The 144,179-nt window shown below is 40.1% G+C and overlaps 4 protein-coding genes across 7 annotated transcripts; 1 reads left to right on the plus strand and 3 right to left on the minus strand.

Moving 5' to 3' along the window:
• Positions 1-21,708: 21,708 nt before the first annotated feature.
• LOC128627066 (uncharacterized) lies at positions 21,709-25,310 on the minus strand. Of its 3 annotated transcripts, none has more exons than XR_008391150.1 (2): positions 24,922-25,310; positions 21,709-21,763 (listed from the first exon to the last, which is right to left on the minus strand). XR_008391150.1 is itself a non-coding variant. In XM_053663180.1 (2 exons), exon 2 carries the CDS (start codon positions 24,327-24,329, stop codon positions 23,667-23,669), a length of 663 nt encoding a protein of 220 aa, XP_053519155.1. In that variant the 5' UTR covers positions 24,330-24,499; positions 24,922-25,310; the 3' UTR covers positions 23,661-23,666. The 3 variants fall into 3 exon arrangements, 1 of the variants encoding a protein (XP_053519155.1); XR_008391149.1 differs by lacking the exon at positions 21,709-21,763 and adding an exon at positions 21,912-22,176; XM_053663180.1 differs by lacking the exon at positions 21,709-21,763 and adding an exon at positions 23,661-24,499.
• Positions 25,311-29,345: 4,035 nt separating this feature from the next.
• On the minus strand, positions 29,346-58,870 carry ATG3 (autophagy related 3). Its single transcript, XM_037144294.2, has 12 exons — positions 58,786-58,870; positions 56,101-56,142; positions 51,203-51,252; positions 48,473-48,543; positions 46,688-46,795; positions 43,226-43,275; positions 40,218-40,299; positions 35,048-35,082; positions 34,650-34,805; positions 33,747-33,874; positions 30,989-31,057; positions 29,346-29,612 (listed from the first exon to the last, which is right to left on the minus strand). The coding sequence occupies exons 1-12, from the start codon at positions 58,855-58,857 to the stop codon at positions 29,531-29,533; spliced, it is 945 nt and encodes a 314-aa protein (XP_037000189.1). The 5' UTR covers positions 58,858-58,870; the 3' UTR covers positions 29,346-29,530.
• Positions 58,871-59,036: 166 nt separating this feature from the next.
• Positions 59,037-78,740, plus strand: SLC35A5 (solute carrier family 35 member A5). 2 transcript variants are annotated; one of them, XM_053663038.1, is made up of 7 exons: positions 59,037-59,119; positions 60,346-60,494; positions 64,382-64,480; positions 65,820-65,950; positions 68,485-68,552; positions 75,133-75,913; positions 77,276-78,740. In XM_053663038.1, the coding sequence occupies exons 2-7, from the start codon at positions 60,365-60,367 to the stop codon at positions 77,342-77,344; spliced, it is 1,278 nt and encodes a 425-aa protein (XP_053519013.1). In that variant the 5' UTR covers positions 59,037-59,119; positions 60,346-60,364; the 3' UTR covers positions 77,345-78,740. The 2 variants fall into 2 exon arrangements, with proteins under 2 accessions (XP_053519013.1, XP_053519012.1); XM_053663037.1 differs by lacking the exon at positions 59,037-59,119 and adding an exon at positions 59,350-59,588.
• Positions 78,741-92,365: 13,625 nt separating this feature from the next.
• Positions 92,366-127,789, minus strand: CCDC80 (coiled-coil domain containing 80). Its single transcript, XM_037165508.2, has 8 exons — positions 126,983-127,789; positions 124,663-126,566; positions 117,464-117,620; positions 104,187-104,323; positions 102,431-102,579; positions 96,672-96,775; positions 94,113-94,193; positions 92,366-92,873 (listed from the first exon to the last, which is right to left on the minus strand). Exons 2-8 carry the CDS (start codon positions 126,553-126,555, stop codon positions 92,527-92,529), a joined length of 2,868 nt encoding a protein of 955 aa, XP_037021403.2. The 5' UTR covers positions 126,556-126,566; positions 126,983-127,789; the 3' UTR covers positions 92,366-92,526.
• Between the last annotated feature and the right edge of the window lie 16,390 nt (positions 127,790-144,179).

The raw sequence follows: 144,179 nt of genomic DNA on the forward strand, positions 1-144,179 counted from the left end.
CCATGAGAGCCTAACTCCGGGAATGGAGCAAAGAAAGTGTATAAAGAGCTGGCCGTCTCAGCCTCACATGGTTTGCTGATGCGTAATACTTGACCCAGAGGTCCCGGCTGAGTGAGCCAAGGTTGGTAGGCCTACATTAGAGTTTGATTTCTTTGCCCAATCTCGCTTCTACCCCTTACTTTCACAGGTGTTGATCCCTAATCCATCTCAGTGCCTGGTTTCAGAGCACCAAATCTGCTCCATATCTCAATTTCCTATTCTTCCCATCTCAATTTTACTGAACACAGATGGTAATAATATCTATCTGTTATGTTGATTAACTGGGGTATGCAAAGTGATTAGTAAATTGCATCTATAATTATTCCTGAATAAAAGATGGGCTTGCATTTGGACAAGATGGATACCAGGAAGCCCTATATTAACAGGCCAAAAAATAATGCTAGTAGAACAAGTTGAAGTCAAAGTGTTTATTTACTAATGAGAGTCATTGTCGCATAGAGGCTTTGAAGTAAGTGTTATAACACATCTTTGATTAGCAGAGAAAAGTAGCAGATTGTAGATAATCTGAATTCCACAAAATCTCACAAGTATGAATCAGCCAAGCAGGGAGGCCTGAGAAGTAAACAGCAGAAAGAATGAGAGGCCCAAAGATAAGAGGTCTTAAAAAGGGCCCAGCCATTGGTACTGTCCCTCTGGGAAAAAGCTCTATTCACCCTCTGAAAGAGTGAAAGGGGTCAAAATAGTCATGCCGTCAGAGCAAGCCTAAAGGAATGAACAACTAATCACGGCAGGCACCATTTACTGAGTCTGGAATACAGAAAAGGACCACAGTCATTGCCACCACTCCTGAGTTAGGCAAGGATGCTGATTTGATATCAAGATCCTCCCCTTGACTGCTAAAGAGTTTCTTTGGTGAGAGGATTGGTCTCATACTACAGAGTGATAGAGTAGATCCAAAAAGATGGTATAAAATACCCTCAGCTGCAAAAGTTAGAAGAATGAAGATGCTTTGAGGAAAAAAATCACTTGCAATAAAAAAATGTATGTACAGAGAACGCCCAAGAATGTCCTTCTCCTCTTATTTCCCTGTTGGCAGACTTGAAATGTATTCTGGTTCTATCATTTACTACATGTGTGAACTTAGACAAGTTCCTTACATTTTTTCCCCAGTGATAAAGCAGATTTTTTTTTTTACCTATGGATTTCAGTCAAAAATCAAACATTAATTTATCAGATTTTTTAAATCAAAAAGAATGGAAAAGATTATGTAATGGCTGTGGAAGCCCACCAAAGACCGCTATGAATACTTTCAAGTTCCAAATATTTTATTTTATTTTAAATTTTATTTATTTATTTATTTTTAGAGAGGGGAAGGAAGGCAGAGAAGGAGAGAAACATCAGTGTGTGGCTGCCACCTCTCATGCACCCCCTACTGGGGGACTTGGCCTACAACCCAGACAATATGCACTTGACCCAGAATTCAACCAGCAACCCTTTGGTTCAGAGGCCAGCATTCAGTCCACTGAGCCACACCAGCCAGAGACAAATATTTTATTTTCTTCATAACTTTTAATATATGACCTCTTTGAATATCATTACTTCATTTGTAAAGCAGAAATAATAACATCTACTGGAAGGCTGTTACAAGTATTCGATAAGGGACAGAAGTGGTACAATATATTTTAAGTTAACATACATGAAACCACATACCACAGCGCCTGGCACAAAACTAATTTCCTGATAAATGCATTTTACTTTCTCTTCTCCCACTCAGGCAGAAAAGTATAGACTTCCTATGTCTTACTTATTTGTGTCTTTGAAGCGTGAACAAAAAGAGAGTTGGCTTCTTTTATATCCTATACATCTGTGTGCACTATTTTTGTGTGCTTATATTTTTGTGTCATTGTATATGTTTATCTCAATGCTTTTCTCGTGAAGCCAACTTATAGTAGATGCATCATTGCTTTGCAAATTGTTTTATCTTTTACTTTTGTGGATATACACATGCTTTGATGTGCTTACAGCTTCAGACCTCAGCAAAATGTTAGGGTCTAAAACCATCAGCTTATTCTTCCAGGAGGGACCAGGGGAGTGGGTTACACAAAAAACAAGGGGTGACATACCTTAGAGATTTCTTACTATAAAGGGTGTAATCGACCAAGATCCCTAAGTCCTGCATTCTGAAATCCATCATTGTATGAGGCCACACTTCCCGCCCAGCAACCAAGCACAACAGAAACATCAGGCAGGTCAACTTCTGGGAGACCCAGGACTCTTCCAGTGACCTGCAGCTTCAGGACTCCCTCCCCTGCAGTCTTGCTAAGCCTTCCTTGGAGTACGGCAGGCAGCAGTCCAGGAGGCTTCTACCCAAGTCACTTCCTGCTCTCCTCACTTGGCGCCAAGCTGGTTTTGTGGCTTGGTAGTTCTTCCAGCTTTCCTGCATATTTAAAGCTAATTCACAAGAAATATGCCATTTTTTTCTCACAGGCATTTTCTCTAATCTAATCCTTGCATATTTTATCCCATTTTGGAGTCTGTTTTTTGGAGAGCCTAGACTAACACATTAATTTTGCATAGTTATGACAAATTGAATATACAACTTTTATTTTGCTTTCCCTTTATCCTTGTTTAGTGGATAATACTGGCTCATCGGAGAATCTAATTTTAGAAAGTAGGAAGGTGTAAAAGCATGTTGGCAGAAATAGCAGGGATACATCAGTCAATTTGGGAGAAAAATGTGAAAACCAGCCAAATCAGTGGGAAAAATGGTTTAAAAATGGCATTATGAAACTGACAGAAACACGCAAAGTTCATATTTTTAACTGTAAAAGTGAAAGTAGCCAAGAATATAGGAGAAATCAGATGAAATCGAGTGAAAGGTGTTTTCAGAGCTGCTCGCCGCAGTACTCCACTTACATTTGTCTCAGCAGTAGACGCTTCTCCGTATTTGTGCGGCTGTATGAGAAAAAAATCAATCAAATGAAGTGAATAATACATTCCAAGGAAAACTAAATGGAGTTAGCTTTATTAGTTTGGGAGAAGCGTGTCCTGAAATGGAAATGGACAGATAGCTGGATGTAGACGTACGTAGCAGGGCAAGACCCATCAGGTCCCACGCTTGCCACAGAGCTGGCGCAGCTTCCTGGAGGCCCCAGATGCACCGTTTCCATTGGTCAACAATGAGAAGGTTCAAAGTGAGGGGTACAAAGGAAGGGGCCCAGGAGGCCGGGGAAGCAGGGAGTACCTGAGGGCTCAGGGCAGCAACCAGCTGCCATTCACCAATTAGCTCAGAAATTCAGTATTTCACATTTCAATATCTGATAGAGCCATGCCAATGGTAACTGACTGATTTTTGGTACTATTTATTTCTTAATGCTGACTGGAGTCAGTGCTAACAACCCAAATAATTATATATCTAAGTTGCCAAACCTAATGATTGAAAGGAAACCCAGAAAGCCCAGGCCTGGGGAAGGCATATTCTTCTGACCTTTGCACAAATTTTTAGCTGTCTGCTCAGCTGCCTTGCAGGATTGCTCTCCCTGCCCTTCTAGGCATTTCTCCAAGTCATTTAATGAGAATACTCTCCAGTCACATCTGTTTAAATAGCTGAATAACATATTCCATATTTTAATTATAGCACTATTTATTTAGCCATTTTCCTGTTGTAGGACTTCCAGGTTTTCCCAATTTTTCACACAAAGATGAAAAATTTTGCTCTTCTGCATGTTGGATGATTTTCCAAAAGTGGAATTACTGGGCTGAAACTATGAACATATTTTTTGAATTCCTGGTAACTAGTGCTAAATAACTTCCAAACAAGGCCAATGTGTATTGCTAGAGGTGAGTTACGAGGGTGTCCAGATGTGGCTAACCGCACCTTCAGCCCCAGTAACAGCTCCTCATGATCGTCATAATTTAAAAGTAAAACATTCCATTTTTTTGGATTTTTATGCTTAATAAAGACGAACAGATTTAGGATGTTTATCATTTGTGAATTGTTATTCGTGCACAATTAACAGCTTATGAAGAAATGAAAGCCTTCGTGGTTTTCTTTCTATTTTTAAAAAATTAAATATTGTATATTTGAATATATTAAATTCTTGTCACCATGCCTATTTTATTTTCAGGAAATAGTGGGGGGGATTACCTTTCAACATTTTTATAGTAGTTTTTAGTTTATAGAAGTTGCCTTGTTTAAAGTACCCACATCTAACCAATTCTGTTACTATTATATTAGAAAAAAAAACTACCCTGGATAATTTCTAATCAGGACATCTAGGTGAGTGAAGTCTCCCAAACGTGTTTACATTCCAAATCCTGCCAGCCCTGTTACCTTAGATGGCAAAGAATACTTTGACGGTTTTGTTAAATTAAGGATTTTGAAATGGAGAGATTATCCTGGATTAGCTTGGGCTAGGGGTGCGAGCTGGGGAGGTACTGATGTAATACAATGATCCTTGTGAGGGGGGGACATAGAAGGAGTTAGAGAAAGCAATGTAACCACAGAAGCAGCCGTTGAAGTCATGTGGCCACAAGTCAAGAATGCCACCAACCTGTGGAAGCTGGGAGAGTGGAGGAGCGGACTCCTCCCCCACCTCCACCCCCCGGGAGCCACTGGAAGGGACCAGCTCTGCTGACTCCTTGCCCTCAGCCTTGTAAAATTCGTTTTGGATTTCTGATCCTTAGAACTGTATGAGGAGAAATTTGTGTTGTTTAAAAACACCGAGACCGGTGATTTGCTGCAGTGGCAGTAGAAAAGTAATGAGTGGTATTATTTTGCTCTCCATGACACAGATCCCCAGTAAATGTCAAAATGTTTAATGTCCCGTAAATTTGCTATACTAATACAAGAGGAAACTTGCATTGTTGTAGAACTTTCATGGAATTTCATTTAGAGATATGCAGATAAGGCTGGGCCATCTGCCGCTACAAAGCTCTCAGGCCTTGTTTATCTCCAGTGAAGCTCGCTGTGCCTGAGAACTGTGAACTCCAGCAGCCTCCCTCGTCCTGCCTTTCGGGCAGTGAGGGCAGGCCAAGGGGGTGTTTTAGGATTACATCACTTAAATTCTGTATCAGTTTGGATTAAGTTCAGCTGTATATAATGGAAAAATCCCAAAGAGTGATGGATTAAATACAATTGAGCGTTGTTTCCTTCACATTTAAAAGAGCTTTAGAAGTAGACAGGACAGGGAGAATATTGTGACTCCTCATTCACAAGCACCCTTGTCTCCTTCTGTGTTTTTGCTTCACTATCTTAATTGACATCCCTCCTCCGGATCTGAAGTGTAAGGTGGATGACCTCAGCTCCAGTCTCAATACCCGAGCTGCAGGTTCTCAGAGAGGCAGAGGGCAAAAGGGATAGGCCTGGGGCATGAGTAAGACACTTTAGGGAGACTTTTAGGAAATCCAGTACCAAATATGCACCTTTAGCATACTGACCATGACTTAATCATATGACCATACTTTCCTACAAGGAAGGCTTGGAAATAAAATCTTTTATCCAGGCAGAAAAATGCCCATCCAAATTTCTAGGTTCTATTATTAAGAGAGAAGGACCGAAGCTGTCTCTAGCACATCAAACACTTTGGCCACCTAAATATTCATGAGGAACATACTCCCCACTTCAAAAGGGATAATGACAATATCTCTCCCTGTGAGCTTATCCAAAGTCAAAATATTTGAAGGACACACATCTTTTCCATCAGATTCATATGTATCTTCCCGTGGTTCCATGGTCTGTAAACTAAAAAGCAAGTCACATGCTCCTGAAATTTTCATGATAGTGCTTTAAAAATTTCATAAGCAAGTTTTGATTATTGAATAAGGTTTTACTTGCTATAATAAGGCATGAATTAAATAAGTCCCACTTTTAGAATTACTATGCCCCCAGTGAGGAAATAATGCATATACATAGTTCAAATTATTACACAATAGTATTCAATTCTAACTGGATAATATTTGGTCTATATTGACCAAGATAACGTAAGTTTATGTATATCCTTTCTAGGTTGTGAAGCATCAGTGCTCCCTATTACACAGAACTCACCTTAAGCCAAGGGCAAAGATACTGGTGTGATTTCAGTCTTCAGGAAAAAGACACACACACACATACACAAACACTTCTATTCAGAAGAGGATATAAAGAAAATGTAGGCGGCGATTGGTCAACAGCAAGAGTGTCTACTACAACAGTGGACAAGTTCCTTAGTGCATCCAACCGCCCTAGCCTTTGTCCTCTGTACCTTCCCCCTCATTTATGAACATTAAGTTCCCTGGGAAGCAAACACTGAGACAGAAAATAGCATGCATGGAATTCATTAGAGTGGTCCAGATAGACATCAAGTGTAGGAGCGGAGAAGAGAGCAGGGTAAAGCAGAGGAAGTCATTAGACTGTGATGAAATTTCAGCCAAAGCTTCAACCAACCACAGGGAGCTCTAAAACTGTTTGGCCTCATACAGCGGTTTCTGGTTCGGTTAAGAAGCTTGGGACTTTGTGTACTCATATTGACCAGCCACCAAATGTAGGCTCTCTCAAAGAAGGGTGAAGTACTTTTCTTCAGCAAATTCCTAGGCAATACTGACAGCCAGTAACACTTTCAGAAGCTGCAGAAATAAGTTCTTCAGTCCTTAAGGGAATCCGGATGGTGCATGATAGCCTCCACTACACTGGTCATTTTTCCTTTATGGCCAGAGCTGACGAGGGAATCAGCGAGGACGACTTTGGGGATACACAGCTTTATTATTCTACTTTCTGCTTGTGAAAGTTGGAGTCCAGGTTCAGTGTTTGGTGTTTAATAATCACAGGCTATTTTAAGCTAGTCTTGAGGTTCCCTCAAAAATCTAGTAAGATGTATTACTATTATTTTTAGTAAGTTTCATACACAAATAACCATAGTTATACATAGTTAAGGAGCTTATATAGTTGTGGATTTTTAAGTCAGAAGACTTTCTCACTGGCCACTACGCTCTGTCTGTCCTCCAGCTATCCTGAGACTATTTGAAAGAAGATTGGAAAGGAAGACAATTCTTCATTTGATCTTTATCAATAAGGTAGCTCTGATCATCAGGCAAAACCTCTTAAACAACCCTTTTGAAATAAATCTTGAGATCACAAAGTCTCCTTCGGGTCATCACCACACTGCTGTCTGTGTCTATCAGGGTTTTGGTTTTTTTTTTTTTTTTTTGCTTAATCCCTTCACCTTTTTTACCCAACCCCCCAGCCCTCTTCCCAACAGCTGTTAGTCTGTTCTCTGTATCTATGAGTATTTCTATTTTGTTTGTTTATTTCGTTCATTAGATTCCACATATAAGTGAAGTCATTTAGTATTTGTCTTTCTCTGACTGGCTTATTTTGCTTAGCATAATACCCTCCAGTTTGATTAATTCTATTGCAAAAAGTAAGACTTCTTTCTTTATTACTGCTGAGTAGCATTCCATTGTGTAAAAAGGCACCACAGCTTTTTTATCCACTCTCTTACTGATGGGCACTTAGGCTGCTACCAGATCTTGGCTATTGTAAATAAACACTGCAGTGAATATAAGGGTGCGTATATTCGTGGTGATTACCAGAAGGAAAGGGGGGCAGAGATGGTAGAAAGGGGTGAAGGGGGGATGAATGGAGACCAAAGGAGGCTTGACAGATGCTGTATTATAGAATTGTACACCTGAAACCTATATAATTGTATTAACCAATGTCACGCCCATAAATTCAATATACATTTTAAAAAACTTCTACTAAGGTGACAGTTTTAGAGTCATCACTACTGAGATAAGAGACAGCTGGGTTCTTTAAATTGACTTTAGTTTTTAGAGTGGTTTTGGGGTTCACAACAAAACTGAGCAGAGAATACAGAGTTCCCATGTATTCCCTTCCCCTACACAGCGCAGGCCCTCCCATCATCAAATCCTGCACCAGAGCAGCACTTTCATTACAGTAGATGAACCAGCACTGACGCATCATTATCACACAAAGTCCATAGTCCGCACTGGGCTTCATTTTTGGTGTTGTATTTTCTCTGGGTTTCAAAAAATGCATGATGACATTTATTCACCATTACAGTATCACACACAGCAGTGTTATGGCCCTAAACATCACTGCACTCTGCTTTCCCACGCTTCCCTCGCTCTCCTCCAACCCCTGGCAAGCGCTGTGGCCAGCATGTCATACAGCTGGAATCATACAGCATTTCGCCTGCTCAGATCGGCTTCTTTCACTCAGTAGGATATGCATTTAAGATTTATCCACTCACCTACCGAAGGACATCTTCCGTCAGGACATCCAGGTTTGGGTGATTGTGAGTAAAGCTGCTATTAAACATCGATGTGCAGGTCTTTGTGAGGACATAGGTTAACTCATTTGAGTAAATACCAAAGTTGACTTTTTAAAAAATCCTCAAGGTTCAAAATTACTGTGGGCTCAGTCAGTCTACTCAGATTACAGGCTCCAAGTGCTATTTTCTTCTACCTCAAGTTCAAGTTGATCTATTTCTTGCAGGACTTTGCTGAAAAGCAGTAAGAATCAGCGCGCACACACACACACACACACACACACTAATATTTTGAATTATTCCTAGCATTTTAGTTAATGTTATAGACTTAGCCAGCATCAGGTTCTACCATACAAGGATACTTTGACTTTATATAACTGGGTTTATGAGCTTTACAGTCTACAAAATCTAAATCTTAGAATCTTTTTTCCTATTTTCTTCATGAAGACAAAGCCATAATTTAGGCTGTGATGCCCTCTGTACATGGTCCTGGTAAAAACAACTATTTCAGGTAACAGAATCGTCTATAGCTAGTTTGATCAGAGAGGAGTCATTTCAAATTTCTCAAAATACCAGGAAACCAAGTTAGGTGCTACATACTGAAGAAACGTACAGCAAAAAGAAATATCTTGTTATTCAGTAGGATTGTAATTACAAAATCACATTGCTGCTGCTGCACTCAGTACCAATGAAGGCAGAGAATACACTTTCACCAGGACCATTGTAGACCCCAAACACAACAAATGCCTCCATGGCAGTGCTTGTCAGAGCAGGTATACGTGGCTGCCCACGATGCTCATGTAGTCCTTGTCCCACACTCACACGCAGAATCTTAAGTGTAAGGGAGTCTGGGGACTGTGGTCCTTAGCATGCCCACCTTCAATGCGCCAGAAGGCAGGATAAAAAAGGAGTTGGAGTTTTATAGAGGAGTGGCTCTTACTGAAGGGTGTTTGTCCCTTAGAGATACTTGACAATGTCTGGGGACATTTTTGGTTGTCACAGCTGGGGCGGGGTGATAATAGTGTCTAGTGGGTAGTGTCCCAGGATGCTGCTAAATATCCTGCAATGTACAGAACAGATCTCACAACAACAACATAAAGTATTGGGCCCAAAATGTCAATAGTTCCAACATCAAGAAAGCTGGTATAAAGTCAGCTGATCTGCAGTATCTGCTCAGATTTCATCCTAAAATTCACAGTCCCTGGTGGCCATGGAGGCCCTGTGAATCACTCTGGGAAGCCCACAGTGCAGTCTTATCCTAAGTATTGAAGAATCACACTATAAATATACCCTTCTTCCCCTCAAAAGGATCCATAACCGAGACAGGGAGAATGTTTCATGACCAACCTAAGTTTCAGGTTTCCACTTGCCTCTCAAGGCCCCCCCACCACTGCATCTTTGAACTGAAAAAAATTTATAGTTATAGTTCTCTCTTCTCCTCCAATCCAAACTTGAAGAATTAGAACAAGTACTTGCATCAGTCTCTTTCCAAAGCCATCTCAAGTTCTGTTTTAGATTGGCTTCCCCTTGAAGCAAATCCTGATTCAAAGACTGAAGTGCAAGCAATTTATTTGCAAGTGTTCCCAACCCAGTTGGGGAATAGAAAAGTAAGAGAGGAGAGGGAAGGAAGCTAATACATGGTTTGTTCGCTAGCAAGTTACCACGGTGTTTAAGACACTTAACCCCGACTGCTGGGAACTCTGAGAGTCATTCCACTGAAGAACTGAGGAAGCTGGGGCACTTGGCCATTTTATTAGTTTTTTGTTGCTCATATAACAAATTTCCAAAATCACAGTGCCTTAAAATAATAGTTATCTTACAGTTCTGGAGGTCAGAAGTGCAAACTGTGTCAGACGGAGCTCTAATCAAGGTGGTAGCATGGCTGCATCTGGACGCTCTAGGGGGGAGTTCACTTCCTCCCTTTCTCAGCTGCAGGGAGCCACCTGCATTGCTTGGCTGGTGTCCCCTTCCTCTATCTCCAAATCCAGTGGCACAGCACATTCAAATTTCTCTCTGACTGTGACTTCCTTCTTCCATTCGTAAGGACTCATGTCATAGATTGGACCCACCTGTATAATCCAGGATACTCTTCCATTTCAAGATCATTAACTTAGTCACATCTGCAGAATTACTTTTGCCCCATCAGGTAACACGTTCGTAAATTGGGGGGATTAGGATGTGGGCATCTTTGAGTGCGCTGATTTTCTGTCTGTCACATAAGTCATCAGTCATTAGTTAAGCATTACACCCAAGAGGGGCAATAGCACCTCCTGCCTGCTGCTCAGGTAGACCAAGTAGGCACTGGTGGCTAAGAAAAGCTTGTAAGCAAAGCAGGGAAGAGCCAGCCACTGGACGTGGGGCAGTGTGCAATGAAGTGTGAGGGTGACGGATGCAGCTGGGGCTGAACACCATCAGCTGCAATTCCACGAGGCTACAAGTCAATAACTGAAAGCACAGACAACCCACTTATTCATCTTTGTTTTGGCTTCACAGAGGAAGGACACAAAGGAGGGAGGGAGAGGATGAAAATCCTGTTTACATAGATAGGATATCTATGTAAATATACGGCATACAAGAAAGGAAACTTTCATAGGAAGGTGGATGAGGGACACAGAGTTGAAAAAACATGTGTTGCAGCCTGTCAAGGCTGGGCAGGTTCACTCGGGATTCAGGCCAACAGAGGAAATTGCGTGGAGCTGTGGGAATCCCAGACATGCCTTTGTTCACGGGTGGGCGCTCCACGCTCGCTGCAAGCTCCGTGTCACACTGGGTGCTGTGCAGGCAGGGAGTCCCGACTCCCTTATACACTGAATGCACAGCATGGTGCCAAAATGCTGTGTAACACAGCGAGACTCTTTTCATGTGGGCCGACTCAAGGCTATGAGAATGCTGTTTATCAGGCCCCGTTTCAAAGCTGGGGGACACTGCTTATCTCTGTTGCCCAGACATCCAGGAGAGGGAGCCAGACTAACTCTGTTTACCCTACAGAACACTATTTAAAAAGAGAAAACAACTCCAAAGAATCAAAGGAACCTCCACTCCTTGAAAGAGATTTATTAAGAGACACAGAAGAAATTTTAGAAAATTTTATGTTCTCAACATGCTTCACGAGGTCACTGTTTGGGGTGACTTGGGGTAGCAGCACCATGATTTTTCGTCTTTCTAGATCTCCACATCAAAAGTAACTATATAGCCAAACATTTACAGAAGAACAAAAATCCAAACAAATAAAAAAACCCTGGTAACAAACTGCCCCACGGACCAGAGATGAGGACAAACTACAACAGCCAAAAGCCTGCACGGTATCAGCTCAGAGGGATGCAGCAGGGCATCTGACAGACCTTAGAATAGCAGAAGGCCCGAACCAAAGGAGCTCGCTGGAGCACACAGAGGGCCTGGTGGAAAACAGCAGCAGAAACTGGGAGGGCTGCGTCCACTCCTTAGCAGGTCGTGCTCGGGAGACTACTGTAAGAGGGCTGGAAAAGTACAGTCCCTACAGATTTTCAAATCTGAGCCACTGTAGCTCCCTCCAGAGCCAGGGACCTGCGCCGAGTAGTAGTATAGGACGGGGATGATACAGACGGAGAGAAGAACATTTTATATGAAAGTAAAGGAGAGAAACAAAGTTCAAGAAGCAAACTCCAATAGTTTTGAGCTCTATGAAAAAACCCAGAAAGTAGAGCTCTTTAAAGTTAGAAAATCTATCCTGAATCATTCCTTTTTCTAGAAATTTGGAAACACTACTTAAGAAACAGGAAGGTGTTAAGGTCAAATCCCATACAAAGTTATTAGAAGAGAACAATGAACAGAATAACTTCCCTACAAACAGTGAAAGCATGCCAGAAAGACATGTTCATAGAGCAGATATAAGAAAAGCTAAAAGATTAAATAACACATGACATGAAAGAAAAGCATAATTTAGATCAGAAAAACAACATGAGGTGACAATTGGAAAAGAATTAGAAATAAAATAAAGAAACTTATTTCAGAAGCAAAGACTAAACAAGAAGGAACACAAAGGTGGATTAACACAGCAGATAATGAATGCTTTAATAAATGGAACGTGAGCCCTGGCTGGTGTGGCTCAGTGGACTGAGCGCTGGCCTGAGAACCGAAGGGTTGCCAGTTTGATTCCCAGTCAAGGCACCTGCCTGGGTTGCAAGCCAGGTCCCCAGTAGGGACTGCATGAGAGGCAACCTCATAGTGATGTTTCTTTCCCTCTCTTTCTCTTTCCCTTCCTTTCTCTCTAAAAATAAATAAATAAAAATTAAAAATTAAAAAAAATAAAATGGAAGGTGAAAATGAAACAAGTGTTTAAATTCAAAAGAAATAAATAGGGAGAAAGTATTTGAGAAAAGAAGGCACAGAAGATCAAATATATGGTTATTATAAATTCCTGATTGAGAAAATCAAAGCAAAAAAACCCCTAAAACATCTAGTTAAAATTTTTTTCCTGAAACCAAACATATTGTCATTCTAAGACTATTATGTGTGAAATGTGGGATAAAGTAAGCAAGTAATTATAGGGTAATGTAATTGTACCCATCCGTATGTCTCTGAACACCACGGTCTCTCTGAATAAAGGCAATACGGATGTAATGTAGAGGTCTATACAGACCAATACAGACTCTGCAGTCTTCTCAAATTTTAACTGGAGCAGTTATTTTATCCTAATATATGTACACACGCAGGTCCCAGTGCTCAGGCTGCCTCATCCTTATAGATCGAATCAACAAAAACAGTTCTGCCAGGTACTAGGGGAGAGGCTCACTATTCAGCAGCCTACTTATGGTAAAACCCCAGTTTCTTTTTCCTTTCCAATTTGTTGGGAGCGATACTTTTGTAAAGTCCATGAAAATGAATTACTGGAATTATGATCAATTGCTTGAATGTTGCGGCAATGTCAGACTGCCGTAAAATTTTCTACAAGCTTACTTTCAATTTCTGTACCGACATTGTGATAAACGCAAAATAAACAGCAAGACCCCTGAGCAGCACTACCAGGAACAGATCCCAGAACAGATACTATTCCGGGTGCTGTCACCGTATTCTGTGTGACCATTCTCAGCCTTTTAACTTCTCTGGGCTCACATTCTGGTTTGTAAAATAAGGGAATTAAATAGGCCCTAAAACTTTAGATTATGTGGTGCTTAAATGTCAATTGCCCCTGAAAGGGCCTTGGCTAAATTATCATTCTGCCCGTACTCACTGCCTTGCCTAAGCGAAAACAGTTTTCTTCTCCTAATAAATTTTTTTTGCCATTTTTAGTATTTTGAGGTGTGTTGCTATGTTCTAAGGCTAGTGAGGGAAAAAAGCAGGCCTTCAGGAAGCCAGACTTTCTACAAAACTATTCTGAGTTAATCTCTAATTATCTCTAATCACAGCACATAAAAACCACAGGAAATCGACAACAAAACATTAACTCTAAGCCACAGACCCGGTTTACATAACAGGATCCATGACTCACCAGCTCATAATCCCAGGCTACCACACTTGATGCAGATTTGAGTGTGTGCCTGGTTTTAGGTGATCAATGGCATTTGTCATGTCCTGTTCATTTCATATGCCCTGGTGCCAAACCTAATGCCAGCCATACAGTAAATGCCCAAGATCCCTTTCTCAAAGAAATGAATGAACGAAAAGGACATTTCTTCAAAGCCTTCTGCCCCCGTCTGACACTAAGTTTTTCTTTAGTCACTGTCCCCCTAGCACTTACTCTGTGAAAAAACGACCTGTTTCCTGTCATTTGCTACAGGAATCATGACGTACATCTCTAGAAAATACCTGTTTGCCCTGAACTGTGCACAACCCCACCCCCCCACCGCCTATCCCACCACAAATTCATATGTTAAAGTCCTACCCCCAGTGTGATTGTATTTGGAGATAGGACCTATTAGGAGCTAATAAACGTTAAGTGAAGTCATCAGGGTGAGGTTTCAATCCAATAGGTCTGATACGGGAAACTTTGAAAAACCTCTGTTTAACCTTTATTTGCCCAGGCCCCAGGCGCCCTAGGGAGAATGATGGGGCCGTCTGGGAGGGCGGGTGGCCGGATAGTGAGGACTGGAACTGGCACCCCCGCTGATAGAACAATTATCACATTCTGCTTCTGTATCCCACGTTTGTCACATAGACAGGAAGACCCCTAAGCTATATAACCCCCCAAGAATCCTTTGTTCGGGGCTCAGAATTTGGATACTGACTCCTCAGGGCCTGTGCACGTTAAGAAATAAACCTCGTACTCCAGAATCCCTCGGTGTCTGGTCGCTTCATTTTCCTGCAACAGGTCCACTGTCCTTACAGGCAAAGGAGGAGGTTTCTCTTTCTTTCACTCTCCTCATCCACCACAGAGGAAAGGCCACTGGGGGACAAAGTGAGAGGGCAGCGGTCTGCATGCCAAGGGGAGAGCCGTCACTCGATCATGGACTCTGAGACACTAAATTCCTCTTATTTAAGTCACCCAGTCTGTGTTGTTAGGGCAACACAAGCAGGCGAATCCGACGCTCTCGCCTCGTTTCTCTCATGCACACCTCAGAAAAAACCGACTGAGGGTCCTGCAAGTAGAAAGTCTGCGACTGCTAAGGGATCAGCGGATTGTACTTCAGGCCTTTATATTTCATACCTCAGACCCCCGTGATCATCTTTAACAGCCATAGCCCACCTCTTAGGGACAAAGCTCTTTTCACATACCGTGAAGCCACCACCCATACTACTTTAACGGTTTTGAACAGGGCTGTAGTCACAGACTCTGAAAACTGGGGAGAGCTCCATAGCAGCACCAGCGACGGAAACTTCCTGAGACGCTGGAAATGCCCACAATATGCATTATCCCATAAGGTAGCTAATAGCCTAAAGCAGACTATTAGCCTTGGAAATTTACTGAGGAACTGAATTTTAATTTGCTTAATTCATTTAAATTTAAATAGTCACGTGCAGCTAGTGGCTACCATAAGGTAACCATAGCTCTATAGCTTCTGGGCTACTAAAAATGCACAATGCCCTTACACTCAAAACCTTGCAAACCAGGGTTGGCGGGGGCAGTCAGATAATAGCAATTAACAGAAATATGTACTCAGGGTCAGGTGACCTACATTAAAAACAAATACCTATGCAAGAATGGATTTTTTTCAGTGTACAGTTGATGTGTGGCTGGTAATTAATTAAAAGTACACAGTGCAGATAAAGATCCTAATTTTGTATAATCTCAAAAACAGCCAACACTCACTAGGTTTTCAATATAAATACCCAGTCCAGCCACTCCGGCTAATGAAAGATGGCTCTACACTCCTTTCATATCCACCCGACTCCTGGGTGGTGGGGGAGACGGAAGTGGGACTACAAAATCCACGACTTTCAGTGTTTAGCAGATCTGAATTCAAATTCCAGTTCCTCCCATTTTAATCAGAATTGTTCAGGCTTTCATAGAATAACAAATAACTTCCAAATCTCAGTGGTTTAACAAGAGTTTATTCCTTCCTTTTCCGGCTTGAAGTCGGGAATCAGGGCGACAGTCCTGCAGCAGCGACCCAGCCTTCGGGCCTTCCCTGTGCGCAGTCCCTGCGACGCGTCTTGGGAGGAGGGGAGAGAGCGCTCGAGGCCGGTGCAGGGTCTTTTCACTGCTTCATCTCACACCTCACTGGCCGGAACTATCGCGTGGCTTCACCTAGCTGTCAGGGAGATGGGAAGCAAATTTCCACGTCCAAGAAGAAAAGTCATCACACGAAATGTCAATGAACACAAAGCATCATCGCTGCCATGCTCTCTAACTTTGCGCACGTGACAATGACCGTTTTTTTCAGTTTTCCCATTTGGAACAATGGGAGGGGATTGAGGGACTGGGTGCTAAAGTGAAGAGATTGAGAAATACGAAATGGCAGTTGCAGAATAATTACAGCGTGTAAAGTTCAGCACAGGGAATGTGGTCAATAACGTTGTAATAATGAAGATGGTGTCAGGCGGGGTCTGGATTTATCAGGGGGACCATTTCAAAGCAATATAATTGTCTAACCACTATGCTGAAATCTAAAACTAATGTCATGTTAAATGTCAATGGTAATCTAAAAATTAAAACAATTTTAATTTAAAAATGGAGGTAATTTTATCCACCTAAAAGGGTTTCTTAAGGAATAAAAATGAACCTTCATGTGTAAAGGTCATTATTCAATGCTTTGCACATAATGGGGGCTCGGTGATGATGGATGTTTTTTCTTCCCTAGAAAAAGGATGCCCAGCAAACCGGCCATAAAACAGCAGAGTCACTGAACAGCAGCAAGTCAAACCGTGTCTCGAACTCCCATCTGATAAAAATTCCTCCTGCTTTGAACTATTTTTCCTCCCACTAAGTCACCAGCAAACCCTTCCCTTTACCCACAACACCCTGATACTCAAAATTGTGTCATTTCTATGAGCAGGTACAGGTAATTAACACTAAGTATCCCAACCATTAGCTCTAATAATTAGTAACTATATAAACGTTTATGTAAAATTATAATAAAATCAGAGTTCTAAAGTATCAAACTCACTGACAAAAGGTGCTATTTTCCCTCTTTTCTATATATATCACATAGTCTGAAGTGAATGGCATATTTAGGTACTTGCAGTTGTTAATAAAGACAGATAGGAAATTTGTTTTTTCTAGCTAGAATTTAATCAGTTTTGTAGATCTTTTTTAAAGAACTAACTTTTGGCCTTGCTAACTTTCCCTGGTGTTTGCTTGCTTTATTTCATGTATTTCTGGGGTTTTTTCCTTTCTTTCTCCTACTTTGGGTTTACTTTGCTCTTTTTCTTTTACTCAAGTACATTTTTCCCTCCCCCCCCCCCCCCCCCCCTCCCATTCCCCCCACCCCCAGTCCTCAACTCTGAGTCTTTCATACTTGTTCCTCAAAACTTTGCTCTTTTTCTTTTGCTAGTTTTTGAGCCGTACCCTTGAACCATTAATTTTTACCTCTATTCTTTTTTCAAATAAGCATTTAAAACTATAAATTTCCCTCTAAGCACTGGTGTAGTTGCATCCACAAATTTTGTTGTAATAAGGAACATCATCAACCACTGAACCTCATGGATTTTATAGAATAGTATATTGGCAACTGCAGAATATGTCTTCCTTTCATAACAAGTCTCAATCAATTTAAGATGACTAAAATCATACACAGTACTTTGACTACAATTGAATTAGAAGTCAATAAAATATTTAGAATACTCCCTAAGTTAGAAATTAAACAACAGAGTTCTCTGTGGCTTATAGGTCAAAAAAGAAAAAATGAAATTAAAAACTATTTTGAATAGAATAATGAAATATAACAACAAAATTTGTGGATGCAACTACACCAGTGCTTAGAGGGAAATTTATAGTTTTAAATGCTTATTTGAAAAAAGAATAGAGGTAAAAATTAATGGTTCAAGGGTACGGCTCAAAAACTAGCAAAAGAAAAAGAGCAAAGTAAACCCAAAGTAGGAGAAAGAAAGAAAAAAACCCCAGAAATACATGAAATAAAGCAAGCAAACACCAGGGGAAGTTAGCAAGGCCAAAAGTTAGTTCTTTAAAAAAGATATACAAAATTGATTAAATTCTAGCTAGAAAAAACAAATTTCCAATACAAGAAATAGATAAGAAGTTATTCCCGAGGAACTCATACACATTCAAAAGGTAATAAAGAAAATATAACGAATAACTTTATACAAACCAATTTGTCATCTTAGATGAACAAATTCTTTAAAAATATAACAGACACAAAATGCAACAAAAATTTGAATGGGCCTATATATTAAAGAAATTATATCTGTTATCAAAATCTTTCTAGAAAGAAGGCCACAGATCCCAATGGTTGCACTAGTAGATACTATCTATCATATAAGGAATATATCATATATTTAAGGAAACAAAAACAAGGCCAAGCTTAACATGAATCATTTCAGAACATAGCAAAGAAGTTTTCCAACTAGCTTCATGAGGTCCGTGTGGCAAGAATATCAAAACCAGAAAAAAAAATTATGAAACAGAGAAAAGAGAGAGAAAAAAGAGCGAGGTCAAACCCACCCCTGTTGGCAACACGCTGTGACAGACTGGGGAGTGAAGCAACGGACGGAAGCGGCGCTTCCCACGCTTCTCTGCCCTCGCTGGCCTGGTCGCCGGGCTCCGCCAGGCTCCTGCAGCTCCTCGGTGGTGCTCTGCAGCTCCCCAGAGCTATCTTTATCAGTATGTAGTTGTTTGGTTTTTGCTGTTTTTTTTGTGGGGAAGACAAGCATTGGCTCCTCCTGCTCTGCCATCCTACTGACGTGCGGTCTTCATATACTTTGGGAATATACTTAGGGGGTAGGGCTCTCCTCACAACGGAACACAAATTCCTCTCAAGTGCACGTGAAACACATTCCCCCATGGTGCGATCTCACGTTAGGTCACAAAACAAGTCGACAAATTTAAGTAGATCGAGACCATTCCAAGTGTCTTTTACAACCAGATGGAAGGAAACTAGATTATTAACAGCCACAAACATGGAAAATCCATAAATGCATGGGAACTGAATAACACACTCTTGAAATTTTGGGTCACAGAAGAAATCAGAATAAAATGTAAAAACTACCTTGAGACAAACAGAAATGAAAACACAGCATAACAAAACCTACAAGATACAGAAGAAGCAGTAATAAAAGTTTAGGTAAGAGATGCTTAGATTTTGTCACCAAAAAAAAAGGGGGCATTTTAAAAATGAGAGGTGAGGATATGTGAACTTGATTGTACAAATCCTTTCACAATGTCTTCACCTATGAAATCATCATGCGGTACACTTTAAATGCATTATAATTTTATTAATAAAGCAATAAATTAGTCCATTCTCTCATTTTACAAAAGTCAGTGTGAAGGACAGAAACTATGTTAGAAGACTGAAACTTCTAATAATCACAAGAAACACGGACTGGGTAAACGGGATGCATCACTGTCCTTCAACAAATAGAGGAATGAGAATCCCAAGTATTATATAAAGGAGGTTTCCCAGGATCATCTGTTTTCTTTCTCCATTGAAATAAATGTTAGCGGGAGAAAGTAGTTGTAATTTTTGGTAACTGACATCTCCAGCGTGCCGAAGTACTCAAATCTCGTGCTACTCCACTGCCCTCTGCTGGATGTATGTGATAATTGCGACCTCAAAGCTAGTTCAAAGTGGTCGCACAATATAACCACCGTCTTCTACGTTTTAGTAGCAGCAGCGTAAAAAGGTCAAGCTCTGTGCTGAGTGCTCTTTGTGCAATCCTCCTTACAACTCTAGGGCTAGGAAATGCTTTCCTCGATTTGCAGGTGAGGAACCTACCTGGGAATTAAACATTGGCTCTAGAGCCGGCTCTTAGCTATTTCCGGTTAGCTTTCATGTTATCAGCTGTACTGGAGAAAAATCTGGAATGTTATTACCATTTGAGACCCACCGATGCACCCTGTATGGTATCACAAAAATGATTTTTATTCTGAAAAGCCCAAAATATCCTCTAATTTTTCCCCCTTGAAAATTCCCGAAATTTATCAGAAAGATGTTTACTCTTACACCAAGAGCAGGAGAGTTTCTTAGTGTTTCTCAAAGTGTGATAGATGAAATCTCCTACGTCAGAATCACGTGAGTTGCTGGTTCAGTACACAGAATCCCAGGCATCAGGATGGATCACGAAGGACAGGACTTGTTACGGAGAGAGAGAGCGTGTTAGTGGGGTCAGGGTGGACAGAATGAGGAATTACAGCTGGCTCCTAAGGTCTGGGGCTCAACTGGGCTGGCAGTAGTGCCATTGACTGGGATAGGGATTGGAGTAATGTGTTTTTATTGTTAGTTTAGTTGTGGTAGTTGCTAGGTGGCTGTAGTCATAAATTGGGAGTTTTGGTTTAGATATGTTATTTTTGTGATGTCAAATAGATAACTGTTGTATTCAAGTTGCGAGCGAAAGGAATCCCCGAACACTGAGAGCGGTTTGATGGTAAATTTATTGGCCAAGTTTTACCTGCGCAGGGGCGAACTTCCCAAACGAGACCGTAGTCTCGCGGCTACGCAGAGCCGCCAAAGTGGAAGTCGCGCCTGGCTTACAGACTACTGGGTTTTTATAGGGGCAGGCAAGCAAGCAAGCAGGGGATACAGAAGCAGACGTGGCGGTTAGCTATTGGCTCAATCAAACTAGGGCAAAAGTTCCTGATTGGACTGCTGTTGGCGAGCAGCTGGTGTTGGCGCCCTAAAAATTTCCTAGCCTTATAGCTATTTGGACAGGCCTTTACATTCCCTCCTTCTCTTTCTTATTAGTCAAACCCTTGACTCATGCTCCTCTTGAGGGAGGATTGTATAGGGCTGAGACAACACCATAAGTTTTACTGTTTCTACTCTATCTTTAATAAAGGCTATGAGCTTGTTTAGAAGTATTGGGCCTATCGTCAGGGCTAATAGGAGGAGGATCAAGGGTCCGGCTAGAGCCGATATCAACGTAGTTAGCCAAGGGGAAGTCTTAGATAGGGAAGAATACCAGGAGGATGACTCATCCTCTTGTTCTCTATTTTTAAGTCGTCTAGTGAGTACTTTTATATTTTCTCTAATTATTCCTGAGTGGTTGGCATAGAAACAACAATCTTCTCTAAGAGCTGCACATATTCTTCTTTGTTGCAGGAATACTAGATCTAACCCTCTTCGATTTTGGAGTACTACTTCTGCTAGGGAGTCTACTTGGCGCTCTAAATATTCTACTTGCTCTTGGAGTAAGGAGACGTCTTTGGAGAAAGTCTGTGACAAGGCCCTGAGACTGTTTTCCCCATGGATCAATGCCCCTGCTCCTACAGCAGCCGACCCTACGACACCGATAGTGGCGACGATGGGAATTAGCAATGGGACTCGCTTGGCTCGAATGGGGGCATGTATCAGAAAATCAGGGTTTCCCCCATATAAGTACACTTGGGGAATGATGTAAGCACTAACACATAGCTCAGGGTTAGTTGGTACTAGACACTTGAAGATACCTTGAGTGCAGACAAACCATAGTCCTTCTGGAGCTAATGTAATAGTCAAATTCCTAGGGTCTCTCGGCAAATGCTCTTGGTTAAGGCAATAGTCACTATAGTTTGAGGCTGCAAGGGTATAGTTCGCTAGCAGATAACAGGTGCCTCGTCCATGGAATTCTGCTAATGTAAGGGTACTTTCAAATGTACACTGTTTGAAGTCTTTCATCTGGTCCTGGTCCGGGTTCTCGGGAAGGGGTTTTGTCTCAGGCACCCCCCACCTACTTTATAATTATATAAAGGAAAAGGGACGCAGATCTCATCTTCTTGTAACTGCTTCGAGCTGAAAATGGACGCTGTCCTACGTACTCCGGGGTCAGGGGTGCCCTGAAAGGGGAGGGGAGTGCAGCACAGAGGGAGTCCTTCCTGCAAGGGGAAAGACCTTACAGGGTCCTGGTCAGTTGGCTGTCACCTGACGTCGTAGGCTTGGTGTCCAAAGGCTGGCATTACTGAACTGTTGGCATTCCGGTCAGGTCATATTCTGGAGGTGACAGATTAGGCAAGAAATTGGAAGCACAATTAAATCATAACCATTAATTGACAAAGGCAGATACTCCAGTAAAGAATGGCTTATTCAGTGGAAGGTGTACGAGGCATGCTACACCTATCTAAAAACTTTTGTGCTTTACTATACTTCACTCAGGCTGAGGGGAATACATTAAGATTTCCCTCCTTTCAGATTTCTGAGCCCTTTCTGTCCAAGCCATCAAGACAGAAAAGGGAAAATCAGTTTCAAGTGAATCCCACAGACCGCCCCAGCCCTTCACCAACCCAACTACATAGTTCAGCCAAACCGTTGAGTCTTAGGGGGGTGATGATGAAGATGGGCTCCTTAAGTGAGGCCTATATTGCAACCAATCACTCACAGGCATAGGCAGGTCATAGGCATACACTCTATGAAAACAGAGAACACACAGGTTAATTCACACAACAATTCCCAAACCAGTCTCTGCGCTGTGAGACTGTCTTTTGGGGAAAACATTCCATTGCAAGATCCTTTGCACCTGTAAATTGTGCATCTAATATCATAAACCTGGTTTCAACTTTCAAATGAAAACAAACTTTCAAGACAATTAGCTGCGCCATTCTGATGTCCAATACTGAGCATTGTGATTTTCCTTGAATTATAATTTTTCTCCCTAAGATCACCCTCACTGTTATTTACAGGGACTACTTGGGTCCCGCTTTTGATTTTGACTGTTCGTTTGCATAAACACACCAAGAGCAGCCTGGATCATTGATGATCCCTAAGTCTACTTTGCTGGAACTGACACAGGGAACCTTCAGATTGACTTCTCACTCCGCCCCCTCAGGGCACAAACGCAGAGCCACACACCTGCCATCTGGCTTTGCCTGTACCAGTTGTTTCGCTCAAGTCCTTGAGCCTCCATTGTGCCTACAGGTTCCTTTTTAGCCATCTTTCAGGAAAGCAACCTTCGTTCCTTCCCTAGAAATATTGGCACGAACCGCACAACCAACTAAAGTACTAGGCTTTTCTTGTGGGCTTTTACTAGCTTCACAGGTCAATCCCAGTTCCTCTGAGCTTTCTGGTAACGACCAGAACACATACATGCCTCCTTCAGGCGTGATGTTCCAGTCAAAGTCCTGGTTAACAAAATCACTATTAAAGACTGGTCTTATTGGTTTTATGCAAAGAAACCTTGTCATCACTTACTCCTTTAGAATGCCAATTCTGGAGAGATCAGGTAGGGAGAAAAATATAAAGCATAATGGAAAATCTTTTTTTCTTTCTGATATCCACTAAGATTGCATCTCTATGCTTTATACCTTCTATTATTAACTTCACATAATTTTTTTTTAAAATTTTTGCAAATTTTTATAACTTTTTATACACTCTCTTTTATCTTCACAGCTTCTCACAGCCCTTCAGCAACATTCAAAAAACTTCTTCATTTTCATATCTTATACTTTCTTTTGTTCACTTTTTTTTACAAAGTATGAAGTTTCAACCTTTCTTGGAATCTTCAATTTCTTTTTCAGAGTAGATACAGAGCAAAATCTGAAACACAGTGTTCTGAAACAATACAGGTAGAGATATTCTCTCGCACCAATGCTTCCACTGGTGCCTCACAGAGACATGCTCCTTCAGGCCCGGTCTCATGGCAGAGACATGCCCTTTGCCTCAGGCTGAAGCACTCGTCAGCCCCAAATGACCCTTCCTGGGTCCCAGGTGGCAAAAGCATTCTCCCCAACCGGTTACAGTGACCTTCCTTAGGTCTTCAATACAGGTTTCTAATCAGAAACAGAACCGCACATGGGAAATTTGCTTTTTCCCATGAAACCAGAAAACAAGTAGTTGAAGTTTCCTTTACTCTAGGTTTAAAACTTTTATATCCTCTGTACATATTTCTGCTTATTTAGATTTAACTATCACTTTCTTCTGAAGTGAACAAAGTTTGTAAAATTTGCTGGCAATCATCCCATGTCGGCTGGTGGGTTCTAAATATGGTCTCTAACAGGGAAATTAATCCCTGGGGCTTTTCAGAAAACGGGGGATTTTGCAGTTTCCAATTGTATAGATCACTGGTTGAGAAAGGGACATATATTAGCCGCGGTGGTGCATGTAATGGGGCGTCTGGAGCCGGCGGCACCTCCCTGAGAGGCAAAATGGCGGCGCCACCTGGTTTTGGCGCGACCGTTTCCAGCAAAATGGCGGCGCCATCCTGTCTTGGCGCCAAACTTTCACCCCCATACTGAGTACCGCCGCGGGTATGGGGAGGGCTCTGGACTCTCTCCCTTTCCCCGCTCGCGGAGTCGGGCAGGGGTTGGCGATATGGGGGAGGAGCGGAAGGGGCCAACAGCGGGTCCTCAGGTACTTCAGGCAAGACAGGGTATAGCTTCTTCCCTTCCCCGTCTGCCTGGTCCCGTTGAGGCCGGCGCCCTTTGTCTGCCTGCAGACGGGGAGCCTGCCTCGGCGCCGTTGCCACGCAGATGGCCCTTCTCCTCCTCTGCCCATTGGACTGACACCGGCGTATGTAACCGGGGCGGTCAGTAGCTATGTCTACCCACACATCTATATATACCATCTGATCTGGATGGGGGTCCCATATACTATCCGCCTGACCGCGAAAAGGAGGGGCAGATCAAAAGTCCCCTCCGTCGGCCATCCTACGTCAAAAGACGGCCATTCAATCTCACTGAAAGTTCGCAGGACTTCTGGGTCTGGCGGTGGACCCCCATAGCCCCGAGCGCGATTCTGAAAGTCAGAGAAATTGTTTAGTAAGCAGTCAAGGGCAGTGCTTGGGGTGGAGCTTCCTTGTCCCATCGCGGACGCCTTTTTCTCGCTTCTCACAGCGCCTGCGATTAGAAGGATGAGGGCTACCAATATCCCGCATAGAAACACACACCTCGCTCCTCTCCACTCAGTCCACTCACGCACAAACAGGCCGTGGCGCACTACAGTCTCTTCACTCATTCACACTTCGCTAGCGCGTTCAGTCGCGGCGCGGAACGAATACCAAAAACCAAATGCGACCTAGTCGCGGGAGCAAGAGCTCCGGTTCTCGAGAGCGTCCTCTCCTTGAGAACCCCGCGGGTGGACTACCGGCGACGTCTCGCCTACCACCTCGCGGCTCAAATGAGTCTAGACTCCCAAACCAAATTCCGCGGCAAACTTACCCGGGCTTCGTAGTCTCAGTCTCCGGAGACACTCCTTAGATCTCGCTGGGGCCTCCAAATGTTGTATTCAAGTTGCGAGCGAAAGGAATCCCCGAACACTGAGAGCGGTTTGATGGTAAATTTATTGGCCAAGTTTTACCTGCGCAGGGGCGAACTTCCCAAACGAGACCGTAGTCTCGCGGCTACGCAGAGCCGCCAAAGTGGAAGTCGCGCCTGGCTTACAGACTACTGGGTTTTTATAGGGGCAGGCAAGCAAGCAAGCAGGGGATACAGAAGCAGACGTGGCGGTTAGCTATTGGCTCAATCAAACTAGGGCAAAAGTTCCTGATTGGACTGCTGTTGGCGAGCAGCTGGTGTTGGCGCCTAAAAATTTCCTAGCCTTATTTGGACAGGCCTTTACAATAACCAAATAAAAATGGAAAAAAACAGGGGAAACGACAAAGGAAAGAACTGACACTTTTTAAAAAGATTTTATTTTTTTATATTTAGAAAGACGGGAAGGGAGGGAGAAAGGGAGAGAAACATCAATGTGTGGTTGCCACTGGGGACCTGGCCTGCAACCCAGGCATGTGCCCTGACTGGGAATACAAGTAGCAACCCTGCTACTTGGTTTGCAGGCTGGCGCTCAATCCACTGAGCCACATCAGCCAGGACTGAGACTTTCTGATTCAGAACTATGTTAAAGATCTATCCATGTTGTTTCATGTGTGTCTTGTTTCTAATTACTGTGTGATACCTTGTAACCAATGATAAATGCATCCTCCAGCATGTCCCCAGTGAAACTATAATAAATACATGTACTGGTCTGTGCCCCTAGTTCTTGACACGAGGCTCCTAAAACCCTTTGTAAATTACTAAGTGATAAGAGCAGGAGTATTTCTTGTTCTCCCAAAGCAGCTTGGTGGGCTCTTGGATAGGGGCTGGCGATTAGAAAATCAAGCCAACTACTGTGGAAAACAGTATGGAATTTTCTCAGAAGACTAAAAATGGACCTGCCTTTTGACCCAGCAATTGCACTGCTAGGATTATATCCTAAGAACCCTAAAACACCAATCCAAAAGAACCTACGCACCCCAATGTTCATAGCAGCACAATTTCCAATAGCCAACAGCTGGAAGCAACCTAGGTGCCCGTCAGTAAATGAAGGGATCAAAAAATTATGGTACATTTACACAATGGAATTCTATGCAGCAGAAAGAAAGGAGCTTCTACCCTTTGCAACAGCATGAATACAACTGGAAACCACTGTGCTGAGTGAAGTAAGTCAGGCATTGAAAGACAAATACCATCTGATCTCACCTTTAACAGGAACCTAAACAACAAAACAAACAAGCAAGCAAAATATAACCAAAGACACTGAAATACAGAACAGGGGGACAGTGACCAGAGGGGAGAGGGTTAGGGAATTTCAGGGGAAAAAGGGGAAGAATTTACAGAAACTAGTATAAAGGACACAGGGACAATAACTAAGGGGGGTGGAAATGGGAGGGAGGTAGGGAGCACTGGGGGTGGGTGGGCTGGGATGGGAGTAAAAGACAGAAAACTGTACTTGAACAATAAATAAATTAAAAAAAAAGATAATCACAAAACTTGCAAAAAAAAAAAAAGAAAAATCAAGCCATGACTAGAAGCTTTAAATTGTGTGTCCCACCCCTCATCCTCAGAAGAGGGTAGAGGGGCTAGAAACAAAGTTAATTGATCATGACTATGTGAGGAAACCTCCATAAAATCCAAATAGTAGGGGCTCAGACTTCTGGGCTGGTGAACACATCCATACCAGGAAGGTGATGCACCCCAATTCTATGCAGACACAGCTCCTATGCTCCAGACTGCCCTCCCCGACCCTGTACCCCTCCCCCCATCTCCAGACCTGTATGTATCTCTTCTTCTGGCTGTTTGTCTATATACTTCATCTTATCCTTTAATAAACTGGTGAACATGTGTTCCTGAGCTCTGTGACCTGTAAATCTGAGGAGACAGGTCATGGGAACCTCTGATCTCCAGCCAAATAAGACCGACGTTGTGGGTAACACAGGGGCCTGCTTCCTGCTGGTGATTAGCATCTGAAGTAGGGTGGGAGTGGTAATGGCTGTGAGTCTGCACCCCATCAGCAGTGCAGACTCTGTCTGCACATCTGTCTTCACATCTTTGAATACTTATCATTATTCAACTAAAAGTTTGCCAGCTAATTTGGTGTAAAGAAGCACCTTGTTAAGTAACATCTCCCTGATGCTTTTAAGTATCTTAACACGCTTAGTAGACTTCTGTGTTTCTTCTAAACATTGCTTATTCATGTCATCTTCTTTAAAAAAATCAGGATTCTGGGCTGTGGTAGTGAGCCTATGAGATGGCCCACACTGATCCTTGCCTCGTGGTATTCACACTTTTCTGTAGTTCCCTATCATACGGGGCAGGGCTGATTTTTGAAAAAATTAGTGTACAAATTCTGAGATGAAGTCATAAGATACCTTGGCTTCTGCCTTACTCTTAGATGACCTGCTCTTGGAGAAGCCCACTGTCATGTCTTGAAGACACTCAAAGAGGCTTATCAAGAGATCCACAAGGAGAAACAGCCACCAGCAGCACCAACTTGCCATCTGGCAAGTGCATAGACTTGGATGCTCCAGCTCCAGTGGAGCCTTCATCTTCCGCAGTTGTGGCCAGTATGCCGACTGCGACATCATGATGCTGTGACACAGGAGCACACAGCTGGGCCACCCCAAATTCCTCACCTATAGAAACTGAGAGACATAGGGAATGCTTATTATTGTTTTAAGCCACTACATTTTGAGGTAATTTGTTATACAGCAACAGATCAACTAATACCCTGATGTTCTTTCTTCCTGATTTATAGAATCTCTTGTATAGTCAAAAAAAATGAGACCTGTCAGTTTTAGACTTAATAAGTATCCACTCAGAACTGTTATTTGTCTATTTAATTTCACTAAAGGGTATTTTTAAAAAATAAATTCATAATTTTGGTGTAACAAAATTAATTTTTTCTGTATTATGATCCATGCTGGGTGGAGACTGTATTTAAAATGCCCTTCTATATCCTAGATGACAAAATAGTTTTCCTACGCTTTCTTCTAGAAAGTTTGTAATTCTACCCTTCACAAGAGTTTTTGGCTTACTTCTATATGCTAATCAAAGATTTACCTCATTGCAGGCATATATCACTTTTCATTGCAAGAATACGCACTCCTTTAAAGCTCTGGAAACAGAAAAAGTTATAAATACGAAGTAGTCTCCATTCTATACCTTCACAAGTAGTAAGCTTTACCTATGAATTAGCTTATGAGAGCTCATGTGCTTTTTACAGAATCCCTTCTACCAGCCTGCTATACTTAACCTAACATTTTTAGGAGAATCTATCAAATAGATTCTTGATGAGATACCACCTCACACTGGTCAGAATGGCCATCATAAACAAATTAACAAACAGCAAGTGCTGAGGAGGTTGTGGAAAAAAGAGAACCCTAGTGCACTGTTGGTGGGATTGCAGACTAGTGTAACCACTGTGGAAAACAGTACGAAATTTCCTCAAAAAATAAAAATAAAACTGTGTTTTGACCCAGCAATTCCACTGCTGGGATTATACCCTAAGAATCCTGAAACACCAATTCAAAAGAACCTGGGTGCCCCAATGTTCATAGCAGCACAATTTACAATAGCCAAGTGCTAGAAGCAACCTAAGTACCCATCAGTGAATGAGTGGATCAAAAAACTGTGGTACATTTACACAGTGGAATACTACGCAGCAGAAAGAAAGAAGGAACTCCTACTCTTTGTGACAGCATAGATGGAACTAGAAAGCATTACACTAAGGGAAATAAGCCAGGCAGTGAAAGACAAATACCATATGATCTCACCTATAAGTGGAACCCAATCAACAAAACAAACAAGCAATCAAAATATAACCAGAGACACTGAAATAAAGAACAATCTGACAGTAAGCAGAAAGGAGCAGGGAGAGGGATAACAAGGGGTGCCATCAAGGAACATGTATGAAGGACACATGGACAAAGCCAAAGGGGGTGGGTTCGACAGTGGGAGGAGGGGATGAGTCAGGCAGGGGGGACGTGGTGGGGTGAAAATGGAGACTGTACTTGAACAACAATAAAAAAGAAAATAAATAAAACATATATCATCAACTGAAAAAAATAAATATTAACTATTAGTGGATAAGAGTCTTGGGGAGAGTGTAAGACAGGAGGAACCAGAAGAGAAAGAAGGGAAGGTAAGTCCAGCATGCAGTATTCTCTACGTCTTGTTCCCACATGAGCACACATTTAAATACCTTCTTCATAAATGTGAACCAAAAATATTTTTATCAACCTTCTGTATGAGATACTTCTTCACTTAAAGAGTTGTTATGTAAAAGAAATACTGTATCACTTTTTGATAAGAAGCCAGAGAAATAATCTGTTTATACTCATTTTTATTAAACAAATAAGGCTGGTAGTGGAACTTTTTTTATTTAATGCATAAACATATAAGCCCCTTTATTAGAGAAATTGTACATATTGGTGAATATGGTCAATGGTCACGTCTATGGATTAATTCTTTACAAATCAGAACCAGTAATTAGGATAGATTGCGCTCTTCATTACATTGTGAAGTGTCTTGTGTAGTCATACTCTATTGTTGGAATGACAGCTTGTACAAATTTCAAGAAAATCAGAAGATACCTAAAGGGCTCTGGCTAAGGAAAACAGATTGGGAAATAGCTCTATGGTTTAAGCTGGCACTGTAATTATCTATTTTATTAAGCAATAATTTCTCAGAAAAAACACAAGATAAAATCTTAAATCAAGTTGTGTTTTAAAATTTCACTCATGAAAGTTTGTGTCTATTCCACATGAGGAGCTCTCTGATTTTCCATTCCCATTTAATACTTGAATGTAAAAATTCTTCACGAGTAAGAGTTCACACAAGCCCAATTATTTTGATGTAAAAATAAAGACAAGGTGTCTCTGTTTAAATGACTAGATAATGGTTCTTTTACTGCCTATAAATTTGCTTATGTAAGAGAGCCTTAAATTACATAGTGTCTTCAACGTTGCTACCTAACCTCTAACACAGAGACGAGTGCTCATATTATGCGCACTAACAGTTCAGGAATAAATCTGGTTGGGATCAAAAACTCTTGGTTTGTTTCACTATCAAATCAGGTCAATGCACCTCTGAGGGATGCACTTTATTTGCAATGTTTAGCTTATCTGTAATTCCAAGATGGGAAGGAACCCTTAGTCTACATCTAACACTGAGGGGAACATTTAATAGCAATCTAGCACCAAACTGATTCAAGCTATTTTGCAACTAAAGCACTGACTTTGGCTAATTTTGGTGAATCCAGGCTATGGATACGTGCATTTCAGGATTCATCAGTTTAACTTATTCATCTTGATAACCCCAGAGAACTGAGTTAACCCCAAAAGACAAACATAAGATATAGGAAGGGTACTCCTCCTATGGAAAAATGAAATAAAAATGAAAACTGGGGGAAAAATGAAAATACTGTATTTTAAGAATATCTAAAATATGTTTCATGTGCTTTCCCTTTTAACCTATTTAAGTTGAATTCTTTGCTTCAGGGAGACTTAGGCTGCCACAACTCTACTTTTACCTGAAGGGAAAGCACATTTTTGGTAACATGTTAAACTGGAAATATACTTAGTGAAAAAGACACTGTGTTATCCTCTAAATTAAGATTACTCATCTTTCACCAATAAATTAAGCCCACTAGATTTCTTTTTCATCAAGAGCAATGGTTTTATATTCACATACTCTTGGCCATTGTCTCTGATGAACAAAAGCGTTCGGCAAACTTGTTTCAGTTCCTGTAAAAAGGCAGCCCTAATGCACACAGGGACTGTGCTAACCAACTGAACAAAACAGAACAATCACGATGTATTCCAAATAATTAGAGAGTCCTACTAAGACTTCCTGATATGAGAGGCTAAAACAAATTATAGGTACTGTGCCATTAAGATTACACTAACCCTCCCTCCACCTCCAAAAGGGGCAGCCAATTTGCTGCTAAGCACATAACAAGTAAGGATACATATGAACACCAAGTTCTCCCCCTCCTTCTGCAACAGTCTCAATGATTTTCTTCATCACCTCAGCATGCCTAAAAGCAAAAGTACAAATCTTATTAATACAGATCAATTACAGAACACAAAATAAGAGATATCTTTATAAAGAAATCTACCTTATTTGTCAGTAAATTAGTTTTAATAGATAATAGTTGCATTGTTAGATATTTTCTCTACTTCCCAATAAGTCAGATTGCTGAGTCATGCAGACAGATCTCTTGGAGGAGGGGATAATTTTAAAAAGCTTCAGTGGTTACAAACACACACAATGGCACCAGTTAGCTTTACTCTAATGGAAGTGGAAAGACAGGGGTGGAAAGTGGGGCCTAAGGGAGGGCAGGGGTGAGAAACCCAGAGAAAGGGAAATCACGCCAGGGCAGAATTGCAGAGCAAGGGCCTGTCTGCTAAAACACAAAAAAGAATCAGACCAGGCAAATTCCAAAAAGCTATATGGTGACAGTTAAGAAAAAAAAGAAAAGGAAAGGAAAATATTTATAATGCTGTTGTTTTGACTGCTTAAATATTTAGGTGAGAATAAGCCAAACAATTAATGAAAAGCTGATTCATCAGTCAAGAAGTTTGTATTTTTTATTTGTCTTCATCTGTACTATAAAATGTATCTGATTCTATCATAAATACTTTTGGATTTACATAAAGAATGATATTTATCTGAAGTTTTTGTCCTATCCACAATTTTTTTCATAGTCAACTGGTGTTTCTCCTGTGCTATACATAAGAGTGCTATCAAAATAACTGTCTCGGTGCCCCAGCCGGTACAGCTCAGTGGATTGAGCATGGGCCTGTGAACCAAAAGATCACGGTTCGATTCCCAGTCAGAGCACATGTCTAGGTTGCAGGCCAATTCCCAGCAGGGGCCAGTTCCCAGCAGGGGATGCATGAGAGGCAACCATACATTGGTATTTCTCTCCCTCTCTCCTTCCCTTCCCCTCTAAAGATAAATAAAAAATTTTAAAAATTGTCTGGGCACATAAACTGAGACAAGGGCAACGTACAAAAGTAATGAATGATCTTTCATATACACCCTGGCATAAAAAATGCTGCTTCAATTTTTATGAATAAAACCCTCACGACAGAGGCACTCAAAGAAGACTCAAGTGTAAACACATTAACCCTGGGGCTATGAAGGCATAATCTGAGGTGACCCATGGCAAGGCCTAAACTGTTCCTGAAGCCCTGTTTTACTGGCCCCCAGCTTTTTACTTTTGCCACACTTACATTGTAATCCATAATACCGTCATTTATTAAAATGTTTAACATTAATTTCCAATTAAACTGCTTACTTCTTTTGCCAACTGAGTAAAATTTAGACCTCAGAAAGATACACATCTCAGTTTAATAAGCACCATCCTAAAGCCTTAAGCTGAAAGAGGAATCAACTAAATAAAACTCAAAAATGAAAACCTTTTAGGTAATTCAAAACTAAAACTAATGACCCTTAAATTACTTTTCACAGCCATATTAACACTTCTTGACATCAACTAGAAAAATGAACTAGACTTTCTATGGGATAAAGTTTGAGAATAAAGAGGTTGTAAAAAATGGGAACAAAACATTAAACAATTTTTGAAAACTAGAATGTTGCATCAAATTAGTCAATGGAACGAATACCAGAGTTTTTAATCTGAAAAAATATTTTACAAGAATTTCTCAATGATTCTGTGGAAGTTGCCAATTTGAAACAATTAATAAAGAAAATTAGCATGTAACACTTTTTATTCTATTTAGGGAAACTTCTAAACAAATCACATGCATAGGTTCAGCTTCACTTATTTGGCCCTGTGAAAACACACTGATACCAATTATAAAATGTACTTAATTTGGTAGGGCTGACACCTTCTTAACTGAAGAACAGTGTGGTGATTATGGGGGTGGGCGGGTGACAGGGGTGGGTGGAGGTGGAAGAGTACGGGGGCAGGATAAATGGTAATGGAAAACATACAATAAAAAAAGAAAAAAATTAATTTTAAAAAAAGAGTAAAGAAGAACAGAAACTCTACATATACAGTTTCCTTCACTAACCAATAAAAGGAGATAAATAGGTCACCTAAAAACACAAATTTAACTGTTTACTCCGTATTCACAAAAAGATACACCACAGTTCAGCAAACCATGTCTAAATGAGTATTTTTTAATATAAAAATGATCATACAACTATTCTTGGAGCTAAAAACAGGAGTAAAATCGCAAAGATCTAAACCATAACTGAATATATACAAAGAACAAAAAAACATTTTTTTTGATCCTCACCTGACTGAGGACATTTTTTCTTTGCTTTTAGAGACACAGGAAGGGGGAGAGAGAAACATCGACGTGAAGGAGAGGCATCGGTGGGTTGCCTCCCATTGGTGCCCCAACTGGGAGGCAACCTGCAACCCAGGTCTGGGCCCTGGTCGGGAATTGAACCGGAAACCTTTCTGTGTAAGGGACGACACTCCAACCAAATGAGCCACACTGGCCAGGACCAAAAAATATTCTTAATGAATTAAATTTAAAATAAATTTGTAAAGTTTTTCCTTTTTCTTATATATTAAACTAGGTGTAAGAACATTTCTAAGGAAGACTTAAGAAACTTTATTTGCTTATTTAGTAAAGTTTTTTTGTTAGGGTACTACATTTATAAACTCCCCATGTAGTAAATCCATGAATTACACACACAAACTCACACACATACATATGTATATATATGTATATACATACACAGACCTGCATGGGTGAACTGAACACATAGGAGGTGGTGGGAGATGAGGGTGATTTTCAATGGTCACTGTTTTCTTCACATGATCTTGACTGATATCTTCATACATGTGCTCAACTGTTAAAGGCTGCCGTTGCTGAAACCATAAAAAATGCTTTGAAATTACTGTTTAAAAACTTCTAGGCCTAAACTTCAATGTTTATATTTGTCCCCACCTCACACATCACATGTAATTCAGAATTCTAGGCTACTGAGAATTATCAGATTATCTGGGGGAAAGCTTATACCAAGGAAGGAAGAGGGGAATATGTCTGTCCATCAGGCTACGTGACATCAACCACCACCTAATGTAGTACCGGCCCTACATAAAGGCAGTTCATAGTTATCCAAATATTTCATAACTATAACCCATCTTTTAGGCATATTTTGATTTTCATTTCCCATTTACAGTCATTGTAATGACAGATTAAACAAGTTAATTTTATTTTAGTTATCTTTTCATTCGATTAAGTGGATGACCTTTTTAAAAAACTTTTCTGTCCTAAGGGAAAAAAAACCCACATGTGACATGATCATTCTGTAAATGCCTAGATATCCAATATGTATATTCCCAAACAAATTTAATCACCAGGTTTAATATCCCTCACATTTTGAAGAATAAGCTCAGAGACCAAGCAATAAATATGTAACAAATTATTTAGGTTTAATCCTTAGCAGTGAAGTTGTCATATTGAATAATTCATAGTTCCTTCAAAATAAAAATCAAGTGCAATACTAACCATAAAATTGCAAAACAAAACATTTCTAAAATTTAAAAGGACACAATATATATATCTATAGACCTAATGTAGAAATTAAACTCCACAATTTAAAATATGTACATTAAAATTAAGTTTTTCTTTATTTTTTACCTCGTCATAGCCAAACAACCATAGCCGTGGCGTCTGGTAATATTTATCGTAGGTGATGTAAAGGTCGTAAGTTCTGGTTTGCAGAATAACGTCTTCACCTCCAGCATCAGTTTTAGTTTTACAGGCTTCCACCATTTTCCTTGTGTCTAGGGTAGCCTTGCAGTAAGGGAGAAAAATTTACAACCATTAAAATCAGTATGAATGTAACATTTTAGAAAATTTATTTTTCCTACCCCATGTATTTCTTTCTCAAAAGCAGATATAACTTAAAACTCAAAGTGTTATATGCTATAACCAATGCATACATGTATAAACTTGACAGATCAAGACATTAATGAAAACACTAATCCCCAAGTTTATTCACTAAAAATTAACAGAAGAAAACATAATTTACAAACCTCATCTGTTTCCAACAATCCACTCTCTTCATATTCTGTTATAAAAAGCAACAAAAGGTTAATCAAATTCAAAATCATTTCCTGAACTAAATTATGTATTATTTCAGAGTAGCAATGAAAAACTGGGTTTTGGTTTTTGTTTCTAACCAAAGATAATGAATAAATATAAGTGAGCTAATTCTACACATATTTCTAAAGCAGCAGATACTTTACCTGGCAGAGAGCCAGATCAGAGAAAGTTAGGATATATAGGATTAGTCAGGGCTACAGTCTATTATTAATACTACTGGCATAATAAAACTGTGAAGTCCTCCAAGACTCCATAGCATACACAAGGTGATTTATATAACTGCATAAAACATGCTCATTAAAGTCATCAGTCACTTCTACTGTGCTGAATCCAGTGCTCAAGTCCCAGTTTTCATCTTAATTGACCTCCCTCAGCTTTTAAGATACTGTATTTTCCAAGCTTTCCTCCCACCTCAGTAGCTTTTTCTTCACTATTACCCTGTGCTGGTTCCTCTTCATCTTGACCATTTAAAAACCAAAACCAAAACCAAAAACAACTCCACAATAATGAAGAGCTCAGTTTTGGGCCCTTGTACTCTTCCCTTTCCACACTTGCTCCCTTGATGATTTCACTAGTCTCGATAATGTTAACTGCTGACGACTCCCAAATGTATTCCCAGACTACAGACCTGGCTACCTAATTGTTTAACTTACGGCTCCAAAGACTGACTAAGGGCATCACAAATATCGCATGTCCAAAACAGAGCTCCCAACTTCCCTCCACAGCTATTCAAGTCCTAACAGTTTCCCCATTTTAGTGAGTGACATTGTTCCAGATGGGTCAAAAGCCTTGGAGTCACACTGATTATTCTCTCTCATGCCACATCCATTCCAGCAGCAAATTCTTTTGCCCCTACCCTCAAATATGTCTAAAATTCCGTTTCTCATCACTTCCAATGTTACCACTTGAGTCCAAGCTACCATCATGTTTTGCCTAGTAATCAAAATCGCCTCCTAACTGCTATCCTATCCCCCTTCACTCTATTCTCAACACTGCAGTCACTGGTTCTGTTAAAATGTTAATGTCATGCTAAGTCACTCCTCTGCTTAGAAAAGCCCTCCAATGGCTTCTCATTTCACTTGTGAGTTTAAGCCAGGGTCCTACATGATCTGCCCCCCGAGGTTACCTCTCTGACTGTATGGCTTACTACTCTCCCCTCACTGCTCCCTGAACATAGGATTCTCCTCACAGTATTTTATAAGCCACACATGCTCCTCCTCAAATATCCAGATAGCTTGTCCACTCACTTCCTACCAGGCTTTACTCAAATGGCATTTTCTCAATAAGGTTTTTCTTGACAAATCTATTTAAAAACTACAACATCCATCCCACCCCAAGGCTCCCTTTATCCTCCCTTTTCTCCCTAAAACTTATGACCATGTAATACAGTAAATGTATTGCTCCTGTACTTTTTGTTTACCATTTTATCTCCTGCTCCTAAGGCTCTGATACATATATACTGTTTTGCTCAATAAATATTTGCTGAATAATGGATGAAATTAACTTATATGAGATACCATCAGAACTTTTAAGCAAAATTCCCACACACAGAAATTATTTCTTCAACTTTACTTCAGGGTAAGTATGACAAACATACTAAAAGGCTGTCAGATATTTGAGGCGGCCCCACAGCCTACACTCTAAAAACAGTGCTTTACTCATAGGGTCCTTCCTACACCCCACCTCAGCTTGGACAACTGCATGCCATTCAGACACGGATGGAATCCCAAAGAATATTGTGCAAGAAGGTGGTTCTGACAATCATGAGTCATCCAGGTAGAAATGAAACTAAACAAGAAGATACAGAGTTCAGGAGATCTGGGTTGGAGGTTCAGACATGAAAGTCATGAGCACAGAAATGGTATCTGAGGTTGCTATGAGCAATTCTGGTTACAAGTAATTCATTTAGATTTTTTCAAAGAATGGGAGTTAACCATGGAAATAAGAACAAGACTGACTAGAATTTAGGAAAACATATATGGCTAGGTTTCACGTGACCCAAAGTGATTTAGAAAATAACACTGAGAGGCTGCTCTGTGGCTTAGGCTATGCTGTTAGCTCATCAACAAACACCACTTGCCATTACTATTCTTCAACTCTACTTGGCACCATCTTCTACTTGTGCACGCTCCAAAACATCTCTTCCTCATAATAAATTCTACGTATTTTTGGATCCAGCCACCTTACAGTCTCCAAGATTTGTAAGCCTCCAAGAGGGCAGTCGCCTGCCCTCTGTATTTTTCACATTCTCTTCCTTTTTCTAACTGCTAACACTCTCTGTTAAACTCTCAACAGAGAATCTAATGTAATTTATATACCACTTTTCCTGTTGCACAGGTTTCCATGCCAGACCTTTTTATGCTATTACAAAAACCTAAAAAGTAGTTAAAAATTGATCTGTGAGTGTAGGAAAAAGAAAAAAATGAAACCCCATGAAATAATAACATTTAATAGCTGTGCAGAAGTCAAAGAATCCCAGAACACCTACAAGAAATAGTCAACAGTCAAGGAAGGAGGAGGAAAACCCAGTGTCATAGAAAACAAGGGCGACTTCCAGCCAAGATGGAGGTATAGGTAGATATACTGTGTCTCCTCCCACAGCCAAAAGAAGGACAATAAATTTTAAAACAAAAAAACCGCAGAACTGACAGAAAATCAAACTATACGTAACTCCAACAACCAACAAGCTAAATAATAAATATTCATTCAGACAAGTAGGAGGAGCAGATATGGTCAGCAGGGGCAGAGAGGACTTGTGACAAGGTGGTGACTAGAGGACCAGGGCAGGCAGCAGCTGGCAGAGGTGTCCCCACATTTAACTGCAGATAAACAAGGAGGAACAACTGGGGAGCAAGACAGACCACATGACCAAGAACTCCCATGCGGGGAAATAAAGCCTCAAAGACTCTTGACTGAAAAAAACCTGTGGGGGTTGAGGTGGCAGGAGAAACTCCTAGGCTCACAGGGGAATTTGTGTGAGAGATTCACAGGGTCCTTGAATGTACACAAACCCACTAACCTGGGAATCAGCACAAGAAGGGCCCAATTTGCTTGTGGGAAGTGGGGGAAGTGACTGAAAGCTGACTGAGAGCTAAGCAAGCGGCACTGCTCCCTCTCTGACCCTCCCCCACACACAAGGCCACATGTTGCCCCACCCTGGCAAATACCTAAGGCTCTGCCCCTTACTACTTGTAAAATGTACACTGAGACAAAAAATGGTCCAACTGAATGAACAGATCAAAGCTCCAGAAAAAAACATAACTAAGCAATGAAGAGATAGCCAACCTATCAGATGCACAGTTCAAAACACTGGTAATCAGGATGCTCACAGAAATGGTTCAATATGGCCTGCAAAAAAGGAGAAAGTGAAATAAAGGAAAATGCACAGGGAACCAAGAGTGATGAGAAAGAAATCGGGATACAAATCAACAGTTTGGACCAGAAGGAAGAAATAAACATTCAACCAGAATAGAATGAAGAAATAAGAATTTAAAACAATGAGAGACTTAGGAACCTCTGAGACAACTTTAAATGTTCCACAATCCAAATCATAGGGGTACCAGAAGGAGGAGGAAGACCAAGAAATTGAAAACTTATTTCAACAAATAATGAAGGAGTACTTCCCCAATCTGGTGAAGGAAGCAGAATTCCAAGAAGCTCAGAGAGTCCCAAAGAAATTCAATCCAAAGAAACACACACCAAAGCACATCATAATTAAATCACTGAAAATTAAAGAGAAAAGAATCTTAAAAGCAGCAAGAGAAAAAGAGACTGTTACCTACAAAGTAGTTCCCATAAGACTATCAATCAGCTGATTTCTCAAAAGAAAACTTGCAGGCAATTTGGGGCTGGAAAGAATTATTTGAAGTCATGAAAGGCAAAGACCTACATCCAAGATTACTCTATCCAGCAAACCTATCATTTAGAATGGAAGGGCAGATAAAGTGCTTCCCAGATAAGGTCAAGTTAAAGGAGTTCATCATCACCAAACCCTTATTATATGAAATGTTAAAGGGACTTGTATCTAAGAAAAAAAAGATGATCAAAAATATGAACAGTAAAATAATGACAAACTCAAAACTATCAACAACCAAACCTAAAACAAAGCAAACTACAGCAGGAACAGAATCACAGAAATGGAAATCACATGGAGGATTACCAGTGGAGAAGGGGAGGGGAGAGAATGGGGGAAAAGGTACAGGGAATAAGAAGCATAAATGGTGGGTACAAAATAAGGAGGAGGTTAAGAATAGTATAGGAAATGGAGAAGGCAAAGACCTTATATGTATGACCCATGGAAATGAACTCAGCTGGGGGAATGCTGGTGGGTAGGGGGGTGCAGGGTGGAGGGGCATAAAGTGGGGAAAAATAAAACAACTGTTACAACATAAAATATACTTAAAAGGAAAAAAACTATTTTCTTATGTAAAAAAACAAGGGAAAGTGTATAATAAAGACAGATTGAATTTAACAGAGAGGTTGCTCTGGTGACAGCAATTTTTTCATCTATTTTTAAATATCTGAGGTTTCACACGTATTAAAGATTACCATGCTAACAGAATATGAAACTTAGAATAGCTATATATTTTTAGACCTCTATGACTCTGTTCTGTTAGTACAGAGGGTTTTGATCTCTTATAACAATGATTCATGAATGCAGTGATTCTCAGCTGGCAACCCTTGGATGGCATTTCAGAATCTCAGGGAATATTGAGGGGATTCTGTATAGTTCAAAAGGCCCCCTTAAAAGTCACTATTGTAAGGTTTTCACAGGACAATGCTATCAAAAAAGAAAATACAAATGCATAACCAAATGTTGTTTGGCTCTGAAAGAGTTTTAAAAGTTAGCTTTAAGAATCTGTATCCTCCAGAAATACCCAGTATTAAAGATTTATGACTAATATTTATCACAGTAGAAATAATGCTGTAAAGGCTATGCTCTAAGTAGACAATTCCAAGATCAAAGTAAGTTCTGCACTGATTAAAGTTAAACTAAACAAAATCCTCTCTGAGCTATTAAATGTTAAAATTTAACATGAATTACAAATATTCCCAAATCAGTATTCTAGTGTGATTAAAGTAAATCTGGAACACAGATACCTTCCATATCTGCAGCTTCTCCTTCCTCTTCCTCTTCCTCCTCCTCACATAATGCTGAATGATCTTGAAGTTTTATACTGTCCTTTGAAATCAATTATATTTAAAGTCACTTAAATATGTTCGTTATTTCAAATACTGAACATCACATGCCAGCAAAGTTCTAACTAGTGAAAAAAAGAATGCTAAGACAGTCCTTATGCTCAAGAAACTCCTACTCTAGTGAGATGATAAACCCCAGAAACAATCATTAAAAATGCTGTGAATGAAAAATATAAGTTGCCCTGGTCAGGTGGCTCAGTTGGTTAGAACATGGTCCCAAAATGCCAAGGTTGCAGGTTCAATCCCATCAGGGCACATACAAGAAACAATCAATGAATGCATAAATAAGTGGGACAACAAATCAAATTGATGTTTTTCTTTCTCTTTCTCTCTCTCCTCCCCCTTCCCTCCCTCCCTCCCCTCCCTCTCTCTCCACCTCCTTCCTTCCCTCACCCTTCCTGCTTCTTTAAAACTAATCAATAAAAAAAGAAAAATATAAAGAGCATTATAGAAACACCAATAGTCATCTAAGTTAACCATTTAAAAATAGTAACCAATAAAACAATATTTTTAGTTAACCAATTCACTGGTATTAAAAAATTAGTTCAAAGTTATATTAAAGGTATATATTTATAAATCATGACATACTTACATGTTAAATGTATCATTATAAATCAAACAATATATCCTAATTTATGAATATACTGGCTGAATTAAGAAATTACAATTCTTCGGCCCTGGCTGGCGTAGCTCAGTGGATTGAGCGCGGACCTGCGAACCAGAGTATCGCAGTTCGATTCCCAGTCAGGGCACATGCCTGGGTTGCAGGCCAGTTCTCAGCAGAGGACGCATGAGAAGCAACCATACATTGATATTTCTCTCCCACTCTTTCTCCTTCCCTTCCCCTCTCTCGAAAAATAAATAAAATATAAAAAAAAAAAGAAATTACAATTCTTACAACACATAAGATTTCAGTTCAATTTCTTAACTATATTAGCATTAAAATGGAAGAATAATGCTAACCAAAAACAAGCATAATATATTAATATATTTACCATTTTCACAAAATATTAAAAAATCTGAAGTCAATGTACTAAGTCAAAAATTGGATACCTAGTTTCACCAAATTTACAATCGACAATTTTAATTAGGGATAATTTTACTTATCACTAGAAACTTAAGTCATGTGCCACTATTACACCCAAAATATAAAGTAATAGAAGAAAGTATCTGGGTAATTGTTCAATGAGCCAATATCTGACAAACTGATTATAATGGAAATTCTAATCACATTGGATGTTCATACTTGATATAGTAAAATACAGAGGAAATCAACAACAAAGATTAATACTTGGGGTCTGGATGGCAAGTATTCTAAGCACTAAATGATAAAAAATAATGTAAATTTTATATTAAATAGAAAATGACAGGAAAGATATTCTAGTTGCAAATTATTCTAAGCATTCATCCTTTAGCAGGACATACGATGTTAAGTGGGATACCAAGCACCATATTAACCACTATTGCATTTATTAAAAATTTATGAAAGAATTACACCCAACCTACCAAAATAATATTATCTAAACTACTCTACCATTTATCATTCCCAAAACCTGAAGCATATACACTAAAGGCTAAACAAAATCTTTTGAAGCAGCAAGGCCATTTAATTTCTCCTTAGTCATTCAAATTCTCCAAAAAGTAGAATTTCAAAAGGAAAAACAGTCAGACTAATGAACTCCATTTAGGGAAGCATAAAGTGAATTTCTTTTTTTTAAGATTTTATTTTTATTTATATTTAGAGAGAGCGGAAGGGAAGGAGAGAAACATCAATGTGTGGTTGCCTCTTGTGTGCCCCCAAGTAGAGACTTGGCCTGCAACCCAGGCAGGTGCCCTGACTGGGAATCGAACCAGCGACACTTTGGTTCGCAGCCCACGCTCGATCCACTGAGCTATGCCAGCCAGGGCTTAAAGTGAATTTCTAACAAGCATAAAATTGTACACTGGAAAAAAAAAGTTGTAGTTTCTAACATTGTCTGTTAAGCCCAGTTACAAATCCCAAAAGATCCAAACAACAAAAACAAAGAAGAGTATCTGAAACTAGTAATTGTTGCGGTTGAATGTTTTGTAAGGAAAAAATAAACACAATTATTCTGTCTAAATACTCTGTTCTCTAAGAGACTTAACAAAATAATTAAGAAAACATATGTAAAGACATTTGGTATTATTTTTCTCACATAATTTCAAAAAACTATGTAAAAATATAAAGAAAAGTACAATCATTCTCTTTAGAAATGAAAAGCTGATATAGTCTGAATTAACTGAAAACTTTCAAGTTGGAAAATTCCACCCAATGATATATTTTACCCCCCCAAATCGTACAATACAACCTAACTTATTTAGCTTCTACTCATGATTCAAAATGTCATGATTCTAAATGATGCTGAAATTTAGCTTTAAGTTTAAAAAAAAAAACCAAACAAAACTTCATAGTAGCAGTAAATTAAGAAATAAGACGTAATGAGTAAATTGCTTAAGAAAATGTTTAACTACAAAATTTTAACTATATCAATCAATACCATCTACTGCTCAGCAAGTAGACAGAACTACTTCAAAAGCCTCCACTTACAGAACATATAAACATATGTTCTGTATTTAAACATAAAAAGCTAGTTCTCTTATGCCAGACTAAAAGCCCTCTCAATTAGTAAAAATTAGATTTTATCAGTTACAATCTCAAAAAATGTTTTTCTAAACCTATGACAGAGAAGGAAAAGAAGAGAAGCACTGGGAAACAGAAGTGTTTCCATATGTTGATATAAAAAAATGAGAGGGGGTAAAAAGCTAGAATATAAAAACACTTGATAACAAATCATCAGTTTAAGTAAGAATAATATGAGTAATCTTAAAATATACATATGGAAATAACTAGGTCACTGAATTTGGAAACATATCCAATAAACCAGTACCTTGCTTTCCAGTGTGATCTCCTTAGCTGCTTCAGTTATTCCCGTAACACCTGTTTAAAATTGTGCAAAACAGAGTAACTTGAAGTTGTTAAACACTCTTTTGATTCAAGCAACATAAAACACTTAAATTTATCTAAATTCTCACAACTGCTCAGAAATGAGGAGGCAATGTTAGCAGCATTTTTACAAATAAACTCTAATAGGATAAATAATCCCAAACGGTATTTCTCAAATTAAAAAAATAAAATACCAATTCAATATTTTACCATGAATTATACTATTCTATCATTTGTCATTTACTTTCCTTGTGAGTATCTATCAAAATACATATTTATTCTCATAAAAAAACAGATTAAGAGACTATAGGAGTCATATTCTATTTAACCTTTCATCAAAATATTCTCAACAAGGTATTAGTTATAGTAATACGCCATTTGCTTCAGAAATCTAGGACACCCAGAGGTAGTAATATTATATCACATTTATGTAGGGCTATTTTACTGTTTCCACATTTTATTTAATCCTTATAAACATTATCTGTGAGGTAGTTAGGTAATAATTTCTCCCTACAAAAAAAAATAAAGTCTCCTGAGAAGTAAAATATCTTGAAAGTCATATCCAGTCTAGGCAGTCTTAGGTAGTTGAGATACTGGGATTCAAATCCACATGTTCGGACTATTGGTTCAATGCTCTAACCACTACCTAAGCAACTACCTCAGAACTTACTTGTCTCGATGAAGGCGACATTATGCATACAGCAGCACAACAAATCAGCTAGACTGTATTTCTAATTCAAAATATATGTCAGTGCTGGAATGAAAATACTACAGAAAAGAACCCTACATACAAAATATGCTTTGCTCCTTTGTTAATCTTCCAAAATCTTGATAATCAATTTTAAAATGAAAAACGCCACAATTCACAACTCTAGCATAAAGCTTTTACTTCACAGTAATTTTTCTAAAAATTACTATGACAGGTATGATTACTTCATAACACTAAAAACCAAATCTTAATATACTGTATTGGTATTATAAAACAATTCTCTGAATCCACTATATAGAAACAAAGAAAATAAACCTCTTCGATTTGTCTAAATTTGCATTAAACCAGACTCTTCTAAAAGTAGTACACACTGGGAGGGAGGGAGGGAGTTTAAATGACTCTAATGAGGATAATACTTTCAAGGGCTATGATGGTTCATTTTATGTCAACTTGGGAAGGTTACTGCTTCCAGATATTTGGTCAAACACTAGTCTAGATGTAGCTGTGCAGGTATTTTTTTAGATGTTATTAACATTTACATCAGTGTACTTTGAATAAAACAGACTACTGTCCATAATGTGAGTGGGTCTCACCCAATGAAGGCCGTAAGAGAAAAAGACTTGAGTCCTCAGAAAGAAGGAATTCTGCCATTAGAAGACAGCTGCAGTGATCAACCCTTACCTGGGCCTTCAGCCTGCTGGCAAGCCTGCCCTATAAACTTCAGACTTCCCAAGGTCCCACAATCACACAAGCCAATTCCTAAAAATAAATCTATACCTATATCTATATCTGCAATCTATTATCACTGTATCTTCATTCTATTCATTACATTTCTCTAGAGGACCATGACTAATACAAGGGCTAAAAGAAATCAAAGGAATCTGAAAGGAGTAAAGCAGACACGAAGCAAAACATCCCCCCAAACTTGAGGTGACAAGGAATCAGGCACATGACCTTACCTTGTGAGTCAGTAGAAGCACTGTTTTTAATCATATCAGGATATAATTTAAACCTGAAATTCTATCTCTCACAAACAGTTGTAATTTATTATATCAAATTAACTGCAGTAGAATACTACTTTGTTTTCCAATTATGAAAATGTTACTTTTCCCCATTAGCAGGGCAACCATTTGTTTTAGTTGTCAATTTTCTGTAATAGACTTTGTCAATCCTATTATACTGACACCTACTTATCTGTGTAATGAATGCTTTTATAAATATGCACCTGAATTCTGGGACAGTATGTAATTATAGAATAAAATACAAGTAGACAACAGAGTAATTCATTAACTTTACATCAGAAACCTAGTATAATCGATGGCTCTAGTCATTCAACAATTTCCTACAGATGTGCTGCCCAAACTTCTAGTCATGGAAAAACTAAAGCAGAATAGCCAAATGATTTTTGGAAATAATGGAAAATAAAAGTTAGAGGATGATTTTTTAAATTAGTTTATAAAGTATTCAATCTGCTATTTTCTTTAGGCCTTGACATAACACTGAACTCATTAAGAATAACAAGTGAGTTTCCCATCAAGGAGACCAAATTCTGAACCTGCACCTCTTATCACCATAAACAAACAGATGGCAGCCAGTGTTCTTTACCCAGAGTAGAGGAGAAACTGACCTAACAAGGTACTTCTTCCTGAACAAATTACTTAGCCTGTGTGTACTGCAGTTGGTCTCAATTAAGGGCAGAGATTTTGCCCTTCTTAGAATATTTGGCAATGCCTGAGTGTATTTTTGGTTGTCACAACTGGTAGACTGTACTGACATCCAGTGAGTAAAGCTCAGAGACACTGCTAAATATTCTGTATTATACAGAATACACTGAAACAAAGAATTACCTAGCCCACAATGTTAATAGTGCTAAAGTTGAGAAACCCATTTCTACCACTACTTTTGATATACCTCCTACTTTCTAGTGCTTAGAGGGAGAAAACTTATTTTCAATATCTTAGGTTTAAACTCAAAACATACTCATTAAAACTAAATCATAAATTATAGTTTACTATAGCAGCACATAATAATATGCATTTACATAGTTAATATAAAATATACCAGCAAAATAGGTTTTTAGGACTTGGAATTTTAAAAAATCATATTCAGAGATCCAACTAACTTACGCAAATATACCCTTATGAATGGCTTAAATTTCGGTAAATCCTTTAACAAAAATTTGTTTAACAACTTCTATACTATGTATCAGATACTATGTAGATAATGAGGATTCAACATTAAACCTCTACCTTTATAATCCTTAGAAACCTCTTAGAATCACTCAAGAAATAATTATTAAATAATTTTAAATGCCAGGTCTTTGAGTAAAGCGAATGAGAGTAGGGTATGGTTCCTGTCCTAAAGCTCATCATCCAACGATTGAATGTCGTAAGAATAAGAGATCCAAAGCAAAGCAGTATGCGCATTCAGTATTTCTAATTGGCTTTCTTCTTTCCTTAGACATAAAGAAAATGATATGCATATTTTCAAACTGCTACTGAAGTAGCAGTACTGTAGAAATATGATATACTCTGCGAGAGTTTTTTTCCAATTTGTCCTCCTGCTTCTTTTCTGGCAAGTCCACTGTGCCTTATGTATGCTCTTTTTGTTTTGTTTTAAATCAAGGCTGTTATAAAAGATTATAAAATAGTTTAAAACAATTTAAGCCAAATATATGCCATTCTATTCTCCTCTTACCGGTGTTATGATAAGTATCTACCCATCCTCCATCACCATCATCTTCTTCAATGATAGCTTCCAACTCATCTGAATATTCCATCTGCTTGCAACGCTTGTAGCATGGTACTATAAAAAATAGCAAACACAGTAAGCAACAAATAATCTGCTTCCTATAAATCCATTTTTAAAAACAGAAATCTTATATCATAAAATATATTTTTACCACCAAAATATTAGTGAATATTACAGTTCACTTCTAATAAAAGTGATCAAGGAGTTATATGCAGCCCACAGACACAATTATTTGACCACATTTATCTTTCCCTTAAATAGCTTATTTTTATTTATTTACTTTAGACAGAGGGGAAGAGAGAGAGAAAGAGAGGGAAACCATCAGCATATGGTTGCTTTTTGTGTGCCCCCCTACTGGGGACCTGACCTGGCCGGCAACCCAGGCACGTGCCCTAAATGAGAATAGAACTAGCGACCCTTTGGTTTGCAGGCCAGAGCTCAATCCACTGAGCCACACCAGCCAGGGCCAAATACTTTATTTTTAGAAGACAAGCAGAAAGGCTCTACTGGGAGTGTTCTATAAATTCTTTACCCTGATGGTCTGTGAAAACTGCAAGCTGAAGCAAGAGATGACATTGTTCAACTTCAGGCTAATGAATAATACCTTATTCTAATAGTTTTACTCTCAGAATATGGAGGCACCATCTGTTATTCTCAGAGGTGGTAGAGGTGACCTCCAGCTATTCATAATGGGCAAACCAGTGTAAAATCCACTGCTAAATTTTATTCTATTAGCCCTGGCTGGTGTAGCTCAGTGGATTGAGCACAGGCCTGTGAAGCAAAGGATCGCCAGTTCGATTTCCAGTCAGGGCACATGCCTAGGTTGCAGGCCAGGTCCCCAGTAGGGGACACATGAGAGGCAACCACACACTGATGTTTCTCTCCCACTCTTTCTCCTTCCCTCCCTGTCTCTCTAAAAATAATAAAAATATAAAAAATTTATTCTATTACACAATATTGGTATCAGGTTTTTCATATAGCAGATATGTCAATTAACAGGTATTATTATTCAGATAAGCCTAAAACCGAACAACTATAGTGTAAAAACATTATAATATATGGTCAACAAATTGCTATGAATACCCTAATTTTAAAAAACAAGATATTAATGATTTATATTAACAAAAAAACCCCACACATATTATTTTGTATATATGTTCCTTTTCCTATAATGGGTAAATCAGAACAGAAATCAACATATTGTTACATGATTAGATAGGAACTATAACTTTTTTGTTTTCAAATTAGCTTCTTAAATAAAATGTTCTGTTTCAAAAACATTTTTAAACTTATAGACAATTTTTCAATGACATAGTTAATAAAATCTTTAGCTTTGAGCTTTTAGATGTCAAAGTTAGTGTCAATTTCATTTGCTATGAAAAATTTAAATCTCAAGATGATAAAAATCAAATAGCTAAAAAGATTAAGTCAACTTAAAAAATCCTATTACAAGAAGTCCAACTCTGCTTAGGGACCCTTTTCCAAAATATCTTAAAACTAGACATTTCTGGCAAAAAGAAATCACAAGAAGAAAGGAGATGAATATCAAGTAAGAAAATAGAACACCTTAGCAATAAAAAAACCTAAAGCTTCATTAAATTTCCAAATCTGTCTGAAAGCAGCTATAAGTACAGCACTAATTAAGACCAGTAAGTGCAAATACTAAAAGTTTTTTTTTAAATATCTAATTCTTCATGCAAAACTGACTAATACATGCAACATAATTCTTACCATTTTTGGTGACCAAAAATTGTTTGCCTGTTGGAAGGTATGCTTTCACTTTCAATTCTTCCCCTGTAGCCCTTTAAAAGAGTCAAAAGCACCAAAATACCAAAGGAAAAAAAAATTTTAAGGCAAAGATAAAACACATTTAAATTTCAAAACTGCACAATCCACAACCCTGAATAAACTGTTTTAGGACTGGTTTGGGAAGAATGCCATTAAGTGATATATTTCAGGGAATCAAAGAACAAAGCAATATTGTAAGTGAAATGTACTAAGAGATGCAGACAGACCTAAGAGAATTTGGATTAATATTAAAGAAAAAATATAGAATAATACAGAGTGACTATTATATTTGGCTCTAAACAACAACAAAAAATGCTGTTCTTTAGTGAGTATAAGCTCATTTAGATTTTTAATCCTACCCCTCACCCTGAGACCAAGAAGAGGCTGAAAAATAGCTGCATGACACTGCATAACAAAGTAGGTGTTAGCAAGATCTCTGTTCCTACCACTCTTAAATTGGAACTAAAATATAAAAAAAGATGCTTTGAAACACAAGATGTTAATGTTGAGAATAAATGAAAACAAACAGTGTTTTTTAAGTATAGGATTTAGATCTCTAACATGTATTATTTTTATCTAATCTTCAGAACCCTGAGGTGGATTACATTAATATCCCCCTTTTTATAGGTAAATAAATGAGAGATTAAAGAAGACTGCCCACTGTTAGAAAGCCAGAAGGTGGAAGTGCCAGGATTATACCAAGTGAGTCCAGGGCCCCTGCTTTTAAACATGACTCCCTCTGATATTTCAGTGCTACTCTGAACACCTCATTAATAATTTGTTCAAAGAATCTTCTGTGGTCACCTACTGGAATTGGCCAGAACTGGGGTGGAATATGATGTCTGTCTCAAACACATGAACAATTGGAGTTCTACTGCCTTCTCAAGGTTCAGTCTAAAATTCAAATCCTCTATTTGAGCACAAAATAAAGCCAGAGAGCCTTCGAGATGTCCTTGGACCTTCCCAAGTGTCAAATTCAACAATGCCACAGCAATGCCTAAAGTTCTAGGGAAGAAGATATAGTAAGGTCCTGGTGGCATGTATAGATGTGAAAGTATAGCATGGAAATATTCTGTTTCAAGCATTGATTTAAAATGAATTGTTCCTTTGATCTCAGGGATTCAGCCATAAGTGTGGACACTGGAGCGAGGTATAACTGAGTTCTCAGTTACAATGAAATTATTTCAACCATCATAATTCATCAAGTAGAACCATAAACTACTGCCTGCTAAAAGATCCTGTCCATATGTATAATCCCTATAAGAATACTATATATTGTATATATGAATTAGACAATTAAGGACTATGAAAAATAAATCTGAAAAAGAACTGTATCATACTGAAGAAAATCCTAAATTAGCTGTTTACAAAATTAATATTATTTAAAAATTTATATACATATTTGACTTAAAATATGTATGAAATATAGACCAGACCTACCTAAATATAGTTTTAACTTCATGCAGGATGGAGGAAAAAAAGTCAACCAACCACTCTTACTAAATCAGGTAGTTTCTATGACATTAACTCAGTTTTAAATATGGAACAAAAATATGTGTAGGAAAGACAAGGACATAAAAATAAATCTGACATTTTGGCCTTGATACATAAGAAACAATGCTTTGAAAGATAAAGAACAATTAATAATTAGAATTATAACAACTGTTTTGGATATTTGTTAAATATAAACATTAAGGAGAAAAGGCCACAGATGAAAGAGAGTTCCAACTCTGGTTTAAAATATTTTGATTCTTAGAGCTGTTCAGATTATTACAGAAAACATTATCAATTCTAGAAACCCTCCTCCCAAATCAAAACCGTGCCTTTCAACTATAATTGAAAAACTGTTGTTGAGAGAAACAAAGGACTTAATAAGTTGAACAACTTATATCCAAACAAGATGATAATTCCAAAAAATTCTAGAACAATTAGAACAGTTCTGCCAGTATTGAGATCACTTTTTCAGCAAATGTCTGGTGGTTTTACTCTAAGTATTTAGAAGTAACGAAACTACTTTTTTATAACATTGTTATTATTCAGAATATTTTAAATAAAAAATGAGATCAGCTAAGTTGCTTAAATTACTTTTATAATTAAAAGAAAAATAAAGAAAATAAAACATTTTTTGAGTCTATTACTGGCAGATTCCCTATGAAGACCTTAAGGGAAAAAAAGTTATCATGAAACTTTTAAACTTTAAACTTTTGAGCTTATTCCTAAAAAGGAAGCACACTTTTGAATTTTAATAAAAAGTTTTACAGTTTAAAGAACATAAGACTCTGCAAAATCTCTGCATTAACATTATAAAAATATTCACTAAATACTTATTAATTTGAAAAAATGAGCTGATCAAATTTATAATCTCTTGAATGCTATTTTTAAAAGACAATAGAAAGAAGAGGAATAATAAGTAGCAAAGGAAGTAAAGGCATTCATCTCAAAAATGCCCATCTTTTGTATCAACAGAGCAAAAAAAAAACAGGTGTTAACACCCAATTTTTCTTCCTTTATTTTTATTTTGAATATCACTGGGGAACTGCTTCATAGAAAAATCTACTGAAGAGGATTAGATTGGTCATTCTCATTTGTATGCCCTAACCTATTTTTCAAACTGCCGTAATTATGAAGTCATACCTTTTACTAATTTTCTATTCTTCACCCAAGATTACTTACCATTGCCATGTCGGACAGTGGTGAACTAAGTGATCTCCAGCTGCCACAAACTATTTAAGGATTTAGAAGGAATATGAAAAAGTAGAAAGAAAAATTGAACGTTACTGAATGTAAGGTGGCCAAATACCAAAAGTGTTCATCTTGTGTACTGACACTCAATAATCAGTTTAAATGCAAACAGCACCAAGTCCAGCACCTCTCTACCAGCCTGAACACTGTTGATTATTAAAACAGCAAAAATTTTAACATCCATAGAAATTTAAATTAATTTTAGAAGAAAAAACATTAAATGCTATTTTTAATTCAATTTTTATCACTGGATTAAATGTCAAAAGCATACATATGCATCATGAAATGTATAAAGTTGACATTACAGGATTTAAGATGTCAAAAATCATTTTATGGATAAATAAAATGTAAAGAAGATTCCTGCTAGTGACTGAAAACTCAAGAACTTTGGAAAAATTACTAAATAGATACATGGCTGATATAAGAATAGTTTATCACATTACATTTCTTCCTATTTAAAAAAAATTGAGGAAATAGCCAATTTGAAAGTTTTTTCACACTCTTAAAGAAATATTAACAAGAGTGAGAAGTGTAGGGCCAAACAATGGAAAAAAAGAAGCTTTTGGAATGACGTGGACAACAGCAAGACAAAAAAGAAAATGAATGCTCCAACCCCCTTGCCGGGTGGCTAAGGGGGCTGGAGCATCCTCATGCACACCAAATACTCGTGGGTTTGATTCCCAGTCAGGGCATCTACAAGAGGCAACCAATGAATGTTTCTCTCTCTCCCTCCCCTTCCCCTCTCTGTAGTATCAATTAACATATCCTCCAGTGAGGATTTTAAAAAAAAACTGCACCTTCTAAAAAACCTTGGACTTTGTGAGCAGATTCAACATTAAACAAATTTTTGTTTATTGGGTTTTTTTCCCCGAAAATAAAAAACAGACTCAGAAAGAAATAGTTTAACTTTTTGAGAACTTCCATTATACATGCACATGAATTAATCTTACTACAAGACAGAAATCCTGTTTATTCCAGAGAGCAGAAAAATGAAAGTCTGTTAGGTATAACTGCAGTGTCCCAACTCAAGCAATATGCACACATACTTTCCCAATTACTATTTCACAACAGCTCTAACTTAAAATCATGTGTTGTTCATGGGTTTATTACACAGCAAAAAATTATAATGTGTTTAATTTTCTAATGCCTTTCTCAGAAAAGCCCATCTACATGTAAAATCCCATTTTACTTTGAAAGAGTAATGCTCTGTAAAATAAGATTCTGAGAGTAACTTTCCAAAAAAACATTAAACAAGATTTAGCAGTGTATTCCCAACAGCAAGTGTTTCTGTTCTCTTAAGAATCTTTTTTACTATTCAAACTGGTCATGTTAAGACAAAAACCCAAATTAAAACAATACTCTCACCCCCAGGTTTTAAGCATTTTGGCTTGTTGTGACCAGACGCTGCCATTAACTTTGTGGTTACCTGGAGCTAAAGAGTATTAATTTAATAAAATGAAAGCAAAACAATAAAAAAATTAAGAAAAATTTTTAATGATAGTGCCTTGATGTCACAAGACTCTAATATTTTAGTTCATGGTATCTCTGGTGGCATCTACTAAAAAAATAAAAACACTAGAAGGAAAACTATAAAAGAACATAAAATTGTACTGATAGTTAATACATTATGTACATTTGCTCTCACTAGCAATGGCCATTATAACATGCTTCAAAATGTCCAAGTAAAATGAAATGTAAAACAAAAACTCAAGTTTCTAAATTTTTAGTATTTTTTCCAGTAGCTTTCTCTTAGCAATTAAATATTATATAATAATGAATAACTCCAACAAGACAGAATCAATATTAACATTTTGGTGAGCAACCTTATTTCTGAAGCTACCCTCTATTTCTAGTATTCAATCAAGCCATACACATATTGTACATTTAGTCAGTATTCTTAGTCAGGCAATACCATATTGGATAATGCCTGACACACTTTTTAAGCACAAGACTTTCACACTGAGAGGTGGACACAAAAAAAGCTATCTGAAGGCTGACAGCCAGAAGCCTAGAAACAGTAAAACAAAAAATTCAGTATAGCATTTATCTAAAGCAAATTATGTCTTCTCATTTTCTCCCTCTAGACTGATTCTAATCTAACTCAATCCTGTCATTGCACTCTATACCAGCGGCACCCAAACTTTTTGGCAACAGGGACTGATTTTGTGGAAGACAAACTTTCCATGGACCGGGGCAGGGGAGTGAGTCTTTCTGGCCTGCTACCAGATGCAGCTTAATTGTCACTTGCCACTCATTGATAGGGTTTTGATAAAAGTCTGCAAGCAACTGATTTATTATGGTCTCTGTGCAATCACATCTCTCTGGTCATGATAACCCCAGCACTAGCATCACTGCCTCAACTCCACCTCGGATCACCAGGCACTAGATTCTCATAAGGCACAGGTGGCAAACACAAGGCCCTTGGGCTGAATCCGGCCCTCCACCTTGTTTTATCTGGCCTGGCACCTTGTTTTTACCCAATGTCAGTGCTGAGCTCTTGCTTAATTGTTATAGGTAGTTACATTTACAAAGTCCCCAAATTCCATTCAGCCCTTTGCAGGCAACTGCAAGGCTCATGTGGCCCCCAATGAAAATGAGTTTGACACCCATCATAAGGAGTATGCTACCTAGATACCTCGCATGCGCAGTTCATGGTAGGGTTCGTGCTCCTATGAGAATCTAATGCCTCCACTGATCTGACCAGAGGCAGAGCTTTGGTGGTAATGGGAACAATGGGCAGCACCTGTAAATACAGATGAAACTTTGCCTGCTCTCTGGCTGCTCACCTCCTGCTGTCCCACCTGGTTCCTAACGCCTGCTCCACACCAGTCCAACCTTATGTAGTTGGGATCCAGCTAGGCTAGTTATGCCTTGAATTTTTTTTAAAGGAGAAAAATTTATTGCCTACTTCATGACACAATCAACAGTATTCAATTTAGAATTAGTAACTGTTTTAACACAGCTTAGTTCTATCCGATGACCACAGATATGGATCTCTAACTCCATCTATTAGTCATCTTCAAGTAGAGGAGATAAAAACCAAAAAGTCCAAAAAGAACAGCATACTCTCATCTCTGCTCTTGACTTCAGATACTTAAGTTTCAAGAGCCATGTCTACATTATACCTTGTTCAACAAGAACATTAAAATTCTCAAGATCAAAACTCAGTTTTATTTGGCATTCAAGTTATTAAACTATGATGCCTAAGGCAGAATGGGTCTTTCAGAGAATGTCCAAGCAAAACCCCTTATTTTACAAATGAAGAAGCATGAGGCCTGTGACTAGTTAGCTTAATTAATTTGCCTGAGTCAGAATAGGAGAAATTAGAGAAATAGGTCTAGCAGGCAGATCTCCTATGTTCTTTCCATACCACAATATGTCTTCACTAAAAATAAAAACTATTTTGCTTTATTTTTTAAAGATTTATTTATGTATTTTTTAGAAAGAGGGGAATGGAGTTAGAAAAAAAGGAAGAAAAAATTAATGCATAAAATAAACACTGACTGGCTGCTGTTAACATGCACCCGACCAGGGACCGAACCCTCAACAGGCATGTGCCCTGCCTGGGAACAAAAATGGCAGCTTTTCGCTTTGCAGGATGATGCCCAACCAACAGAGCCACACTAGTCAGGGCATAAAAACAATTTTAGATAAAAGATCAGTTCAGCACATCATTATTAGAATTCACAAGGATTTGGCACTGAAATGATTCCATCACAATTGAAAACTGAAAGGTCAGTTAATTCTCTGGCATGAGGTCTTGGAATTTACAGTAACAGCAAGATCATACAAGGTTCATTTCAAAAAGTTTCTTTCAGATTGCCCTGGCTGGTGTAGCTCAGTGGATTGAGCGCGGGCCTGGGAATCAAGCAACCAGGGTTCGATTCCCAGTCAGGGCACATACCTGGGTTGCAGGCCAGTTCCCAGCAGGGGGCACACAAGAGGCAACCACACATTGATATATTTCTCTCCCTCTCTCCTTCCCTTCCCCTCTAAAGATAAATAAATAAAATCTTAAAAAAAAGTTTCTTTCAAAATCATGAGTATAGTTCTATTGCCAATGACTGGTACTTCTAAAGAAGAGTTAAAGGTAAAGCTTAAGTTCTGTGACATTTATTAGTACTAAAAAGTAAGTCTGATGCAACCATAACTGTTCATAAAACTGGAGTCTAAAAGAACTTTAGACCAGTATTCATGACAAAATAACTACCTAAAGGGAAGAGAACACTTTTATAGAGATTTGGTGAGCAAGTAAAATGGCTCCTTAAAATATTATTCTACATTAAAAGTTCAATAAAACTCAACAGGCCTATAAACAGCCATTAGTTTCAGCATTAAGCTCATGCAACATGACTTTGTTGGGAGGAAAAAGTAAAAAACTCGTGAGGAAAAAAATCCATGTTAAATATGTAGAAATAAAATATTTACGTTAAATACTCAGAAAAATCTTAATATCCAAGCAGTGAACCAAAGTTACCAAATGGAAGGCCAAGAAAACTTATGTTTGCAAGACCACAGAATCCACTGCTCAATATAACACAAATATGATTGAAGGGTAAGTGGCCATAAGAATCTTTTCCGCTCCTTCTCCCACCCTCACTTCTACATAAAGAGGAACTACAGAGAAATATGAGAAGTGGCAAATCAAGAGGGAAGTTACATGCACTATTCTATGGGAAGTAGAAATCCCTATAAAATTGTTAATGTGGTTAACAGAACCTACTTTTACCCAACTCTAAAGTTAAAACTTTTTTACTGGGTAGCAAAAAAGCCACCCAGTTTAATATAATTGTAAAATATAATAGCTTCAGAATATCTCCAACACTCACCTCTTCTGGGGTGATAACACCTGTTTCCTTAAACTTTGATTCCTAAAGAAATAAAAAATAACATTATTACACTACTTTCACTTTAATTTTAAAAAGTTTTGTGGGCAACTATTTGCCTGACACCCTCCTAAGCAATGGAGACTATACAAAAAAAAAAAAAAAAAAAAGAATGTATCACTGGTATCTAACCAAGGGACATACATATCTAATGGAGAAAATTGACATGAAAATAATTACAATGATTTTGTGAAATGACAGATATCTTTATTTTACAGAACAGTAAAAACATCTTAAAGATGTTTAGACATCTCACAATTCAGCCAACATCTCCTTTAAATGGAATATTTGAAACCAAATCTAGAAGTACTAAATCATTTATTACTTTCCCATTATTCTCATCTCCACCAAGATACTAACGCAATATTCTCTTCACTAAAGCAATGTTATTTACCAAATTTTTCTAAGCTTTCCAGTTACATGTAAGATTTTGTGGTACAGTCTGAAGAAATACAAAGATTCATTTATGAACATTATTCATTCAACAGATATTGACCGTGTAACTATGTGCCAGACACTATCTGAATTAATGGGGATAAAGGAGTAAACAAAATAGAGCAAACTCATCTTTGTCCTCATAATAACTTTAAACTCTAGTGAAGGGAGAAAAGCCAAATGGTAATGAATACCATGTAGAAAAATGAGGCAAAGAGGAAACTGGTCTGGTCAGGGGAAGAGGGAGAGAGATGGCTACATAAAATAGGATGGTCAGCGAACAAAGACTTCACTGACAGATGACTACTGAGCAGAGCTTAGGAAAGGAATCAGCTACAAGTCTGTCTGGGCGAAGGGCATTTCAGGCAAGGGAAAAGGCAAATGCAAGAACCAGAGGCAAGAGAGTAGTTGATGCAGTAACAAATAGGTCAGGCTGGCTTAAGCAAAAGTAAGGGATAGAATAGTATACGATAGTAGACGGGGGCCTCCACCAATAGATTAGAGGCTCCAAGATCACTGTAAAGACACTGGCTTTTACTGTACCTATGTCTCCCAAACCAGGATTTTTCTTAATTTGCGCTTGCTGGGAGAAGTCATTCTTTCTTTCCCAGGGATTTAGTTTTTTCCTCCTTGCCTTTCCATGTCTGGAAAGAAACTGTAAGTGTTCTCTCTGTAAACCAACAAGTTTGCACAGGGAGGGGCAAGGAGATGACCATTAATTCTGCTTTCCTTATTACTAAAAATACATACTGACAAGTACATACTGACAAGCTAACACTTCATCAGCTGGTGAACAAGTAAAATGATTTCCTAAAACAAAATTCTGTGTTGTAAGTTCAATAAAGTACAACTGGCCAAAATAGCAGTTTTATATTTGGGAGGTCTTTTTCTCACACTTCTCTTCCCTGAAACTAAAAAATTGTAACAATCATGTATTATTTTCACACCACATACCTACGTAGACAGTTTTCTGAAAAGATAACATAATATGCAAAAGAATCATTTGATTCAACTGTAAAAGTGATTTTCAATTTCAAGTTGAATGAATAATCTTAATTAAAATGGGTTTCACAGTAAACAAATATAAGCATAGCAAGAGTTGAAATTCTCATTTATAAACTTTCCTGACTTTTTTTTAAAACTTGTTCTAAGAAGGTATCATTTAAAAATCCGTCTCATATAAAATCAGTACAGAGTGAACACTTCTCTTTGTCATGGAAAAGTAAAATTGTCCACTATTCTTCTGAGCATACCAGAATAGCTTCTTGAATGAAGAGAACCAACCATTTCCAAAGATATTCATTCCCACACAAAGACTTGTAAAATTTTAGTTGAAAGCTTAAAGCAAACACTAAATAAGAACTAGTTATTCATTTACTATCACTGCTCGCTCTTCAGAAAGGAAAAATTAAGTTGCAACAACAAAAAAACCTTACTCTAAAAGAATTACTTAAAAACTTACACACGCCTCTAGAAATTTATCTTTGAAAGTAAGAAAACCATCAGTCACTTCTGTAATAACCAAGGTGCCACAATTTTCACTTTAAAAATGCTGTATTGCCAAATATGTAACAAGTTACATATCTAACAGGGTCAAGGCACATTAACAACTAGTTTCAGCTATTTTAAAAACGGGAAAGGGAGGCTTTGCCTGTTAGCTGGGTTCAATGGTACCGATCATGTTGTAACTTTCACCTTGTTCCTCTGAAAAGTAACAAGTTGACAACTCTATCACCACTTACTGTTTCAAACTCCTAATTATAAAAGACTTACGAAATTTTAAAGAAAAAAATGGCATGTCATTTTAGTACCATTGATTTCATTTTTTTAAAGATAAACAAAATCTTTGTTTAAAAAGTTCAAAAGACTACCGATGTTAGGATTTAACGTTCTCACATCTACCTAGCTGCGGACCACCTTCCAACCCGACGTACCCAGACGCGCTGAGTTCTGACGGGCGAAGGGGCGACACGAAAAAGCAAAGAGCATCGCTCCAAGTTTACCCGAAGAGCCAGGGAAGACCCAGAAAACAGCTGGGTAAGATCACGTCTGGGAGCTGCACCTTTTCCAGTTTCCCACCTTCCTACATCTTTCCAGGCCGGAGAACACGGTGACTCCCCCAGAGCCCGGTTCTCGGTCCCTTCAGAGTTGAGCGTGTGTCTGACACCCCGTGGCAAGCCCAGGCCGGCTTACCTTGAGGATCGGGGTCAGGTACTCAGCCACTTCCAGTGCCTTGCCCTTCACTGTGTTTATCACATTCTGCATCCTGGGGCCGGAATAGCGGCCGGCCCCGCGACGGGGTGGGAAGGACAGCTGGGACACGCGACCGGGAGTCAGAAAATGTCTCCGCTACCGCCGACGTGCATCCGCACCCAGGCGAAGGCACCCGACGGGACGTACGGGACGAGGGGGAGGGGCGGCTGGCACCGCGCGCTAGGATTGGGCAGGCGCTCCTCGCGCCCCAGACAGCGAGCAGGGGACCGGGCCCAGCTGTCAACTGGCCACGAGGGAGAGTGGCAAGGACAAGGTGGGTTTGGGGGGGCGGGAGGAGCGGGCGCACCCGCAACCCTGGCTTTCGAGAACTGTATTCACCCCTTTGCTCCTCTCGCGCCCCTTCCGGCTTCCCCGTCCTTCTCCCACACTCTCGCCGTAGCTCCACAGCCACTCGGGTCTCACGTGACTTAAGACTCTGGACACGTGACGAGAGAAAAGCCCAAGCTGGGGCGGGATCTGGCGGCTTCTCCCCGCCCTCCGGAAGCGTAACACAGAGCGCGCCTGCGCAATGGGCGCCAAGTCCGCTGTTTGGGACTGGGACCTTAGTGTGCTTTTTGTTTCGAAATAAGAGGCTCTGTAGCAGAGGGTTTTTCGCCTTTCCTTCCCTCCGATAGCTTCCCTACGTATGGACGCTAAAAGCTGCTGATGCTACTGAGCTAATCAGATACTGATTCAATTTTAGGATGTGAGTTCTTCCACTAGAGCTCTTCAGAGGAACGGAGGTAACCGCGCCCGTCGGCCCAAGGAGTGCGCGTGCGTTGGAGGGGTGGGCGCGCCTTACGCTATCCCTATTGCGCAGGTGTGGCAAGATGGATTTCCCTGGCGGTGGAGGGAGAGGGCCCCTCCACCCTCTAACGGGAGAGGGTCCTCTTTGGCCTCTGTACTGTGCGCCCAGTAGAGCTGTCGCAGTTGGCATCACCAATCCCCCAGGCCCTATGCGCATCCCCACACTGGAAGGCTTTGTGCAAATACTTTACCCTGCCTAGAAATTAGTGTTCTCAGCATATAAAAGAGTGTCTTAGAGTCACTGATTTCAAAGTTCTTTTCTACTCAACACCAGTTCAGTATTAGTTAACATCAATGCAACGAAATTTTTCCAAACAAGCTTTTTCCTCCTCCTAGGGAAGAGGAGCAACGGAGGAGAGAAATAACGTATCTGAAATTCTCGTCTGTTATAGCAAAGTTGTTAGTAAGAGTGAAAGTTAAACAATTGCTTGTGTGAAGAATTATGAAGTCCCAAAGTGTTAGTTACCCACTTGCAACCTTAGCAGCACTTCTAATCTGGTTCTGGCCTATTCTGTCCTTAGAGTTCCTCCACCCATCAAATGTTGACACTGCTCATTTACTTCTCCACAGTTTTCTCTTGTGCTCCTCAACTTTCTTTTCAGTTTTAGTAATAGCCATAGCACAAATCAATGGCATTTGCATTATCCTTAATCTGCCAACAGGGTTGCTCATTAACTTATTCTTCTCTTTAAGGCAATTAGAAAACAGTGAAATGGAAAGCAAGTGCTGTGGTCATCCCATGTTATGCTCCTTGTCCACAATGTATACATTCTTGCTAGGGGCCATATTCATTGCTTTAAGCTCAAGTCGCATCCTATTAGTAAAATATTCAGCCAACGAAGGTAAGTTAGGACTTGGAATATGTACGGAATGCTTCCAACTAATTACATGTTCTTTCTCCTGATTTGGGTTTTCTTGTGTATGAAATGGGAATAATACCCTTTCAAGTACTCTGCATCATGGGAATGATGAAGAATGTTTAAATTTGATTTTTTTAACCTTTCATTCCTTAGCAAGAAAAATTTTTGATGTTTTCTGAAATTTGGGTCAGTCAAGAACCTGTATAGGACAGGTCATAACATCTGACTATTGCTTTAGTCAACTAGTCCTGGGGCCTGTAGCAATGTGTATAATTATAACTAATTTTGAGATAGTCAAGAGGATATATTTTTAGTCACTTGGCATTTTTGATGTACTATCTGTATCATTGTATATCTGAATTATTGTATCATTGGGACAGTGCAGATTATAGCTTTGGTAAATACATGCTCAAGAATTCTTTTATGTAAGAATTTGTATTTAAACAGTTTAATTCCATAAAACTGTACTGAGAACCTTTTATGAGTTATTGAGGACACATAAAATTACGACACCGTAACATTTAATGGTCTGGTTGGAAAGTCAGATGTGTATATTTCTCTACTTAAGTTAGTTTATCTGCCAGACCCTAGAATAAGTATAAGCAGGTTCAAAGTGCATAGGACATAGACCTAGTTCTCAAGAACTCTGTTTATTAGGAAAGACATCATGTAAATATATTGTGAATATATAATATAATAAATGCTGTTCTATACCAAAGATGAAGAAATAGTTTAGAGTAGAAAGTGGTATATTCTGTCTGGGAGAGGATGATGTGTAGTACAAAGGGATAAGGGAACACTTCCTTGATAAGGCCGACAGTTAATCCACAAGATTACAAAGTGATCAGGGGCATTCAAAACAGTGGCAACAAACTGTAAAAATGAACAGATGCATAAAAGCAGGATGGATTGTGAGAAGGTGTAGTTCAGAATTACAGAACAAAAAGTTTAAGAACTCAGAGGAGAGGGGGAAAGGTGAGCTTGGCCAGAGAGAGAAGCGATGATCAGATAGTTAAGGACTTCATATACTATGCTAATGTCCTGGGACTTTGTTCTCTAGACCTGATAGTCTGGGGAGTAAGGAGTACCTGAAGGATTGTAAACAGAAGGGAAAAGTGAAAAAGACTATTATGGTAGGGTGGATGCAGGATGGACAAAAGGGGAAGGGACTCGAAGTGAGTAGCCAGTTAGGGGATTATTGCAAATTCAAGCCTCAGATGATGGAGACTAACCAAGGCTTTGGAAGAAGGAACAGAAAAGAGAAGATAGGGTAAAGAAATATTCTAAACATAGAAAAGACAGAACTTGGAGAATGTATTGAACATGGAAGTTAAAGGAGATAGAATACTGGGTAGCTCAAAGTTTTGTTGCGAGTGGTGAGTGGGTCATGGATGTTCTCAGCTGAGATGAAGACTATTAAGAAAAAGAAGAACTGGGGGGGTGGGCTGGGATGGGAGTAAAAAAACTGTACTTGAACAATAATTAAATTAAAAAGAAGAGATTGGACAGAGTTTAGAGAGAATACAGAGTTTTAGCTCTGTGCCTTTATGAGGCCAGTAGCTGTGTACTTATTGCAATAATGAATAAATACAAGGTAGTTATTCATATGCATGTGTTAGTAGGCATTAAATGTTCCAGAATACAGGTTTGGAGACATTAATATTAAATTGACATTTAAAATTCTAGAGGCAAAGGGCTCATTCAGAGTAAGCATACAAAACAGGAAAACAGCCAAAGACAGAACTCCAAAGAATACCAACATTTAACAGGCATGCTGACACTCAGAAGGAATTGTTAGCAAGAACTAAATGCACATGACTCAGATGGAAAGGAAAATGTTTGAAGACAGAGGGAGTTGCAACATCATAAGATAAGGATTAAAGCATGCCCTTTGGAATTAGTAATTAGAAGATACTCAGTAATCTCAGGAGAAGGTAGGTTGAATACAGTGGTGGGATAAGAAACAACATTGTTTGAGGACAAGACCTAAATGGAAAGTGGGCAAAATGGAGATAATGAATGCTGACAGTGTTTTATTGAGAGAAGGAGGAAGTACAGTAGTTGGAGGGGTAGGACCTTCTACAGTGTTTTTGTTTTTTTGCATGAGTGGGCTTTAAGCATATTTATAGGCCAAGGGGAATAAATCAGTTAATAGATAAAGGGGATATTGAAGCCAGAGGAATTACTTATTGGAGCAAAGTCCCTGCTAGGGAAGATTTCAAAGGGAAGGATGGGTGCATAGTGGGACCGGGGCCCCTTTTGGAGGGACTAAAGGGAAACCAGTAAGGATGGATGTAATGTAGACAAGGTATGTGAGTGTAGTAGAAGGTAAGTGGAGGGAGTTGCCACATGTTACTGAGACATAGTTTAGAATCAACCACAAAAGAAATACAAGAAAAAAAAGAATAAAAGAGTAAGTTAAAGAGCAGTGACAAGATTTTGAGTTGTATTTTGAAGGCTTCACCCTAGCCCTATTCTTGTGTGTACATGTTTGCTCATGTGTATCATAATAGAGATCCATGCAAAGTGTTACTGGGGGAAAATTGAGTGTGATGTCAGTCTAGCTTTGAGCTCAGAAGAGGAAGGAGGATGTCTTTTAACTAGGCTTTGAATGATGTGAAAAAAAGTGTTAACAGGCAAATAACTAAATTCAGGTTAACATTTATTAAGTGCCTGCTAAGTGCAAAGCAACATTAAGTCCCAGGTATGTAAAGATGGCTGATGTGGTCCTTTTTTCATAGGGAGTTTACATTCTAAAGGTAAGACACACACATAAAAAAATAACTAATACAATGTGATGAGTACTGTTACAGAGGTTTATAGGAGGAGCTACAGGATCAGAAATGAATAAAGAATTAACAATGCTTAGTTTGCGAAGGTCAAGGGAAGCCACAGAAAGAGGAAGAAAGCGTGTTCTGGGGAGAAAGAGTATTGAATTGGTGATTCTCCTTTGTACTTGGCCAGTTTGGGTTTTTAATATGATGACCAAGGTAAAGAATATAAATGTTTTCAAAAAGGGGAAAAATCCATTCCTAAAAATAGTACCTAACAAGGTTTGTGTTTTGGCCAAAATTATACAGCAAGTTGTTTGTAAGCATTTGGAAATGGCAGAGTTAACAGCGAAGACCAAGGCGTATTAACCAAACCTCATTTCCTAATTAGATTGACTTGTCCATTAGGCTTTCCAACATGGGTTTTTGGGGATATCAGAGTATTTTCTCTTAGCCCTAGAGTAGCCAGGACTGTGGACCAGGTGCCTCTTGCCTGAGATAGCTTCCTTTTCTCCCAATGTATCATTTGTCCCAGAATGCCAAACAAATGTTATCTGTGTGTGCCATGATATGAAACAGGAAAGAAAGCTCTTTCCTGTTACGGGAAATATCACAGATAAGTTAAGGGAATATCACAGAGTGTACCTTGAGCTGCGTACAAGGCTCACAGAGTCACACAAGAGGTACCATGAGCTGAGTAATAAATAATTCAGCCAGGTCAATTCCTAGATGCTGGAGGAGTCGGGCCCTGAGTATGTATGTATTAATGCCAAATTTAGAAGATTGCCTCTGATGCCATGCCACAAAGCTTTTATTGCCTGTAGCCCTGCCCTCCTCTACATATTTATCCACAACTTAGATGAAAACATGAGAGGCATATTTATCAAATTCAAGTATAATAAAATGCTCAATGGGGTAGAGATAGATCAAATATTAGGTGAATTAATTTAAAAATTCAAAAGAGCAAAGCCAATTGGATGAACGTTAATATAACTAATATAAAAATCTAGCTTTTAAGTTTAAAAACAACTCTATTAACTGTATAAACATTGTATGGAACAAAATTTATAGTTAAAACACATTTTTGTTACATTTCAGAGAACAAATATGATTATCTTCCAACTACTGTGAATGTGTGCTCAGAACTAGTGAAGCTCATTTTCTGTGGGCTCGTGTCAATCTGGGTTATAAAGAAAGGTGAGTCTTGAAACAATACTGGATGCGTGTTAAAAATCAGAATACAGAGTCAAAAAGTCTTAGAAGTGACAAGAACATTTTGCATCATTTCGCTCATTAATTTTACCTGTGAGGACACTAAAACAAACATCAGCATGATTGTCCGTGTTTCAAAGTGGTGAAACGGACTCAGAGAGAAAGCTTACGCAGTTCTGGGTGTGCGGGGCCGAGCCAGAACGCCAGGCTGCGCTTTCTAGGGTCCTGTCGATTGCTGTAGTTCATAGCTTGTTTCTGTAGTGGGTTGCTCCGTGAGTTTGTGTTCCAATTCAGGATTTTTAAAATTACTGCCGTCTGGCTTACTGTGAAGCACATCGCAGAGCAGTCCCCATCTCCTGCAGGGGAGGCAGCGTAGTGCATTGGGGTCAGGGAGACAGTATTCAGGGTCAGATTATTTTAACTTTTCTGAGCTCTAGTTTCATCAACTAACAAGGATATTAATCCTCACATGTAAAGTACCTAGCCCTTTATGGTTCTTAAAGCGTATTAATTCTTCATGCACATTTCCTAATTATTATTGAGTCTTTGCACTCTAATGTGAACTGTCTTCCATGTCAGGTAAACAGAATTTATTAAAGGGCTTGTCCGAGGAAGATGTCATACTCAAGAGTTTCAGTCTATGCAAAGTTTCCAGTTAGCAAAATATGTTTCTTGATCTCATGAAATTCAGGAACTATTTTCAGGGCTTAAATTTAAATTTTCTTTCTTTTTATTTTATTTTACATTCTCTCTTACAGTACCTTCCTGAGTTTTTGAAAATCTGGAAATGGTACAATAACTTAACACTAGAATTAGTAAAATTTAATTTTCCCTACTCCTCCAGATAGAAATTTTCACCCAGCATCTCCCTTTCCTAACCCACCCCCCCAACACACACAAATACCATGGGGGGGGGGGGGGGATACCAGCAGGAACTTTTTGAGGGTTTTTTTCTACTTATTTTAATTTGTTGATTTTTCTCTTTATTTTATGCCCTCAGAGTACTAAGAGAAACCATAAGTGTATCCTAAGTTGCCTTAAGTGATACTTCTATCTGAGGTTAACAAGAATAATGAGAATCAGTAATCCTGAAGTGTTGCCAGTTGTCAGTGATGATGCCCAGTGGTGGAGTGCAGAAGGATAATAATGTAATAAGGAAATTCTGTATTGTCTGATTTCTTAAGGCTAATAGTCACTGATGGAAGCAAGTTCATAAAGCCCCTTTTAAAGAAAAATGCCAAAAATCAAATACAATTTACCGTCTATTATAAATATGGGCATTCTCATCCAGATCATTTATTTATTGCTGTGTTTCTTTCTTTAGATCATAAAAGTAGAAACTTAAGATGTGCTTCCTGGAGGGAATTCTTCAATTTCATCAAGTGGTCCATTCCAGCCTTTCTTTATTTCCTGGATAATTTAATTGTCTTCTATGTCCTTTCCTATCTTCAACCTGTAAGTAGATATGACAAAATAACATTGGGAAAACACAGATAAATGAATTCCAGGGCTAATCTTTTTTTTTTAATCGTTTTCCTGGGCATTGTTAGTTTCCTTCCGTGGCCTTTCTGAAGTTTGATGAGAATCACCTAAGTACTGATTTACCAATCTGCTTGCCAGAGTCTCTCTCACTGGTAAAGTTCGCTGTATAAAACTTTCTGTTTTGTAGGAGTTGCTTCCTGGCCAGTGAATCTGGACCCAGGTCTCTTTCTGTAACCTTAATCAATCTGCCTATTTTCCGAGCCGTCCTATCTATGATTACCAGCCTCTAATACAAATCTCAATATTTAGGTGCTCCAAGGAGACTTAACTCAAAATTATACACTCAGTGCACTGCTCTTTTGTATACCTGCTTGATATAGTTTATATATATTCTTTTTGTACAATTTTCTTTTTGTTAGCCCTGTCATTTAACTAACAAGTACTTTAAGGGTAGAAATTGTATCCTCCCAACTCTAAACACTTCTTATATAACCAATACTGCTGGAATATTTTAATCTCTCTTGGCATTCTTCATGCAGATTTAGAGAACCATTAGTAATCAGAATTAAAATCGGTCTTCTGCTCTTACCTATTACTCAGTTTGGGTCATGTGTTTTGTTGTTTTTTTTTCTTAATGTTTTAAAAAATGAGCATTCTTGTTTCCATTGTTGCCAAAATGTTTTACAAATTCCTTTAAAGCATAAATTCAGGCATTTCTATTATAAATAAAATTTTTATTCATTGTAGTCCTCTATGTGAAGCCTCTTAAATATAGCCAAATTATTTTGTGAGTGGGATGAAAAGGAGGGATTCACAGAGAACTCTAGTTGAAAATAGGAGTTTGATTCTTTTGCACAATTTGGAAGCCATGTTACTAGGCAAGCCCCAAGTACTCTAAGAGTCAATTGCCCATTTGTAGAAGAAAATAATGTTGCCATACCTGCTCAAAGGCAGGGACCTGGGCCGGGTGATCACTTGAAGTTCCTTTCAGCTCTGTGATCCATGTTGTTGTTAGTAAGTGTCCATGCACCTAAAATGTATTTTCTCCTAAATTCATGCTTCCACTGTATTTTTCAGACCTGAGAATTCCCGTACCTGGTGACACAATTATTCATATTCAATAAGTATATATTGAATATTCTATTTTATTTGTATCCAACATATTACCGATTACTCTACATTTATGTTTTTCCTACATTGCCCAATACCGAGGCAAGATTACAATTTCCTGTTTTTCTTTCAACCTGTTGCTTTGCACTTCCTTCCTGATTATGTACAACCGCAAATATTACAAAGTAAATCACGTGGCTGTGTACTGCTGGAAGGCATTAAAGAGGCTTACATGGAAGTTTCAGGGCAAAGAGCTCTAGTGTTTTGTTCATTCTGTACTATTGCATGGACAGAGTTTTCAGAAGGCACCAGGCCAGCCAGGATGCTTGGCGAGTACACTCGAGTTGCCATGGTTGTGACCAATCAGAGCCTCCACTTCCCCACTTCCCTTGCATCCTCTTCACCCTTCTACTTAGCAGCTCACAGACACTCATCTACAGAGACGGACACTGAGGAAATCTTAAAATAGCATACCCATAAAAATTCAGTAGAAAAAACAACAATATTGTAGTCTTGGAATTTTTGTTCATTGTTACCGGATTTACTGTTACTTCTTTAATTCAGCTGCGTGTTGGCCATGCGTGCTGGTTATATAAGATTGTTGATACTCTTTGGAGTTTAGTCATGCTAAAATGACAGGAAGGAGGAAGGCAGGGTGAACTAAATCCAATTTATTTTTTAAAAGTGTATATATTAGATCCAATTATAAGGAACAGTGATAGAATTTCATACTTCCTAGGCCAAAATGTATATGTGTGTTTTCAGAGTAGTAGTCTCATATGTGAAATATGACTGAATTTACAAAAACAGACCTTTATAAAATTTGACTAACACACTTCTGAGTTTTTAGAACAATGTGAATAAATCCTAAGGACTGTCAGATATGAGTTTGGTAGTGAATCACTGATAGCTCAGCCAGGAAAACCGATTCAGTTCCTACAATAGTAAGGGTGCTTAAAAACCTTGATCTCATTTACCTTACTGTATAAATGGGCCTAACAGAACCTACCTTCTCTCTAGCCATAGAAACAGTACTGAAAGACTATAAAGCACTTTGAGAGCGCAGAACAGTATTCTTTGGAGGCATGGTAACTGTTATTTCAGACATAAACTTTTAACGTTTGTAAGTATTTCCAGATCTGCACATACAGATTATTTACACAGGCATTTGCTGAATTTCAACACATTTTGAAAGCCTGTACAATAATTTGATCATATCTGCATAAATTTAATGAGCAATAAAAATGGAATTTAATCTTCTAGTGAAATAGCTGCCCTAATAACCCCTCTGGTTTTTGACCAAAAATGCTTTTCTTGTCAGGTGAACCACCAAGCTGGGAGATTTCTGAGGTCAGTACTTTATTTGGATTGTAACTCTATCTTCTCTTTCTTTCTAGGCCATGGCTGTTATCTTCTCGAATTTTAGTATTATAACAACAGCTCTTCTATTCAGGATAGTGCTGAAGTAAGTAACTTGTTGGGAAAGTACATGTGGTACTTTGGAACGGCGCAGCCTTGTTTCAGATGATATACCCAGAGAGCACTGAGCCCTCCGAATCCCAAGGCCAAGATTTTATTCCTAATTGGCTTTGTGTGTTGGCACGGTGCTTAACGCATCTGGGAAGCAGCTCCACGCCTAGCTTGCCTAAATCCTCTGTGATTCCATGTTCCAAATGTTTTTTCTCAACATCTCCCCCCACCTCCAAAAAAAGATAATTGACGGTTTTGAGTTTAATTTTTAGTGCCATATTTTTAACAAAGAATTTATGAAGTGGGTTGTTTTTTGTTTCCAGAATCTGTATTACAGTAATAGGGAACCAAGAAGTTCCTAAGATTAATACACATTTGTTATTTGGAGTTTGGAGATGATAAAGTGGCAAATTCTTTGTTAAACTACTTGAGATGAGTATGTGATTTAAGTTCTAACTGGCTGAGGATTTGCATGAGGAATCATGTCACATTAATATTAATAAAAGTGGTAGATTTTTAAACTTCAAAGTTCTATCACCAGTCTTTCCTGTCTCCAGGAAGACCTTTGAACAAAATACATATTTTTAACTAAACAGACTTTGCTGCAAAAGCAAAGGCCAGAATGTTCTAAGGTGGAGCAGGATCTGGGCACTTAACTCCAGTTTGATCTGTTATTTAATGATGATGATTATAAAAAATAAAGTTAACTTCTTGTTATGTTTGTTGTGATTGTTTTTCTTTAATTTCGCATTCACTTTCCCTTTTTAATTTCTTGTTTCTCAGTATGCTGTGTCACAGCGTGCTCGTTCATTTATGTGTACAGAACAGTGCATGGCTCGGTACATAGACACTCAGAAAATAAGTGTTGTAGCCATGATGCCTTCAATACATAAATTACATGAAATTCTTAAAAGTTTTTTTATCCTGAGGAAACATTCTATTTAATGATTGACATAACAGAAGTAAATGAACAATTTACTTCATCCAGGTTAAATGTTTCAGTACTGAAGTTTAAATGTTGCAGTACACTGAAGTTTTCTTTTGCATCTTATTTTTTATGAAATTTTTTCATTATGAATTTTGACAAGAGTTCAACGAGCGTACTAAAGAATGCTATTCCCAAAATGTTTTGAAGTCTTTAAAATCAACATGAAAGTCACTGTGTAGGATTAAAAGTTGGCTTTTGAGAAAATGTCAGCAATAATATTTTTATAGTGGTTTCTCTGATAAAATTACAGATGCACTTCCATAAAGGAAGTAAAGTTGACTCTGACAATAAAAGGCTCACTATTTAGTAAGGAAGTGAAGTTCTCAAAAACATGCTTTTTTAAAAGTGAAACTTTTTTTTCCTCTGAATGATAGTTAGTTAGCACACATGCTATTATATTTATTGTATAATATATAACGTGTTATTTCACTGTATTATGTCAAAATTACATCAGTTTAAAACTAAACTTACCAAAGAAAAGATACAAAGTATATATTGCCTGAGTTGAAATTGGCCCATGGTTTGACTCCAGGGCATGAGCCTTGGCTCTGAGGCCAAGGTGAGGGGCCACTTAGAAAGACGCTGCTTACCCAGAGCAAGTTCAGCTGCCCTGTGGGCAGTGTGGTCAGGGAGGTTCTCGACCAGGCAATGATGAGAAAACATTAAGCACTGCGCTGAAGGTCTTTCTACCCTATTTTGCATCTTACCTTGATCCCATGAGGCAGGTACTGTTACTGTCCCTATTCATCAATAGATTTCATTTCAAGCTGAGTCTGTTCTTAGAGCCCATAGTCACTGGGCATTTTGCAGTGTCTGGTGGCTTCCTTTGACTTAGAGAAGTGTGTCCGGGTGGACAAAGCTGGGGGAAGAAGGGCCAACTTAAAATGAGCTGCCTGCCTTCTGGCAGAGAATGCCACCACCACGGGCAGAGATGGGCCTGTTAAATTTTTAAGCATTTAACAATTTATTTTAACAAAGTTAATTCTTACTGTAAACAAATCCAAATCTGTTTATACTATAAACTTTAAATGTTTGCTGTAAATACTACTACTAATAATATTAACTATATTATTGGTAGTTTTAATAAAATTAATTTTGTTATAACTCAAATTTAAGATTTTTTCCACATATTTTACCTCTTGATATTCAGAGCAGTAATTCTCATTCTTAGACATGCATTTACTTTGTGGTTAATATCTCTGTTTTGCTTTCTTGGAAGTTATTTATATTAAAGAAACAATAAAATTACTCCATTTTTGTTATTTCCACAAGCACTAACTTAGTTCCCGGAGTGGTTCTTAGTTCCTGATTTGCCAATCATCACTGAAGCTACTCTGAATAGTACAACTAATATATAATAGTAATCTAATACTATTTTATGGGAATGCTTTTTAAATATTTTCTATTATGACATTTTAATATCAACTCAATTTTGTTGTATTTTGACTGTTTTGTTGGTGGTGATTTATGGTGTTTGTCTTTTTTCCCTATTTAATCTGTTCTGTGAATCATTTGATGGTCTGCTCTTGGCAATAAAATTTTGACCTAAGAGTAACAGCTTGAGTTCTGTCTCATATCCTAGAATTGTTTGCTCATCTTTCATTTCCAATACCGTAGTTCCCTCACACTGCACTGTAGCAGAGCCGTCACATACCTCCCCATTCAAATGAAGAATATAAGGCCACATCGGCAGGAAGAAATAAGTCCAGTGACTAATGCAAGAATTAATTGGAAGAATTCAAACTGGGAAAAGAAAAAATATTACTGTCCAAATGTTTTATTGTCTTTTCTAGAAAACCGCATGTGAATATATACTCACTTCTTTGAAGTGTAGACATTGCTTCGAAGTGGAAACTGGTGGTGAGCCTCAGCCTCAGTGGTTCCCTCCCCACGCTTAACAAACTTGTATAAAATTGTTTGCTTCCGCTTTAGTAAATAATTTCAATATTATAAGCTCTGAAATTTGGGGGCAAAAGATAACTAAGACCAGCACTTATTTTCACCTAAAAAGTGCATGTGTTTCTTTAATTTCTTCAAAGAGAAGCTATAGGAAAAAATTAACACATTTTGAAACGTGATGCATATCTTAGAAGTAACTTTTTAAATTTTTTTTAGTTATTTTTCAAGTACAGTGTTCTATTTCTCCCATCCCAGCCCACCTCGCCCCGTGCTCCCCACCTCCCTCCCATTTCCACCCCCCTTAGTCATTGTCCCTGTGTCCTTTATACTTTTTCCTCTAAATCCCTCCCACTTTTTCCCCCTTAAATTCCCTCCCTTCTTCCCTCTGGTCGCTGTCCCCTTGTTCCCTATTTCAGTGTCTTTGTTTTTATTCTGTTTGCTTGTTTGTTTTGTTGTTTAGCTTCCTGTCAAAGGTGAGATCATATGGTATTTGTGTTTCAACACCTGGCCTATTTGACTCAGCATAATAATGCTTTCAGGTTCCATCCATGTTGTTGCAAAGGGTAGTAGCTCCTACTGTCTCTGCTGCATAGAATTCCATTGTGTATGTGTACCACAATTTTTTGATCTATTCATTTACTGACTTGCAGATGACAGGATAGTGTACATGGAAAATCCTATAGACTCTACCAAAAAACTACCAAAAAACTGCTCGAACTAATTAATGAATTTGACAAAACAGCATATCTTAGAAGTTATGGTCAAGTTGGGTCACTCTGAACCAGCAGAAAAATAAAAGTGCAGCTCAGCAGTGAGCATTTCTCCAAAATCATTCATTTACTTAGTAAACCTTTTTACAGTTTCTCATCATAAATCTGTTCCTGGTCAGGCTCTTTGTGCTACTAAAAATACGTTCAGTTTCTTATAAAAACAGTTATAAATGAATGATTTTCACTTCATTATTTTCATACTCTGCCTTGGTCCACTGCCACCAGTTAGGGTAGAGCTGCCCTATCTGACATAATTTGGACCTAATTGTTGAGTTTCCCCTCAATTGATTGAGGGGCACCTCAGAGTGAGGAATTATTTTTTTAAAATACATACTTTAAACAATTTAAGTTAAGGTAGGTAAAATATATTACGATAGGTAAAATGCATCCAGTGTATTGTTCATTCTTTTAATGGAAAGCTAAAGGTCTTTGAGTAGGTGTGGGGTTTGCTAATTGGGGATCTTTGGCTTTTTTCTTGCTTGAACCTACATTTATTACGCATCATTATTTCTGGTTTTAGTTTCTTTAAAGTAGAGCAAGTCCTTAAAAGTACTTTAAAAGTAGTTTCTTCTAGATTTTTATTTTTCACTTACTCATTTTATTAGTCATAAAATAAGATCAGCTGTACCTAAATCAAGGCAGTTTTTTTAATCTTGTGAATGATTTCCCTTTAATTTTCCTAAAGCATTCTTAGTTTTTATAAAAACAGCAATTCTCTTCTATCACTCATAATTTATCATTTATGTAACCATCAAAATATATCATTTTAATAATGAGGCCACCTGGCAAAAGCACATTTAGTAACAGTGTGAGCAGAGGTAGACTGTGACCTCAGGTGGAGTCGCCTTCTGGCTGCAGGTGTTCCCCTCTGAGCACCAGTCTGGATGTTGTACCGGGGCGTGGGGAGGTCGGTTGGGTCTCTGCTGTTGCCTGCACTAACCTGAGGAACAAACTCTTCCCTGTACAGTCATCGTTTATAAGAGTGCAGATGCTCAGCTGACTACTTATCAAGCTTTATTTCCTGTGCTGGAAATCTATTTCTAGCCTAATCGTTCATCATTTTTATGTTCCCAAGAACAACTTTGAATGAGTATTACTTGCAGTTAAGTACTGTTTAGCTTGTTCAAGGGTCTGTGTCTTTACATTCAGTGTCAGTAATAGTGGAAAACTTCTAAAGAAACTGTAGATCGTTGCCTCATTTGTCTTGATATACAATAATTGGTTATAATGATTTTTATAAACTGGGCCTTCACTTTCCAACCTGTATTTTCTGTTTCCACTTGATTTGCTTTCTACCACTTAATGCATACCAGCTACACCTTCAGAAGTGTAGTGGCTCGTTCACAGTGTCTGCACTAGCCCGTCACTAAGTCCTAGATCTGGTTATTTGAGAGTATATGCACGAAAAGACATGTTTGTGTGCACAGATGTGCTGCTGTTCAGGCTGCTCAGTGCACTTAGCAGCTGTATGGCATGAAGCTCTGTGGAAGCATCAGTGAAACCAGACACTCGTTCCTATTTATGTATACATCTTGAGAACTCAGAATTACTGTACTTATGAGGCGCGTTGGTCCAGAAGGAAGACATGCGAAACCAAGGCTTAGACCCCTTCCTCTTCATAAATACATTACTCTAAGGAAGTCAGTTAACCTCTCAGAACGTTTCCTCTAGAACAGGAATTGCTCGAACCACAGTTGGTGCTCAAATGCTCCACAGTTCTTGTAACTGCTACTTATCTGTTATGTTACACTTCTGTCTTTGCTTATGTTACTCTCTTTTTCCCCCACTCTGGTGTCACCTACTAATCCATCTTCAAACTTGAAGATGTTGTTCCCCTAGAGGCCTTCCTGTCTACCCCATCCTGAGGCAGCTACTCCTCTTAGCCAACACTGTACATTCCTGTTGGCTTTGCTTAGACTCTTCCTTCTGCCTGGATACATCACCAGTTCCCTGTTCACACAGCAGACTCCAGTGTATTGTTCACCTTTCTGCTCAAGTGCCCTTTCTTTGAAGTCAGCAATACCTGGCTGCCTCACAGACCCACGTGTTCCTTCCTCAGTGTACGCCAGTTGTTTTGTGTATCACTTGTCACACATCTTAGTGCCGTCATTTAGTTTCATGGCTCTTTCCCTATTAAAGTGTTACCTCAAGGCTGGACATCCAGCCCTTGTCTTCCCAGGGTGCCTGGTACATAGAAGCTGCTTAGTCAATGTCTGTCTGAGTGAGTGAGTGCACAAAACAGGATCACAATCATGCATGTCTTCTGTATCTCACCAGTTTGTTGCTAGGCAAAATAAAGCATTGTGAGGACTTTGTGTAACTCAATACTAAAAATATTTTTCTCTTGCCTTATCAAATAGTAGTTTGCTATAAAACACTTTATGATTAATGGTCACAGATCTGGGAGACAGCTTCCTTACATCTTTTTTGGGTTGTGAATACCTTTGAAATTTGACAGAGCTTTGAAGGGTCCCCTGGGGTTGGGGAGCAGGCTGAGGGTTCACCTACATAGAAGACTTGGCACACACTGCAAGGTTTCATAAATTCATCACATTCTGTTTTGTGAAAACTAAGTTGAATGTCTCTGCTATAATTACTTTATAGTGGAATAAAAAAATTTGTGCCAAAGGCTCAAGATCAGCTTTGAAGATAGAAAGGAGGTTTAGTTAAACCTACAAGATCAAAGGAAACTTACAATGAGGTGAAATGACTAAATGGTCATAAGGGACACTTATTATAAAAATGAATAAAAATATCAAGTTTAAGAAGCAGAGACACAAGCTTAAATTATGGGGAATCCTAGCAAAAACTGGCTACGGCTCGTTCAACCAAGTCCTCAACTGAGTTTTCAGGATAAACAGTTGCCATGGGAGGGAAGGAAAGTGAGTAGTAAAATCCTGCTTTTCATCTTTGAACAGGAGGCACCTAAACTGGATACAGTGGGCTTCCCTCCTGATTCTGTTTCTGTCCATTGTGGCCCTCACTGCTGGGACTGACACTTCACAGCATAACCTAGCAGGACATGGATTTCATCACGATGCCTTCTTCAGCCCATCCAATTCCTGCCGCCTTTTCACAAGTGAGTGTTCCAGAAAAGACAATTGCACAGCAAAGGACTGGACTTTTTCTGACTCTAAGTGGAATACCACATTCCGATTTTTCAGTCACGTCCGCCTTGGCTTGGGCCACATTCTTATCATAGTCCAGTGTTTTACTTCTTCAATGGCCAATATCTATAATGAAAAGATACTGAAGGAGGGGGACCAGTTCACTGAAAATATCTTCGTACAGAACAGCAAACTGTATTTCTTTGGCATTCTTTTCAATGGGCTGACTTTGGGTCTTCAGAGCAGTAACCGTGATCAGATTAAGAGTTGTGGGTTTTTTTATGGCCACAATGCATTTTCAGTAGCCCTTATTTTTGTAACTGCATTCCAGGGCCTCTCGGTGGCTTTTATTCTGAAGTTTTTGGATAACATGTTCCATGTCTTAATGGCCCAGGTGACCACTGTCATCATCACAACAGTGTCTGTCCTAGTCTTTGACTTCAGGCCCTCCCTGGAGTTTTTCTTAGAAGCCCCATCAGTTCTTCTCGCCATATTTATTTATAATGCCAGCAAGTCCCAAGCTCTGGAACATGAACCCAGGCAAGAAAGGATCCGAGAGCCAAGTGGCCGTCTTTGGGAGCGCTCCAGTGGGGTAAGTTTGTGAGGATACCGCTTTTTGCCTGTTCTTCCTCAATTCAAAGCATGGCTACACAAGAAAAGAAATAGATTAGTACTGACTTATCGAAGGGTGTATTAGATGTCTGTGATTTAAAAAATTATTCAACAGACGCATGTTGGACTTCTTATGTGTGTAAGAGCTCATGTTACAGCTTTCAGGGTTCCAGAAAAAATATAAATCACAGTCTGAAGGACCTTAACCATCGGTTGTAAGTGAACATGATAGAGTGGGAACTAGAAAGTGCCTCACCGTATTTATCTCGTCCAGTCTCCCGAGTTTTCAAGAGAAGAAACAGACTCAGAGGGAGTAAATGTGACAGTAGGCGAAAGAACTGGCACTAAACCCGTGAGGTCTGACTCCTACTTCATTACTCTTCCCACTCCACCGTTGTTGGGGAAACAAGCCTCATTCATAAAAAAGTTGACCTGGCTCCTAAACTTTCCCTGTAGTTCATAAACCACAATGCCAGGTAGGCAGGCATTGCTTATCTCACCCACTGAGGTGGTGGTTCTCAAAAGGATCTTACAAGAGAAAAATGTTTTCTAAAAGAAAATACTTACACAGCTATTCTGAATAAGCATTATTCTCCCAGTTGCTTATTTGTTTTAGGAGAGTCAGTCATGTTATTAGTAAATTAATAATGACCTTTTAGAGATTCAAGTAAGGAGTTAAATATTCGTTATAAATAAAAGATTTAAAATTACAATTTCCATGAACACTAAATATGAAATATTTTATGCAATGAAAATTTCATTTTTTTGGAAAAAATAATCTATTTTTATTAGAGTTCATGGCAGAGCTTTGCTGAGCTGAACAATGCCTCCAAAATGGTTACAACAGATTCTTCAGATGGAAAAATTAGACTCTTGGGCATCACATGCCATGACCTCAGCCAGAGTATAGATTCAGAAGTCCTGTGTTCTTTTCCAGTGGTCTGAGTACACTGCTTGCTCTACTTTTTAGGTATAAGAACACTGCTTGCTCTACTTTTTAGGTATAAGAATATCAATTTAGGTAACAAGGCCTACTTTGTATCTTTCTCCAGTCTTTAGTCATTTCCCCTTAAGACCAGTAGAGGGTGCTCCTTACTTTGCTCATGTCAACTTCAAAATTCAAGTACTATACTGGTTTACTTCAATTTGTCATGATCTCATTATACATATGAAATTAACTCCCCAGGAACTTCAGTATATATTCAGTTTCATTTGACCAGATTACATCTATAGTGTAATGTAATACCATGATTTGTTAGTGAGTTTCCACCTTGGTAATCATTAAAAACACTACATTTCTAGTTTGGTTTTAATTAATTACTGATTCCATGTTTCCTTTTAGGATGGAGAGGAGCTGGAAAGACTCACCAAACCCAAGAATGCCACTGAGTCAGATGAAGATACTTTCTAATTGGTAGCCACATAATTGGCTGATCTTACAATCTTGTTTTCACATTTTCAGCCTGTGTTAATATTCATCTTTTCACTTTGATAAACCAAGAACATTTCCAAAGAAAAAATGCTCTTTGCATATGTAACTACTACTAAACATTTCTGTCCAAGACTTAGAGTGCACAGAGGCTAAAAAGGGCTAAGGAGCTGACATAAGAGTAAGAGTAGGGAGATTGCATTGGGGACCAGTGCTGGAGAGAAGAACAAATAGATTCACAGGTTATTTTTCTTATCATCCAAGGTTCCAAAAACCTTATAGTAACCAGGTTAGCTGTGCCCCATAAATACACAAATACAGATCAATTTGCCAGATATTAATAATCAGGTGGTTCTACTCTGTGCCAAAGTCTTCACTTTTTTATCATTATAAACATCACCTCAGTTGTCCCTTGAATTTTGAGGCCCTGGAGATACACATCTGGTGGTTAAAACGCTACGTGACTAAAGAACTTGAAGGACTGTTCCACTTGGCTGCAACGTCGATTTGAGGTGAACGTAGTCCATGCGAAATGTTTTGCTGAACATGCAGTTTATCAGAAACAAACTCGGAGTTTTAATCTGTAGGATTTCAAAGGGAACTTAATTTTTAGTGATTATCTTTGGGCGGTTTTCTGTACAAATAACCTTCAAGTTAGGTGGAAATTACTTCCCAATCGCCAGTTATCACTTGTATTTTAAATCACTTAAGCCATGGTGAGTTTTTTTCTCCTCAGGTTGACCTTACTATTCTTGGGTTATTATATTTTGGAGTACTAAGAAGGAGTCAGTTCATTGTCTTAGATATTAATTAGAACTTAACGATAATTGTATATCATATCTGGTTCCTAAGATTTGAGACACTGGCTTCAGAATCATACCAGATTGTCAGTAAGATTAATGCCTATGAATTCCTTTTAAAAGGGTCAATTTGTAAACAATGACTTTACTCTGAAGTGTGAGTATTATTCTAAAAAACAGGAAGGCCAATAATAAAGCACTTTATAGTAATAATATTTTACACTCCAAGTGCATGGTATTTTTCAACATGTTTTGCATGTAGCCAACTGACTCTGAGACAGAGAAGTCAAGTGATGGATAATTTTAAAATGAGAAGACAAATGACTTGCCAGTCATGCAGCTGGGTGCTGGCAGAACAAGAGTGAGCTTTAGCTAATAGGCCTGCATGGTTACAAACAGCGGTACACTGTGGATGTGAGCCTTAAGGTGTCATTTTCATGTAGTCCATTCATCTCTTCTTTTCCCTAAGTTTCATACAGATGAACACTAAAAATATTAAATAATCATCCATGACATGCAGAATAATATGACTGGCATGAGTTGGTGGAAATTTATAAATAAAATAATTACTAAACCTATATCTTGTGTTGCCACTCTGTCCTGTGAGGTGAGATGTGGAGTACTTTTAATTTCAAAAAATGGAGTGATGCGGAAACCCAAACAGCTTTTAAAACTTCTCTTTCAGTAGATCTTGACTTCAGAGAATAGCAAAACTGTTTTCCTTTTCATAGGCATTCCCATCAGAGTAGTGAAATAAGAAGAATAATATAAAAACATTATTATAACAATTTAAAAAGTAAGGAAAATCATATATAAGAGGACCTCACTTTTAGAAAATAAAGCATCCAAAACGTTTATCTCACACTACAGATAAAATTAGAATATTATTTGCAAATGGACTGCTTACAGAATATATTAAATAACAGATTTCAAGGAGCTTGATTTTCTTTTTTTTTTCACTCTCCTTTTCAGAAAGCATTTGTTGCCCAAAGTAAGGTTTACTTGTGTTAACTTAACAATTAATCAGAGACAGATCAAGAATTGGTGCTAAAATATGAAGTTCTGAGGTGGGTGCACTCAAGTACTTACTGTTTTAGGAGGAGAACAACTGGAAGGTGATTGGTTTAGCAGCCATATCCTGTCATCTCAGGTGCTTGTGGAGTCAAGAGTCTAATGTAGAGAACAATTGTCACGTGGAAAAAATAGGTTTCTTCCCTATTCTAAAGAATGAAACTGCAGTGTAAGTTACAGGGTGATGGCTATTCTTTCCTAGATTGAATCCCAACCCAGGCCATACGGCCATATTAATCAAAGCAGCATGATACTGGCACAAAAACAGAAACCTACATCAGTGGGACAGAAGAGAGAGCCCAGAAATAAACCCACACCTTTGTAGTCAATTAATATTCATCAGAGGAAGCAAGCACATACAATGAGCTAATAAAGATAGTTTATGCAATGAATGGTATCGGGAAAATTGGACAGATGTGCAGAAGAATGAAACTAGGCCACCTTCTTACATCACACACAAGAATAAGTTCAAAATGGACTAAAGGCTTAAGTATTAGACCATAAAAACCCTAGAAGAAAATAGGCAGCAAATTCTTGGGCATTGCTTGTAGCAATATTTTACTGGATATATCTCCCCAGGCAAGGGAAACAAGAAAAGCAGGTGGGACTACATCAAACTAAAAAGCATTTGCACAGCAAAGGAAATCATCAACAAAATAAAAAGATAACCCACAGAATAAGAGAACATTCACTGACACATTTGATAAGGGGTTAATACCCAAAATTTATAGAGAACTTGCAAAACAATACCAAAAAAAAGACAATTAAAAAATGGGCAAACAACCTGAATAGACACTTCTCCAAAGAAGACATACAGACATATGGAAAAATGTTCAACATCACTAATCATCAGAGAGATGCAAATTAAAACCACAATGAGATACTGTCTTAGCCCTACCTGTCAGAATGGCCATCATCAATAAATCAACAAACAACAAGTTCGGGAGAGGATGTGGAGAAAGGGGAACCCTCTTGTACTGAATATGGGAATGCACACTGGTGCAGCCACTGTGGAAAGCAGTATGGGGGTCTCAAAAAATGAAAAACTGATCTGACTTTTGGCCCAGTGATCCTACTCCTGGGAATATATCCAAAGGAACCCAAAATATTAATTTGAAAGAACATAAGCAGCCCTGTGTTCATTGCAGCGTTATTTATAATCGCCAAGATATGGAAGCAACCCAAGTGTCCATCAGTAATGAGTGGATAAAACAACTATGGGACATTTACACAATGGAATACCACTTGTTTGTGAAAAAGAAGAAAATTTTACCCTTTGTCACAGCATGGATGAACCTAGAGAGCATTATGCTAAGTGAAATAAGCCAGTCAGAAGAAGACAAATACCGTATGATTTCACTCATATGTGGGATCAAATGAACAAACTAAGAAGGAAAATAGAGACTGACTCCTAAAGAGCAGGATGACAGCTAGTGGGGGGAGGGGGAGGTTAAGGGGTTGAAGGGATTGAGCAAAAAGGTTTAGTACTCGGACAACAGTTTGGTGACTGCAGGGGGAGATGGGTATAAGGGGACTAAATGGAAGTGGAAAAAATACAATAAAATAATAATTAAAAATAAGACCTACAACTAATGTACTAAATCTGCCCCCTTCCTAGTTTCTGAACAGCCTTTGGTTGGACCACAAATACGGCCTGCAGTAACCTGGTTCTGGTTCTGTCATTGGTCCTGGAACCAAACCTTTACCCAGCATGGAGCCTAATCCTGAGGGAAAACAGGATGTGGCCACTGCGTACAGAGGGAAAGATGGCTTAGACCCAGAATCCCAAATCCTTGATCAGCTGCCTCTTGCCATAGGCTTGTTTGTTTGTTTTTTAAGCTTCACCCAAGGACATGCTTATTGATTTTAGAGGGAGGAGGGAGGGAGAAAGAAAGGGAGATTAACATTGATTCAAGAGAGAAACATCGATCGGTTGCCTCCCGTAGGTGCCCAGACCTGGGAATGGAATCTGCAACCTAGGTATGTGCCCTGACCAAGAAGTGAACCTGCTATCTTTCAGTTATGGGACAATGTTCCAGCTGATTGAGCTACACCAGCCAGGGCTACTGCCATAGCTTTTCAAGATCCATGTGCAGCAGAGACACAGGGCAGAATTACTTTCTTTACAACTCTAAGGTTTTTTGCCTCTGAATCCCCATGTGGAAGCCTTGTTGCTTGTGAGCTGGATTAGACTATGTGGAGCTGCAGGGACTCCTTGGGCTCTTGCACAGGCCCAACAGACTGGACAAAGCCACCCAGGTCCCCCTTGGCAGCTCTCCCATTTGTTTATGCCCTGGTTTCCCCCCTTAAACTTACCATTCTAAGTGTGTAGAAGAAGAGGAGAAAGTCAAACTCTAAAGAAAGAGTTGTTTTCTTTCTCAGAAACCTAAGCAGACTTTCTGAAATTGAATTATATATTCCCTTCTTTGAAGGGAAAAGAAATATTCTCACAGATCTCAGCGCTGACCTTTTTATACTCTGCAGAGATTTAAATACATACAAACCTAATACAAAATATAACCTTTTTGCTTACCGCTTTTATGAGAGCCAACACTAATTTACAAGTATAATACAAGCAAAGCCATAAAACTAACAACTTTTCAATGTATATATGAATTTAGTGAAGTGATATTTTCCTGATAGAATCACAGTAAATCCCCAGACAAACCTGCAGAACTTCTGCCCTTTTCTACTTCATGGGCTTCAAGCGCTATCCTCTCTGTGCCAAGATAACGGAAACCTGCTGACCTTGTTAGTCTTCGCTTAATCCTGCTGGGATTTATCAACCCAACTCCCTGACAATCCCTTACGGGTGTGGTACAGGTCAAGCTGCCAACTCCCACTGGCCTCGGTTCCCTGAAAGATGTTTAAAATGTCAGCTTAGGTGTTCCCTGAAGTTTTGAAAGAACTCTCCGATAAAATTACCTCAGCTTGGCACTTTCCTAAGGAGTACTCCTCCTCCTCCACCCCATCCTCTTCCTGGTTCCCTTTGGGTTATTTATATTTTGCTAAAAAATTAACCATCCAAATTTTCAAATTTATTTGCATAGAAACTTATGAATCATATTCATAATTCTTTTCATTTACTCTTTTAATGTAGTTCCATTTTCTTTCTCATTTTGAATTGTATGTATGAATAGTTTCTCTGTTTGGTATTTTGAAATAAGTTAATGAGCAGTTTCTAATGATCTAAAGTTTGTTTTGTTCTTTTTTCATCTTACCTATTTTGTTTGTTAATGAACATGCTTATAACTAGTAAAATATTTCTTTGCAGTAAGTACATCTTAGGCCAATCCCCAAAGACTTTAAAATGTAGAATCATTAGCATTTTCCAACCGTTCTGTTTTGAGTAAAGAGTAGTGTGATTGAGATTTTTATATATACTTTTGTTAATTTCCAGTTTTTAAACACTTATTTTCATTTAGAATGGAGGGACAGATAAAGTGCTTCTCAGATAAGACCAACTTCAAGGAGTTCATCATCACCAAGCCCTTATTATATGAAATGTTACAGGGACTTAACCTAAGAAAAAGAAGATAAAAAAAGATGAACAGTGAAAGGACAGCAAACTCACAGTTATCAACAACCACACCTAAAACAAAAGCAAATTAAGAGGACAGCTAGATCAGGAGTGAACCACAGAAATGAAGATCACGTGGAGGATTAGCAACAGGGGAGTGGGAGAAGGAGAAGGGGGGAGAAGGTACAGAAAATAAGTAGCATAGACAGTAGATAGAAAATAGATAGGGGGAGGGCAAGAATAGTAGGGGAAATACAGAATCTAAAGAACTTGAGACACATGTTCATGAACTAAAGGGGGGGAATGGTGGGGGAGGGGTATGCAGGGTGGAGGGGAAAGGAGGGGGGAATAGAACAACTGTAATGGCATAATCAATAAAAAAAATGTTTAAAAAAAACCCACTTGGTTGGAAAAGAGCTCTGTACTTTTTCTGTTGTTATTTGCATATTTTTACTAAATTATTAGGTGTAATTTGGATCATCCTTTAGTATGCAATAGCTTTTATGAAAAATTGATATTGTTTTGGTATTTTGATATAGTCTGAAAGTTCCTTGGAATATTTAGGATTTACTTCTCTTGGATTTCCAATTTGTTTCATACTCGTTACTTTTACATTTTTAAAAGTAAACTTAAGATCTTATTTACAAAAGTATCAACCTCAAAAGTTAAAATTTAGTCATTGACTCCTTTCACTGAAAGATGAGGAACTTAGGATAGTATGTGTCCTCCCGACCCTCAGTTTTTCTTAATAAGCTCTGAGAATTTTACCCGGTCTGCTCTCACACTGACATGTTTTGACGTTACCATCTGAGACTGGAATGTTCTAAGCAATGACGTGATAGAATAGCTGATCCGTCATGGCAGCAATGATGGACTTGTCTTCCTTTGCACGTGCTGGCATTGGTTTGAGTTAATAAGAACAACTTCTTGATATTTCACCCAACAAACCACTTCAGGACCATTTTAGGAGGGGATGAGAGTCTTGGTTGTTGTCTGAAAATCTTTCACTGATACCTCCTGGTAAAGATGGAGAACATGGCAGCATCGAATTTTACAAAGTGTCAATTGCTTGGGGGAAAAAAACGCTGTAGAATGCAGAGAAATTCTCTTAAATGCCGCATTATCATCAGTTCTCTCAATGGCTCACAGAACTATTCTTTGTGGAAAACCTCAGACATCTACCACACTGCGTCAAAAAGTGACTCAAGAAGGTCTGGGGGGATATTCAGTTGTTAGAGCATTGTCCTGATATGCTAAAATTGTGAGTTCAATTCCCAGTCTGGGCATGTATAAGAGTCAACCAATGAACGCATAAATAAGTGGAACGACAGATGGATATTTCTCTCTCTGTCTCTCTCTCCCTTTCTCTAAAAACAATAATAAATAAATGATTCAAAAGATTCTGAAATGGGAGGGCACTTTTGAAATAATTTATTTAACTTATACTTTACACTTTATGTAATTAGAGAACACTGTAATACGTAAAAGTCTTTAAAAGAATATAAAATAAAATTCTAAGTGATAAAAACCAATGAGAGTGTTTTCTTTTAGTGGGACATAAAATAGTGGTACCTCTTCAATTTGATGCTGTCATAGACATATATATATAGTAAAATTTGGAAGTTCATTTAAAAAAATTTGTATATTATGTATGGTTTCTTTTAAAAATTTATAGCTTGCCCTTTTAGTTTGAAATCCCAGTGATCACAGCTACTTAAACTTAATTTGTTCATGACATAAATTCCTCATTCATACTTTTGAATGCTAATTTATCTCTCAGCTGGGAACTGTCTTAAAGTAGATTTTTTTCTTCTAAAAGGGTTTTTGGCTGCTACACTTTTTGAGGTTTTGCATATTTTTTAGTGTCTCACAACTATTTACTAACTGCCAATTTTTTCTAGTCACATTGCTCAAAGAGGTTTTGCACTTTTTATTGCTTTCTACAGCCATTTAATGTAAATGACAGCTTGTCTGGAAAATTCTCATCACCCTTCTTTTTCCTAGCAGAAATCTCTGTGTTATCATTAGTGTTGCCAAGAAACTAAATGTTTTCCTGCTGTATTATATGTGTATGTATGTGCGCACATGTATGGATATGTATAGATATGCGTGCATGTCTATATATAGGTACAGACTTTCCCCCTTTGTAGGTGAGCTGGTTTTTTAAGCTTAGGTTCATGAATGCCTTTCGTATAGGTCCTTTCTCTTAAAATTTCTCTGTATTTATTATTAAACAAATTAAACATTCCAGTTAGACCCAATGCTTGTCACAAAATGGTGTAAGTAGAATCCCCCTTACCTAATCACTCTTTATCTGGACCCTGAGTGTCACCTTTAAAGTTCTGCTAAACAGCTGGAAGCCGCTTCAAGGAGATGGAAGGGAAGCAGGAACCATAAAACATTGTGATGAGGAAACTTCCTAAATGCGTCCTTTTCCTCTATATTGGTTTAAACTCCTGCTCTGAGGGCCAGATCCATAAAAATAGGGGTAATACTCTATCCTCTTTGTGAAGCAAGAGTTATCGCTTCTCTGTTTCAGACTGAGCCTCCTGCTTCGGTAAGAAGTCGGGTTAGGTGAAGTGCCTTGAAAGCAGCATGTAAGTTTTCTCTACAGCTGTGAGATTTGCTACTGGAGTTTTTATACTGCATACTATCTGTATTTATATGATATTTATATATCCTTGTGTTAATATTATATACATTTAATCTATTATATAAATATTTTAATTTTTTTTTATTTTATACATCTTACATGTAAAATTTACTCACCCCACCCTGCAAAGATTTCCCAAGTCCCTATGTTCAGAAAGGCTCACCAGACTCCACAGAGCACCTCACAGAAGACTTTTATTTCCAGGTGAAGGATACAGTGCAGGAAGGAAAGGAGCGTGCAGACACGCGGACACTGGGGTCCAAAGGAGAGCTCGTGCCTAAGCCCGCCAGGGTCTCCACTCGTCCGACAGACCATGCAGGCACATCGCCTCCGACTCACACTGTTACCGAACAAGAGGTCCGAGGGAGGGGCAATACAATATTTGGCCCACCTAGGGATGCCCAAAACTGCTATACAACAGGGGCCCCTCCCCAGAACAAGATATTATTAATATCTACTGGGCTCTTCTGTCCGCCGTCAATTGGAAAGACATCTCTCAATGCCAGATATTTGTGAAAAGGAAACAAAATGTTTATTTAATGCTATTCAGGCCTAATGCCTCCACTAAAATATCAAAGTCCTTTAGGTTGGACACCTACACCCACACAGCGCTCCCTTCTCCCACTGTCCCAACTCCGGGTACTGTAAATCAGGAAAAGAGCACACGTCTGTGTTTCAGGCCGCTGGCACCGTCAGCTGTGTCACTGTGCAGGATCTTGAGTTAATCCAAAGTACTGTGGTACCCTCTCATGGTCCACTGGCAAGAGTCCTTTGTACCCAGTTCCAGTCAAAGTCTCTCTTGCTTTCCAGGCCACATGGCCAAAGGGGGCACCCCAAAGCCGCGTGGGCCTCTTCTACCAAAGCTGCAGGGGTTCACGCTCCACCAAAAGCATATGGCTTTCTTCTTCACCTGGCTGCAGGGATCTCCATTCTGGCAAAGCTGCGTGATTTTCCCTTTCACCTGGGCAGTTCTCACCTCATGTCCTGGAGCCCACCTTTTCCAAGCTCTCACACAGGCACCCTCACTCAGGAACGCAGCCCCTAGTTACATCCTGGGTCCCAAGCTACTCCCTTCTCCCTGGCTCCAAACTTGGCCACAGCTATTTAACATATCTATGAAACCAGTTAAAGGTTATAGATATGTTAAATAACCATTCCAGAGGTTAGCTCCAAAACTGTTGCTATGCAAAACAGCTCTCAATGGCCTTGGTCCATTGTCCTTCCCCCTGGGGGAGGTGTGAGGACATCTTATATGTCTCTCCAATATTCCTATACACCCTGAATTCTGGACACCATTCCAAATCTTTTTCTTGGGGGCCCCCCCTGGCTGCACCCTGTATCAACACCACCAGCTGTGTACGAAGAGTCCCGACTCTGGGAGAGCTCCAAGTGGAATTCCCAGAATAGTTATGACTCTCTGGCCACGTAATCAGCCAGGTTAATTTTATTTATCAGGTTAGTTGGGAACCATGTTTAAAGAAACTGACCCTGGGGATTATCAGGGTCATTTCAAACTCTAAATGGCACATCATAAATCCCACTGTCCTTATCTTGGCCAGGAGTCAAAAACCAGACAGAAAACCTGCCTTTATCTCTGTGATAAAGATAGAGCTTTTTCAGTTTAGTTGCAAACCAACTCTGCCCTCTGTTTATATACCCTTACCTCCAAACCTCCTTCTTTCAATTAGGTGGGTTCCAAGGGGACTAAAAAAACCAACTGTGGCTGTGTCACCTCACTGTGGCCTCTCGGCCACAGCTCATCTTTGCATGAGCAATAGATTGCATGTGTACTATCTTTCCTAGTGCCCAGTTTTCCCTAGTGGGAATGATGAATAGGCGCACAGTACTCAAAGTTTATGCTATAAGCTTAAGGCTATTTCCTGGTTTCAACCTTAATGAAGTTTTATTCTATAAACTCATTACTTATCGTTCACTTTGGCTTATTTCAGGGAGGGGTGCTGTTTATGAATGAATTAATACTAGCGCCACCATCTTTCTGTGGACATCTTAAATCTGGGAAAGATAAGAGGTTCCCAGGGGAAGCAGTGCTTGCACTGTGAGTGTCCAAACACCTTGGCGATGATGGAGTGGACGTGGGGGACTAGCCCAAATTATGTGGAGCCTGACAGGGAGAACGATGTAGTAATTCGAGCCTCCAAAAGACTGAAGAATTAGCATCATCCATCTCTCCCTATCCCTTCCAGCCACCCCCCACTTCCAATAAGTACCCATCATAGATTATATATACTATCTTATAATTAACTGTATACATAACTGTTCTCTGCTAGTCTGTACAAGGGAATGTCTTTCTTGGTTCTGATTCCTGGTTTCTAGGAGTACATAGAAAATAGTATAAATACAATAAGTGTTTGAATCATCTTATACCTTGAGTCTAATCTGCGAGTTAGTAACTTGGATAAGAAATGAAATGACCAGGTGGTTCTCGTCACACATCAAGGCTTTCGGCTATTCTTGAACAGGTCTTGACAAACTCAGGCATATACCTGCCTCTGCCTTCCCTCTTCTAGTTTGGCTGTCTAAGAAGTGTTCATGACAAGCCACAGATGGGGGAGAGGACTAAAGGAGACGAGCAAAGTGACGTGACATCTGCGGGAGAAATTTACTCTTCCTGTAACATTTTTCGGAAAGTAGGTGAGGCTTGCTTCCAAGGATCGGCAGATTTCCAGAAATGGTTTGCCAAGCTGTTCTGTCCCTCCCTCCTTCGAGCATCTTCTTCTGCACTGTAGATATCCTTTTCTTTTTGCTTTCTAGAAACAAATGTACTAATACCTAAGGCCTCTGCAAGTCTGCCAGGGATTGCCCTGTTTGTCCAAGCGTCAGGATATTGGATGATACATGTGGTCAACAAATTAGAGTATTGCGTTGATACACAATGATACACCTGGTTGCAGGGACTCCTGAAATTTCAGGGTGCTCACAGTGAGGGATGCTCACAAGGACATTCACCTGAAGTGCCAGTCTGGCTGTCAGGAAATAATGAAGGTTTCTGTGCGTGAGGGGTGATGACGTGACGCCACCGATTCAGCTGCACAAATGCGGAATGCTGGGAAGACTTCAATGAAGTCGTTTAGTAACTTTCCCTAACCCCATAAAAATCTGGAACTGAATTCTGAACCATGCATTCTGGATTCTCTGAGAATCCCATGTCAATTCAATCACAGGAAACCTCTGAATCTAGCATTCCACCCCCTAAAGGTCAAGAAAGATTCATAAATGTCACAGAGTTAGACAGAAACTTAGATATCTAGTCCTACTCTCTTATTTGGATACGAGACACTGAGTCCCAGAGGCAAGATGACTCATCTCAGGTCCTATAGGTAAGTAAGTACACGGCAGGGCAAGGACCAGCGGTTTCCCCGAGTCCGGTGGCCTTTCTGGGACACCCATGGAAAACCGGTGTAATACAAGGGAAAACCTGACAATTAGCTTTTGTGATTTGTAACACACATGCTTGACAATAACTTCGGCCTGCCAAGGCATTCATTCAAAGACATCCATTTGAATAAACACATTGACAACTATGTAAATAAAGAGTCAGCTGCCCACCCATGAAGTTCCCCTTTCAGAAAGCCCCGAATGACCTGGACAACTGTCCACTTGAGTCACCCTGCTTTTTCCTTCCCACGCTTTAATTTCTACTGTTATGTTTTGAATTCACCAATAAAGAGTGAACCATGAAATCCTAGGCAGCCCATCCTTGATCCCAATAAAGTCAAAACCCCTGGTTCACACTCTCCCTACCTGAGACCCCGTGTGTACCCTCCAGAATCTGGGAGTAAACACCTTGTTTTTTTCAAAGTTCCCTGGGGGTTGTTGCTAAAGTGCATCTTGCAAATATGTGTGTAAGAAGGACAAGGCCTCGCCAGACTTAACATTGGCTCTGGTCAGGGAAATGTCTGTGGGGGCTGCCGCAAGTCGTAGGGGCTCAGGTGAGTGCCTCAGGCATCCCTAAGGACAGCATGGCTATCACAGGCTGAGACCAAGACAGAACTCTGTAACCTCGATTCTTGAGCTTACAACAACAAAACTAAGAGAAAGTCCGGCATGGGGAGCCTTGCACCAACTCTGAGACAACTGAACTTCATTGTGCTTCATCTTGTCTGTAGTTAAGAGTACTCACCAGCTATGCCCCACTCTCTGCACACCCCAAACTACTAAGTATAGAGCAGCCAAGGAGGAGAGAGGAGGACAGGAAAAACAGCCAGCAGGGAAAGGAGAATTTGTGGTGGCATAGCAGTGGACAAAGTTTCTTTTCAAGACGTTTCTCTTCATCTGGAACCTCCATACACTACTGTGTCCTGAGACCATCCACTGGGGCCTGCTGAGGTCACAGTTCTCCCTGGTCTTGACCTGTTTTTATGCTCTATGCTCTAGAAGTTGAGAAGGCATGAGCTCCATGACTAACTAAACTCCAGAAAATCAGACCATCTGGGTGCTGTGGACTCTACTGCATCTGAACAGCCTGTCTCCGTAGTTCGGGAAGGATCTCTCTGTAGAATTAATGTTCACCTCAGAGTCCTGGGATTTCTCTGGTGAAAACAATTCTTGGAAATTCATGGAAGGGACTTGTGATAGCCAGTAACTTTGCCAAGGCCGTGTCCTTTTCAGAGTCTTCCAGATTTCCTTAGTTCAACTGGGTGCTTCTTTTTTAAATTATCCTAATTCCACAATTGTTCTCTGAAACCATATTGTTTGTTCCTTTCCATTTTTTGTTGCTATTGTTTTTAAAGGAAATATTTTTATAGCAAATAATACCTAGATTTCAAACTGTCTTACTTATGCCCCAGAAGACAGAGATTCAAGTTACTTAAATCTCCAATTCTCTCATTTGCTAAAATATACCTTGTATTTTACCAGATTATAAAATCTGAGGACATTTGCCAACCATGTCTTTCTCTGAAGTTGTTTGGTTCTGTCACTGAGCTACAGCTAATTCTACAGTGCTCCAAAGTCTCAGCACACTCATCAGAGAAAGAAGAGTTTAGATGCAGCGCTAATTATTCATCTCAGGAACAGTGAAACCAGAAGGATGATTGAAAAAATCCTCTGAGGTTGTAAAAAATGGTTGTCTTTCTTTGGTTGCAGAAGCTAGAAGCTTATTGATATTATTCTAAAAATTCTATTTCTAGCTAATGAATTTCCTTGGGAGATGAAACTTCCTCATGACTATATTTCCTAAAACTGAGATTATTTGGGCTTCTTATTTAATAATTTTCTCTACATCACCCTAGCCAGGTAGCTCAGTTAGTTGGAACATCATCCTGTGCTTCAAAAAGGCTGTGGGTTCGAGTCACCATTGTGGCACGTTGTGGAAGGCAACTGATCGATATTCCTCTTCCTCCCTTGCTCCCTCCCTCCCCTTCTCTCTCCCCCTCACTGTTCCTCCCCTCTTTCCCTCCCTCTCTCCCTCTTTCTCTTTCTTTAAAATGAATAAACATATCCTCAGATGAGAATTTTTTTAAATCTTTCCTGTATCATTTCAAAAGCAATGGTATTCTTTTTGGGGGGGAGAGGCAACTTTAAGCTGTGATTTACCTTGGCATAAATTTCAGAGCAATACACATCTACCTGGCTCTCCCCCATGCACTTGTCTAGCTGCTGGTACAGACTGTTCTAGAAAGCGGGAGGAGGAAGCTCTCCACCTTGGGAGAGGGATGCGGTGGGGGCAAAATTTATAATAAGAGAACTGTGTTTAAAGTCACTTGAACTTTCTCAACCTCAGTTTTTTGTATAACAGGAAAGAATGAATGGCCTTCATGAGACTGAGGAGTAAAGCAAGGGATTTCTCAAGTTCACTGAGTCACAATTTCCACTTATACTATAATTATAACAAAGTTCAGATGATGTGAGGACAGATTTGTGCAAATAGGCACAGATAAGTTACCAGCTAACACTCACGCGTGGCTTGAATGCAGTTACTGATGTCTGTGATTGTTAGAGTTAATAACCACTACAAAGATTGTTTGAAGAATTAGTTATTATTAATAACAGTGGCCAAAAAATAAGCATCCCATTATTGATGGAGGCTGGCACCATAAAGTGCTAATGCCTGGGAATCTGACTGACAGCCTCAGGGAAGCTCATAGTTATTAGTTGGTCATATTACTTGTTAGTTGTTTGCTGGTAAAAGAAAAGTAAGGAGGAAGGAAGGGAGGTAAAGGGGGGAGGGAGGAAGGGAGGGCATTTAGTCATATGTAAAAATATGTCCTTTTTCAAAGAAAATGATTATATTTGGATTATATCTTACACGCTGAAAACACAAAAGAACTCCTAGATACAATCTCCTTCTTTGTAATTTTATTTGACAAGGTCCAATACGGTAACAGGCCCATTAGCAAGTAAGTACAGGGGTTCAGCTGTGAGAGGTCAAGGTTTTCCATGCCAGGAACTCCATGGGACCTGCTGGAATTCTGTCAGTATCACCTCTAGCAACAGCGTCAGATTCTGCTGGTGATTCAGGGACTCCTTTTTCCTGCTCTACCTCTGAAAAGGCACAAAAGGTAACAGAAACAGAGCGGGAAGCGGCTGTGATGGAAAAGCTGGTGTAGGCACTTTCGCTGGACTCCTGTGGTACAGAGCCTCATAAAAAAATAACAATATGAAGAAAGGAGAGCCATGTTAATCATTTTAAACTGGTATTTCAAAAAAGGTTAAAAAACCACCCCTTCCAACTGTTCAGACCTTCCTGAAAATACATGCTGTGATCTTTAATTTTCTTTATCATAGTTTTCACTTACCAATTTATACTGAAAAAGGAAAAGAGAGACATAAATACTTATTCTATAAATTCTTATATTCCAAATCATGTCCATCATGTAAGAGAAGAAAAAATAGCCATTTTCAGGACCACTATTCAGCACCACATCCCCTCCAGTTAGAGAAACAAACAATTCTTTTACACATCTTTATGTCGTAACGCTTCAATAACAACTCATGAGTAGGCAAAGGTTTGCTATTATTTAATCTTGGAAGAACACTGAAAGAAAAAGGAAGAGGACATGGGCAGTGTGGAATGTAGGCAGAACTTTACACAGCTGGCCACATGTGGCTTTAACATCTGGAGGGGAAACTGGCTGGGGCGACGGTTACATATTTCTGTTCAGTAAGGGTATCCATGATGATAACTCTCATGATGACGGTAGTCATCCTGGTAACCATCCTGGTATCCTTGGTGGTAACTATGGTAACCATAGCCTGCATACTCATCTTCGGGGCAGCGCATCCCCAGTGACTGCTGAATGGCCATTTCCTGTCTCCGGAGTTGCATCGAATCAATTAAATCGTACACAATCACCATGGACCACATCGGGGAAGGATACCAGGACTTTACATTTCCATCTTTTCCAACTAGAAGCATGGAGAAGTACTCGGGGCTCACTTGAAAATAGTTCCGGATGTCTTTCACCAAATGGGCTGGCACATCTTCTCGCTCAACAACAGAGCTCCCTGGAATAGGGTTAGGAAAATATTAGGGGACTAAAGTCAGCACTCAGGAAAACAAAATGGGAAGAGATCACTGAGACAGTAACGACAGGACTCATGAGTCTACTCTCTTTGGCTCAAAATCCAATTCGATAAGTTTGCTGTTTTTTCCTACTAGAAAGTAAATAAATGTCCCTGTTGTTCTGCAACATTATGAGTGTCAAACTTTGGGGCACGTGATCTCTCTTTCATGGGCATGTTACAAGATATAAAACCAGTCCCTTAATTTAATCCTGGCAGAATCAATTTATTTAAAATTTGTCACCAAAAAGATTATATTGTTTATAGGCCTGTTTAGTTCCAATTAGCTTAGTTCTCTGCAATTACAATTTTTCTTTTGATGCTGTTGTCTGTATAAAAAAGTTTATTCTATTGTCTGTATTTAAAAAAAGCTTATTTTTTTGTCAAAAGTGAAAAATGCCAATTATGTAAGAGCTGGATAAATGTATTTAAACTGTTATGATTAGTGGCACTGCCCAACATTGTGCCAGGATTTTATGCACATTTTCTTATGGAAAGAGCTTGACAATGGAAGGAAGGGCTAGATACGCCTTTTGAAACATTTAGTAGCTAGTTACATTCTTTCAGTTTCTCAGAGCCGTTCAGTGTATGTCCGTCTGTTGAAAGGGAATCAATAAGATATAACCCATGGGCCTCATAGTAGCATCGTGAGAATTAAATGAGATAACAGATGAAAATGTTTTGTAAACCATAGAGTCCTATGTAGACAAAAATTGCCAGTTGAGAAAGTAAATATTTTTTTATTACTTATGAAGGATTTTGTGATAGAAACAGTGCTAGTTTTTGCACTCCACTGCTCCTTCCTCTCCACGCACACTGGGTGGGCGTGCATGCACACTCACACCCGTGTGTGCAGAGGAGGTGGGTGCACCTTAGCACAGGGGTGTCAGACTCATTTTCACAGGGGCCACATCAGCCTCTCAGTCGCCTTCAAAGGGCCGAATGTAATCTTAGGACTGTGTAAGTGTAACTGCTCCTTAACAGTTAAGTGAGAGCTTGGCGCTGCCACTGGGTAGAAACCAGGTGCCAGGCCGGATAAAACGAGGTGGAGGCCGGATTCGGCCTGCGGGCCTTGTGTTTGCCACCTGTGCCTTAGAGGTATATCCACTGTTTGAATATAATTCAATATAATTTAACTGAACCTAACAGTAGTTCACACTGTTATAAAAAACAACACCATACCATTAATCGGGAACAGTTCTAAGACTCCTCCAATTTCCTCTCCAGCGCCTAAAAGCTTCAGAATGGTTATGTGGCGCAGACCTGAGAGAAAAAAGAAAGGTGTGGAATTATGGGAAAAGACTCTAAGTCATCTTTTACTTCCAAAAACCAATGTCTTACCATTAAAACCTCTTAGACTATAACCTGATTAAAGAAAATAATCTATTTTTGGATTATTCCATAAGAAAACATTTACCATATTTTTCAGACTATAAGATGAATTTGGGAGAAATAATGGTTGTTAATGCTGCTGTTGAGTTCTGTTTACATTTACATTGGTGAACTATTATATTATTCATGTTATTAAATATTTTACCACACTTTTTGCTTCAAATTTTTTTCCCCTATTTTCCTCCTCTAAAACCAAGGTGCATCTTATGGTCCAAAAAAATACAGTAAATACTTTTAAAACCTTGAAGAAGACCAATTGCAGACTTTAAAATGAACCAAAGGGTCAGATGTTTGTTTTCGGGGTATTTTTTTTAGATTAAGAATTTGCTGTTAAACGGTGACAAAACAAAAATAAAGTCATCAGAACATTAACATACCTGAGATGGTCTAACCTGATTAGTGTTCTGGAAAAAAGTCACAAACTTACAATGGATCACTTTCAGAGGAAAAAAATGAAGATTCCATCCACTGGGATTGTTAAAGAAATAATTCTGGCTTTCTCGAACAAAGTCTGTCAATCAACGGGCAGGTACTTATCGTTTATTAAGAGGATGCAAAGAGGGCAAGTAACCCTTAGGCGAGCACAGCTTGCTTCCCACCCTCAGCTAAAGTTTCAGAGAAGGAGAGAGGTCAGGCCTTGGCAGCTCACTAGGATTCTCCTGACGATGAAGCACCCATGAAGGGCTCAGGAGAAAGAAGCAGGAGGGCAAGGGAGCTGTGCATTCATCCTGTCAAGATTTCATGGTTTGGGCAAGATCCCAGCCTAGTGGGGATCATAACTTGGAACTAATAATCTGAGCACTGATGGTGTGTGTCGTCCTGGAGAGAAAACTGAAAGCCGTTACGAAGGGCTCCTTGAAGGCAAAATGCTATTTCAAAAAAAAGGTTTGTGGTCTTTATTTTTCTCCCAGAGAAGTGAAACATTCTGTGCTACATGTTGTTCAATGGTGTTTCCAAAAGGGAAGACTGTGAATTTAATTATTCCTGAGAAACATGATTTGTTCACATTTCCTGTATCTTATAAACAAAAGAGTTTGCCTACAGTAATGTGACTTTAGGCTCTGTACGCAGAAATGAAAAACACCACCTAATAGTTGCTGCAAAGATGTCATTAGAAAATTAAGTCATGATTTTATTTATATTCTTATTGTGAAGGGTCATTAACTGCTTTAAGAACTTCTGTTTTTCTGGCACCATTGTGGTTATAAGTAATTTAAAATATGCTTAAGAACAGTGGTACAGTCCAATCTTATATATGTTGATATAAAGTGTTAAATGATTAACCTTGATAACCGGAGTACAAGTAGGAACTGAGATGTATTGGTAATCTACATGTACTGGTCCACAGCAAGAACGCAGGCTCTGCTAGTGTTTACAGAACTCAGCCCCTCCCCTTCCATAAATCTAGTACAGTTTTATAACTAACACATGATTCTTCTTCCTAATAAAAGCATCGAAATACTGTTGACTCTTCTATGTTGCAATAATGAATTTTTTAAAACTCTGGCCCCTGCTGCTTCCCCACACCCACGATTCTCTCAAAAATTCTTCCTATGCACAGTGGGTCTTAAATGAGATTTCAGTTGTGATTTCCCCTTTGGAAATTGCCATTATCTCTGTGGTTCACCATTGAACTTGGTAGTAAGTTTTATGTACTATGCATTTTACTTTCTATATATCCATATTCAAAATGAGATTAGCTCTAGCAGGCCTCTAGAATATAATGTTTGGTAAAAAACCAAAAAGCACATGTTTGTTTTCAAAACACTGGGCAATTCACTACAAAAACCAAAAAACAAAACCGTTTCTTTTTGACCTGCTTGTCTTACAAATAATGTTGTTTAACAGATCTTGCAGTCTTCCTGGTGCCTTTTTAAAGGAATAACAATATAGTAAAATGTGTTTCAATTAAATATATTAATTTACAAAGCCATTCCTGTTTTACAAAAGACATTCAATTTATGGAGAATCACCCAGTGTTGGTACTGAAGAATTACCTAAGTGAAGGATGATATCAGCTTTTATAATCTTGAGAATATACATGTGTGTGTGCATGTGTGCGTGCGTGTATCTTACATAACACAGATCACTGCAAGTAAAGCAGCAGGTATTTCAAACACTGCAAAAACGAATCTGAGAGAGGAGAATATTGAGAAAGAAAATAGACACCGGTTGACTAAAGTGCCAGCCTGAAAGCAACTTTATACTCCATATAACTGAGTAAGTGTCTGGGAATCTGCAGTCTGGACTGCGGAGTATTTGAGTGATCTAAGCTTCTGTGTTTCATTTTAGAGCTGACCAGCAAGAGAGTGGTGTGGGAAAGCTGTGATGACGAGGCTTCCCACTCACCAAAATTGCATGCCTGACCACTGAGGGCCGAGAGCTGCTGTGAATAGGCCCAGTCTTCATCATTAGGAGCCGAGATCACCAGCAACCGCCTCCTCCATCGGAACCTGAGAAAGAAGCAGGGGAGACCACAATGACTACTTGAAACAATATAGGCCAGTGTGAGAAAGCAGAGTGACTTCGGCCGTTGGCATTTTCCTATGCCCAGAATGAAAAAACTGACTCTTAGAAATGTCTCATAGCTCCTCAAAGCCATCAAACTGCATTTCCACACTTCTTGCGCTTTTTCTGTTGTAACTCCACAATCTGCCTCCTGTGGTATTTGCATGATCCGGCAGGCGTGAGTTCGGCCCCCATGCCCGATGAGGTCACTCAGGAAGAGGCACAGCCCTCAGACGCCATGAGGACTGGCCAGAATCGTATGTCATATTGTAGCAGCAGAAACGAGAAATCAGAAGGGAACTGAGGAAAATTCAAGTTCTAGTAGAGATCCCTAGGGCTTCAAGGAGGGCTTAAGAAATAATTATATGGATAAGAACTAGAGTAAGAAAAGAGAACCGAATTTTAAGTAGGTAACAGGAAGAAGGAAAATGAGAAAGTGGCTCAAAGGGTCAAGGAAGGTTCCTGGACACACAAAACTCTATTCATTTTCCTCAGTAGCTACTAGTTTTTCCAGAGGCAAGCACAAGTTCTGACATGCACCTAATCATATGAGTTAAAACCGACACTTATAAAGCAACCCTATGAAATGGAATGGGGCTAAACCTATAGCCACAGGACTTTAGAATACATAGTAAACTTGCTTCTGCAATTATAGCCTCAACACGGCATGGTATTGGAAAGTTTTTGTCTTGTAGCCAGGAAACATTTTGTCACTGCTCCTTCTTGGGTTCCTTAAGCATGTCCCTCAATTCATATAATTCTCAATTTTTCCTTATCTCTGGAATAAAAAAAACAGCATCTATATCAAAGAGGTGTTGTTATAAGACTTAAGCCAAAGCTCACAAACGTAAGGTATCCATGTCATGACATGCACATAGATCGTGTCTTCATCCGCAGGCTCCTAGGCGTAGAAGTTTGTCCACTAACAGACCTGGAACGTTGTCTGTCTCACTGCCATACGATAACCGATCCAACCCTTGTGTTCATATCATCTTATAGTTCAATTTCTGCACAATGTGGCTCTCTCATCATAGCTCAGTGAGCACATGGTGTATTGCCTTCATTCTACAGGTGAAGCTTCGAGAAGTGAAGTAACGTGCCTGACTAACAAATTGAAGAGGTGGTAGGGAAATACAGTTCTCTCTGTTTCCAAGGCCATGGTTTCCCTCAGCTACCACCCTCGGTGATCCTGATGCCAGGGTCCCTGAGAGGGGAGGAAGGAGAGAGGGTATGCAGCCAAGGGCAGCTGTGTGGCGTTGTCTCACATCCTGCCTTCACTAGAGAAGGGGCTTTGCTTTCTGCCTTCAGTGCGGGCAACTAGGGGCTGTTAGAGCACCCGCTGAGCTGTTAGCCAGCTGATGTTACTCATGGCTTCTCTCCCTGTGCCCCTTGCAGCCTCCTAGTGAACATGAGAGTTTTCAACCCAAAGAAAATGGCCTCTTGGGGGAATAGTGGTTTGGGTGAATGAGAGAAAATGATAGTCTGATGAAATACAACCTCTAAATAGATGCCTGTAGCAGGGCTCGCCAAGAATTGCTTGCTGTGACATTACATTCGCTTCCTCTGCTTGTTTTTCTTCAAAGGGAAAGAAAAACTAAAATCTCCACTGAGGATAGGGAGATGAATGTGTTTGGCACAGAGGAGAGAGGCGCGTCTGAGACCGTCCAAGGTTTCCTGGGAAAAGGAACAGTGACGGCTGTCGGATCGCAAACATGGCCTCCTGCTCTCTCCTCCTGCTCTCTCTGGCATGTCTCTCCTTAGGAGACATGCCAGACCAGCACTGCCTCCCCCCGCCCCCCACCCTCCGCCCCACCAACCTCCAAAGCAGGCCGGCCTTCCCAGCCTCACACAGAGCTGTAGGGTGTCCTGGAGGGAGCTATTTTGGGTGAGGTATATTTTGGCTTGTTTACCTGTGTGCACCACTGAACACTGTCCTGATTGCAGAGGGATCTGAGGGTCTGAGACTCCGTGTCGCAGACACACCAAGAGAAGGTCATTTTTTCCACAGTCCCTTCACATTAAGCTAAAAGCCCCCAGCTTGGGACATGGAAGGAAATAACATCCATAGGATGTAACAAGAGATGTGCAACACAGATCCCTAGTTTGGACAACTTGTTTTTCTGTCATTTTAGTTTCTCAGTAAATAAAAGTTCTATGAGCTATGGATATGTTTGCTTCTCTTGACCGGCATTCCAAAATTAGTGTGTGTTTGCCCACTTTCGGGGCTCCTGTGTCACAGAAAGGTAATTATAACCTGAAACAGATGAGTGTCGCTAAAGGTTAGACTGGCTTCAGAGTATGGTCAGCTGAAACCAGGCTTAATACACCCACGGACAACTCAGCAAATTTGAAGGAAAATTTCCATTTGGATACTGGTTTATTTATATAACTTTTATTTTAAAAGATTTCTTTTTCAGTTCTTTTTGCCTGGTTCTCAGTCCCAAGGTGTTTACTGGCCTCTCCCTTGACAAAATTCTCTAACTAGGAGCTGACTAACTGGCCCTGAGACTCTTACTAATTGCCTGCATTTACTGATTGCTCACCTTGTGCTAGAGTCTGGGTCATCGTTACCTTCAGTATTAAATTTACCTTTTACAACAATCTTAAGAGTAGATACGCTTAGTACCCGTATTTTGCAAAGGAGGAAACTAAAGCCTGAGATCACACAGCCAATGGGTGGAGAAGCCAGGAATTAAACTCTGGACTGTCTTTACTCAGGCCTTTAAGTAATGTGCTATGGAACTTCAAATGTTATGACCAATGATAATCACCAGCACAGCGATTTTATGAGTTGTGACCACAGTCATGTGTAGCCAGAGACCATCCACATTATAACCATACACCATTCTGAATATCCATGAGATGTATGTTCCTGAAATGATATTTAATGTAGGAACCCACACGGGGTCTTAAATTCTAAGGAAAATACAGTTTCATAGTGTAGAATCTTCTCCAGTTCAAAAAACTTTAGATTCAAAATGTGGGGACAAGTCTTAAGAATCAAAGTTGTGATGAATTCAAATCAGTGATCAATGTCCATGAGCAAGCAAGACTGTGAGGGAATAAAACTGAGGGAATGTCAGATCTTCCATTCAGGTTTAAAACCCACGACAAGGTGATTTTAAAAGGCACGCTGCCTGGTGGTGGTAAGAAGAACCCCTCCTGCTGTGTGTGGCGGAGGCTGCCGTGGCTGGCCCAAATCCTTGGTTACAAATAGCATCAATGAACTGGGTGGTAACTGTCTGTTTTAGAGGTGGGGCAACCTGAGTTCACTGGGATGGTTCAGAAGGCATGCATCTTTCAGTCCTGAAAGATTTGGAACTGAACAGAGAATGTTTTCAAAGAGTTGAAATCATAGTTATAATATACATATATTACTAAGCAGATCCTGATTTTCTTTATATAATTTATGTTCTGGTGAAACTTTGGCTTAATAAAATGACATCTTTAAAACTCCTAGTTAGAATGTATAATTGAGTATTAGGTGTAAAAGTATGGTTTTAAGTTGAAATCTCCCTAAGTGTATACAGTTATTGGAACACATGAGAGAACTTTAGATTCACTGTGTTTACAAGATTAACTTATTAAATTTATCAATTGTTTAAGTACTCAGAATTTTTTCAAGCAAATAAAACATATATATATACATATATATAATGTAAAGTGTTTGAAATAATAAAGTTGTTTAATTACTGAGTTTGTAAGCAATATCAAATATTATCAATGCCCCTTAAAATTGATAGCTAAAATTTCCTAAGTAGTAAAAAAAGATTTAAAAGTCTAACTTAAATGTATAAGGGAAAACTAAGATCAAAAATAAATTTTCAAAGAATATTTTGTGTAAGGAAGGAAAGTAGAATGGAAGGAAAAGGGAAATGGAAAGAAAAGGAAAGGAAAATAATTTTTAAAAATCTTCGAGGACAACAATGAGCTCTTATTATTTATCTTCTAAGTCAATGCCATCTAGAGGGATGACCTTCAATCTGAACTTGGTTTCAGTAGCCCCGGGACTGAACAAGAAGCCATCTTCCCAATGGAGTCCTAGAGCCCTTTCTCAGCCACGAGAGAGGCATGGAGACCGAGTTGACAGTTAGGCCCAGGGGAGGTATGCACCCTCCAACTCCATTCCAAAAACTGGCATTGCACTGAGTATATGAGTGAAGGGAGAACCTCAGATTCCTTTTAGTTCTGAAATCCTGTGGTTTTACCATTATCTTCTTTGGCTTCAAACTCTGAGCCTCTGGGTCCAAGACTAAAGATAATTCACTTTATATTTTCAACAGCAGTATTAGACAAGAATGTGGGCTTTAGGAGCCAGATTATCTTCGGGGTCACAGAGTCCTAGAGGTGACGCTAGCTGAATGATGAAAGTTATTCACTTCATCTCCCTTAGCCTTACAGATGAGCCTCGGTTGTCTCATCTGTAACTTGACAATAGTTCCAGTATTTAGATCACGGGATTGTTGTGCGGATTACATCCAGCAAAGAAGATGAAGAGCGTGGCACAGAGGTGAGCATGTCAAAAGTGATTACAGCAGCCCTGGGATGGAGGTAGGGCTACTTACTATCTTTATTCTCATTTGTCAGGGAGAGATTTTTAATACAGTTTAATTAATAAATATAGGGGCACAAAGTAAATTGCAGGCCCTAAACTTAGGTGAACAGTAAGTCCTGTGTTCTTTACACATCATGAGGTTATCTCCTCCGAGGCTCAAGCCTCCTGGATCTAGAGGAATTCAGATTATGCACTTCTCATAGGATTCTTGATTCTATGACTCGTTAATGGGGAATGTGCTTTATAGACACAAGGAAGGAAGTTCTAGCCTAGAGTGAAACACAGTAAACACTGAGTCTCCAAGCGAAGCTCCATTTCAGGAGCCCCCCAGCCACACAAATGCAGACTGGGTGGTGTTCCCCTGAGGCCTCTGACTTTATTTGCTGTGGGTGGAATTGTTGCAGTTTTGTACCTCCCAGGCTTCCCAAAGGCCATGTAGACTTTTTATCCAACATGGGGGGAAGGGACGGAGAAGGGAGGACATGGAGAGATTTTTTTAAACACTCTTTTCTGTACACATACAATGTTTCCCTACAATGGTTTGCAACAAACCACACTCCCCGGGAAACAGGGAACAGGGTCAAGAGGATCTCTCCCTTTGAGGACCTGATGGGGCTTTTGTTGTTCTCTGCAGAGTTGGAAGGAAGCAGAATATCAAGCACAGTGTTTCAGATCCTGCTGGAAACCAGGAGCCTAATAAATAATGTAAAATAAAAATGCTGTATACAAAGCCCTCCAAATTCACTGACTGAATAAATTAACCTTCCCAGATTAGAATTCTGTATTCTATGCCCCCCCCCCCAAAAAAAAAGGAGCAGAAAAGATTTATCCAAAGCCACCAAACCAACATTCAAGTTTGGAGCTGACCCCAGCCAGCCTGTGCCCAGAGCCACTTCCAACATGGCAAAGACTGAGCCCAGTGGCGGAGGGCTGGGAAGCAGACAGACCTTTCACCAGGGAAGAGCTGTGTGTGTCCTGGGTGTCTTCACCAGCTCACCCAGGGCACATTTCTGCCTGCCCCTCGGAGACTGCAAAGGTGATGTACCTGGATAGGAAGTTCTCCAGTGACTGCTTCTTGTCTTCCTTGCACACAATGCCCTCCTTTTTCTGTCTTTCCATGTCTTTGATTCGGGACTGGAAAGTATCGATCAAATCAAACACAGACTTCATTGCTATAGGCACCTCATAGTATTGCTGTTTAAGAAAGAACAGAAAGTATATAATGTATAAGGATATTACTCCCCTCTTCTCAAGAGACAGAGCGCCCAGGAGAATTCCAGGGAACTCTGAGAAAATCAGAGCCTAGAGGGCTCAGTGATTTATAAACTCTCTCCTGTGATAGTACCTCTGATGATATTTTGAACTTCGGAATCCGTGAAACAACCGCACTTACCTTTTATGAGGATTGCTTCTTAACTGCACTCATTTTATTGGAAAGAGTCCGTGCCTTCCTCACCACACATGTCCTGGATTCACTTCCCTACCTCTGGGTCTAAGCTGAGTCCTGTTCACTACACAACTGGAGAGACACTGAGAAATGCCACATCTAACACAGGGATGGAATGGCACGTTAAAATATCTTACCTGAGCAATAAGAGTACTTTTCCACTAGCAGGAAGTCTCTTCTTTGGCCATTAGAAATCTACATAAACTCTTTGTGATTCACAGAGATTATTTTATTGAGTGAGCATCACTTAAAATTAGGTCATGTTTCCTCCTATATCCTCAGAAAAGAGCTGGGATCCAATTAAGGCTAATGAAATTCAATCTCCTGCATCCCACTCATCTGACCTTACAACAGTGACCTGTGATGGATTTGGAGGCTGGCTGAGCACAGAGCACAAGCTGAGGAGGAGCCCGGACAAAGCTACGAGCCCCCGGTGGAACATTCTGTACACCGCAGGATGTGAAAGCTGGTAGAAACCGTAGGGATTACACAGGATGGGAGGTCGGGCAGCACAGGTCCAGTATGAGTTAATGAAAGGACCTCTTTCCAGATTCAGAAAAACACTGCAAGTCTAATCCACTGTTTGGACAGGCAGCCTTTTTCCTGATGATTTTCACCTCAGCACAGCATACTTTCTGTACACTAGAATGGTTAAGGCGGCAGACTCTGGGGCCAGTCTGGGTGGATGTGAAGTCCAATGTTAACTAGCCAATGGGCAAGGTAGTTAACTACTCTAGAGCTCTATTTCTTCCTCTTAGAAACAAAAATAATTCCTGTTATTTGTCGTAGATGTTTGAGATAAGGCTTATAAAGAGTTAAGGTGCCTGCTTGTCATAAGAAAAGCACTCTATTAATAGAGTTGGCTATTTTTATTTTATTAATTTTTAAAATCATTTTTCTTAGTTCAGAACCCTTGACCCCAAGCATACAAAGAAAGTAGGTCTAAAACCTTACTGTCTTGCCCATGTTTGATCAGGAGTTAAACTTCTAGGCCCTTCCAAAGTAGGCCTATGTTAAATCTGGTTTCCCTGAAGGCAGAGGCCAAATACTCTACCTTTTATCCCCAGGGCCTGGCACATCGTGGCCATTCAACAAGAGTCCAATGAATGCAAGACATTGATTAGTCTGAATCAAACAGCTGGGTCATAGGAGGTCATCCAACCCAGGCTTTTCCAGAGACCACATTTCTGGACACAAATTCTATAAACCAGCAGGGAATATTTGGACCATTTAAAAACCTTCCTGTTTATAAAATAATTTGTGTTTACTCATATGTCTAATAGACTCACTGACAAAAATTCAGAGTTGCCGTCCTAAGAAATGGCACCACATTATCCAAAACAGCAACCCGTACCTTGACTTTTAGGTCCACATCTGTGAGTACCATGAAGAAGTCATCATAGGTCATTCCATACTCTTTTCTCAGTTCACTGATGAGATGCTGGTCTACCAAGTCCTCATCACCCACCACTTGCATGGGTTTCTCATTATCTTAAGGCAAATGAAATGTGAATAAGTATGGGTATGACAAGATAGCTATCAGTGGGAACCAATGGGTAGAGATACTGGCATTAATTAGAACAGATTTCATTCATTAGTTGTATATATTTAATTAATATTTTGTTTAAACAGAAGTCTGTGAGGCGAATAAATATAGAAATGAATGAATAAGTAAACTCATTTCGAAAGTCACGTTTCTAAAGACGACCAAGCTCCCAAATGTTGCCCATTCTGGTTACGGTAAATCCTGGAGAGCAAAGTGAGGGTAAAGTCTGCTGAGTATCCCTGCAAGAAAACCACCACTTCACCCAGGAGTGAGTCGTCACCCTAACTCATGAGGAAGCGAGACCAGATATTTTTACGCTTTATTTAATTCTAAAATTTATTTTAGTTTTGGTTATTCACTTAGTCAAGTCTAAAATCTGCATGTTCCTCCCTTTTACCACAGCATCACTTTGGGCCTCAGTGAACCATGTCACTGCCACAGAGAAAAATGGAAACTCTATGTTCAAACCTGCTATCAGGTTCATTTTGGCTCCAGAAAAAAATGAAGCTATTAATAATACGAATATTGTAAGTGAGTACAACTTTAAGCAGTGTTACTGAAAATGGGAAGTGTGAACATGGCAGCGCCTGTGCCTGGAAAGCATTTTGGATATGACAGTGCACCTTCACCTACTTCTCCTCTCCCTTCCAAGTCACAGCGTTTCCCTCAACTCTACTAGAATGTTCATCTGCAAAATAATCCCCCCTAGTTTTTAAAAATGTGGGAAATTAAAATGAGCAAATATGTGATTGACAGATATATTAGTGATGAGAATCTGTCAGTTATTATTAACATTGTTACCCAGTGAATTGTAGGGCAGAAGAAACCACCATAGTTTTGCAGATAATGAGGTTATATGGCTTGAGTACCACTGATCATTATTCTTGCATTGTTGCAGAATAAAATGCATATTATGACTTTAGTCTTTGTTAGAAACAAGACAAAAGACAAAACATCCACATGTCAATTTGCATAGGAAAGGTCAAGCAGGACATACAGCTGTTAACAAAGGCTGGAAGAGAAACAGAATTTGTCACCCCCAAATATGACTTTTTAGGATATTAATTATTTTAAGCTGATTACTTTTAAGAAACAAGACTCAGGGAAAACCTGTTACCTTCCCCCTAACTGCCTAGAGACTTTAGATATTTCTGTGGTATCAATTGTTACTTCTCCTCTTTCATTTCTGATTTTATTTACTTGGATTCTCTCTTTTTTTCTTGATGAGCCTGGTTAAAGTTTTGTCAGTTTTGTTTATCTTTTCAGAGAACAAGCTCATGGATTCGTTGATCCTTTGAGCTGTTTTTAGTTTCCATGTCATTTATTTCTGCTCTGATCTTGATTACTTCCTTCATTCTACTTGCTCTGGGCTTTGTTTATTATTCTTTTTCTAGTTCTTTTGGTGTGATGTTAGGTTGTTTACTTGATATTTTTCTCTCTTTTTTAGGTAGGCCTGTAAGGCTATGAACTTCCCTGTCAGGACTGCCTTCGCTGTGTCCCACAGGTTGGGGGTTGTTGTGTGCTCCTTTTCATTTGTTTCTAGGTAACTTTTGATTTCTTACTTGATCTCATTGTTAACCCATGCATTATATAATAACATGTTGTTTAGCCTTCACGTATTAGAATGACTTGTTTTTTTTTTCTTGTGGTTGACTGCAGTTTCAGGCCATTGTGATCCAAGAGTATCCTGGATATAACTTCAATATTCTTGAATTTGTTAAAGCTTATCTTGTGTCCTACCATGTGGTCTATCTTTGAGTATGATCCCTGGGCATTTGAGAAAAATATATTTTGCTTCTCTGGGGTGAAATGTTCTGTAGATGTCAGATAAATCCATTTGATCTAGAGTGTTGTTTAATGCCATTATATCCTTGTTGATTTTTTGTCTGGAATATCTGTGCCTTATTGATAGTGAGGTGTTAAAATATCCTTCTATGATACCACAGAAATACAGAAGATTGTAAAAAATTACTATGAACAATTGTATGTCAAGAAACTGGACAACTTAAGTGAGATGGATAAATTGCTAGAAACATACAATCTTCCAAAACTGAATCAGGAAGGAGCAGAAAACCTGAAAAGACTGATAACAACTAGTGAAATTGAAGCAGTAATCAGAAAACTCCTAGCACAAAAAAGCCCTGGACTAGATGACTTTACAGGCAAATTTTACCAGTCATTCAAAGAAGAACTAGCACCTAGCTTTCTCAAACTATTTCAAAAAGTTCAAGAAAAGACTTCCAAACTCTTTGTATGAGGCCATCATTGTCCTAGTTCTGAAACAAGATAAAGACACAACAAAGAAAAAAATTACAGGCCAATATCTCTGATGAACTAGATGCTAAAATCCTCAACAAAATATTAGCAAACCAGACCCAGCAATACATCAAAAAGATCATACATCATGATCAAGTTGGGTTTATTCCAAAGATACAAGGATGGTACAATATTTGCAAATCAATAAACATGATACATCAAATTAACAAGATAAAAGGTAAAATTGCACAATCATATCAACAGATGTGGAAAAAGCATTTGATAAAATTCAGCACCAGTTTATGATAAAAACACTCAACAAAATGGGAAATGAGAGAATATACCTCATCATAATAAAGGCCACATGTGAAAAAACTACCACCAACATCATACTCAATGGGCAAAAAGTAAAAGCTTTCCCCCAAAATCAGGAACAAGTAAAGGGGTCCACTTTCACCACTTCTATTCAATATAGTATTGGAAGTCCTAACCACAGCTATCAGACAGGAAAAAGAGCTAAAAGGCATCCAAATTGGAAAAAAGGAAGTAAAATTGTCATTTTTGCAGATGATATGATCTTGTACATAGAAAACACAATAGACTCCATCAAAAAAACTATTCAACTTAATAAGTGAATTCAGCAAAATAGTGGGATACAAAGTCAATATTCAGAAAACAATGGCATTTTTGTACAGTAACAATGAACTATCAGAAAGAAATACTAAGAAAAAATCCCATCTACTATAGCAACAAAGAAAATAAAGTACCTAGGAATAAATTTAATCAAGGAGGTAAAAAGATCTGTACTCAGAAAACTATAGAACACAGAAGAAAGAAATTGAGGAAGATACAAATAAATGGGAGCATATATTGTGTTCATGAACTGGAAGAATTAACATAATTAAAATATCCATACCACCCAAAGCAATCTACAGATTCAATGCAATTCTCATTAAAATGTCAATGGCATATTTCACAGATATTGAACAAATATTCAAAAATTTACACATATTTTATATAAAAATATATAAAATATTTAAAAAGACCCTAAATAACCTCAGCAATCTTGAGAAAGAAGAACAAAGTTAGAGGGATCACAATACTCAATATCAATCTATCCTACAAGGCTACTGTAATCAAAACAGTCTGTTATTGGCATAGGAACAGACACATAGATCAATGGAACAGAATAGAGAGCCCAGAAATAAACCCACATCTTTATGGTCAATTAATATTTGACCAAAAGGGCAGAAGCATAAAATGGAATAAAAATAGCCTCTTCAACAGATGGTTCCAGGTATCTGGAATGGCACATGCAAAAAAAAAATGAAACCAGACCACTCTCTTACACCACACACCAGAATAAACTCAAAATGGCTAAAAGTGTTAAATACAAGTCATGATACCATAAAAATCCTAGAGGAAAATACAGGCAGTAAAATTTCAGATATTTCAAATAATAATATACTTGACAATGTGTTCTGTAGGGCCCGGGAAATAAAGGAAAAAAATAAACAAATGGGAGTACATCATAATTAAAAGCTTTGCACAGCAAAAGAAACCATCATTAAAACGAAAAGGGCACTGATTGCACGGAAGAACATATTTTCCAATGATACATTAGACAATGATTTAATCTCCAAAATATGTAAAGAGCTTATAGGACTCAACACCAGAAAGACAAACAATCCATTTAAAAAATGGACAAAGGACCTGAATAGACACTTCTTCAAGGAGGACATACAAAAGGCCCAGAGACACGTGAAAAAATGTTCAACTCACTGGCCACCAGCAAGATACAAATTAAAACCACAATGAGATACCACTTCACACCTGCCAAAATGGCCATCATTAATAAATCAACAAACAACAAATGCGGGCAAGGATGTGGGGGAAAGGGAACCCCACTGCACTGTTGGTGGGTAGGCAGACTGGTGCAGCCACTGTGGAAAACAGTATAGATTTCCTCAAAAAATTAAAAATGAAACTGCCTTTTGACCCACTGATTCCATTGCTGGGAATATACCCTAAAAACTCCAAAACACCAATTCAAAAGAATTTATTCACCCCTGTGTTGATAGCAGTACCGTTTACAACAGCCAAGATTTGGAAACAGCTTCACTGCCCACCAGTGGATGAGTAAATAAAATAAACTATCATACATTTACATAACGGAATACTATGCAGCAGAAAACAATAAGGAATTTCTACATTTTGTGACAGCATGAATGGAACTAGAGACTATTACACCAAGTGAAATAAGCCAGTTGGTAAAAGTCAAATACCACATGATCTCACTGATAATGGAAATCTAATGAATAAAATAAACTAATGAGCAAAATAGAACCAGAGGCATAGAATGACGAGTGTAAGAGGGGATGGGGGAGGTGGGGACTGACTGATAGAAAGTGAAGTAATTATTCGAAGTATATATATGAACAACCCATGTACAAGAACAATGGTGAGGGGACTGTTAATGGAAGTGGAGAGTGGGCTGGGTGGAGGGGGAGGGAGGGGGAAAATTGGGACCCCTGTAATAGCCTAAACAATAAAATATTTAAAAAAGAACTTAGCATCGGACCTGCTCCAGGAAGGGAGCTATCATGATAGATAACTATATTTAATATAGACTAGGTATGATAGAAAAGAGGAACCTGGTTAGGCCTGTTTGATCAGTGTTCTCTGGTCCCAATGTTAAAGTCAGCCCAACGCAAGTTTGTTTATCAAATGTTTGCTTTACCATCTTCATGTGAATTGCCTTCCTGCACTTTGAAATCTCAAACCACATGTGACCATTTTGTCCTTGGGTCCCAGATTCTTATGTAACCCCCGTATGTGCATAAGTAATAAATGCAGACAGTCCATATTCAATGGTTAGTTTTCTTTTGTTAATGAGCCTTAAGTCACTTTGACTATCAGGTCAGCCAGAAAAACTTAGAAGGATGGAAAGAAAAAGATCTTTCTGCTCCTGCAGTCGCTTCTGGCGAGTGGTGAGAGGTTCAGTGGAAATTTTTGTTGTTTACTCTGTGCATGTCTAGATTATTTAAATTTTAACATATTTTACTTTGTGATTAGCAATAATAATGAGAAGAATAAGACCATTTAAAAACTGATTAAATGTCCTTAATAATTAATGTTCTGATTCTAAAACTATACAAACCAGGAGGTGGAAATGGGAGGGAGGTGGGGAGCAAGGGGCGGGGGAGGCTGGGAAGGGAAAAATAGACAAAAAACTGTACTTGAAAAATAACTAAATAAAATTAAGTTATATGGGAAAAAAAGAAAAAGAGAAAAAAAGAAAGATTGTTGGTAAGCAATGTCAGAATCATTAAATAAGTAAAATAAAAATTAAAGACAAATATATATGCAAAATAACACTAAAAATGACTATATTAAACTGTGTACATTTTGTTATTACTAAAAACATGAAGGAGAATTTGAGCTAAGTTGTCTTCCAGATGTGACAAAGTGTGTTATAAGACAGTGATTTTCAACCAGTGTGCCTCAAGAATTTTTAAAACATTCAGTACCTGACTATTTAGTCAGGAGCATCGACCTCTTTTCCCTTAGATTGTCAAATAAAAAAATTACAATAGTCAATGCAACAATAGCCATCTTATGTGAATACCCTATTTTGAACCATAAATATATTGGTCACATAATAGAAAAAAAATAAAACTATACAAACCAGATTTTATCTTAAACCTAGGAATTAATACTTTTAATTCCCAATATACATTTATTATTGATTTTGTTCATTAAACAAAATATTTATCTCCAGTGTTCTGAGCTGATTCTGTTGTGGGTACTGAATTCAAAGATAAGTATGCTTGGACAGAGTTCAAGTTCCTAATTAGTAACAAAATTAGACTATTAGCATCTATCTGACAGATAAAATCACAAAAACTATTGAATGGCTGAGACAGAAGGAAGTCGCAGATTATAGCAGATTTAAAAAGTGGCCCTAATTCTCCACACCACCCTGTATCTCCACGCTGCCCTCTATCTATACTCCACTCAGTAACAGCAGCTGCCTGGTACAGTGAATGGGTTGAGCTGCTCTGACTTGTCATTCTGAGCTCATCTATTTGACTTGTTTTATTGGCACAAGTAACACAAATAGAGGCTAGAAATGAGTTGGCACACATAGTTTTGCTCTTGCTTCTACCATTGCCATGATTACATATCCACACTAGACTTCTGGAGATTAGTTTAGCTCACTCTGATCTCATCCCAACCAGGGCTATCTCAGACCATCTGACACCCAGCTGACTCTTAACCTGTGTGCAAGCCCAGCCAAGATCGGCAGAACCGCCTAACCAACCTGTAGTGGACTGAAAATACATGAGCAAGCCTAGCCAAGCTCAGCCCAGATCAGCTGAACCCTACAGACTTGTAACTAAGTGAATATTTAATGTTATATGCCACTGAGAGGTGCAGGTTTTTATTACACAATTTTACGGTGGCACTTGACAACTGATACAGACATTATCAGGCCCAAGTCATCACATTATTGAGGCCGAAACGAAGGAACAGTATCTAGCACATGCCGTGGTGTGCAGTCCAGATCCTACTGTCAGACGAATGCTGCTGTAAATGTGAATGGCTGGATCCCTCTAAAACCTGTGCTCCTTAAAGAAGAGCTGCCTTACCCCAAGTTACACCCATACTAGGAGACAGACCATATTCAATGGTTGATGCATGCAGTGTGTGTGCATGTGTTTAGGGGTGGTGTAGATATAAATGCTGTTCTTACCTCAAAGAGAACAACTCTGAGAGGTCAAATGCACTGCAATTCAAATTCTTCTGTCACCTAGTACCCCTCAGCCCTCATTGGTGTCGTTCCTGGGGATATTCCTCATTAACTTTCTGCAGGCAGATCTCAAAGTCTCAGGGTCTGTTTCCCAGGGAACCGACCTGTCATCGACCCCAGGAAGGGAGCAACTTGCTCAAGTTCACATTGCTAGTTAATAACAAAGTAAAGGTTGGGATTCGAATAAAATGACCTCATTCCTTTCCAGTGCTCTGTATACTTTACAAAATATGTCACACTCAAGGATAGAGAGGACCCAGGACCAAGATTTAAGGCAAACTTTGTTCTACAAGGATATGGCAAGAAATCAATTTCATGCTCTGGATTTTCCTTTCAACTGAAAAAAATTTTGAAACGTTTTGACTGAACATTGGAAACAACACATTTTGCACTCCCAGCCTACAGAAATAACTACATCCAAAATGCATGTTAGTGGTGAGTAGGAGAATCTGCCAAAGAAAAACAGTAAAAGCACTGATAGACACTGAATCCAACTATGGTGGTGGCCACTCTATGGCTGAGAGGGAGGTACCTGCGAGGCCAGCTCCTGTCCCCAGCTGCCCACTCCTGCCACAGGTCTCTGTTACCCTCTACACTATCTAAATCAGGAGTGGGGAATAAGAGGTTCTCTGGGAAAGCAACATAAATTTGGCAGCTTGTTTTTCCAAGCTCTGTAGTCTTTGTCAAGGGTTGCACGACTTAGAGGCAAACATTCCTTGGAAGCATCCTCTGAACTGTCCATCTGGTTCTGATCCAGCTAAAGTGATTCACAGATTCAAGACCACTTGGTAGATTTAGGTCATTTCACACAGCCTGCCCAAGACCTAAGATTACTGAGGAGGGACAGCGAGGAGGGTGACCTCTGCCGAATGTTAGTAAGAACTGGCCCTACTTGTGAGACATTTGTCTGGTTCTCCACCTTTTAAAAATTCCAACTCCCAAAGTCAATTGTCAAATTCAGAAAGTAGTAAATTTCTTTACATATTTGCTCTTCTAAGTCTGACTATAAAGAGCAATGACACTGAAAAACAAAATTCTGCTTCAGTTACAACTTGGTAAACATCAATTGTTTCAGGCATTATGTTTCAAGCTTTCATCTGTGACTGCTTCTTCTCTGTCATATCTATGGTTTCTCCTCATCCCACTCCTTCATTCCTAAGTCCAGGTCATGCTACCAATGTCCCTGGACCACTTGAGTTTCTCCCATTGCTTTGCAAGTTCCTTATCTCTTCTAGCACTTTTTCAAAGTATGGCCCACTGTCTACCTTCATCACAATCACTTTGAGTTCAGTTTAAAATGACAATCCTTGGATCCAGACCGAACAGATGGGAGTCAACCTACATTTCTGGTCCTCTCTTCCCTTCTGTCCTACCCCGAACCTTCTGCTCTAGACTGAATAAACCCAGCCACAAATCAGAGTCACTTCAGCAACATTTTTGAAAAGAGATTCCTGGACCTCATTCCCAAACGGAGTCAGTATCTTGTTTGAGGAGAGGGCCTGGGAGTCTGGGTTTTCATTCTAATTTATAAACAGTACCAACCCAACAGAAAAATGAATGAAGGACCCTAAAAACAAAATATAAATGCTCCCTAATCATGTAAAAAGATGTTCAGTAATACTCAAAAAAAAGAAATGCAAGCCAACACTACACCATTTTTCACATACCACATTGGTTAAAATCATTCACAATTTTGATCAAACACTCTATGTAGAGCTTTGGAGAAACAGAATTTGTACATTGCTGGTGGGAGTGTAAAATGATACAACTTGTATGGAGAGAAATCTATTGATATCTACCAAAACTAAATACACTTCCCATTTGGTCTAACAATCCTACTTCTCAAAATCTCCTGTAAATCTGTACCCATACACATAGAATGACAAATGTATAAGATAATTAATTGTTAAGTTGTTTATAATTTAAATAATCTAAGTATTAATCAATACGAGAACTACTTAAATAAATGATGGTAGAATCAGTCTCACAGTGGGTTAATAAAGAATATTAAAGGTATCTATAAGCTCATAAGGAAAGATATCCAAAAATATATTTAATTGAAAAGAGCAAAGTGCAGAACAGCATATATAATATACTGTATTTATATAAAAAAGGGGAATATAAATATTTATATTTATTTGCATCTGCACAAAAAGCACTAAATGAATAAAAAAGAAATAATAAAAATACACATGGGGGCAGAGAGATACAGAGTAAAGGGGCCAGAAATGCATGTAAGACTTGTCTGTGCAAACCTTTTTATGCAGCTCTGACTTTGGAATCCAAAAAATGTATTTAAAAGAAAATAAGTAAAAACAAAAAGCATCTTGATGGAGTCATCATGTACCAGAAGAATCTACTCAGTTTCAAGCCACCTCCATTAAATTCACCAACCTTTCAAAATTCTGACATGTATAATATCTTTTTTGATGACTGCAACTGGAAGAGCTTATTCCTCCACCACATTCTTCAAATACTCCAAACGTTTGACTTACTAGGCACTTTACACTCCTTGGTTGCCAGGGGCTACTCTTGACACTGACGCACTTGATGCCAGAGGCAGCTGAGGGCGGTGGAATGGGATGGCTGAGCCAGTTAGGGGACAGCCTCTCTAGCCTCTAGGGCAGAGTGATTGACAAGCAAAGCCTGAGTAAACAGAGAAGGACGCTGCAGCCAGTGCTGGAAATGGGATCACTCACCCAGCCTGGCCTCCCAGCACTGGGTGGCAGGGTCTAGGGAAGGCAGCTGCCAGACAGCGTCACTGGGGATGAACAGAGGAGTGGGGCAAAGGTCAACTTTTCAGGTGCTCCAGAGGGAAAGCAGCCTTTCTGCATTTTTATTGATCCTAATGGGTGTGAAGCTTATCTTTTCTTCATAATAATTTTCTTGATAATAGGATCAAAAACAGAGTATTTTATGCTAAAATGTATTCTATCATACTCACTTACAAAAGCATTTTTAGAAATTCACCTATAAATTCCATACTCATGAATAAAGAATTCACACTTTCTGTCCTGCTTGCCACGTTCTACCTCCATCAACTTTTCCACCTCCTTTTTTATCAATTATCTTTGAACTCTTCTATTTTGCTAAGAAACCTGCTTGCTGCATTTCCCCCTCATTCTCTTTTCATTCAGCAACAAAGTACCTCTAGCCAGTAACTTCCTCCTATCTGGCAAACGTTGCCTATAATCCATCTTCTTAATATATACATCAACACTCCTATCCAAGATTTTCACTTTAATACTACTCACAATTAAGAATGCTTTTGAGTGTTAGGTCACTCTAACCCTCCCCATATAAAACACTCTGGGCTGGCAAAAACAGATGGCCTTATTCTGCACTAAAATTTGCTCAGGCCTGAACAACTTTTGTTAAGCTAATGCCTCAAATCTTCAGGTAAGTTTCCTGGTATTTATAGGTTTATTATCTATAGGTCACACACATTTAACAAGATGGATCAGGTAAGAAAGAGCATAGCTCACACTGTCATTGTATGTGGGCTTCAGTGTTTAAGGCCCAGTAGAAATCTGGAAGAGTACAGTGCACTTGATTTGTTTTTAAAGGAAGCAAGGCCATCTGATAGATTTCCAGCTGAAAATTGGTCAAGGCTGGAGTTTGGTTTACGGAGACCATGGAGCACGCCAATTCCTATTTTCCCATGGCTGACTCCCAGTCTTGGTCAAAAATACTTCACAGCCTTTCCCATAAGGGTAACCTGGGACATGACACCAGGACAGAAAGGCCTTCCAGGAATTAGATGAAGAACAAGATAAAAGGCGCTGCAACCCATGTCCAAGCTGCCATTCAGGGAGAGGCAAACACCCAAATCACAGTACCCAATTTCTAATAGGCCAAAAAAGAAAATCCCAGTCCCCCTACAGTTCATATTCAATCCAGATGTCTAGAAAAAAGCAGAATTAATGCTAAAATTTTGCCACGGCAGCTCCAGATGCTTGTAACAGAACCACACAGAGGTTGAGGTGGGGGATATAATGATGTTTCCAAACATCCCTGACATAGGAATGAGAATTTTTGTGTGTGTGAGAGTTGGTGGTTAACACATTTGACACTGGGAACACCTGGTGATGGAGAATTTTCACCGCCAGCCAGAACCCATTTCTGCACTGGACTGAATACCTATTTCTTCTATAGACATCTGGATTATAACTGAGCTCACTGACTCATGCTACTAGATGAAAATCCAAGAAGTAAATGGTTGAATACCAGTGACCACAGAACATGTGGCTTTGTAGTATTATCATCAGGAGTAGTAATGCTTGAAGAGCAATTTGAGGGTTCACTGTCAACATTCTATAATTAGCAAAAAAACAATTACAAATATTTTTTCAGTTATAGGTGCTCCAATCCCTGTGACAGCTCGCCGATCTCCAGAAGCCTGCCAGAACGAATGGTGGTGATGATGACCACAGTAATAGCATTCGCTACGTAACCGGCATTTACATATATTACCTTACTATATCCTCTCTGTAACCAGGAAACACATATAACTATGTTCTAAGCTGAGACTTAGGAAGATGCTTGGCTGAGATCAGTCAACAGAGAAGTTGTGACTGTGTTTTTGAAGTGGTTTGTTTGACTCCAGAACTTCTTTTCTGTCCCCTGTACGATTACTGTTGTGTGGTTAAGGGACGGACATTTTGTTGTTGTTGTTCCCCCTTCCAAACACACACACAGCACATCCACAGATAAGTCACTGATCTGCCGTGGTTTAAGGTAGGACTTTGGAAAGGATGCTACCTCTTATCCTCTGGGTCTACATCAGGGGAAGTTGGGCTAATAGAAGAGAATGCATGCACAACTGAAACTTCACACCTGAATGCATCCTAGAAACCTACAGTATGTGCCTACTGTCAGCAATACTGTACTATGTACTTAAAATTAGGGGGTAGATCTCATATTGTGTTTTTACCACAACAAAAAGTATAATTTAGAAAGCAAGACCATATTAAAAATCAAATTGACATTATCATGACATAATTACAACTGTGTTCAATTATACCAAGATCACATGACAGAAAAATCTGTGACATAACATGTTATATATATTAAAGTTAAATGTAACTAATGGGGAAAATATGTTTTAATGGTGTATTCTTTCAGATGTTTTCAGATATAATATATTTTATGAAAATTATGCAGAATACACAAATGGATAATGGAAAGGATTTTCACTATGGTTAAATGAGAATAAAAAGTAGAAAATGCATGGAAGAAAAAAGGTTTTTTTCAATAAAAATTAAAGCCCTAGAAATGTAAAAATTATTTAAAAAATGGGCAGGGCAGATTTGGGGCTCCTGAATATGAAGCCTAACTACTTACAGTCAGTTTTGCAATGTTCCCAGGAGAACTGCAATGAGCTCAATCTCAGCTGCCCAGCGCCGAGCTGCGTGCCTCAAGAGTCTCACACGCATCATTGATATGAAAAATTGTGAAACCTCTAGCATTCAGCCAAATTCTTCTGCTCTCCAAAAGGACTTGGGCATAGTTCAGTCCATATTTTCAGTGACTTTTCATTTATCTTAACAGCTTCTTTCAGCCCTGGTTCATTCCCTCCCCAGCCTTGCCAGAGTCAGTACTTCCAAGGGTCTGGCAGGTCCCCATCTGTCAGTGAGTCACCTGTAGCCTAAAGGCTGCCAGAAGATCAGATGATGTTGCTCACAGGCAAGAAGACTCGAAATCCAAAAGAAAGTGTCTGAATACCTATCTGGTTTTCCCCCTACCATATTACTTCTCTCTTCTTTCTCCACTTTACTGACTTTCAGACCACAGAGTGCTTGCATATTTTTCATTTTAAAGTGCCAAAAGCTTAAACCAGAACCATCTGGAATGGTTATCTAAATACAATGTTAGGCAAACTGACCTTGGTTGCCACAAGGAAAGAGCCCTCTGGATATCAGAAGTTTCTTGTGATTCCCCACTGACCTTCCCCACAAGATTTGTCCCACCTTAGCTACGAGAAGAAGAATGATATCATTAAAATGGTTAAGAGAACCTAGCTGGAAGTGGTCGATTTTCATGGTGCTGTTGTTGACAGGGCCAAAGATGGTGATCACAGAGATTTTCCTGGTGGCCATCTTGCAGAAACTCTCCAGATATTCGTCTCGCTGCTGCACGTACATGTTGTTCTCGACCTTAGGGGCGGTGATCAGCTGGAGGTGGGCAAAGACAAGCACATATTAATTCACAGCGACAGCTTCACACTGAGGTGAAACCCCAAGGGGTGGTTTGGGATAGAGAGCTGGACGTGACTGACACCAGAGTTAAAGCAAACTAAGTTACGCTAAGCTACACTAAACTGGGCTAGGTCATTTTGTTGGACAGTTGCATAATTAGGACCAAAGACTGTTTGGAAAAGACTTATTTTTAAATGGCTTCAGACAGCTTTGAGCTTTCCAGTCATTTCCAGTATTTACCTTCCTTACTAGTCTGCTCCATGTGTCCTGGTCTCCTGAGCTGTGAACTCTGCATGGAAGCACTTCCTTTGTGAGGCCGTTGTCTGTGCTGCACAAATACTTGGCAGGTAAAAGTTGTTCAGTAAGGGCTACCTCCCTTCCCTCAGTTTAACCTTCATTAGCCTAATTGGCTGCTCTGACATTGATAAACTGAGTGGTTACTACTATCATTTCATGTCTCACAGGGTTGAGAGAGTTTCGTAACCAGGTGTTGGGCACTCTGGAACATTCCATGGCTGGTGTCTGCAGTGAACACTGTGTATTCATCCTCTGCTGACTCATCATTGGGCTCAGAGACCAGCCTCCATCCACGTTCCCCCACTGGACTACATCCAAAGTTATCAATCTCCTCTCTACTTTATAAAATAAATCTAAGCTTGTAAAATAATTCTGAAGTCTGTCACATGGCATTTCTCAGCAGGGAAGTCACCATGTTGTACCCTCTTTCAAATTTCTTCCTCAAAATGGTTAATATCTGATCCCAGCCTGGTCCTGCTTTTTATTTTCTATGTCAGAAATGTGTTTATTGCTTCTTGAAAGTTTTTCCTTCTGGTAATTCTCTATGGTTGACAAAAATACTACCCCCTCATGGAAATCAAGACATGTTCAATAGTTTTTGAGTGGAACATTAGCAAAGCCTTTCTGGGATAAAGTTATATATTTTTTTCAGATTGTTATTTCTTAAGTAGATATGATTTCACTTACTTTTAATTTCATGTTTAAATGCTTATTCAGATGGACATGATGGGTAGAAACTGCTTGTTTTAGAAATGTAATTTTCCAAAAGGAAAAATAATCAAATTTTCTCTAATTTGTTCATTGACTCATACTTAGCCTTAAAAAAATTAAGATGGTAATGCAAAAAATACAATATAAATAAATAAATATTATTTAAGATGGCTACAAAAAGAACTAATAATGGTACTTTTCACTTGGTTATTAGTTTTTAATTAGCTGTATTACATCTGAAAATATTTCCTTAGGAGTTTACAGTAGCCCAAATCTTGAAGTTTGATTTTCAGTTGGTATGTTTTATGTTTTTCTTTCTGGCTATTTGCTCACAAACATACTATTTTGAAATAAATAAAGTGAATGCTTCAGTGAGAACACAAAATAGTCAAAAACTAAGGTAACATTTACTGGTAAAGATTTGGACGTGCTCTTCCAACCGGAGGGTAAGCCCGTATGGGGAGGTGTCGCTAGGACACAGCCCTCCAGAAGCCGACTGACTGATGACACCTAACTTTGTAACTTCAGACCAACACACAGGCTCCGTCCTAGTCATCTCCTACTTGGCCATGGACCTATAAAGTCCACGGACAGACCACGATATGACAAGCTTTCAAGAGTACTCAGAACTCCCTCTGGTTTCCTTCTCCCCCTTGAACATGATTGAGAATTTCAGACAATATATCCTCATACAGAACGTCCTTCTCTGTGTCTGGAAGTTTCTCCCGGGCATCTCTGAACACAGTAGTCTTAGGCCACTGGATACCCCGTGGAAATCACACTAAAATAAATAAAGAGTTCTAATGTTTACTTGCACCTCAGGACTTTTGCCCAAGGGTGCCTTACCCCCTGTGAGGTGACACTCATCTTGCTGTCTCCTTGCCCAGCTCTGTCACTCAGTGACCTGGCCCCAGGCTCTCTCTGGCCAACCTTTCCTCCTATTTCCCCTTATGTGCCCTCTTTACCCAATAGCCAGACCATCCTAAATTATGAAATAAAAGAAATCTTGGCACAATGACACAAAGAAGGGGTGATTATAGTTGAAGTTGAAGGGCCTGCATTTTAATCCTTATTTAACCCCTGGCTTCCCTGAAGCCTTAACAGGGCCCTTTAATGTTGTGAACCTTAGTTTTCTCATCTTCGCAATGGAACAACTTCCCTACCAACCTCAAAAGTAGTGAGAACTGAGAAAAAATAAAATATGTGTGCAAGGCTGTGCCCCTGAGTATGATACATGTATGTCACCACTGTGTAGTTCGCCCACATTCCTTCCTCGGCCTTGGCCTGTGTGACCCTCCCACCCAGAAAGCCCTCTTGTCCCCTCCAAATTAGCTGATGCTCAGCCATTCTTCAAATGCAGGGTCCTCCCTAAAGTCTTTTCTAGCCCTCAGCGATCGCTTCTTCCTTATAATCACTGTTCTTATAGTCTGCACTGTTCACTTGGAATGTATTTCTTTGATTTACCATTATATTTTATGTTTATGTCACATCTCCCCCACTAAAGTATAAGTTCTTCAAGGCACCGAAGCCCCAGGCCCTACCACTGCCATACCCATGGCTGAAGAGCAAACTCTGCTCCCCCCCCCCCATTTCTCAGGTTACATGGACCGCTCCAGCTAGGAGACGGGAGCTACTCAGAAACACAATGATCACCTCTGCCTATGACTGTCCAGCTGCAGGCCACAGACGGGCTGGTTCAATCTGTTCCTCATGTTCACAGCAGGGAAAGGAAAAAGCAGAGAAGCCTGATCATCTCAATATATTTCAAGGATTCTTTCCCTGTGTATTGACACCTCTGTCCCATTGCCAATCCTTTCTTCCTAAAGAGAGCACCTAGAACTTCTCAGTAAACATTATGGTCTGGTCCTCAGCCTCTTTCCAGCTTGGTGGTGATAAAACAGGGCACTCTCGTGAACTTAGAGCTGTGTTGCACTCTTTTTTTATGTTTCTGCCCCAACAGTGTGTTGGCACAAGGAGCCTCAGAATGTGATTAAGCCAGTTTGCATTAGCAAAGGGAGCAGACAGGACTGGGCGATGCTGTGGGGAAAGCGTTTTAAACCTCAGATTATTCTACAAACTGTGTTAGGTTCAAAACACTGGGTTTTTATAGGATTCTGAAAGATAACATGTAAGCTAGAGGTTTGCCTTAGTAAATCAGAGCTTTGTATCCTTTTCTAAAATTGAATCAAATAAGTTGATTGTTGCCCTAACAACCAGATTACTGAAGTAAAGTTTAAAATATTAACCCACTTGAATTATAGGAGATTCGGTCTCCAAAGAATGCTTAAACTTGGACTTGAATCTCTGCAATGAAGCACTTGTCAATCAGCAAGTAGGTCGATTCTCAGGGCACAGAAGAAGGACGGCTTGTCAGCGGTACTCCACATAGTCCAACGTTTAAGTGATGAACAGCTTATCTATATTCTCACCTCCATCACCCCTAAACTGACAGCAGCCAGCCTGAGGGGCTGGGTTAACTGGGATTCAGTCTATTGTTCTTGACCGAAGGCCAGGAGAGCCAGAGTGTGGAGGTGCAGAAAGCCAGCCCGGTATTCAAGGCAGAAACTCTACCTTGGTGCTCAGCACCAAATGTTGATGACTGATATGTCTTACTGTTGACCTGAGCAATTCAAGGTTTAAAATGAATGTTTAAATGTCTGTATTGATTACCTAACAGGGAAACATCTCAGTTTCCCCTATCCATCATGGCATATGCCCCATATTCAGGAATGCAGAATGGGGGACTGGCTTGAGCATGGGCTTTAAATCGAAAGACCCGAGTTCTAATTCTGCCTTTGCCATATATTAACTACACACCTTGGGAAACTTCTGTCTGTAAAATGGAGATCTTCATGGCATGGTCATGAAAATTAAACCACAGGATCTCAAAAAGTTCCCGGCAGGATCTGCTCCTTTGCTTTGACAGACTGAGAGGCAGGGGGTGTGAAGGAGAGACCTCAGGCCTAAGGAAGGGGCACCTGCCCCTCCGGCAGCTCCTGCGAAGGCTTCCAGGGTCTGCCCACCCGGCCACAGGCTGCGCCACTGCTGCCCATGTTTCTCTAAGTCATCGGCCAAGTAGAGGTTATGTGATTCATGTTTTCACATCCAAAGAATGATTTTAATAAATGCCAAGTATTGGAGGTTTATGATAAGTTGTAATAGGGCACCAGCTTACTGAAAAGCTGGAAAGATAAGCTCAAAGGCCTGCACAATTTCTTGGAATGCGAACCTCCTGTAAGTCTGAGCACGCTAACTTAGGCTGAGGCCAGGGAGAGGTATATGGTGTCAGCCACACTTGAGCAGCTTGCAGAGTGCTAAGCCTTAATGAATATTAATTGAATCACCAAGCTTCCTGAATAACACTGGCCATGTTTAAGGCAAAAAATGAGTGGAAAAGATGATAAATGGAACCAGCTAGTTCCTTCACCCAAAAACACAATCCTCCCCTCTGTCCAGTCAAATAGTCTCTTCTCTCCATTTTCTGATATTGCACCACGTTTATTTTATCTTGTTGTTTGTAATCCAACCTTATTTTAGATGTCATCAGCTCTACAGAAAACGCATTGCTGACGTGATCCCTGGCCATGCCACTTGTGCAACCCTGGGCACACGTGGGGTCGCAAGACTGAAACGCCTCTCCTTGGCGCTTTCTTTGTAGGAACAAGCCCAGCTCTCTCGCCAGCCACCCAGAGCAACATTGCCACGAGCAGTCCCAGCTGGTTTCTGTTTTGCCTCACATGACATCAGCAGAAGCTGTCATTTGAGTTTCATTTGCTAGAAATTTATGATCAGGGATACTGTTAAAAGCAGAAAAGACCCAGCTGGGCTTTCAAATCCCTGACTAAGGGAGTGGAGAGAAAGGGAAAGAAATAAAAGGCATGACTAATACCAGGGCTATGTATGAAAACCTCTTTCTTTTGACTCACAAACTAGCAGCAATGGAAGTAGTTACCAATAGGTGCACCGTTACAATCTGACATATCACCCATGATTATTTCCCCCTGGTTAAAACCTGACCACAGGGAACACTTCACCTGCCCTGTTGGCTAAATGGCCGGGGTTGGGTGATGTGTTTTATTAGCAGGCTGGACAAAGTCCCAGGTACCCAGGAGGCAGGCAACAGAGCGTCCTGCTGATGCTTGTCCACAGCCCAGAGAGGTGGGTTCTCTAGCAAACATTCAAGTACCAGGTAGAGTTCTACTCTAAAATCTACTCTACAATTTTTTTCGGTTCCTAGTGGAACAATCCCACTTAAATTTATGTACTCTGGGAATAACCGAGTAACTGTTAAACTACTGTGACAGCCCATCTGCTGCTAACCTGAGTTTCTACAGTTACTTCAAGGCTCTGGTTAAAACAAGTAATAACACACACAGAAATAAAATGCACACACACACACACAACCTGTAGAATCCATCAAACTTAAGTTTTGTTCTAACACATAAATGCACTATTGATAGAACAGCTAGGAGAATTTGGGGACATGCCCCGCCTGTGATAAATGTCCACTCTGAGTAACGGTTTAAATGCACATTTAAACATTTGGAAGCCACTGAAGATAAATGGACCCCGGAGTGTCTCTGGGTCAGATTATTAATCCAAATTTAAGCCAGACTGAAAAAAAGCTAAAACACCCCCTGAGACATGCCTTGAGGGAAGAGTGTCTGTCACTTTTGGTGAGGAAGATGCGGGGCGTGGAGTCGCCTTGTGTCTTTGGGAGGACGGATGACCCTCTGTGCCCGGAGAGGGCTGCCTCCCGGCCAGCTGTCCGAGGGAATCAATCCTGACTCATGTAACCCAACATTACCTTACTGATTTTCTTCTGTGAAGTAATTGTATCATACTTGTTTCCTCTTTGACAGCCTGGGATAAAATGATAGTGTTAAGAAGCAAAGGGTCAAGCCTTGGAAGGGCACTAGAAGAGTGGGTAAGGAGACTTGGAGAGGAGACATTGCTTACGAGAACTGCCCTTACATTTAGGATGGGGCTTGTTCCTGCCCAAAGTCTTTTCCCTGGGGTTTGCGTAGAAACTGTTATTACTCTTTGGATGGTGGTAAGTAATGGCCAACTGAGATGTACCAGTGACAGAGATGTACCAGTGACTGAGATGTACCAGTGACTCACTCAATTCTAGTGGCACTCAGAAACTGAGGCAAAAAATAAGTAAGGACTGCTCATCTCCTTTATCACACTCACACACACACACACGTGCTCATTTTATAGAGTCTCAGAGAAACTGACATCTGGACTCCAAGTTCAGATGTGTCTCTAGAGTATTGGAAATTAGAACAGTTAATCCAGTTCCCCACACTCCATCCTTTTGGCCTTTTACTAGTTGGGCAGAGATAGAAGGGGCAGACTTTAAGGACTAAAGATCTCAGCCAGCTGGTGTAAAGCATTCACGAGGGTCACACCAAAAAGGGCCTCTCCCACTCCCACTCACGCCGACTCCCCGCCCAGGCTGCTTCACTCTCGCCGCTGCATTTTCCTCTCATCCATATAGACCAAGTGGGGAAAGAGGAGAAACCTTGTTGTTTCCCCAGACACATGCTTCTGGTTTCTAAGCTGATGAAGAGAGAAACCCTTTTTTAAAGTTGTGACCAGAGTCAACGCATAGCCAATTTTAGGGACTTTGTTCTTTTTTTATTCCTTGAACTTGGTAAAATGGAGCTGCGTCCGGAGCTACCCCGTGGAGGAGAGGAGTAAAGGTGGGGGATGGGTGCTGCTGGGCGTGGAAGAAGCTGTGACCGCAGGTGCTTCCCTGGGCTCACATCTAAGGTCCGCTGGCCACGAACTCTGCATCCGCCTGAGGAAAGATGCATAGAGCACCCAACCCGACAGGGGCTGCCGGCCGGCTGCCCTTCCCTGACACACCTCCTGACCTTCTGGACACGGCACAAGTCCAGCCATCGTCCGCCACCCACCGATGCGATTTTAGAGAAACCACAAACTAAGCGCGCACGCTCCCTGCCTCAGCCCACAGAGCGATGCCAAGGAGAAGAGTACTTACCAGGAGCCTTCGTTTGCCTTCCAAGGAGCCCAGCAGGTCAGTCACCAGCTTCTTGGGACTCTGAGTGAAGTACTTGGCGGTGGGTTTCAGGTAGCCGTCCTGCTCGGCCTTCCCGGCTTTTTTCTTCTTGCTCTTCTCCTTCTCCGGCCTGGTCTTTTTCTCGGCCTTGTTCTTCTTCACTTGCTTTTCGCTTTTGAGTAACTTCTCTGCTTTCTCATTCTTCACCTTTTTTTTCTTCTCCTTCTCAGGTTTTTCAAGCTTTTCGTGCTTTTTAGACTCTTTTGTCTTTGGGGGAGGGACGTCCCCCACCTGCAACTCCTCCTCCAGCTGCGAGGCAGTCGGACGGCTGGGGTCATACTTATCCTCATACTCATTGCTGAGAATTTTGTCTTGGGCTTTCTTCTTGGGCAGTTTCCCCTTGGCTGGCTTGTGAGGACCCGGCACCACATTGGGGTCCCGGTGGCCGTGCTCGCGCCGGTCTGTGCGGTTGTCCCGGAGTCGGCCCGGCGCAGCCCTGCCGCTGTGCTCCGGGGTCGGGGTGGGAGCGGCCGCAGTGAAGGTCTCCAAGCTGGTGGCCTTGCTGGGCCTCCTGGTGGTCTGTGGCCTCTCCCTCGCCGGCTCCTTCCTGGGTGCTGGGTGGAGATTCTCGGGGGCTGCGGCACTCCTGGCAGTAGTCACCTCGGCTGTCGCTGGGGGCCTGTGGGCATCCGAGGAGGGGTGCACCCGGGGGGTCCAGGGCCTCTGGGTGGTCGGAAAGGCCGTGGTGGTTGTAGGTCTGGCAGCTGCGGTTGGCACCCGCGAGGTGGCCCGCGTCACTGTCGTGGCTGGAGCCGGGGCCAGGGCGGTGACCCGTGGGGTGGGAGGAGGGGGCGGCGGTGCTGCTGTCGTGGTGGCCGGTTTTCTCCACACCTTCGCCCGGCTCTCTCTGGTGGGTGGCACTTGCGCTCTCCTGAGGTCCTCGTTCCTCTTCTCGACGCTCAGGCCTGGCCTGGCCGTGCCTCCGCCACTGTTCCCCTCCTCCACCACCTGGCCCTCCACCCCGGAGGCCTTGCACTTCTGAACAAAGCCCTTCTGCCTGATCTTCTCTATCCTGCGGATGGCACCCTGGTCGATGACCTCGTACATGGCCTCCAGCCTGACCGGGTAAGGGTAGCGCTCCTCCACCTGCAGCGTCTTCTTCAACAGCACCATGCCGAACTTCCCCTTCTCCAGCTTCAAGAAGCTCATCAGCTTTGGGATGAGGCTGGGGTCCAGGGCCTGCTCCAGGACCTGGCCCTCGCTGGTGATCCTCCGCACCTTGCCCCCTTCCTCGCCCGCCTGGTGGAACAGCACTATCTGCTGGATGTGCCTTTCCGCCAGCTCGCAGTACACGTCGTCCTTCAGCAGGCTCATCATCAGGCGGTAGTAGCCTTCCGAGGCGTGAGGCGCCGAGATGACCCACACGCGGTTCTTCCCTGCAAAGCTGGCGAGGATGTTGGGAGAGCTGGACCCAGAGGGGAAGCGCAGCATTCTTGACCGAGCTGAGGACCCCTCATCTCGGACCATCTCACGGGGAGAACTCCGGGCTGCTGGTCTCCGCTCAGGTTTCACCAGGGCCCCATTGATGTCCAGCGGGACCGGAGGGGCCTTTTCAGGAGCTATTCTCAACACAGGCACACTGCTCCTTCTTGGGAGGGGCTGAAGGTTTCGTTCTTCCAGAGCAGGTCTCTCAATTCCCTGAGACCTCCCCGTATGCCTCAGCAACCGAACTGGCCTTCTATTGACTGGGGAGACCAGAGGCCCCTTCTGCCTTCCATGGCTCCCTCCATGCGTGGCCCGGGGGTGGGGTTCTGACCCACACACCAGCCACATTGCTAACAGCATGGTAAAACTGGGTCCCATTCTCCATGTCATTGTGCAATCCACTTTTGGAGGCAGCAAGGTCAAAAGACGAAAGAGGAGGGGAAGGGGAGAAAAGGAAAAAAAATTATTTAATTGCAAACAGAGCTGGGCATTTTCTCTTTCTCTATTTTGGCCAAGGGCTGGGGGGTAGGGGTGGTTAGAGAAGAAGAAGAAGGGAGGTCAGGGAATGGAAAATAGGATAAGATCCTGTTACTTTTAAACCCCTGTAATTTGTCAGTGCTTAGCAGAGACAGTTACATTAAGCAGGAAACCCAACTCAGCGCCCATGCAGCATGCTTGCACCCTTTCAACTGACTCTCTGATGCTCCAGAGAAAATGCGCACTGAGCACATTAATTATGGCAACATTACCACTTCATTTCTTCAAACAAGCAACAAAGAAACAAACACACCAAAGGCAGAAAGGATTACACACTTACATTGTGGCTCATGGAGATGGAATGCAGAAGGCTTAAAAAGCGGTCTGAAGTGTGGTCCCAGGGCAGTTGCCTGGATGAAACACTTTTCCTCCCAACCCTCTGTCTCCTTTTCGAGCCTGGGGCGGGCTGCAGCTCAGCAACCAAAGTCGCCCGCCCGTCCTGACCTGAGGGCTCTGCTGCTTTCTTCTTTTCTTTTCGGCTGTCTTTTTACCTTCTTGACAAGTAGGATGCGGTGACAGGAGCTGTCCTTTTAAGTCTTTGCATCTCCATTGTTCTGCAGTTTCTGCTCAGCCCTGTGTCTGTCGGTGTATGCCAATCCCTGTGCCGGCACACAGGGCACCCCCTGAAGCGGAGCCCCAGCTCTCTCCGAATCCCACTTTTTTCTCTCCTCAGAGTTCCAGGGTCCTTCTTATCACCCTTTCCCCCACAGCCTGGCTTAGTCCCTTTGTTTCCGAGCGTGAAAGCACTGGGATTAATATGTTTTCCAGGCTGAGGGAAAACACAGGAATGTGAGGGTGAAAATAGGCTTTTTCTCTTTCTCTACGCCCCTCTCCTCCCTTTATTTCTTTCCACCTTTTTTCTTCTTCTTCTCTTTTCCTTCTTCTTCTTTTTCTTCTTCCTCTTGCCTGGATTCAGTCCCAGGAATGCCAGGACAACCTCAGTTTTGGTCCAAACCAAACTCAAACAACAGTGGCCACTGGAAATCAAGGAAACTTCACTCAGGATTTAACAGATCAGCAAAACACCGCCTCCTTCCCATTTCAGCACGCTGAGAGAGTGGACTCGGTGGGGAGGGCCGTTCCCTGGGTGGGGGAAAGTTTTGAAACACTACCCATCATCATAAATCACTTTAGAATAGGATGGCTGAGGACTTAACCCCTTCCACGCCGACCAATCAGGATCCTTTCCCTTCCCGTGTGTACTCACACTGCACTCTGGAAAGGGAGAATTCTCAGATTTCTGCATCAGGCTGCTTGGTTTTCCTAGAGATTGATAATCATCTGGGTCAGGGTGCGTGGCCGTACGCACACAGACAGTATATATATTTATAGTTCTGTGTATATATTTTTATCTTTTTCTCCCATGCATTTAGTTTGAGCTTGGAAAAGCCCATGGAAAACATGACTGGGTTGTTTTTATTTTATGCTAATTGGAGATCAAATTACTGTATTCTTGTTCTTAGTTCTCTCCGTGGCATGGAAGGAAGCTGGTAAAAGGTTAGCAATGCAGGCAATGGCTGTCGTTCCCCTGAGACTGTGGTCAGCCGTAACATCAGGGGAGGGCCACTGTGATCTCCAGTTCTGCTTCTGGCTAGAGGTGGTGGGCTGCGACCTTCCTTAGAGACATGAATGTGTGTGTGTACTGCCGTATTTCGCTCTCCAAAAGTTTCAGGTATCTTGAGGGCGTTGGGCAGTCCTTAGAAATAGCCACATCGGATTCCACAGAAGAGACTGTGATAGCTCTCTGTGTCCACATCCTGGGTCTGGCACACGGATTGAGCTTTTAGGTGGGTGGAAAGGTATCTCAGGTTATACACATATTTCTTCCAGCTTTTCCAAGAGAATTCAGTTGGCATGAATTGCTGCAGACAGTGGGGAGCCAGGGTTTTCAGAAGGCCCTTTGCAAAGTAGGCCATGCTAATGGTGATGCTGACTGAAGAAAACTTGGTCCTTAGTTACTACCCCTTGATCAGCCCATCTCCAGTGGGTCACACCTTTCCTTCACATAAGCTCCTGGCCCTGAATTGAAGACCCGTGGGGGACCGAGCGGAAGGCTCTCAGCCCAGAGCTTGAAGACCCAGTGGTGCCAAGAGGGAAGGCCCTTGTCTGGAGCCCTCACAGACGCTGTGACTACAGTAACAACGCTGGGCTTCAGACAGAGACCCTCTGTCCTCCAGAGTCAGAGAAGGTTTTCCCTTCCATGGGCTTCACCTCTTACGTGGATCAAATGCCTGTGCTGTCGGACAGTCCTAGCTGTTGCTTCCTTTCTCAAAGCACAGTGTGTTCCAGTCTTTCCCTTCCAAGGTCTTTCCTCTTCTTCCTTTCCTTTGCCATTTTTCCTCTGCCCACCGATAACGACTACCATTTGTTGAACGTTTAAATGTGGGGCTCTGGCTTGGCACTTTCATATATTCTTTTGTCTAGCCCTCACAGCATCCCTAAGAGATAGGTAGAATTATTCCCATTGTATAGGTGGACAAACTGAGGCTTAGTGAGTTTAAACTGTCATACAAATGGTAAACAGTAGTGCTGAAATCAAACCCAGATAGAGAACTGTCTACAAAACATGTGTTCTACTGCCTCTCCCTTTAATTTTATTCCCACGAAGCCTCTTTTTCTCTTTCTTTAATACCTTTTTCTCATTTCTATATTTATAGAAGATTCTCATTTATTTTGTAACCAAAGTACTTATGATATGTTTAGAACCCTACTTTCCAGAGTAATTCTGCAGTAGTAATTTTTATCCTTCTTAATAGTTCCTTAAAGTCTTTACCCTTTTTTAAAAAAATATCATATGATGTCAACCAACCTTCCAACGATGAGCACAAGATCACCTGTGCACTAGTAAAGTTGAAGCCAGTTTAGAGACCAGGATTTGACTCCCAGGGGAAGCTAGCTCAACCCTGAGCCCTGTCTGTCTTCCTGGTGGCCTCAGGTCTTTTTTTCCCCTTCTGTGAGCTGCAGCCACTAGATGGCGCGCTCAACACACCTGTGGGAGATACAGTCATCTTGTCTCCTTAACGCTTCTCCACCCACCCACCCCCAACCCGGTCACACTGGCAAAGTTGGGCTTCTACTGCGTGCTCAATGTCTAAATTGAGCAGGGTCCCCTGCTCAATGTCTAAAGTCTTCCCTGGGACCTCAGGATCCCCCTTCCCCCCAGGGAGGTCCAGGGAGCACAGGCCTGATAAGAACAAGTAGCAAGTCAGCATCCACCCCGTTCTGCAGAAGCAGATGGTGATATATGGTTTGTAATGATTCTCAACTTCTAGTCCACGATTTGAGAGCCCTGTATGAAAAAGTCCTCCACTTAGATCTTTTTATCTTTTCTGTAACCTAGGAAAGAAACAGAGAAGAGCAAGAGAGAATTGTCTTAGAGACACTGGGATAGAGGATAGTTATTTGATGAAAATCAGAGTAACTGTAAGAAGGCTTCCAGACGGGGGCGTGCTAACTGATCAGACCCACGCTGACCTCAGTCTTCAGCAGCCTGGGACCCTGTCTCAGGGAAGTATGTTGTCCGAAGCAGCCTAGGGAAACCACGGTTTATGTCACACACAGCTTGTTCCCTTGCACAAGTAACGCTTGGTAAGTGTTATTGAACTGGATTCAAAACATTGTTCTGTCGCCTGAAAAGCAGCATTTGCTCAAGAGGAAATGGAGAAAAAGAAAGGAGGCAAAATACAAACTCTTCAGTGTGATCTTGGAGGGAAACCTCCTCTCTTGCTCTGTGATAACCTGTTTTCCCAGCAGGAAAAATGGCAGAGACACAAACAATATTCAGATGGGGGATAACGCCACGTGCTTCTTCTTTCCATTTGTAGGCTTTAATCAATGTCGAGTCTTAAGCCATGTTCATGCCCTGCAGAAAAAAAAAAGAATTTCCTTTGTCAGTATTCACAGAGTAGGACACACCAAAAAATAAACACCAAAGTCAAAGGGAAAACCCACACAGACTATTAGCTCAGGAGGCTGCTGCAGCCAGGGGAAGCTCTGAGAAAGGGTAACCCCCAAAAGAAGCCCTCAGAACAATTTCAGACTTGCTCTGAAATGTCAATGAAGCCGTATGTTTAATCCAAAGTTGAAGAATACGTATACTGTAAAAATAATAAGTAAATAAATAAACGAATGAATGAATGAATAAAAATGAAAGATGCCTGATAGGATAGTGCCCAAAACTATTTGAAAGAACAATTTTAATGTTCTTTTTAAATTTATTTTTAATTACTTTAGAGTTTATTGGAAGAATCATGAAGACACTTTTTCTAGGTGGAAAGTTGCTTAATTAAAAAATTGTCGAACTCCTAATTAGAGTAAATTGAAAGATCTTGTCCTCGCAGAGATTAAGAACCTATGTAAAGGACCTAATGGCTCATTTAAATCTTTTGACATCAGTGATTTAAAGTTCATATTTTTATCAACTGCTATTCTGTGTGACGAGTGTAAACTTGTAGGTGTATTGATTTGCCTCTTGGAAGGATTAATTCTAGGCTGGGAAGAGGCGGACAGTACTGGGTTCGAAGGTTTAACCATTGGCCATTTCATGCATACAAAAGATTTATATCAATCCGATTTGAAGAGGAAAATTCTTATTGTGCTGCTCTCCATGCTCTTAGGCATAGCCAAGAAGGGAGTCAGGATCCAATTTCTCTCTTCCTTCTTTAGCCCTTCTCTCAAAAGCTCTCTAAGAGTGTGGACTATGTACCAGGAATGATAGAAAAGCAGGCGGTCCCTTCCCTTTAGAAGCTCACAGTTCCCTGCAAAAGACGGACAAGTATTAGTCCACTGTACTCTCTGCAACAGCACTGCCAACTTTTCTGTTTACGCAAAAGTCAGCACTGACTGACTGCAGCCAATACACACACAGTTTGTTCCTGCCTGAGATGTTGCTTCTTTGATTGTTGGAGTAGGTTTTGCCCAGAAAAAGGCATCCAATGGCAACCACTGTGTAACACCTGGGAAATCTTGTTTGGTATGTTCCTCTGGCTATAGAATCCTCTGGCTTGCAAGAGGCCAAGCCACTCTGCCTGGCAGGATGCATGCTAGATTGCCTGACCGTCTTTTCATTCTCATTACCCAGTCCTCACCTTAGCTCTGTTTCCTCTACCTGTCCTTCTACAATTGCCCTGTCTTCCACTTCTCGTTTCTCTGTGTTGACCCTTCACTCCAGGTTTTAATTGCATCCCTCAGAACATCGCCTGACATAAGGAGGGGTCAACCAACAGAATGCCAGTAGTTCATTCAGCAAACACCTATTCAATGGCAAGCATTGTTCTGGTTACTAGGGATAGAACAATGAATGAGCTCCTGACCTCACAGAGCTTATATTCCAGTGGTAGAAAACAGGCTGTGCACCTGAACAAAAAGTAAACCTACACCCAGATACATGCTTGGATGAAATTTTTGTAAAAGGGAAGGAAGTAAAAGGTGATGAAAGGAAGGAGATGATTTTAGAAAGAGGTCAAGGACAATGGTCCTAAGTGAAGCTGGGGAAACAAGTCCCTCAAGTAGTGGAGGAGGAAAGAAAAAAAATTCTAGAGGGAATAGCAGGGAACACAGGCATTGGAAGCAGGAATTGTTTCACAATGTGTCCCAGAAGAGTCCCATTGAAGGATTTTAAGCAACAGTGTGGCGAGCCTTGACATATGAATCAAAGGGACTGCTGTGTGGAGAATAGAGTATGGGGGCGAGCATGGCCACGGGGAGACCAGTTAGAAGATAACGTACCCGTCAAGTGAAAGGTGTAGGTGCAGAAAAGTCATCCTCTTTGGAAGTTGGAGCTGGAGCTGATAGGAATAGTTGGGCAGAAACAATCATATTTTGTTTAAAAATCCTGTTAGACATTCTGGCACAGAGCATGAACAGGCAGTTGGTACTTCAGTTTGGACTTCAAGGAAGACTGTGGCTAGATTTATATATTTGGAAACTATTTAAAACATGAGGCTGGTCCTGGCTGGTGTGGAGCAGCTGGTTGGAACATCATGCGATAGATTGGAAGGTTGCAGGTTTGATTCCCAGTCAGGGCACAGACCCAGGCTTCTGGCATAATCCCCAGTTGGGGGGCACACAAGAAGCAACCAATCAATGTTTCTCTGTCTCTCTCCCTTCTTTCTTCTCTCTCTTAAAGCAATGAAAAAAAAGTCCTCAGGTGAGGATCAAAAATGAAGAAAAGCCATGAGGCAGGGAGAAACCACTTAAGGAGTGAGTGTAGGTGAAGATGAAGAGTCCTCGGGCCTGGCGTGCACTCAGAAGATGAGAAGGAGGATGTGGAGGAGGAGCAGTGGTGTGGTGGGAGAAAGGAAGGAGCACACGGTGGTTTTCATTCGCCCACAGCCTGAACGGCGTGTCACTTCTGACCCTTTCTGCCCAGGTTCTAACCACACATACCCACACTGAGTTTGTTCTTCAAAGCCAGGACCCTGCACTGTCTCTTTCGCAGGGATTTCCCAGAAGCTCCAACACGAACCACTCTCCTTCCTCTGAGAGGATGTTCTGTGGAGCATCACCCTCCTGACCATTTCGTGCTTCGAACATGGGTTCTCGTTCCTTCGAGATCTTCAAGCGGCTGAGAACGTGGAGAACCCTTACATTTAGTTCGCCTCCTCCTTTGCACCCTGCACGCACAGTGAAAGTGCAGACATTGTAAGTCTGTACCAGTCAGATGCAGTTAGGAGGAGAGTCGGCAAACCCCAGGAGACAACCTACCTGCGACTGACCACTTCGAAGAAGGAAAGACAGAAGAAAAGAAAAGTCTGCACTGCTACTGGCACTAGAAAGTCACTTAATCTTTGCTCATTAAATAATAGTAGCAGCAGCAGAAGCAATAGCACTAGAAATCATCAAAACTAAACCTTACACTTGCCTTCAGCTGGGGGACTGTAAATTTGAGGCAAAGAATTTTATATAAAGAAGTATAAATCTTAATTTTATTTATTTATTTATTTACAAAGTGTTTATGGAGCACCTTGTAGATGTTGGATATTATTCCAGTGTTGGGCATAAAGTAAGAGAAAAAGGTCTGTGCTCTTATGGAACTCACTTCTTTCTTTTTAAATAGGGGATATGCTGTTCACCCTTGTTGGCCACGCCCCAGCCTAGTCTGTCATTGGTTTTTAAAGATTTTATTTATTTATTTTTTAGAGAGAGGGGAAGGAAGGGAGAAAGAGAGGGAGAAAAACATCATTGTGTGGTTGCCTCTTGTGCACCCTCCAGCTGGGGACCTGGCCTGCAACCCAGACCTGTGCCCTGCCTGGGAATTGAAGCAGCAACCCTTTGGTTTACAGGCTGGCACTCAATCCACTGAGCCACACCAGCCAGGACAGAGCTCGCCTTCTGTTAGTGAGAGATGAGTGCCCTAAAGAAAATCAATACAGGAAGCTTCTTGCAATAACAAGTGAAAGACAAAACACACTATTAAAGGTGGGGTGACAAAGACAATGGAGGTGGTGGAGGACTGAATGTGAAAGGTGGGGGTGGGCAGGGCAGAGGAGAGTAATAGGAGAAAAATGGGGACAACAGTAATTGAGTAATAATAAAAATAACTTAAAATAAATAAAAATAAAGATGGAGTTATAACATACTTCCAAGAGTTAGTCTTGTCGAAGTATGAGAGGGGACCCAAAATAATCAGAATTATCTTCCAGAGGGCAGACTCCTTGTAGTATATAGTCTTCTCCTGCCAGATAAGTGTTCTAGGAACCCATCTGCATCATGTACCAGCTGGTGTTGTTGTGAGAGGCTGCATTTGGCTTCAACAGATTTTTTTAAAGACTCTTTCAACTCATTTGCTCATTTCATGACTGGTGATTTATGAGCAACCTGCCCACACCACACTGAGTGTTCAGCAGTTTTTGACCCAAAACAGCATGACCCCCGTGCCCCACCCTCCTAGTCATCCAGTCTAGTCCCAAGAGACTTTTTTGTTGTTTCCCCAGATGAAAAAATTTCTCAAAGGGAAAGGTTTTGCCAACGTGGAAGAGGTGAAACAAAAAACAGCAGTAGCACTAAAAGGCAGCAAAATTGGTGAGTTCAAAACTGTTTTTGAGCAGTGGAAAAAAATGTCTTGATGGGTGTATTTCCTCAAATGGAGAGCACTTTGAAAGCGACTGAAGTTTAGACATGTAAGAATAAATACACAATTCTGTATAGATGAATCCCATTTTCCTGGTGCCCTCCCTCATAGATATATGCTTCATTTAAGGAACTTTCGGCATATCTTAAATTTTGTCAATGTCTCAACCTTTGAAGTTAGATGTGTGCTTTGGCTCAATTCTGATATCCTTAGAGGCCAACTCTTTTGAATGAGATAGATGATCAAATTGTGTAATTCTGGTTGAGGCCAAAATGATAGATGACTACAAAGTATATCTCATGCATGGTTCCTTAACTGGCTTTGCAGGAAATAAGAAAAAGGAATTTAAAAAATTCTCTGAGTGTCTGGCATAGAGCAGGTATTTATTATGTGTTTGAATAATCAAACCATCACTATCTAGTTTCCCAAGATGTGCTTTGAAGTCAATGATATTAATTCGAACCCTGTTATTTTTTAAGTCACATTAGTTTGTAATCGCATCTTAGAAACCTCTGTTTAAAAATGATATTGTCATAGCTTATATGTTTTAAACCAAATCTGTTGCAAACATTCCAGGATAAAGATCAAATACAAAGTGGACTTCAAAGTAAGTTAAAAAGTTCAAAGCAGAATTTGTCTGAATAGGTTGACAGGTAACATTCCAAAGTCTTAAATGTTATTTTTATTAAAAAGTTAAGTATGGAAAATAAAGACATGTGGTCCCTTTACAAGTAATTTGTGATAGTGGATTTGGGCAAAACCTTGGCCTTAACTATTGAAAAAAATTCAGAGGCAGTACAAATAAAGGTTGGTAAGTAACTGCACCGAAAATGAAAGAAACAGCTTAGATTGAAAAAAAAAAGCTGGTGAGAGAAGAGCCCCTTATTATATGGAGACCTCACTCACTCACTGAATAAGAATGGCTTTGCCTATCAGACAGCACGAATTCGCAGCCCACCCGAACAGGCTGAAATCCCAGGTTTGTTACTCACTAGTTTTATGATTCGGGCAAGCTGTTAACTTCTCTGGACCTCAGTTTCTTCATCTGTAAAAAATGGGAATGCTTAATTTTTATGTAAGTAATAGGGTTAATTTATTTATTAGCATGCTTCATGGTTCAAAAACGGAAAATCCACAGCAAACTACTATTGATACAAACAACAGGGAATTTGTTAGTTCACACACATAAAATGTCCCAGCTTCTTGGTTGATTTTGTCCGGGAGTTCTCAGTGTTCTCCGTTTGTCGTTGTTGTTTATTGTGGTGAAATATACATGGCATGATGTGCAGTTTGCCAGCAGCGAGTGCATTCACAGTGCTGTGGGACCATCACTTCCGTCCAGCTCCAGAACTTCTTCATCTTCCCAAGCTGACACCCAACAGTAACTCCCTGTTCCCCCCTTTTCTCGGTTCTTGGAAATGACTATTCTACTCTGTATCTCTATAGATTGGAGTGGGAATGGTTATTTGTAATGTACAAAATTTACCAACCACAAACTAATACTCGGCTAGTGTTGGGGAATGGTGCCTACAGGGGAGCAGCCATAAGCTGAGACCTCTGGCCTATGGCTGGTGGAACACCATGGGAAGGTGCTAAAGACAGCACAGGTGGGAAACACAAGGCCGAATCTGGCCTCCGCCTTCTTTTATCGGCCCAGCACCTGTTTCTCCCCGGCAGCAGCACGGAGCTCTCACTTAACTGTTAAGGAGCAGCTATATTTATAGAGTCCTAACATTACATTTGGCCCTTGGAGGGCAGCTGGGAGGCTGATGTGCCCCCCTCCCCCATGAAAATGAGTTTGACACCCCTGTGCTAAAGGGTCAGGTAAAGGGATAAACACCAAATTCAAAGATAGATAATTAAACGTCAGAAGGAGATTCACCTATGAAGCACCGCATGCCAGTCTGTCGTGGAATCTGGAGCCAGACTGTTTCCACGTGATGAGTCCACCTGACTCCACCTTTCTACCTCATCCCCAAGTAGCCATTGCTATGATTTCCTGAAAGCACCAGTGTTTCATTCCTGCTTCCGATGCCTCACCAGTGGGCAGACAATTTCTAAGAGAAAACTCAAGGCTCCCTGAGGCCTGGAAGTGAGCTGGGAAATAGACACTGATCCCAGTGGTAACCATGGAAACCTGGTGATGGTATAAAGTTAAATCAACCTGAAAGGAGTAATGAAAATGTATGCCTGCAATATAATATCTGAATGGAGCTTGTCACCCAGAGATTTCCTCCTGCAAAGGTTTTGAACTTGAACCAACAGAGATGAGTGTGATGTAGAAGACAACCTAGAGGAGCTCAAGGCCATGGCCCTCAGGATAAAACCACCAGATACTTTGAGTTCGAGCTGCACAAAATACATCGGAATGATGAAACGCCCTAGGCCCATCTCAGAGTGAACGTGGAAGAGCGAACATCCCCACAAATGAAGGGAAAGCGGAGCCTTGGAACCTCTGCTTCTAATTAAAGAGTAGCACAATTGCTTGATTTAGAAATAGAAAAGCAGTGATTCCATTAAGGGCTTTAACAACTGGGTTATTAAAACCCTTTTCCTGAGTATAAACTTGGAATTGCATGGAAAGAATTTGTTTTTACCATGTTGGACCTAAATTAACCTGGTTATACTTAAAACTTAAAAAAAAGAGAGAGAAAGGAATAAAGGCAGGAAGAAGATTGTGGTTTTAATTATATTTTTAGAAATTATTTATTTTATTTTTAAGAGATTGTGGCTTTACTTTTACTTTTAATTTAATGTCTCAAAACAGATGAACATTAAAACGTGACCCATGCACACCTATTCAGAGTGAGCCAATATGTCTAAATTGTGACAATTTCTTTATGAATGAGTAATTATGTATAGAAATGTAGCATAAAACAATACTAAAATCCAGAGGTTATTTTAAAGAGTTCTGAAAAACAAATACTTTAGCATGTGTAAATAAATAGTATTTGTTTATTATCAAAATATCACAAGGGCTTTGAGAGAGATTTGAAACTGTTTGCCCCAGAGATATTCAGAGTGTGACAAGCTGGCATCTTTAAAGGGACCAGTTTCTTCTCTGTGTTTTTGACTGTAACAGATCTAGTTCATTGTGCTCCCAACCAGTCCAACTCGATTTACCTCAGTGGGAAGAACAACCCAGTTGATTCTTCCCTCCCTTTTCCTCTCGGTGTCTTTTCAGCATCCCGACAGCTGTACTTTCGCATGCCCAAACACTAGATAACATTTCAGCCTGCTAACAAAGGAAATGTAACAAACGCAGATCTCTTCAAAGGTGAGGAAAGATGCTTGGGGAGGCAGTAAGTTCCTTGTTGGATTAAATGTTACAATAGGGGTTCCTTAGCTGAGACTCTGACCATTAGGTGAGTGGCTAACCCATGTGAATGTTTAGCCTTGGAAATTCTGGGAGTCTGTGGGTTCTATGATTATTGTGTATGAGTTGATGCAATATTTTTTTCCTTTTGAACAAAGAAAAACTTAACAGAAATACCAGAGTTGTCAGAGTTGGCGTCTAAAGGCACAAGGTAGGCAGCGCATGTCAATGTGAGGGAGCAGCTAGGAACACGCGGCCAAAGGGGAAAGAAAGGCAGGGCCTTTGCCATCACAGTCTAACGAAGAACTTAACACAGGAGTCCCGAAGCAAAAGAAAGACATGACTCACCAATGAACTCCGCAGTCCGGAGCCCAGTTTGGTAAGATTGCTGGGAGTCCTGAGCAAAATAGCCCAGGAGAAAGGAAGAGTCCTTGATACTGAGCTGAGAAAAGGGGCTTCTGTATCAGTCTTACTAAGGTTGCCGGGTGCTCTGAACACCACAAGGCAGGAATTGCACAGGAGGAAGAGGGGGGTCTATGCTGGGAGAGGAGGCTTCTGTAATAATTACACTAAAGCAAAAAGCTGAGAAAGAAAGCCCTTGTAGCTGTACATTGTTCCCAAGATTTAGAAGGGGAAGTAGGAGGGGTACCTCTGGAAGCCAGATGGGGTATGTAACCCCTGAACCCCAACAGTCGATGTACTTAGATTAGCTAAGTACCCACTTGTCGCCTCGGCTCAAGTGTATAGAGCAAACTCACTAACTAACAAACTTCCTAACAACTTCCTTTCCTCTATATGTGGGGCATTAGACTAGCCTGGTGCCTGCTGGCAGCTTTGTGCTCATACTTGTTTCATACAAATACTTGCTACGTCATTTCCTCTGTATGTATTGTCTCTCACTTGAATTCATCTCTTGTGGTGAGACAAGAACCGAGGCTGGGGAGAAAGGCCTCCTGACTCGGGTCTCTCTCTCTTTCCCATCCGTAACATCATCGTAACACAAAAATACTGGACTGTCTACCAACAAACTTAGTTCCTAAACATTCTCCTCTGTATAACAACTTTTCCCATCACTTAGTACCTTTAACAAGAAATGTGAAGAACTACTTGAAATTACACATAAAGATATTTTAAGTCAAGCTGACAGAAGAGAAAATCAAGAATGAAAAAATAATCAGTACTTCAAATGAAAATTATTTGGATATAAACGGATTTTTCACATCTCTCAGAAAATCAATGAAGCCACTGAAAAGCCATTGAATAAGTTTAAAACGTGGTCCTTACTGAGACTGTCCTGTAAAAAAAGGCCAACTGTGAAATGGCACGTACTAGCTCATGTTATACAATTTTGTTGGAAAAAACTTTATTCTCCCCAAAGCAATTGCTGAGTCTCTCTTTCATTCTTCTAAAAATTTAGTTCATATTTGCAATTACAGATCAATCCGGTAAATCTAAAATAAAATAGACTTCACATTTTTCTCTCAGAGTCCAAGATAAGGTTGCAAACAAATGCTAAACTATTTGCCGTGACATTAATACCTGTTGAGATAGATTAATTTTAGTGACCTTTTGTCAGAATTAAATTTGTATTAAGTAACACAGACCTTTAAGGGGAGCTCCTCAAAACAATCTGAAAACAAGCATGTAGAATGCGATGCATTGTATTAATAATTTTTAAAAAGTATTTAGTCTTTGCCACCCTATGTGAATCTACAGAAGAAATAGTAGATGTATGTCAACCTCAAAAGGAAGAGTCTAAGCCTATTGTATCAAAGACCATCTTTAGAAATCTAAGATAATCAATTAATTAATAATACTGAAAACAGTTTGTGTAAGGTGGGATGCCAGTCACTGGAAGCAATTAAAGGTGACCATGCATCACACTTTTAGGTGATGCAATATACCTAGACTCAGGTATTTATTCCTGACCTAGGTTTGTCCTGGCTCTGCCTGCGAGCTCTGCTTTATGAACTCTTGACCTACCTCTAGTGTTGTGGTGTCCTGAGCAGCACCCTGAGTGCTTACTGGAGCCCATTACTCCTCCTATAATCCTCACAGGTGTCACCTAAGGTTCTACGGTAACAGTGCATTACCAAGAGAGACTGCTCTGGACAGGCGTATCCTCCAGTTCACCCTGGAAACCCGGTTTGGTCCTTTCCTAATTACAGAGCAATGCCCCAGGGGAGATTTGAGTGGTCAGCAAATCCTGGTACAGAGGCAGAAGTTTTGGTCTTCTCAGAATTAACTAGGAAGACTTTAGAGGCAGTTTCAGATAAGTCGGACCCACCGGTGTAGACTTGAGCCCAAAGACCAGCCCAAACAGCCTCTCAAGACCTTTCTGGTGGCACCTTCCTCGCCCTTCACAGAGCTCGTGTCACACCGTGGCCGTGATCACGCTGGCCTTTGGGCCCAGGCTGCAAGGTGAAGCTTCTGAGGAACAGACCCTGAGATAACATCCTCCTTACAGGCGTTTTTCACTTACTTGGTCATCATCAGAAAAAGGGACTTAACCTCTGGCTGCCTCCCTTTCTTACATAATCTGTTCATGACGAGAGCCCAGCCCTAGTTGCCGGTTGCTTATTTGGGTGAAAAGAACTTTAAATTCTGGATTTTGAATTCTTTGAAAGCTTATCTGGATGACTTGGCATCATTTTCCTCTATGTTGCTCAATTCGTGCCAAATGTATTTATTTAATGTGATGAAGTAATACTAACAAAGTCTTCAGCTACCTATCCTGCTCCTACATAATTAGTTCTCCTTGCGTTGGGAATAGGAAGCCCAGTCCCATATCTGCCCTTGGCTCCAAACAAACCCAGCACAAGCCTTGAGAGCTCCTCAGCGGAGCATACCAAGACAGTGTCTCACACTCTCTGGAGTTCATCATGGAAATGTGACAGAGATGAGAAATACGCAGACCCTTCTCTGTGTCTCTCTTCCAGACACCCTGTGAGGGCTGGCAAAAATGTTCTTATTCTTCAAATATTCACTGGCATGTATTCGTGCAGTAAAATTATGTTTGGGGTTTGTATTTGGATTTTTTTCTCTTAAATGAACATCTGTTATTCTCATTCAGTTGAGAGTTTTTGAACCCAACTGGGCAGGGCAACTTGGCTTCCTCTACCACTTCTGTAGAGTCATAAATGGAGCCTGTCTTCTGCCAGCTGCTTATGGATTGGCTGAGCATCCGCCATGCACCACCCACAGCTGTTCTGGCTCTGAAAGGCTCGAGGGTGTGCCACTCACCTCCCACATCTGTTTTGGCTTTGGGAGGCTCATGGGTGTGAAGGGAGGGAGTCAGAGTCAGCTTGTTCTGTGCACGCAGCTTATGGGAATTGCAGAAGTAGGGATATTTCATTAAACTGCCCTAATCAGCTATTATTGAATGTTAGTTATATCCCTGAGTGTGTGTGAAGCCAACACAGGGTTCTGGTGACTTTGAGAATGGTGAGTCATAGCAACTTAGTGTTTCAGACAATTATTTTTATCTCCTGGTGTCTATTTTCCTCATTTGTATGATATGAGACTATTTTTTAAAAAGTGGCCGCTGCGAAGGCAAATGAGAGATGTGTTTACAAAGAGTGTTTTGTTTTTACCAAAGAAATGTGCTGTCTTTGCTGCTGTATTATGAATTTCATAGTATTCAGAGAAGGAAATTTATTTTCTACCTGTCTCAGTGTCGCCAACTCTAAAAATGCCCAGGCTCCCAAGACAACTCCACCTCTGACGCTTCAAGATCCTGGATCTCAAGATGACCAAAACACAAAATTTCAAAAGCTCTCTCTCTGTACCTTTCAGCAAAATTATATCAATAGCCATGACAATCCATTCGACACACTGTTGTAGGATGAGCACTCCTTCTGACTCACAGCCCCAGCTGTGTTATTGTCTCGCCCAAATCCCTTAAATGGCTTCCAGCCGTCAAAAATACAGCTCACATTCTTTGACTTGGCATTCAAAGTCCTTTATGATCTGATTTTTTAAAAATATATATTTTATCAATTATGCTAGTACAGTTGTCCCATTTCCTCCCCTTCCCTCCCCTCTGCCCTGCACAAACCCTCCCACTCATATCCCCCCCCTTCAGTTCATGTCCCTATGTCATACATAGAAGTTCTTTGGTTTCTACATTTTCTATACAATCTTGCCCTCCCCCTGCCTATTTTCTGCCTATTCTCTGTAGTCTACTTATTCTCTGTACCTTTTCCCCCCTCTCTCCCCTTCCCACTTCCCTGTTGCTAACCCTCCATGTGATCTCCATTTCTGTGGTTCTGTTCCTGTTCTAGTTGTCTGTTCAGTTTGCTTTTGTGTTTATTTTAGGTGTGGTTGTTAATAACTGTGAATTTGCTATCATTTTACTGTTCATATTTTTATCTTCTTTTTCTTAGATAAGTCCCTTTAACATTTCATATAATAATGGCTTGGTGATGATGAACTCCTTTAACTTGACCTTACCTGGGAGGCACTTTATCTGTTCTTTCATTTTATTTATTATTTTTTTGATTTGCAATTTTATTTTTTATTTATGAGGTATACCCACGTTGTTACATATGGATAAAGCTCATTCATTTAAACTTCTAGATTCTACTACTTCATTATATGCATAAATCCAGGGTATTAAATTTGTTTCTATTCTATTACTTTACACACAAAGTTGCATTGAGCACCACCGAATCTGTCTGTACATGCATGTGAATGAGAGCTCCTCCAGAGAAGGCACCTAGCATTGGTTGCTGGGTTATGCAGATTTATCTTTCCTTCAGTATAGGAATTCTATTCCCCTCACAACTTTCAACTTATTGTGAACGGTCTTTTGTCATCTGATTTATCACCTTTCCAAATACTATTGAAGCTTAGCAGATTTTTATTTTTCTCTTTTGACATTTACTACTCTGCCTCTGTAAATTTCCTGATGTCCTTTCAGTAGTGTTGTTCTTTTTAATTGTAGAATTATCATTTGTGTTCATATATAACAGCTGGTCCACTATATGTATTAAAAAGATAATTCAGCTTGTGACTATTCTTTCATTTTAAATGAAAGCGTTGCCAGATAGAGTAATCTTGGATGTAGGTCCTCGACTTTCATGACTTCAAATACTTCTTTCCTCGACTTTCATGACTTCAAATACTTCTTTCCAGCTCCTTCTTGCCTGCAAGGTTTCTTTTGAAAAATCAGCTGACAGTCCTATGGGAACTCCTTTGTAGGTGACTGTCCCCTTATCTCTTGCTGTTTTTAAGATGGTCTCTTCTCTTTAATCTTAGGTAACTTAATGATGATTCCTTGGTGTGTTCCTCTTTGGGTCCAACTTCTTTGGAACTCTCTGGGTTTCCTGGACTTCCTGAAAGTCTATTTCCTTCACCAGATTGGGGCAGTTTTCCTTTATTATTTGTTCAAATATTTTTTTAAATTTCTTGCTGTTGTTCTTCTTCTGGCACCCCTATAATTCAGATATTGGGACATTTCAGTTGTCTCAGAGATTCCTCAGCCTCTTTTCAGTTTTCTGGATTCTTGTTTCTTCATTCTGTTCTAGTTAGATGTTTATTTCTCCCTTTTGTTCCAAATCATTGCTTTGAGTCCTGGTTTCCTTCCTGTCACTGTCGGTTCCCTGAATATTTTGCTTTACTTCATTTTGGGTATTTTTCATTTGTTCTTTCATTTTTTGACCAAGGTCAATCAATTCTGTGAGCATTTTAATTACCAGGGCTTTAAATTCTCCATCAGATAAGTTGCCTATATCCTCCTGGCTTAGCTCTCTGAGGTTTTGCTCTGTTCTTTCATTTTGGCCCCATTTCTTTCTTGGAGGCAGCTCTTAAGTTGTAAGGGGGCAGGGCCTTAGGTTTTTTCCCCTGCAGGGCAACCCTCCTTGCTGTGCCTGGGTGCTGCCTGTGGGGGAGGGGCCAGAGAAAGAACAGTGCAGCTCCCAAAGAGGGAACACTGCAGCTTGTCTGCTTGTCTCTGGCCCACTTTTCAACATTTTCTTGTATGAGACTGGGAGTTTCTCCTGCTGTGGCAACTGCCATAGTCCACAGCCCTTTCTGAGTCTCAGTTTCCCTGTAAGTCAGCCCCACCTACTGAGTCTGCTGCCTCACTGT

This window comes from Artibeus jamaicensis, unplaced genomic scaffold (genome assembly GCF_021234435.1).
Source record: "Artibeus jamaicensis isolate MK-2021 breed Jamaican fruit bat unplaced genomic scaffold, CSHL_Jam_final contig_3126, whole genome shotgun sequence".
Classification (NCBI taxonomy): Eukaryota; Metazoa; Chordata; class Mammalia; order Chiroptera; family Phyllostomidae; genus Artibeus; species Artibeus jamaicensis.

Coding starts and splice junctions, on each gene's coding strand:
- LOC128627066 (XM_053663180.1), bottom strand. CDS start 24,329: ATGGTATATATAGATGTGTGGGTAGACATAGCTACTGACCGCCCCGGT.
- ATG3 (XM_037144294.2), bottom strand. CDS start 58,857: ATGCAGAATGTGATAAACACAGTGAAGGGCAAGGCACTGGAAGTGGCT. Junction 40,300..43,225: donor AGATCACACTGGAAAGCAAG/GTACTGGTTTAT, acceptor TTGATTTCAAAG/GACAGTATAAAACTTCAAGA. Junction 35,083..40,217: donor AGAAGCTGCAGATATGGAAG/GTATCTGTGTTC, acceptor TTTTTATAACAG/AATATGAAGAGAGTGGATTG.
- SLC35A5 (XM_053663038.1), top strand. CDS start 60,365: ATGGAAAGCAAGTGCTGTGGTCATCCCATGTTATGCTCCTTGTCCACA. Junction 60,495..64,381: donor AAAATATTCAGCCAACGAAG/GTAAGTTAGGAC, acceptor GTTACATTTCAG/AGAACAAATATGATTATCTT. Junction 68,553..75,132: donor CTATTCAGGATAGTGCTGAA/GTAAGTAACTTG, acceptor ATCTTTGAACAG/GAGGCACCTAAACTGGATAC.
- CCDC80 (XM_037165508.2), bottom strand. CDS start 126,555: ATGACATGGAGAATGGGACCCAGTTTTACCATGCTGTTAGCAATGTGG. Junction 96,776..102,430: donor CTGGAGAACTTCCTATCCAG/GTACATCACCTT, acceptor CTTCTTTCTCAG/GTTCCGATGGAGGAGGCGGT. Junction 92,874..94,112: donor AGAACTGTTCCCGATTAATG/GTATGGTGTTGT, acceptor ACCCTATTCCAG/GGAGCTCTGTTGTTGAGCGA.